The sequence below is a fragment of the Pelophylax lessonae genome, assembly GCF_965119305.1.
Source record: "Pelophylax lessonae genome assembly, chromosome: 3".
NCBI classification, from domain to species: Eukaryota; Metazoa; Chordata; class Amphibia; order Anura; family Ranidae; genus Pelophylax; species Pelophylax lessonae.
This window is the reverse complement of record NC_138770.1, coordinates 123,079,310-123,223,488: the sequence shown is the minus strand read 5'-3', so window position 1 is coordinate 123,223,488 and position 144,179 is coordinate 123,079,310.

Here is a 144,179-nt window from a genome sequence, read left to right as displayed (position 1 = left end):
TGCCCTGGTTAACATTATCACTAAGACAGAAAATGAGAGATTGGGATATTTTAGAAAGAGCGCTTGTTCAAGTGACAAATGTCTAAGAAGGGAATCTTCATCGCTGGGTGAGGAAGGGAAGGAAAATCTTACCAGTAAGACACAGACCCCCAAAAAAATAAACTTATGGGGGTTTTATCTTCTTCCCTACTCTATCCAAAACCAAAAAAGAAATTGTCCATATTTACACTTTAAACAAAGCCAAATAACTGTAAGTTTTCTCTAGGTTTTAATATAACATTTTTCATAAGAACAAAATGAAAAATTACTAATTTGCATACATTAATTCCTGCCTACAGAATGTCTAATAACGTATAAGTAGGAGCTCATTACAAAGTAATTAGCCAATAATTTCTATGCAAGACAGATTGATGATGTTATTAAAACTCTTTACGTTGTGTTGCTGTTGGTGAGCAATTGAAGAAATGTTCAAACATACAAAATGTTAAACGTTGCCTTTGTCTAAAATGGCTTTCCTTAGCAAGTGAGCAAATAGAAATGTTAAAAAAAATCATTTTAAAATATTGTTAGTAGTTTATACATTTCAGAAAGCATTCAGTTCAGAAGGGGTTCCTGCTCTCACAGCTCATTGTTTATTTAAAAAATGGGATGCACAATATCAGGTTTCACCTAATTTATCATGTTTAGGTGACTACAGGGTTATGGCTTTAAAATATATGAAACCAAAAGCAAAAATGTATTATATTGCAGATTACCAATTTTTAGATGAATATATTTATATACAGTATCTCCCAAAAGTGAGTACACCCCCTCACATTTTTGTAAATATTTTATTATATCTTTTCATGTAACAGCACTGAAGAAATGACACTTTGCTACAATGTAAAGTAGTGAGTGTACAGCTTGTATTACAGTGTAAATTTGCTGTCCCCTCAAAATAACTCAACACACAGCTATTAATGTCTAAACCGCTGGCAACAAAAGTGAGTACACCCCTAAGTAAACATGTCCAAATTGGGTACAATTAGACATTTTCCCTCATTTGACTCATTAGTGTTACAAAGTCTTAGGTGTGAATGGGGAGCAGGCATGTTAAATTTGGTGTTATCGCTCAAACTCTCTCATGATGGTCACTGGAAGTTCAACATGGTACCTCATGGCAAAGAACTCTCTGAGGATCTGAAAAAAAGAATTGTTGCTCTACATAAAGATGGACTAGGCCAGTGATGGTGAACCTTGGCACCCCAGATGTTTTGGAACTACATTTCCCATGATGCTCATGCACCCTGCAGTGTAGTTGAGCATCATGGGAAATGTAGTTCCAAAACATCTGGGGGGCCAAGGTTCACCATCACTGGACTAGGCTATAAGAAGATTGCCAAGATCTTGAAACTGAGCTGCAGCACGGTGCCCAGGACCATACAGTGGTTTAACAGGACAGGTTCCATTCAGAACAGGCCTCGCCATGGTCCACCAAAGACCTTGAGTGCACGTGCTTAGCGTCATATTGAAGAGTGTCTTTGAGAAATAGACGTATGAGTGCTGCCAGCATTGATGAGGAGGTTGAAGGGGTGGGGGGAGGGGGTGTCAGCCTGTCAGTGCTCAGACCATACGACACACACTGCATCAAATTGGTATGCATGGCTGTCGTCCCAGAAGGAAGCCTCTTCAAAAGATGATGCACAAGAAAGCCCGCAAACAGTTTGCTGAAGACAAGCAGAATAAGGACATAGATTACTGGAACCATGTCCTGTGGTCTGATGAGACCAAGATATACTTATTTGGTTATGATGGTGTCAAGCATGTGTGGCGGCAATCAGGTGAGGAGTACAAAGACAGGTTTGTATTGCCTTCAGTCAAGCATGGTGGTGGGAGTGTCATGGTCTGGGGCTGTATGAGTGCTGCTGACACTGGGGAGCTACAGTTCATTGAGGGAACCATGAATGCCAACATGTACTGTAACATACTGTATCAGAGTATGATCCCCTCCCTTCGAAGACTGAGCAGCAGTGCAGTATTCCAAAATTATAATGAAAACACACCTCCAAGATGACCACTGCCTTGCTAAAGAAGTTGAGGGTAAAGGTAATGGACTGGCCAAGCATGTCTCCAGACCTAAACCCTATTGAACATCTGTGGGGCATCCTCAAACAGAAGGTGGAGGAGTGCAAGATCTCTTACATCCACCAGCTCCATGATGTCATCATGGAGGAGTGGAAGAGGACTCTAGTGACAACCTGTGAAGCTCTGGTGAACTCCATGCCCAAGAGGGTTAAGACAGTGCTGGAAAATAATGGTGGCCACACACAATATGGACACTTTGGGCCCAGGGGTGTACTCACCTTTGTTGCCAGCGTTTTAGACATTAATGGCTGTGTGTTGGGTTATTTTGAGGGGACAGCAAATTTACACTGTTATACAAGCTATACACACACTACTTTACATTGTAGCAAAGTGTAATTTCTTCAGTGTTGTCACATGAAAAGATATAATAAAATATTTACAAAAATGTGAAGGGTGTACTCACTCTTGTGAGATACTGTATATATATATATATATTCACCACATCTAAAAATTAGTGAATATATATATACTGTATATTTATTTATTTCCTCTATTTTCACCTAGTGAAGCTGCCAGTAAGTTTGTGGGTGGGGCTTTTTCGCCTGTGTGGGGAAAAGTGGAACTCCAGTTGCTAATGCTTGAACCTTGTGCTGGGAGCTGCAGTAATGTGACAATCAACATTAAAGCAGGTCTCTCGGACTTAGAAGGGAGCTGCAGCATAGTGGAATTTTTGCACACTGTGTGCTTTGACCTATCGGCACTCATTATCACCTTAGCAAGAATGTCCAATATTATACCTTTACATAAAGGTACCAGACAAGGTTGCCCATTATCTCCTATGCTTTTTAATTTTGCTCTGGAACCTCTTTAAAGATATCTGCTGACCTCAGCCCCTCTTCATGGTATTCATATATGCTTGAAGGAGCTTCATACAGCATTGTTTGCAGACGACATGTTAGTCTTCTCTTCTAATCCCTCTTCCGATTTAGCCACCCTGCGTTCCCCTATTACATAGAAACATAGAATGTGTCGGCAGATAAGAACCATTTTGCCCATCTAGTCTGCCCAATATATCTGAATCCTATGAATAGTCCCTGGCCCTATCTTATATGAACGATAGCCTTATGCCTATCCCATGCATGCTTAAACTCCTTCACTGTATTTGCAGCTACCACTTCTGCAGGAAGGTTATTCCATGCATCCACTACTCTCTCAGTAAAGTAATACTTCCTCATATTACTTTTAAACCTTTGCCCCTCTAATTTAAAACTGTGTCCTCTTGTGGTAGTTTTTCTTCTTTTAAATATGCTCTCCTCCTTTACCGAGTTGATTCCCTTTATGTATTTAAAAGTTTCTATCATATCCCCTCTGTCTCTTCTTTCTTCCAAGCTATACATGTTAAGGTCCTTTAACCTTTCCTGGTAAGTTTTTTCCTGCAATCCATGTACTAGTTTAGTAGCTCTTCTCTGAACTCTCTCTAGAGTATCTATATCCTTCTGGAGATATGGCCTCCAGTACTGCGCACAATACTCCAAGTGAGGTCTCACCAGTGTTCTGTACAGCGGCATAAGCACTTCTCTCTTTCTACTGCTTATACCTCTCCCTATACATCCAAGCATTCTGCTGGCATTTCGTGCTGCTCTATTACATTGTCTTCCCACCTTTAAGTCTTCTGAAATATTTGCTCCTAAATCCCTTTCCTCAGATACTGAGGTCAGGACTGTGTCAAATATTCTATATTCTGCCCTTGGGTTTTTACGCCCCAGGTGCATTATCTTGCACTTATCCACATTAAATTTCAGTTGCCAGAGTTCTGACCATTCTTCTAGTTTTCCTAAATCCTTTTCCATTTGGCGTTTCCCTCCAGGAACATCAACCCTGTTACATATCTTTGTGTCATCAGCAAAAAGACAAACCTTACCGTCGAGGCCTTTTGCAATATCACTTATGAAGATATTAAACAAAATTGGTCCCAGTACAGATCCCTGAGGTACCCCACTGGTAACATGACCTTGTTCTATTGCATAAACTCCATACTCTCTTCAGGCTACGTGTTAATTATGACAAGAGCAAGGTATTATTTCTGACATGGGTAACCTCCTTGAAATGGGACCCTTCCTCCCCATTCGCTTTGGTTTAAACATAGTATTACCGATTTAGGTATTCAGATAAGGAAAGAACCCTCCTCATGGAAATCTTAACTTTCCACCATTGTTTAGCAAAATTAGGAAGGAACTGGAGGTTTGGATGACTCCACTCCTGTTGTTCTTCGGAAGATGCCATCTGGTTAAAATGGTGAGTTTTCTTCACCTCCTATACCCTATACAAACAACATCTATCCTCCTATAACATAAGGACGTACAAAGTCTTAATAAATCTATATCCTCCCTTTTATGGTGCAGGAAAAGACCACATATTGCCTTGTCCAAGTTACATCTTTTAAGGGGCTAATTTACCAGATATCAGGATGTACAACTTAGCCTACCTACTTAGATATGGTTTAGACTGGCTCTCTCAGTCCTCTGTCTATGCTAATTATACTCTAGAATCCAATAAAGCCCATTCTTACCAACTTTCAGGGGTGCTTCACCAATCTTCACCAAGTAAATTCCAATCTCTTCCGAAGAGCCTACAGCAGCATATTTTAATTTTGGACACTGTCATTGGTTGGAGAGAGATCGACACTGTCATTGGTTGGAGAGATATCAAGAAGAAATTCAATCTCTCACCTTACATTTCACAGCATCTTGTTTTACATGGAAACCCTACGCTCCCTCAAGCAGTAGATCACAAAGCCTATGACATATGACGAACTGCAGAGCTGATTAAAATGACCACTTTATTTCATATGGACACTATGAATCCAAAACTCTTCACAGAACTTACAAAAGAATTGAATCTTCACCAGACACATCTCTTAGACTATCACCAGGCAATGTTCTACATATCTTCTTGTTGCAGAGATGCTGCTAACAGATTTAGATCCTCCACTATAGATTGATAACTTAGTTAACGGACGTACTCCATATCGGATACTTACAAATCATTACAGTGTGCTGTAAGTAATAATACACTTGAAGTTCTCTAATGGCATTACCTGCCTCCCGACCATCCAGAGCACTGTGTACATTACAGGCCCTCCTCAGACCACTGTGCAGAGCACTGTGTGCATTACAGGCCTCCTCAGACCACAGTCCAGAGCACTTTGCAATGCATTACAGGCCTCTAAAGACCACCGTTCAGAGCACTGTGCGCATTACAAGCCTCATTAGACTGTCCAAAGCACTGTGCAACATTACAGGCCTTCTCAGACCACCGCCCAGAGCACTGTGCATTACAAGCCTCTTCAGAACACCATCCAAAGTGTCTGTGTAGTTTGTTCAAACTTTATTATCATAAATAATAACAATAAGTTAGATTTTTATTTCAGGAGTATACAGTATAATAAGTTTGGAAATTCTGGATAAATACCTAAATAATGCATTACAATTTAACTAAACCCATTCGATTTTAGTTGATTAACCACTTGCCGACCGCTCACATGGGTACTACTGTGGCAAAGTGGTTTGTTATCGTCCAGCGACGTAGACCCCTTGTGGGCGGGCGCGCTCCCACTGTATTCAGTTACAGCGGGAGTCGGGCCAGAGGAGGAGCGGTGGTAATCCCCGCCGCTCTTCCCCAATCATCAGGGATCGAGTGTGGATCTCCTAAGTGACAGGCAGGGACAGATTGCAGGATTCAGCATAGCTGAACCTGTGTCACACAGTCCCCTCCCCCCACACACGTCAGTAAGCATCAGGCATACATTAACCCCTTGATCACCAATAAAAGTTAACCCCTTCCCTGCCAGTGTCATTTTTACAGTAACAGTGCATATTTATAGCACTGATTACTGTAGTAATGTCACTGGTACCCCCAAAAGTGTCAAAAATGTCAGTCAAGGGTGAGATCTGTCCGCCGCAATGTCGCAGTCCCGCAAAAAAAATCGAAGATCGCCGCCAGATCGCTGCCATTACTAGTAAAAAAAAAACAATAAAAATTACATAAATTTCCTGTAGTTAGTAGCTGCGATAACTTTTGCGCAAACCAATCAAAATATGCTTATTGTGATTTTTTTTACCAAAAATATGTAGCAGAAAACATAGAAAAATAGATTTTTCCATTTTTTTTTTTGGGGGGGGGGGAATTTCATATAAAAAAAATGTGAAAAATATTGTTATTTTTTCAAAATTGTCGCATTTTTTTGTTTATAGCGCAAAAAGTAAAAATTGCACAGGTGATAAAATACCACCAAAAGAAATCTCTATTTGTGGGGGAAAAAAGGACATAAATTTAATTTGGGTACAGCTTCGCACGACCGCGCAATTGTCCATTAAAGTAACGCAGTGCCGAATCGCAAAATTTGGCCTGGTCAGGAATGGGGTAAAGTATTCCGGTCTTAAAGCGGTTAAAAATACGCTCATTGAGAATTTTTTTGTCAAAGACATGTAGCTAAATACATGACAACAATTTAATATATTGCAATTTAATATATTGGATATTTTTTAACTGTCAAAGTAGAAAAATATTGTTATTTTTTCAAAATTGTCGCTTTTTTTTATTAATATAGCAAAAAATGAAAATCGCATAGGTGATCAAATACCACCAAAAGAAATCTCTGTTTGTGGGGAAAAAAGGACGTAAATTTTGTTTGGGTACGGCGTTGCATGACCGCGCAATTGTCAGTTAAAGTTGCACAGTGCCGAATCGCAAAAAGTGGCCTAGACGTAAGACAGCAAAATCCTCCGGTGGTAAAGTGGTTAAAATGATTTTAGTCAATTAAAATGTACTGGAGATTTTTATCGACTATACACAATTAAAACTAAAACAACTCAAATGACTAACATTTGACTAAAACTAAAATGGCATTTTAGTCAAAAGACTATGACTAAAACTAAATCAAAATTTGATGCCAAAATTAACACTGCTGGTCATGAAGGGGGTAAAACTTTTTGGAGCTGAGGAGGTTAAACAGTAAACAGTAAACCCCCGCTCCATCGCGGTTCAGTTTTTGCGGTCCCGGTATATTGCGTTTTTTTTTGTAATGTTATTTTACTATATAAATCATTAAAAATGAAATATTTTTGTGTTTTCCATAGCTCTTGCTATGTCTCTCAGTATCTTTTATGTGTTTAAATGAGTTTCTATTGTTTTAAAAGTGTGTTTAAAGACCTTAAAATGCTTTTACACGTACAGTGACAGTAAAAAAAACATGCCTACAATGCATTTTAATAGGGTTTTTCTATTTTGCGGATTTTCACTTTTCGCGGCTGGGTCCGGAACGTAACCCCCGCAATGGAGGGGGGTTTACTGTAGATACTTGTTTTTAATGTTTTACATTGCTAAACCTGCAAAAGGAGCCAGCCTGAAGAGTTCTAGCAGGATTTCGTTTTCTGACTAAAGTTCCACTTTAAGCACTTCAGACACTCTAATGCATGAAGGACACCACTTCCCAGGTTGGCAGCATTTTGGGGCCAGTGCCACTGAGCCTCCACTGAGGCTTCACCAATCCACCAATCCCAGTGACCCATTCCATGGTTGCAATGGGACACATAAAAAAATACAGTAAACACTCTCTCTCCTTCAACAACCACAGTGCTTGCTCTAATTCTCCTGAAGTGCCTCATACATCTCTTCTACATGTGACTCCAGGTTGGGTCCTTAGGCACTCTGTGCCACAGATCTGGTCCCAAAGAGTGGGGAATCAGCCCCTAGTGTAGGTGACAAGCCCTTAACCATTTCCACTACTAGAGTAATGTCACCTTTGCCAGTCACCCATCTCCTGGCTGATTGACCCCTTTAGTATACTGGAGACTGGAGAGTGCAAAATCTGGTGCAACTCTGCATAGAAACCAGAAACCAGCTTCCAGGTTTTATTGCCAACGTTTAATTGAACAAGCTGGATTTAGAAGATGTTTGGCTACCATGCACAGCTGCATCAGATACTGACTGCACCGGTTTTAATAAATCTCCCTCATTGTCTGAGATTTCAGTTTAGTGCAAACAAAGTTACAAGGACACTGGATTTCTGATAAGAAACTCCATAGGGCATGGGGGTATATGCAAGACCCTGCACAAGGTAAGAGCACAGTAGTGATGGGTCTTTATTTCAGGAAACTCCTGCACAAAGAAAATGCACAGGAATTGTTTCATGCTGGATTACTAAACAGATCTTAAAAAAAAAATCACAATTCATTCCAAGATCCAAGTAGGAATCTTCATGCCTCTTGTATGTAGACAATATTTTTTTTGTCTGGAGATCAGCTTTACATGATTAAAAACTGGAAATTCATAAAGTGTATTCCTACATTTGCAGTTGACTTTGACAAAAACCACACTATGTTTGTTTTGTGTTCCCATTCGCACAACATGGCTTAAAAAAAAAAAAAATTTCTTACCTTTTAGATGTTTTTCAGGGGGATGTGTCATGGCTGACTGTAAGGTTTTTTGAACAATGTGTGGGTGAGCCTGTCCCAAGTCTGTCCTCATTACCACATTGCCATACAATCTAAGAAACCCTATCTCTATACTTGTAACCCTTTGTTAGGACAGACAGTGTTCAAATATAGTTTTAATTGATAATGAAGATCTGCCTGCACAGTATAGACAGAGCTAATTATGGCAAAACACACCTTTTTATTGTTGCACTTTAGGCATAATTAAAATCACTCCTCCTGGGCATGGCCTGGATGCGGACTGGAATGGACGTGTGATCTCGAACTCCTGCTCCTCGGGACCCTGCATTTTTTACTGAAAACGCCAAGAAAATACCCTCTTTAGCTGGCGTATCATGGACAGGACCCCCCACAGCACTTCAGAATCCAGATAGCGGTCCCCTCTAGATTCAGCATCTCAGAACGGAAGAGTAATCCCAGAGATCTTCAGACCGCCATCCAGGGACACCATGCGGCCTGCCCAAGCCTCAGCGCACCAGTCTCCCTCTCTGCACAGATCTGCAACACCACCTGCCAGCGGCGATCATCAACCTAATGGCCCCCAAGAGAATTTGGGCACTAATCCTCCAATAGGTCTCAATGATCTCTGGGCAGTTGAGGCTGACATATATATAGAAAAAGTGCGCTGGATGTGAATAAAGTAAAGCTGCAACCTTAGAATCAATCGGGGAAAAGAATATGAATAAAAAAGCAGGTGCGCTAAACTCATGAGTGTCAACCGATCAGGTTGAAGTGAACCAATACAATAATATGCAAATAAAATAGTCACAAAAACAAATACATATACAGTGAACTGGTAAGCCTCAAAGGGCAAATACAGTTAATCAATCAACAATGTGAAATTCTTAATCACACTCAGGTGAAAAAATAAAACCGAAAATTAAGGTGCATAAAGTCCAAAACAATATCTTATAGTAGATACGAAGATATCCAGGTGAAATGTTCACAGCAACTTTAAGGTGCAGATGATCCCACCAGCATGTTGAGGACTGGCCCCTTACCAGAGAACAGAAATTAAGGGCGTATGAATAAGGGTCCAGATGAGGGAAAAGTGCTCAGGTGAGGATGTGAGCTAAAGAGCACCACTCAAACGGGAGGATGAGCCTCTTACCAGATGATAGATGGTATAGGACTAATCATAGGTTCTCCTGAATGATAATTGTCCTCTATCCTGGGCGACCTCAATCTGCATAGTTCCCCTCTGGTGCCAGTGAATGTGTCCACACGGTATCTCCTCCCTCCCACTGTCCTCTCCGGGTGAAGTGTCCGCTCTAAGCGCTCACTGCTGGGGGCACGCACACATAGGACACTCCCCTCTGAGAAAAAACACAGTCGAGGCTGACATCACGTCCACTTTGTCAGCAGCCATAGCGGACTTGAAATCCACCATGCAAGCTGTTACAAGCAGAGTAGATGAGGTAGAGGTGGTGACAACCAGGCACGAGGCCTCTATTTTACACCTACAACACTCCTCTGACTCTCACTCCTTGCTAATGAGAGACTTCAACAGGCATATAGAGGGCCTCGATAACCGTGGCTGCGGGAACAACCTCAGGGTGAGAGATGTCCCTGAGTCAAAAGACTCTCAGAAGATCCCACAAGCAGTGACAGACATTTTTAATGATCTCCTCGGTGGGCCACCAGAAACACCCATCAATATGGAAAGAGCACACAGAGCACTGCGCCCCAGGGGATGGGAATCTGACCCCCCTAGGGACATTGTATGCTGCATCTCCAGTTTCCCTCTAAAAGAGGAAATACTCCAAAATGCCAGGATCAGACAAATCCTGCAATTCCAAGGCTCTGATTTCAAATTATTCCAGGATTTATCCAACATCACGCTACAGCGCAGAAGGGAATCCACTCCTGGAATCTCTCAGGGCTAGAGCAATAACATATCGCTAGAAGTTCCTTTTCTGCTTATCTGCCACCAACAACGGCCATACAGCTCTACTAAAAGTACCAGAAGATCTTGATCACTTCTGCAGCACACTAGGCACCCCCTACATTGATTTATCGGAATGGTATAGTGAATTCCAGGCTCAAGCTCTGCACAGATCGCTCTCAATGGAGGGTGTGCATGAGGCAGGCGACTTCCACATCCACCGCTGTCATGCTCGCCCTGCACCTCATCCATCAAGGGAAGATAGAGTACTGCCAAGAAATGGGAGCCCCACTGCTTCCCCAGCTCACCGCAGAGCGCATCACTCTCCGTGAACTATCTAATATGCAGCACTACGGATCATGACCCCTGTTTTGAACACAGCCAAACTCGGATACCCTTTGACTTGACTTAGTTTCGAATCTCCCCTGAGAGGTCTTACTGTCTGAACCATGAAAGCCCCGCTTCCTTCTTATCCTCTTACCTAAGGCACCCGGGAAGCCAACCGTGAGGAAGGCCACAGCTGCTTGCCCCTGTCTTCATTCTGGACCAGCTTTCCGGCCCTTACACAGCTCTCTAACCACAAGATCCTCCCACATACCACAGACGTGTCGGGCTGTTCTCCTCATTTCCTGATAGTGCACCGTAGGTGAACATTTGTTACCCCAGTGACTCCCTCCCAGATACCTGCACAACAGCCGCCTCACTGGACATAAGATGCGTAAACCTCGACGACCTAAGTACCCCTGCCACTCACCCCGGATTCAGCACGCAGACTTGTCACCTGGACTCTATACTAATCTGCTATCTTTCTAAGTGCTGAAGACGCAGCAGCAGTGATACATACGGCTCCTCTCGGAACCCACACGTGCTAAGTATCTAATGCATCAGTCATCTTACCTGCTCTCTTACTCTTATTCCTTCTTCTACACCACACTTCTTCTCTTCCCCTCACTCACCCATCACATGCAGCTCTTTCCCCTTGTCCTCTCTTTCTCTCTTCCCTTCTTTGCTCATCCGTACCCTTTAGCTGCTCTTCTTTTCCTGTCTAACCGTGTTTTTTGTTGTGGACTTCCTCACGCAATGCCTTTCTGTTGCCATTCTCTCTCCCCTTCCTCTTTTATCTTCCACTCTTTGGTAGCGGGAGCCTATACTATCCCCACCTGGACCTCTCCGTGGAATCTCTCATATGATTCCATATGCTTTAATATGGGGGTCCACCTACATTTTGGATAACGCCGCCCCTGCATATACTAATTCCATTGCTCATTGTTTACCTGAATTGTTAGCCATGTCTACCCCATCTGCAGCTAGTGGTATTTGCTTTAATTCATTTGTGTTTCTATTAACCGCAGCCAACGTTACAGGCTTCCTAAAGTCACACCTGTCTTTTAGTGGGTAAGACATGACCCTAGAATACTACTTTTCTTCTAGAGTTGTTTAAGTTGTTGCCCTCGTTCCGCCTGGGCTTTATAATACATGTCTTTGACCATGCTAATGGCCCTTACATTTTATTGCAGATCTCCCCATATTCAATTTCAACTTTCTTGAACCGCATAGATATATAAGTGCCATACCAAGATCCCTCTTAGAACTGCGCCAACCCTACATCCCCACTAGGGATGATCGAACTTTTGAAAAGTTCGGTTCGGCCAGAACATCCGAACTTCCCAAAAGTTCGGCCCGGATTTCAGAACCCCATTGAAATCAATGGGACCCGAACTTCGGTAATCAAAAAACACCATTTTTAAGCCCTAAAACCCAATAAATGCCCCTAAAAAGTCCCTAGGGTTCTGGGTCATGCCCCATTAACTATTAATCACACAAAAAAAAGTTCTTAAAAATTGTCATTTTTGATAAAAAAGCCAATTATTGAAAAAAAAAGAGAGATTTTTTTTTATTTTGACTTTGGATTTAGTATCTGGGGGGTCTAAAAAGTGTACATGTGAAGTTTCAGCTCTGTAGCATGTCCAGAACCATGAAAAAAAAAAAGAAAATTTTTCAGTAGAACAGGGATGTGGGACCCTCCTTTTACACCTATATGATCTTTTTTTTCTGGTTCTGGACATGCTACAGAGCTGAAACTTCACAGGTACACAGTTTAGACCCCCCAGACACAAAATGACACAAAAAAAAAATTCTTAAAAATTGTCATTTTTGATAAAAAAAGCCAATTATTGAAAAACGTAAAAAAAAAAGAGATTTTTTTCTTTGGATTTCGTATCTGGGGGGTCTAAAAAGTGTACATGTAAAGTTTCAGCTCTGTAGCATGTCCAGAACCATAAAAAAAAAAGATCGTTTGTATTAGAACACTTTCAGCACAGGAGTTTTCACACCTTGCCGGTTTAATAGCAGGCATTTTTTTGGGTTCTTTGCAGTCAGGAAAAACATCTGAACTTGTGTATAGTTATTATAGGGTACTGTGCACAAGTTCTGATGTTTTGCCTGCCTCCAAAAACCCCCAAAAAATGCCAGCAAAAACACACCTGGGCATTTTTTTTTTGACGCTAGCGTTTTTTTGGCATTTTTTGGGGTTCTTTTGAGGCAGGCAAAACATCTGAACTTGTGTATAGTGGTATATATACACACATAATTATATGTATATAGACACCTAGCCATATATATGTGTGATAGTAGCAGAAATATATTACTGTAAATGATTTCATTAGCGCAAGCATATATTTCTGCTACTATCACACCTATATATGTCTAGGGGTATATATACAGACATATATGTGTATATATACCCCCAATACACATGTTCAGATGTCATGTCTGACATCAAACATGTCCTCAAAAAAGCACTGGCAGTGGCAACCCCTGCAGCATGAAAAATGCTTGCTGGTGAGAAGCCATATTCCTGTCCCGAAGCAACTCAGAGAAATGATCATTTCTCTATAGCGGTCACCCTGCTATGGAAGGATTTTGTCACCCTTCCATAGCAGTCACTGTCAGTTAACCCTACACTACACTACGGTCCCCTTACATTTAACACTTTCCCTACAGAAACTAAATTTTTGAAGCTAACTTAAGTGTAAAGGAGCACTCTAACTACACTAGATATCCCTTTCCTCACACTAATAAATGCTAAATGACACTTTTAAAGTAAAATTAACAGAACTGCTTCCACTCTCTTCCATGTCCAGTATAACAATGCTAGGAATATGGCGGGGGCTATCTTATATACTGGGGGGCGTATTCACTAATGATTGGTCTAGGGACCCCCTAGTCACTCCAATCACATTCCTAGCATTCTCCTGCCCCCTCAATTGGCTTTTGCTAATGGTTCTGGTCCAATCACGGGCTTTTAAAGCCCATTTCCTGAAGCATTGCATTTTGGTCGGATCTGGTTGCCGAATTCCGAACTTTTTGGGCAAAAAGTTCTAAATTCGGCCAAACCTTGAACACCCAATGTTCGGGCCGAACCGATGGTGGACCCGAACCGTTCGATCATCCCTAGTCCCCACCGGACTACCTACACAGAGCGACCACTACCACACAGATTGCCTACCACACAGTGCTAACAGACCCAGTTGTCTTACATTGAAGCCAAGTACATTTGCCTTGTGCATATCTTCAATGACCCTATGTGTTATAGATCTCCAGCAGGCTTTGTTTACTCGCGACTGCATTGAACTATCCCTACCTACCACCAGACCGAGATACTGTATCTTTATGCCACATTTACCCCCCCCCCCCCCCCGCCAATCTAAACTATCTTTCCCGGTTTCCCTCAGCTTAACATGGTCTCCACAAGGGCTGGAGATTCCATCCGCTCTCGGCCTGCACCTACCACTCCCACACGCAGCGGACTCAGATAGTTACCGCTGACCCCCTCAGAACTTGTACACCCCCCCTCCTATATGCCAGGTAGCTGGTTTTTACCTGCCCTCTGATAACTCCTATCTTCTCTGTACATCCATCCCTCTCTGCCCCCCCCCTTCTCCCCCCTCCTCTTCTTCTTACCTTCTCTACTACCCCCTCCCCCCAATTCCTTCCTTTCCCTCCGCTCCCTCCCCCCTTTTTTTTTCTTTATCTTATCTTCCCCTGTTGTCTCCTGCTCTCCGGAGGTCCCGCAGCACATATACTCACGCATATTGCAGCTGCAGACTACGGTTTACCTATTCCATACAGTCACACCTGCCACTTGGTACTATATCCATTACCCACTTAACCGTCACTATGCCATCCACAATATCTAATAAAAATTACCCTCATCCTTTTAAACTTGTATGTCTGAATGCTAATGGCCTCAACATCCCTGAGAAGAGATCTAAACTCCTGACAAACCTTCGTAGCCTCCGAGCAGATATCGCTTTCATCTAAGAGACTAATTTTAAGTCTACAGCCATTTCCAGCCTATCATGCCACCACGACTACCTCAAAATCTAAAGGGGTGTCCATTTTGATGAACAAAAATGCCCCCTTACAGATTACTGACAGCCTGATAGATGACCAGGGATGTTATGTCTTCTTGAAAAGACTAATTAGGAACACACCAGTCACTGTGGCCAATATTTATAGCCCAAATTCCTCCAAGGGACTTTTCTTTAGAAAAAAATCCAAGCTCCTGGCAGCCTTTCAGGAATGTGCCTGAATTCTTGGTGGGGATTTTAATGTGCCCCTAGACCCTCTCATTGATACTTCCAATGGCTCTTCTTCCCTTCCCTATTGCGTCATCAAACAGATTAAATTGAGCCTCCAGACCCTGCTTCTCCATGACACTTGGCGCACCCTATACCCAACTACAAAAGACTACACTTTCTATTCCCCTCCCCACTATAAGTATTCATGCATTGACTACTTCTTTTTATCTCAGCAGGATCTCCCTCTTTTGACCAATGCCACCATCAAACCGGCAGTTCTTTCTGACCACCACCCCATTTCGTTGACCCTTGCAATCCCCGAATACAATACCAATTGTAGAACTTGGAGACTAGATGCAAACCTCTTAACTGACGAAACCAGACTCCAGGCACTTAACACATGAATCCAAGAATATTTCTGCCTTAATGACACCCCTGACACGCCCCCTATGAGTCAGTGGGAAGTCCATAATGTTTAGTGAGGGGTAAACTGATAGCCCTAGCCGCCGCTATCAAGAAGGAAAGGAAAGCTCATCTCACAAATCTTTTCGACAAACTGAAAAAAGCTGAAGCTAAACATAAACAATCCCTTGCACAAACAGAACTCAAAGATGTAATGAACTTGCGCATAGCCATCCAAGAAACACTTCACAAACGGACCAAGAAAGCCTTTGCCTTATCTCAAAAATTGTTCTACGAGTTCGGCAACAAAAGCAGCCATTTCCTTGCCCAAGCCTTACGTTTAAAGAAGGCGCAGCTGACTATACATCGTCTTACTTCGAAAACGGGTTTGATCATTTCCAGCAACGACGACATCGCTAAGGAGTTTGAGAATTACTACTCCTCCTTATATAACCTAGACTGAGAAGACACTCACACGCGACTTATTATTCCCAGGAAACAAGCTATCGATACTTTTTTGAAAGAACATTGCCCCCCCTTATGTTCCCCGACTGAATCCCAAACACTATAGCGTCCAATCTCAGCGGAGGAGTGGGTGCAAGCCATCAAACAATTGAAACCAGGCCAGACGGCTTCACAGCAGTATACTACAAAACATTTACCGACCTCCTACAGACCCCCTATCTAAAAGCATTCAATGCCCTTTCCAAACAGAACCCTCTCCCTCCGAGCTCAGTAGAAGCTCACATAGTAGTAATACCCAAAGATGGAAAATACCCTTCACAACCTGCTAGTTATAGACCTATTTCACTGCTCAATGTGGATGTTAAAATCTTCACCAAAATATTAGCCAATAGACTTTTCCCCTTACTCCCGCAAGCTATCAACACGGACCAAGTAGGTTTCGTCCCTGGTCGTGAAGCCAGGGACAACGCAATAATAGTGGATTTTTCCTTTCCCTGGATGCGGAGAAGGCATTCGACAGGGTAGCCTGGGACTATATGGAAGCAATTCTAACAGCCATGAGGCTGGGACCCTGTATGATAGGCTACATCATGTCTCTTTATGCAAATCCAAGAGCTAGGGTCAGAGTAAACGGTGCCTTGTCGAATGCCTTCCCCATCAAGAATGGTACGAGGCATGGGTGTCCCCTCTCCCCCATACTCTTTGTTATGACCCTAGAGCCCTTTCTTAATAATATTAGGAAAAACCCAGACATTACTGGAGTGAAATTCGCAAACAAAGAATATAAATTAGCGGCGTTTGTAGATGATATCCTATTGTTTCTCACAAACCCCAATATTACCCTTCCAGTGCTATTAACCACTTTAGCCCTGGAGCATTTTCCTACTTAACGTCCAGGCCACTTTTTGCAACTTGGCACTGCGTGACATTAACTGACAATTGCACGTACCCAAACGAAATTTACGACCTTTTTTTCCCCACAAACAGAGCTTTCTTTTGGTAGTATTTGATCACCTCTGAGCTTTTCATTTTTTGCGATATTAATAAAAAAAGAGCAAATATTTTGCGAAAAAATGGACATTTTCTACTTTGACAGTTAAAAAATATCCAATATATTCAATTTTTGTCATATATTTAGGCCAAAATGTATTTAGCTACATGTCTTTGACAAAAAAATTCTCAATGAGCGTATTTTTAGCCGCTTTAAGACCAGAAGATTTTACCCCATTCCTGACCAGGCTATATTTTGCAATTCGGCACTGCGCTACTTTAACGGACAATTGCGCGGTCGTGCGACACTGTACCCAAATTAAATTTATGTACTTTTTTTCCCAACAAATAGAGATTTCTTTTGACGGCATTTTATCACCTGAGCGATTTTTAATTTTCTAAAAAAAGCGACAATTTAAAAAAAAAAAAACTATATATTTGCATTCTGATATATAACATTCCCAAAAAAAGTTTATAAATCAAAAATTTTCAACATTTTAGGCCAATTTGTTTTCTGCTACATATTTTTGGTAAAAAAAATCACAATAAGCGTATTTTGATTGGTTTGCACAAAAGTTATTGTGTTTACTAACTACGGGAAAGATTTGCCATTTTTATTGTTTATTTTTTTTTACTAGTAATTGTGGCGATTTGCGTTTTTTTTTTTGCGGGACTGCGACATTGCGGTGGACAGATCGGACCCCTAACTGACATTTTTGACACTTTTGGGGGTAACAGTGACATTATAATAATAATAATATAAATATGCACTGTTACTGTAATAATGACACTGGCAGGGAAGAGGTTAACACGGTTGGTGATCAAGGGGTTAAATGCATGCCTGACGTGTGTGGGGGGAGGGGTTGTGTGACAGAGACACAGATCGCAGGTTCAGCTATGCTGAATCCTGTAATCTGTCACTGTCTGTCACAGGGGAGATCCGCCCGCTTTGTTTACACAAGCGGGCGGATTTCCTCACTCGATCCCCGACGATCGGGGAAGAGCGGCGGTGATCACTGCCTCTCCTCCCCTGGCCCGACTCCCGCTGTTTCTGAATACAGCGGGAGCGAGCCTCCGGCGGTGCGCGCACACCAACGAGAGAGGGGAGAATCTGGTGATGTAGGACTACGTCGCCAGACCTTAACGAGCCACTTTGCCGGAGTACTGTCAATGTGAGTAGTCGACAAGTGGTTAAGATAATTTGACCACTACCGTCTCCTCTCCAACATGAAAATAAATGTTTCTAAACCATTTGTCCTTAATATATCTCTCCCCACAGATCAGATCTTTCTGGACAGCTGACCAACAGATTATTTAGCAAGTGACCACGCTGGCTCTCGAACACACACCGGCCCTATTCCTGCTCCATCACACGACCTTGCCACATGATACCTATTACAAATCGTTGGCTATGCATATGGTAAATGCAGCCAAGCTATGCATACCCAGACATGATACATATCTCGAGAGATAACCCACAGGGCTTTGTCTCCATATGGGCTTGTTGGACACACTTCAAATCAACTACAGACTACTTACATATGATCTCTTAGGGATACCCTGGCCTGACCTCATTAGATGTTCCTATCCCCTGTGAAACGTCCTAGCGGTCTTCCCGATGGGACAGGAAAACCACTATGTATCATAATACTGCTAATACTCAACCATACCATACCCATGGGCATTAAGGTAACCACCTGACCGTTGCCCGTAGCGCTATGGAACTCAGATGACTGCCTCCCCCTCCTCCTCTTTCCCCTCTTTTTTCTCCTCTTGCCATTGCCCCCCCCCCACACACTTTATACCCCCCCTTGCATACACCCCTCCCTTACAAATAATGATCTGACAAGTACACACTCTATTAGCCTGCTATTAACACCTCACATCCTCTATACAGAGACAGCTGTAGATCTTGACAATGCATGTCCTAACCTCCGATTGTGGAATACTTTTTATCCGTTGACTATCACCCCACATGCAACTGACAGACCTGCTATAATGTTTCCTTAAACCCATCTATTGCCAAACCCCCATCTATGCACTCTCTATAGGCTCTATATTGTATTCATTCATGTTATCCATCTCAAACTGAGTCCTTTCCTGTTTTACGAATACAGGTCTAATAACACTAGTCATCAGCTGCATTGTCAGTTATTATAGTTGTTGCCTGCTGCCTGATTTTTGACAATCTGATGTACCTTTCTTGATCATTGTATTTCTGTTATTGCTCATTTACTTTGGTCTCTGTTGATCTGATGTATTATCGTTATCTGTTGAACAATGGAAAAACATTTTTTTATCTTATGTTATGTTTCATATCTTCAATAAAAAAGTTTGAAATAAAAATCACTGATCCTGAAAAAACTATTGTTTTTTTTCAATTGATACATGTCCCCCCGGGCAGTATCCAGACCCCCGTACCCAATTTATGACCAATTACTTGCATTGAAGCCTTCAAAACGGCACTTTTGATTTTTCCTGTTGGACTCCCATAGACTTTAATGGGGTTCGCCGTTCCGGTTAGAACATTTCCCCTGTTTGGGATTTCTGCTGTGAACAGGGGGTTGTTTGGCCCATCCCTACTGACCAAAGTTTTACTACTTTGAGAGAGGTGCTTGTGCTAGAAGAAGACATAGATCGGGCCCCTGCTTAGCAGAGACACAGGATTGACAGAACGGCGATCTGCCTTGTTTACATAGGCAGACTGTCGTTCTGCCTGTGTACCGAAGCATCGGTGGGTGTCGGGAGCAGGTCGGCAGGGGCGTGCGCATGCGTGTCTCAGACCCAGAAGTGCAGGATCAAGTAACAGGTACTTGATCCTGCACCGCCTTGCCGATATACATATACAGTATACAGTCAGCAAACAGTTAATAGGAACATGTAATAAATATAAAATAGGTGTTATCCCAATTCAAATTCTGCAAAAGTGGAAATAAACTGTACGTTAAAAAGCATAATATTAACTGTTATCTAAAACACAGACCCAAATCTAAAACACTGATTTGGTACTGATTTTCCAAACTTTCTAGTTTCTGTGGGATTAGGGTAATGTGTGAAAAATCCTGGAAAAACATTTTGTGCGATAAAAAGTCAGCACTACTAAGTGGAGTTGGCCAAATTTGAATCCTCAAACTCTCCCATCTATTAAAAATATTGGTTTGTGTATAGCCACACAATCCATCCTTCACCTCTACATTATTCATTAGCATTCTCCCAGAGTTCCCTTTTTTGTGTGTTTTTTTCTTGTTTTTGTTTCATGCTATAGGAAATGATAAATAGATGAAAATAGAATTCTCTTCCATTTTGTAGTTAAAATATGTAAATATCAATATTCATCTACAGGGACAAAATATTCATAAACAAAAAACAACTAATCATATTTAATTAAAGCTGGTCTTTTATCTGACACTTTCAGTAATCCAGCTTTTGCCCAAACCCACAAAAAGGGTCATTATACTAGTAGGATAAGACACTTTGAAAGCAAGAGAAAGTATTGCTTCGACTGTTTGCAACACCATAAATAATTAAGAAAGCAGCAATCAACGTTCATTTAGAAAATCATATGTTTACTTTGTGTTGCTTGTATATGCAGCTTGTTATCAAAAATTACAAAGAAAACTTGTTGAAATTGGTTAAGTAATAAAAAAAATATATATATATATATATATATATATATATATTTTTTTTTTTTTTTTTTTTTTTTTTTTTTACAAAAATACACTCCAAAAATAAACTCAAGGCAGATAAAAATGGAGAATAAATGCATACGTGAACTGTTCATAATAGGATTTATCATTTTATTTTAGCACCCCAGCCAGTCAGCACATACAGGTCATGCATCTCCCTGCAGACCGCATTGCTGCTAGGCCTGGCTTGGGACCTTCCAGCCTGTGATTGGGCAATGAAGTTGTTATTTTATTCATTTATTCTTGCATTTATTACAAGTATTTTTATAGCAATATACAATTAGCAGAGCTTTAAATAATGTACATTCACACAAGTCCATGCGCTCAAGGAGCTTGCAATCTAAGGTCCATATCTTACATTCATACATATGTATTCTAGGTCTAATTTAGCCAGGGGCCATTTAACCTACCAACATGTCTCTGGGGGAGTACCCGGAGGAAACTCACGCAAGCACAGGGAGACCATGCCAGCCCCATGCAGATAGTGCCCTGACAAGTAAAGTAATACACTGATGAGTTTAGCAACCTGTTCTTTTCCAACATGTTCTACAACCTATATAGCTTATAGTGCTGGAGGCTAGTAGGAATGGAGATTCAGGTAATTGTGCTAAATAAATGTAATTGCAATGTAATTAGCTTTCTGATGGACCCGGTGTAGAAATGTCACCACTTCGCTTGTCACTGCAAATATTTCCGGAAGGATTTGCCCCCTTAATGACCAGGCCATTTTTTGCGATTCGGCACTGTGTTACTTTAACGGACAATTGAGCGGTCATGTGGCGCTGTATCTAAATAAAATCAATGTCCTTTTTTTCCCACAAATAGAGATTTCTTTTGGTGGTATTTGATCACCTGTGCGATTTTTTATCTCAGGAATGTATTCATGCAGACTTGTAAATTTATTTGATTGAGTGGATAATGGATAATGTTCACCTAATGAATAAAGTAAAGCTATGTTCCCACGTATCAGTAATCCTATGTAAGGTAAAAACCTGTATTTCTTTTTTTTTTATATTTTGCACAAGACTGTACAATCAAAGCGAATATACTTTAGCTTTACTTTATTCACTAAGTTAAGGTTTGCTAAGGGAATATTCCTTACTACTTTAGTAAATAAAGCCCATGTCCTGGTATAAAATAGGTATTACATGAGCGTAAAGTTATGGCATTTAAGGCATACCCATTACAGGCCAACTTAAAGACTAACTCCATGTTTTGGTAAACTTTAAATAGTTTGTTAGAGCAGAGTATACAGCGCTTTTTTTTCCGCGAGAAACAAAATCGATGAGCATTGCTTATCCATTCACAGCTTTGTATTTTATTAATGAATACCAGGCTTCCTCTGATTGGCTAAGGTAGAGATTGTGTTGTCATCCACCCGCTCGCCACCTCAGCCAATCAGAGGAAGATTTGTATTCATTGATACAATACAAAGCTTGCTGGAAAGCGCTAAGCCTGACTCCATTTTGTTTGGTGCAGAAAGTTCCCATCCAGCTACTGGAAACACAACATTGTATACTGTACGTAGCTAATGCTATATACATACAGTTTATACAGCACTGACAGAAGCTGCATGCATTAGTGAAGGAAAGAGTTTGTTTGGACCAGCTTGGTCCAAAAAAAACTTTTTAAAGTTTACCTAACCATTTGCTGACCATATAACCTAGATATATGGTGGCAAGGCAGCTCGGCTGCACTAGATCACAGACCTAGGAAATTATCTGACACTTCTGGGTAGGGGGCACACTCGACGCCGGTGACCCGGCTGTGCTGCGATTAAACACAGCAGATGTTGATCGCCGGGCGCCGTCCTATGGATAACTGCTGGAACCCGGTGATCTTCATGAAGTAACACAGGACAGGGTTCTGCCTATACAAACAAGGCCACTTGCAGGCGCATACCTAGGGCCACTGCAGATGCATACAGTATATAAATGCATATAAGTGTTATGCCATTGACAAGAGTTTAACAGTCTTGAATGCTTGCATCTTTAAAACCTAAAGAGTTTATTACCCCAACACTTCATAATCCTGATATGTGTCTGCTTTACCATATACTGGTATGAGAAAGTATCCTGTTCTCTTTGTATTGCTTCGTTTGTGTGAAATCTCTGGTGTTCCTGTCAGTCCCTCTGCTTTCCTATTATAAACTGACCACACTAAGCAGGAGAGCACACTGTGGTCAGTTCTCTAGCTATGCTTGCTAGCTATGCTAACTCAGTATGCTCTCCTCCAATGTTCCTGGCACCCCCCCCCCTCCCCCCTTAGCTATTCATTGAGAAGATAAGTGTGCTGCTGCTTCTCCTCCCCCAGCTCTTATGCAGCTGGGAACAGAGAGAATGTGTTCACTTATAAAAAAGGGAAAATTATATTAATAATGTTTTTTTTTTATATCTGCACACAAATGTTTTGCCTTTTATTTCTATTTAAACTGAATGGGTTGTTTTAGAAGGTGCTCGTTTACAACCACTTCAAGTTAGCCAATAAAAACTGTCCCCTAAACTTCAAACTTTCTGCAATAATTGACTTCAAACACAGTATAATACTCTTACTGGTGGTAAAAGATGAATGACTGTCTTTCGATTTGTTAAAATCTCCTCTGGAAGAGATGGATATAATACTCTTATGTTACATTGTGATTGTGTTATTGGCACCAGGAGTTTCTGTTTGTTTATATTCACTTGAATGGGATTCGTGTTTTATGTTATTCATGAAGAAATATTACTTTGTATTTCTTGCCCGTAGATATAATATGTGTCGTTTCAGAGAAATCTACATTATTGTGTCTAGATATATTTGCAAATCCAATAAAAACACAATACAAAACTTATTACAATATTGATGTTACATGAAAAGATTCAGTTAATCCACCCGCAGTAAAAAATCATATGAAGATATTGAAGTCATATACAGTATATCACACTAGGTTGTGAAACCTGCTATGCAGTATTTGAGATCCAATGATTGAAAAGCACTCCCAAAACCACATTCGAATTTTGTTCTTGTTATACGTATTTGCAATAAAAAACATTCCATGATGAAATTAAATGCTGATGTGGAAACTTTTAATAGTTATCAACATTTGAACATTGTTTTCTGTGCCTCTTGGCATTTGAATGGGGTGGTAGATTTGAAGGAGAGTGGTTTGGGGCATTGGGGAGCAGTGGGGAGTGGAGATCAGGTTCAGAGATGTGAGTGGAGGAATACCAGTGCAATACACCCACAGTTGGTTTGAAAATGCCTTTAGATCCTCAGGAGACGCACGGAGGATTTACTAAAACTGGAGCGTGCAAAATCTGCTGTATCTTTGCATAAGCCCCGTACACACGTTCTGATCGTCGGCCGAACGATCGGCCGTCTTTTGTCCAGGGCTGTCGTGTCTGTTGAAAACTGCAAAAGACTGCACACGAATTTTGTCGGCCAACAACAGCCGACTGCAGAAGTGATGTCATGTGATGGTTAACTTTCCTTGTCTTTTTTCTTTTCTGAGCATGCCCAGTCTTGCTAATCTGCTGTCTGTCGGCCGAAATCTGTACTGACTGGCGAACAATTGGCCGTTCTGGTGTTGGCCAACAAAAATTTTAATGCCTGCACGACAGATTCTGTTCGGCCGAAAATGCGCTGTCGGCTTTCGGAAGCATCATACTAACAAGCCTACAATCGGGAGATCGGTCGTCGGCCGAATATTTACGGCCGACAATCGGTACGTGTGTACGGGGCTATAGAAACCATCTGCATCAGCTTTCAGGTTTCTTGTCAAAGCTTAATTGAACAAGCTGAAGTTAGAAGCTGATTGGCTACCATGCACAGCTGCACCAGGTTCTGAGTGCTCCAATTTTAATAAAGCAACCCCACAGAGGTTTACATTGAGAGGAGAAGGAAGGTTGAGGGAAATATGTGTAATAAAAAGATAATTTGTGTAATATATAAAAAGGTATTCTTTTTTTTTTTAGAAATCAAGCATGTCATTAGGGATGAGTGAAAATTGGCTTTCTAATTATCGCAATATTTTGGCAAAAATCACAAAATTTTAGCAAAATATTCCTATTTTGCTAAAAAAGGAAAATGTTGCCAAAAACTATATTTAAGGATACAGTTATGGCGCTTTTCCACTGCATGGATTCGAACGGTTCCGCTTGCTTTTGCGCTTTTCCACTGCATGGTACCGCATGGTACGGTGTTGGAACGGTTCGGTACGGTACGGTGCGGCGGCACTTTTCCACTACATGGAACTGAAAAGTACGGCTCGGTTAAACAGTACCACCTTGGTTGTGGTTCCAAGAGGGCCGTACCGGTACCATATCCCACAATCCTTTGCATGCAGCCTTGACTGTTCGTCACTAATAGCCACTGATTGGTCAGAGAATCGTTGTTATCCCACCCACTTACTACTTTAGTGGAAAAGCAAACTGTACCAAACCGTACCGAACCGTTCCAACACCGTACCATGCGGTACCATGCAGTGGAAAACCAAACCGAGCCAAGCAGGGCCAAGCAGGGCCGAGTGGAGCCGAGCCGGTACTTGCAGTGGAAAAGTGCCATTAGTGAAGGAAAATAGTTAGTTTGGACCAATATTTTAAATCCATGTAAAGCAGTTCTAAAGGGTACATTTTTTTAAATTAAAATAATAAACATGTCATACAATGGTAATGCACACAGCAGTACAAAGCAGTACAAAAACCCTTCTACTGGGTTCTCTTCCTGGTGTTCTCGGCTCCTCCTATTCTTTGTGTGCCACCACAGTAAGCTGCTTAAAATGTTTTTAGAAATCAAATATCATTAGGGATGAGTAAAAACTGGCTTTATAACTTCTTCAATGTTTTGGCAAAAATTGTAAGTTTTTTTGGCAAACTTTTCTGAAATTTTCAGCAAAATGTGTTGGTGTTAATATGAAAGTTGAAATTGTGGCTTTTAAGTGGGGCAAACAGCTTTCAATAGCTCATTTAAAACTGTATTACATCAAAAAACAAAAATAGATTTTTTTCATTTATGCAAAAAAAATGTTTCCAAAAAGGAAAAAATGAAAAAACTATTATTGTAACTCATTAGAAACTATTAGCTGTACTGCCCTAATCTAACCTCCTCATTCCTCCTCACTATAATACCCTATGCTGCCCTAATTCACCACTATAATACCCTTTACTGCTCTAACCTGCCACTATAATACCCTATACTGCCCTAACCTGCCACTATAATATCCTTTACTGCCCTAACCTGCCTCTATAATACCCATTACTGCCCTAACCTGCCACTATAATACCTTATACTGCCCTAACCTGCCACTATAATATCCATTACTACCCTAACCTGCCACTGTAATATCCTATACTGCCCTAACCTGCCACTATAATACCTTATACTGCCCTAACCTGCCACTATAATATCCATTACTACCCTAACCTGTCACTATAATACCCTATACTGCCCAAACCTGCCACTATAATACCTTATACTGCCCTAACCTGCCACTATAATATCAATTACTGCCCTAACCTGCTACTATAATATCTATTACTGCCCTAACCTGCCACTATAATATCCATTACTGCCCTAACCTGCCACTATAATACCCTATACTGCCCTAACCTGCCACTATAATACCTTATACTGCCCTAACCTGCCACCATAATATCCATTACTACCCTAACCTGCCACTATAATACCCTGAGCAGCAACTTTTCTGGCTCTGAGGAAGGGAGTTCGCTCCTGAAACGCGTCAGCCCAGCCATAGCAGCCCCATACGGCACACTGCATGCCATTCAGCTTCATGTGGGACCTTGGCTACCTTGGAGATTTTATGTACAATGTTGATGTGTGTACATTCACACCCACTTTGTGAGTATATTGCATACTTTTAAATATTTTAATAAATGGTTTTAGTGGTAATGCACTAGGTCGGTGCGCCCCTTTTCTATTGTCTTTTTCTCAGTTGGTTCTGGATACCCTTGATCCTGAGGAGGCAGCAGGACCATAGACTTTTTCCACCTGAGTCTAAAGTATCCCTCTTCCCTCCGTCATATTCTACTTGAGCGCAGGAGATTTGCTTTACTATAATACCCTATACTGCCCTAACCTGCCACTATAATACCCTATACTGCCCTAACCTGCCACTATATTACCCTATACTGCCCTAACCTGCCACTATAATACCCTATACTGCCCAAACCTGTCACCATAATACCCTATACTGCCCTAACCTGCCACTTTACCGCCCTATACTACCCTAACTTGCCACTATACTACCCTTTACTACCCTAACCGTCTTAATGACACCCCAACGCACACTGATTTTGACGCGTGACAAATGGCACTGTGATCATGGAAAATCGCAACACGCAACACTGTCGCCTGCTTGGGTGGGGTGGGTGAGGGAGGATGCTCATGTTTAAACATTTTTTACCATAATGCAAGGAATGCATTAAGGTTAAAAATGTTTTGGCTTTAGAACCACCTAATCCTACCCTGTGTTTTTTTTATGATATCAAACAGCTCAATACATTTTCTCATTGTTTTCTCATTGGTAAAATATAGCTAAGAAAGGCATTTTGCCAAAGTCAAGCTGCTCAGTCAAGATTCAAAGATACCTTTTCAAAGCTCTAAACGTATTGGTCAAAATTTCTGAAATAATAGGTGAGAACTTTTAATATTTTAACTTGTTGAAGTATCTTTAGAATCCTGACACTGCTTGAGAGATCTGAGATACTATCTCAAACTTCTGACTTATTTGGAGAATTGTTTTTAGATTATAGTTTTTAGGAGCATCAGAATACTATTTCCTGACGAATCTACTAAATATTAAAAGGGGGTGACTTCCCCATAAGCTCCAGCAGCCATAAGCGCAAGATTTCCCACTGATTTTATTCACATGCTTTCAGTCACTATAACTACAGTATATGTGCCTTAGATGCTATGCAAAACAACAGGTTTAAATTTGTTTGTCATAGCCACATCCCCAGGGGGGGGGGGGGGGCCAGGAAGACTTTATTTACACATGAACATAAAGGAGTGCCAAATCTTATAAAAAAAATGATTAATTAGCACAAATATAGTGGCATTACAGCTAACTAATGACACAACCTAATGGGTCCTTTTGGAAGTACTAAAGCCCCACCCAACTTTCATGGCCACCCTACAATAGATCCCTAACTCACGCCATCCTATGATTCTTGGACATATCGAATAAATATATGGAATAATATTACATTCTCTAGTTCTCTGATCTCCCCCCCACCTAACCTTCTTTACAATGATGGAAAATCCCATGTTTCTACCCCCTTTGGATAGTCTCCATACTTTTAGGTGGAGGTCAACAAACAAATTTGTTACATCTTTTGGGCAGGAAATGAAGGAAATTCTCCTCAACTGGGCACAGATAACAAAAAATAAACTTGCACACCATCCCATCTTATTTAACCATTTGACTTCCGAAAGATTTACTCCCCTTTATGACCTGGCCATTTGCTGCAACACTGCATTGTTATTTTAGGTGACAATTGCACAGTCGTGTGACACTGTAGACAAATAAAATGTCCTTATTTTCCCACAAATAGAGCTTTCTTTAGGTGATATTTGATCACCTTTACAGTTTTTATTTTTTGCGTAATAAACAAAAAAAGCAGACAATTCTGAAAAGAATATATATATTTTTTTACTTTCTGCTATAAAACATATCCAATAAAAAAAATGAAAAAAATCAAACTTTTTCATCAGTTTAGGTCAATATGTATTCAGCTACACACTTTTGGTATTCAAATCCCAATAGGTGTTTTTTATTGGTTTGAGCAAATGTTATAGTGTCTACAAACTAGGGGATATTTTTATTCATTTATTTTTTTGACTAGTAAGTGATGATCAGTGACTTATAGCGGGGCTGCTATATTGTGACATTCTGACACTAACTGACACTTTTGACACTTTTTGGGAACCAGTGACACTCATATAGTGATTAGTGCTAAAAATATGCACTGTACTAATGACACTGGTTGGGAAGGGATTAACAAAGGGTTATCTGTGTGCCTAACCAGTGTTTATGTGAACTGCGTGAGGTTCTTTTACTAGAGGAAGAGATGAAATTTATGATATTATTATATTATATTATTTATTCCTCTGTCAGAATGGCGATCTGCCTTGTTTACATTGGAAGATCGCAGTTCTGTGTATCTGCCTGATGATCAGCGGGTCCTGTGGACATCGAGTACCCTGCACCTGCTATGTGTAATCACAGCAGGAGCAAGCCGGTGGTGGCGTGCATGCGTGCCCCCCTACCCAAAAGTGCGGGATTACATATATATATGTGATCCAGTGCACAGCTAACTCCCTGTAGCAGTAAAACTGCTATAGGGCTGACAGCCAGCGATAAATTTGATCCTTGGCAATACCATAAATATAAGAAACAATTTTATATCCCTGAGTTCTCTGATCTCCCACCACCTAATTCTCTTTATGCTAATGGGAAATACCATGTTTCTATCTACTCAGGATAGCCCTCAAGCTTTTGGGTGGTGGTCAACAAACAAATTTGTTTCATCTTTTGGATTAAAATTAAAGGAAAATTTCCCCAACTGGGCACAGACAGCAAAAAATAAACCCACATACCAGCCTGTCTTATTTAATTTGATTCTTGGCCATACCATGAATATGAGAGACAATATTACATCCTTTAGTTCTCTAATTCTCGCACCACCAAATTCTCTTTGTGCTAATGAGAAATTCCATGTTACTACCCAGTCTTGGTAGCCTGCAAGTTTTTAGGTGGTGGTCGGCAAACTTATTTGATGCATGTTTGGAACCGGAAGTGACGGTAATCTCCCTAGTTGGAGAAAAAGAGGGGAGGGGGAGGCGCCAACTGAGTGTAGTAATAAAGCGATATTTTAGAATCCAAGTTCCCCGACCACACACCACGGAACTTACAGCTGGCGTCTTGGATAGCTAGCTCTTACAGCCCAAAGAGGACTGGGGTAGTCCAACGGTGCTACAGACAAAAAGAAACAAAAAAAGGGCGCATCGACCTAGCGCATTATCCTCAATAATAGGCTTTATTTATGCAACATATAAGCTCTGATGAAGGGAGCTTGACTCCCGAAACGCTTTAGCGGTCCTATCTACAAGGACATGTTCCAGTTCATGTGTGGTGGATTCTTGTAATACGATTTTAACAATCTTCATGTCTGTGAGTATGCATTTGGCATTTATTAACATTTTTTATTAACGGTGACCACGGGTAATGCACTAGGTGTTCGGGCCTCCTTTTTTTTTTTTCATGCACTTATTTTGGAGTTCCCTGCCTGAGGAGAGCAGCACGCCAGTCTTTCCCATCGGAGTGAGCGCTTGGCTGAATTGTTTATTTTGAATTTGAAGCCACATTTTATGCCCAATCCAATGGCACAGCTATAGGGGCCAATTTTGCCTCCAGCTACGCCAATCTAACTATAGGCTACTGGGAGCTGCAATACATCATCCATAACAATCCCTTTGCTACCTAGTTCGTTTTTTATGGTCGCTATATTGATGATATAGTGATCATATGGGATGGCTCTATAAACACCATCAAGCCCTTTTTCAGATATTGCAATCTCAATTCCCTAGAATTCCCTAGACTTATTGAATATATCTGCTTAGCACCCTCGTACCAGAGGGCTAAATGAGAAAATTAAAGTGCATACATTATTACCTTAAGCCAACACATATATATCTTTACTGTTTATACACCTTTTGTCGGAATATTTTTATTTTATTTTTCATCAATCCCTTATGGTCTTCTATTTTTGGATTTGGAGTTCTTCTCTATTTTGGGGTATTAATGTTTGTATAGTAAGTAATAACATGCTAATATGATTAACACTGTCTCTGAACAATTCCTCCCTTCCTTTTTTTTTAGCTTTCCCTTTTAACCCTTTCATCCCCTTCCCCTCCTTATCTATCATTTATGATTGATTTTTTCTTTTCTCTCCCCTTGTTTTAAATAGTAGTAAAAATTCCCCTTTCAATTGTGACATACGCCCCCCCCCCCCCCGACCCTCATGCACCAGAACTCTCATGCTTTTAATCTCCCCAATTGGGCACAGACAGCAAAAAAAAAAAAATGTACATACCATCCTATCAAACTTAGTTTGATTCTTAGCCAAAATGTTAATAAATCTCAAACCTGAATATTTAAGAAAGCAAAAGTGAGGTTTTGTCTCCACCTCCCCACATCCACCTCCACCTTTCTGGTGTCTGAGTAGAAGTGAAGCTCTGCGCCCGTTACAGATCCAGCCACAGGCCCATCCATCTGGTCCATCAAGAGTAATTCTCACCCCATCAGTCCATAAAAACTTTGAAAATCTGTCTTTAGATATGTCTTGACCCAGACTTGACGTTTAAACTTGTGTGTCTTGTTCAGTGGTGGTCGGGGTTCAGTCTTCCTTACCATGGCCGTGTCTCTGAGCACTGAATGTCTTGTACTCCTGGGCACTCCAGGTAGGTTGCAGTTCTGGAATATTGGAGCACTGGGAGATAATGTGTTCCTGGCAGCTTCACATTTGATTCTTCTCAAATCTTTAATTTAATTAAGTTAATTTGTGTCTTTTTTTCTCATAGTTACATAGTAGATGAGATTGAATAAAGACAACAGTCCATCCAGTTCAACCTGTGTAGGTGTGTGTGGCTAAACACATTTCTTGCGACGTTCTCAACGCGTTTCTTGCGACCCTGATGACTTTTTGCATTTTTTTTTTAAATTTTCAACTTTTCATTGTCAGTTACATTTCTTTTTTGGCCAATTTTTCCTGAGGAAAAGCCTAAAAATTATGCACACCTTTGATATAGGGTGTTGATCTCCTTAGCCCACACCCTCCCTCATTACACAAATATATGCTTAATTCCAATAAGCATTCAAATTTATATAGCTTGGTGTTGGGCAATATGCATTAAAATTATGATTTTGTCAAAATACTCACTTGCCTAAAAATTGTGCACACAGTGTAGATAGCTGCCAAGCATTTGGGTGGTGGTAGACATACAGTACAAATTTGATACATCTTTGGATCAAGAAGTGAAGGAAAATCTCCCTAACTGGGCACAGACAGCAAAAATTAAACCTGGCTAAACATACACTTTAGCTCTTCCCCATTCTTTCCAGAACAACAGCAAATAAAAAACAGCTGGAGTAGAGCTTTAAATATGGTGATCATTTATTTTATGAACCATTTTGTATTTTACGTTATCTGGCGTTTTTTTTTCATCCCTCTCACCCACTCTTAAAATTTCCAAATACCTTTTTAGCAAGACATGCAAATATAACATTAAACCGTTTCCATCTCCTTTCTCTGCAAATTGTCATTCTAACTTATTTCACCTGCAGATGTCTCCTGGCACGAGTGACAGCTAATTATGGGTCTGACCGCTCTTTCCCCCAATCACACGTTTCATTCCACCTCCGAATGATCACTCTAAAAATGAAAAGCATATTATTACTTGGGGCATTGCAATTAGTGCAGCTATTATGCCCCGTTTGTAATTTAATGTCTTCTTTTGAAAGAAAATAATAGAAAAGAAGCAAGGAAAACCAGTAAAATGAAGTAAGATAAAACAAGGTTGTGCTACTTGGTATTAAAAAAAAAAAAAGCAGTGGTATACAGAATGTTCTAGGGATTGAATAACGTTGTTCTTGGTTGGTGACACATTCATTTCACTAAAGGACAGCTGGATACTTTCTTGATGGTTGGTGATGCCAATTAATGTTGTTTCTGTCTCGCTATTCAGGAAGCTGAGTGCTCAGCAAGGCATAGCTGAGATTGTAATCCAGTCCTCTTATTAAAACACCATGATGATTATAAAAAGAAATAAGTAAAGTCACAGCTGTCTCTTCTGTCATGATGTAGGAATGAAATGAAAAAAAAAAAAGATAATAGGTGTTTTTGACTTGGGTAGTAAAGCTACATTCCAAGTGGGAGCTACATGTGGACAAAGAGAATATAGAAGAAAGAGTTAAAATGGGCTGTAATTGATGGTGGGAAAGAGCAAGCTGAAGGACTCTGAAAAACAAGTCAAATGAATCAGTGAACTACCAGAGCTTTCCTGGAGACATTGCAACTGTGCTAAAGTCCGATTGTTCACACATTTTATGCTTAAACTAAACGCCAGGCAAGCTGCTTACTACACAGGTTAATATGCATACAGTATATGAAAGCTGATTTACCTACTAAATAATTTGTATTTTTGTCTATCCAGACCTGATATTTACACATCCCTGCCCCACAGCTCAGCTCAGTCTAGCAGAGAAGGGCACTGTACTCTGTGTAGACATGGCTATTTTAGCATTTTTTTATAGCATAACTATATGGAATAATACATTTTAGCTACTATCTAGAATTCAAAAGCTGGGCATTCTCTTTTCAAATGCTAATTAACTTGTTTAACTGGTTCATAGAGGCTAGTTAAACAGGAAGTGATGTTGGCAGGAAATAAGGAGAGGCAAAAAAATTAGATAAAACAGCCATGTGCTGAACACAGAGAGGGGAGTCTGGAAGAAGATGTGGGTAGAAGGGGGGATCCATAACAAAGAGAAGACCTGGGTAAAGGGAAGGGAGCTCCAGAACATCAAGGAAAATTTGTGCCAGAGGGGACTTCACAATATCTAAGAACGTACTTCACCTGGGAATGACACTAAATCTACATGAGAGAACTCAGTTTCCTGCTTGAGTAGCCTGAAGTTCTATTTGTTAAGGAAATCACGAACTCTAACCTGAGCTAATCATTTTTTATAGACATGTGTGATTCTTTTCATTCTGAATATTTGGACTAATCTTTCGTTATTCGGAGACTAGGATATATCCGAATCTCCGAATTACAGGACAAACAAATTTTACAGAATTCTCTGAAATTCGAATCAAGTTTTACATCGAATTCCATTCAAATTTGAACTGTAAACATATTGTTAAACTCAAAGACTGTGTGTGTTATTAGTGTGACATTTCAAAATAATGATGTTTTTGTTAACCCAAAGGTGATTTAAAAAGTAATTATAATCATTTGATGAAGATTTTTCTTTTGTTCATTCACTTTGCAAGTGTAAAATTGATAAAAAGAAACCAGTAAAATATAAATATTTAAAAGAATTTGTACTGTTGACATTATTTTTTCTCAGCTGGCTAAAACTTCTACACAGTATTGTACATACTACTTTTATTAATTAGAACACTTCACATATTTTGAATAAATGTAATATTAATACAAACAAGACCAACATGTATAAATACCAATCAGATGTTTAGTTACTCGGCTGCCACATTCAAATCGGAAAAAAAATTCAAAAATTTTTGATTTGACGATTCAAAATTTATCGGTTCAAATGTTTTGAATCAAGGAAAAATCGATAAATTCAAAGAAATTAAAAAAAATACATAGAACGCATTCCGAATACAAATCCCGAATACGAATTGAACGAATCAACTAAATTTAAGGAAAGGAAATAACTAGATTACCGTATCTAAAAGAAACAAAACTAAACAAACTTTTTCTTCATGCACATGTCTAAATTTTTAATGTATCCCTATTGCATAGTGTGCGCATATGTGTGTTGTATGCAAATTTGTAATACTCTTTACGTGTTCTATTGTTTTCCTACAATTGTAAGTAGTTTGAATGTACAGCATTTTTGTTGGGTAAAAGCACATTGATATACTAAAGGGGTTTCTGCTTTCTTACTTTACTGCAAAGTAACTCTATGATACAAGCAAAACACCCCCAACCTGTTACTGGACAGAGAAAGGAGAAGCAGTAAACTGATATACTCATCTCAATATCACTTTGTTCTCTACTCTTGTCAGCAAGCTCTTTGCATTGCAGAAAACCTAAATGGCTCCATAAGCTTTACTATACAGACTGTAGAGTACACTGCAAAGCTTTCGACTGATATGAAGTTAAATTCATGTACTTACAGTTACACTGCTTAAAATAATAAATAATACATTATTGTATTCATGAGGTAGTAAACCACTGAGAAAAAAAAACATGCAAGACAATGGCATAATGTGCTAGTGTGCATCTCACATGAATAAAATGTAAATAAATACTCACCTTAGAATGAAGCTCTTCCAGCGGCGGCTGCTCACTGCTGAGAGGGCTGACCCCTTCTCCCATCCTTTCTCCTGGGATCGCGGGCTACGGCGCAATGATGTCACTCCCACTGGTTCCAGCAAGAAGCTCTGAAGGTCCAGCATGGTATGCCGGATAGAGATGTACAGAACTGTTCGCCGGCGGACAGTTCCCGGCGAACTTAGCATGTTCGCGTTCGCCGCTGCGGGCGAACATATGCGATGTTCGGTCCACCCCCCATAATACATAATTGAGGCAAACTTTGACCCTGAACTTTACAGTCAGCAGGCACATTTCCAGCCAATCAGCATACCTCCCTCCCACACCCTCCCACCTCCTATAAATAAGCAAGGGCAGCATCCATCTTAGATCATTCTGAAGCAGTGTGTGTAGTGAGAGTAGGGAGAGCTGGCTGTTAAGCTAGGGACAGTTAGTCAGTGTTCCTGGTCTTGCAGTGTTCTTGGTCCACTACTGCTGTAAGGACAGCACCCCAAAAAGCCCTTCTAAGGGCTGGTATTTGTGTAATTTTTTATATATATATATATATATATATATATATATATATATATATATATATATATATATATATATATAGAGCGTCCCCAAAAGCCCTTTTAAGGGCTGGTAATTGAGTTTTTTTTTCTTATATATATATATATATATATATATATATATATATATATATATATATATATCTAGTGTCCCCAAAAGCCCTTTTAAGGGCTGGTAATTGAGGATTTTTTTTTTATTTATATATATACATATATATATATCTAGTGTCCCCAAAAGCCCTTTTAAGGGCTGGTAAGGTAATAGAGTTTTTTCTTTATATATATATATCTATTGTACACTGCAGTTGTCTGCCCGCTGTGTGTGAGAGGCCACAGACCTACCACAGACTGTACTGTGTGCACACCACACTCATTTCGGGTGGCACAGGCACAGTACCTTGCATTTTAAAAAATATTTTTTTTTTCCTCTGTCATAATTGCAGTGAGTGCTGTGTCAGGTCCACAGAGTCCACTGTACCCACTGCAGTGCACTGCCCACCACTGATATATATATACGGTGGCACAGCATCTTGTTGCAAATTGAAAAAAAAAATATTTTTTATTATTGCAGTTGCCTGGGCTGCCAGTGACTGTCAGGTCCACAGAGTGTACTGTGCCCACTGCAGTGCCACTGTGTGCCCACCCACCACTGATATATAAGGTGGCACAGCAGCTTGCAAAGTAAAAAAATATATATATTTTTTTTAATTGCAGTTGCCTGGGTGCCAGTGACTGCTGTCAGGTCCACAGAGAGTGTACTGTGCCACTGCCCACCCACCACTGATATATAAGGTGGCACAGCAGCTTGCAAAGTAAAAAAATATATATATATTTTTTAATTGCAGTTGCCTGGGTGCCAGTGACTGCTGTCAGGTCCACAGAGAGTGTACTGTGCCACTGCCCACCCACCACTGATATATAAGGTGGCACAGCAGCTTGCAAAGTAAAAAAATATATATATTTTTTTTAATTGCAGTTGCCTGGGTGCCAGTGACTGCTGTCAGGTCCACAGAGAGTGTACTGTGCCACTGCCCACCCACCACTGATATATAAGGTGGCACAGCAGCTTGCAAAGTAAAAAAAAAATATATATTTTTTAATTGCAGTTGCCTGGGTGCCAGTGACTGTCAGGTCCACAGAGTGTACTGTACCCACTGCCCAACACTCCTATAGGGTGGCACAGCACCTTGCACTCATAGTACAACACATTAAAAGAAAAAAAAATGACAGGCAGAGGCAGGCCACCCCGCAAGGACCGTCGTGGTCGTGGTGCTGTGATTTCCTTAGGCCCTAGAATAATGCCCAGTGTTCAGAGGCCACCACAGACCCTGAACTCAAAAAATTCTGAGGCCATAGTTGACTGGCTTACACAGGACACCCAATCGTCTACAGCTTCCGCTCGGAACCTTAATGCACCATCCTCCTCCAGCTCAGCTTCGGGCACCTCTCAATTTACCACTCGCCAGCCCGCCAGCACCACCACCAACACTAGCACCACAAGGAGAAGGGAGAAGCGCTCTAAGTGCAGACAATTTATTGCAGATAACAAGGCAGGTGATATACACTCACTAGACATGAAGACTGAAAAGCTGTATGTGTCAAAGCAATCCTGCAGCCATCCTCTGGAGGGTGTCCTCTGGTCACAGGAAGCCGTATGCAGTACTGTCACTGGCGGTGGGAGGGAAGAAAGCCGGCTGTCTCCCACAACATCAGCGGTGAGCGGTCAAGCGGCTCGGATCTGCGGTTCCGTGTTGCGAGTGATGGATGGAGGCACTCTCACCCACAGGGATGGTGGGATCTGTCCGATGTGTTACGGCATGCACGACGCGTTTCTGAGCATGCGCGGGGTCCTCTGCACCCGGCGCGCTCTTTCATCAGGTGCTAGAGTGCCGTAGTCTCTGTGGGGCTTTATGTAGTGCTGAACAAGAGGATAATTAGGCACAGCTGAAGTAAGGGGATGGCAACCGCCCACAGCACTGAGCAATAACCTAACCAATCAAACATTTTTGTAGCAATGGGAGAGATTAAAAACAACTTAGAAGTGGAGTGTGATCGGTCGGCTGCCCTTAAATACACATGTATGTGGGCTAGACAACCGCTTATCACAGTGATAGCAAACAATTAGGCAATACAAAACATATAATAAATGTAAAATAGGGGTAAGCCTGGGTTCATCAAGGCTTATGAAGAACATGTAAAAACGTTCCAGGTTTAAAATGATACAATTATAAAAATAAAAAAGTTGATAAAAAGCATCTTTAAAAGGTATATTATAAGAGCTAATGCATAATACCTATACAGGCTGTGGTATGGAGAAACATATAAGCAAATGAAACAATAAAAGGAGGAAGGGGAAGGGGGGGGGGAGTAAAAAAGCCTTATATATTGGATAAGAAAATGGAGGATGGATATAACCCATATATAGGTGTACATATGTATATCCTAATAATTATATTTTCTGTATAAAGGATTTTTATATGGATTACCAACTACGGTACCACATGTATGATATATAGGGGAATAAGCCTTCTGATTGCTCAGTAGGTAAACCTTATAAAGTTTGTATAAAAGATTTATATACCAGAACCAGGGCCAAAGTGTATATATTAAAAAATCATCTGATATGATGTGGTGAAAAAATAATAAATAAAGACCAACAGAAAACCCTGATAATAATTATAAGATAGTGTGCACGTCTAATTCTTCATTTAACCCTCGAGGAGCGAGAACATCTAACGTATAGATCCAGAAAGTCTCTCGCATACATAATTTGGAAAATCGTTCTCCCTCCGGCAAGTCTTTGGGAATCGATTCGATAACCCAAATTTTTAGTCCCTCGGTGGATTTTCCGTGGACTTCTGAAAAATGTCGAGGGACACTATGAAGGTCACATCCACCTTCAATAAGACGGCGATGTTTGCCGAATCGTTGTCTGACTGGTCTGATGGTTCGACCTACATAGAGCAACTGGCAGGGGCATATCAGACAATACACCACATAGTCTGTGGAACAGTTGAAAAAATTGTCCAAGACATAGGTTTTGTCATTATGTGTAAAGTTCTTTTGGCCATGTTGCACAAAACTACACATTTTGCATAACTTTTTACGGCAGGCATACATGCCTTTCAGGGGGATCATCCATGACGGATGATTAGTGGCCTTGATGTTCTTTAATTTGCTGGGTGCTATTTTGTTTTTCAAGGTGGTAGCCCTCCTATAAGTCACTTTTGGCTTGTCCAAAATGACCGAGTTCAAGTGGGGGTCTTGTTTTAGGATATCCCAGTGTTTTGATAGAATTTTTTCCATTTTTCTATACTGACAATGGAACTTAGTGACAAAACGAACAGGATGATATTCGCTCTTGGCCCTAGAACTAGGATGTTTCCCTGGAAGATAGGCCTCATAGGCTGAGTTTACCAAATCATCAGGGTAGCCCTTCTCTGAGAATTTTTTCTTTAAGTGTTTACTTTGAGTTAGATAATCTCCATCTCTGGTACAGTTCTGTCGAAGTCGACAGAACTGGCCTTTTGGTATATTTTTCGTCCATTGGGGGTGATGGCAACTCTTATAATGGAGATATGAATTACCTCCCGTGGGTTTGATATAATTTTTGGCATGTATCTGATGTAGCTCATGTCCCAATTCCAGATCTAAAAAAGGCATAGAATCTGGATGTGAGACTGACGTGAACGATAGACCCAAAGAGTTGTTATTGCAGTGGCTGACAAAATCGTCAATATCAAACCCACGGGAGGTAATTCATATCTCCATTATAAGAGTTGCCATCACCCCCAATGGACGAAAAATATACCAAAAGGCCAGTTCTGTCGACTTCGACAGAACTGTACCAGAGATGGAGATTATCTAACTCAAAGTAAACACTTAAAGAAAAAATTCTCAGAGAAGGGCTACCCTGATGATTTGGTAAACTCAGCCTATGAGGCCTATCTTCCAGGGAAACATCCTAGTTCTAGGGCCAAGAGCGAATATCATCCTGTTCGTTTTGTCACTAAGTTCCATTGTCAGTATAGAAAAATGGAAAAAATTCTATCAAAACACTGGGATATCCTAAAACAAGACCCCCACTTGAACTCGGTCATTTTGGACAAGCCAAAAGTGACTTATAGGAGGGCTACCACCTTGAAAAACAAAATAGCACCCAGCAAATTAAAGAACATCAAGGCCACTAATCATCCGTCATGGATGATCCCCCTGAAAGGCATGTATGCCTGCCGTAAAAAGTTATGCAAAATGTGTAGTTTTGTGCAACATGGCCAAAAGAACTTTACACATAATGACAAAACCTATGTCTTGGACAATTTTTTCAACTGTTCCACAGACTATGTGGTGTATTGTCTGATATGCCCCTGCCAGTTGCTCTATGTAGGTCGAACCATCAGACCAGTCAGACAACGATTCGGCAAACATCGCCGTCTTATTGAAGGTGGATGTGACCTTCATAGTGTCCCTCGACATTTTTCAGAAGTCCACGGAAAATCCACCGAGGGACTAAAAATTTGGGTTATCGAATCGATTCCCAAAGACTTGCCGGAGGGAGAACGATTTTCCAAATTATGTATGCGAGAGACTTTCTGGATCTATACGTTAGATGTTCTCGCTCCTCGAGGGTTAAATGAAGAATTAGACGTGCACACTATCTTATAATTATTATCAGGGTTTTCTGTTGGTCTTTATTTATTATTTTTTCACCACATCATATCAGATGATTTTTTAATATATACACTTTGGCCCTGGTTCTGGTATATAAATCTTTTATACAAACTTTATAAGGTTTACCTACTGAGCAATCAGAAGGCTTATTCCCCTATATATCATACATGTGGTACCATAGTTGGTAATCCATATAAAAATCCTTTATACAGAAAATATAATTATTAGGATATACATATGTACACCTATATATGGGTTATATCCATCCTCCATTTTCTTATCCAATATATAAGGCTTTTTTACTCCCCCCCCCCTTCCCCTTCCTCCTTTTATTGTTTCATTTGCTTATATGTTTCTCCATACCACAGCCTGTATAGGTATTATGCATTAGCTCTTATAATATACCTTTTAAAGATGCTTTTTATCAACTTTTTTATTTTTATAATTGTATCATTTTAAACCTGGAACGTTTTTACATGTTCTTCATAAGCCTTGATGAACCCAGGCTTACCCCTATTTTACTTTTATTATATGTTTTGTATTGCCTAATTGTTTGCTATCACTGTGATAAGCGGTTGTCTAGCCCACATACATGTGTATTTAAGGGCAGCCGACCGATCACACTCCACTTCTAAGTTGTTTTTAATCTCTCCCATTGCTACAAAAATGTTTGATTGGTTAGGTTATTGCTCAGTGCTGTGGGCGGTTGCCATCCCCTTACTTCAGCTGTGCCTAATTATCCTCTTGTTCAGCACTACATAAAGCCCCACAGAGACTACGGCACTCTAGCACCTGATGAAAGAGCGCGCCGGGTGCAGAGGACCCCGCGCATGCTCAGAAACGCGTCGTGCATGCCGTAACACATCGGACAGATCCCACCATCCCTGTGGGTGAGAGTGCCTCCATCCATCACTCGCAACACGGAACCGCAGATCCGAGCCGCTTGACCGCTCACCGCTGATGTTGTGGGAGACAGCCGGCTTTCTTCCCTCCCACCGCCAGTGACAGTACTGCATACGGCTTCCTGTGACCAGAGGACACCCTCCAGAGGATGGCTGCAGGATTGCTTTGACACATACAGCTTTTCAGTCTTCATGTCTAGTGAGTGTATATCACCTGCCTTGTTATCTGCAATAAATTGTCTGCACTTAGAGCGCTTCTCCCCTCTTCTTTTTGTCTATACAGATTCTTCCTCCTCATCTGTGGAAGAGCAGCTCAGTGCCCACGGACTTTATCCCCTTTAGGATCATCAACCTATTTATGCTATCCCATTGTCCCCTATTGTATTGTACCATTTTATGCCTATGTCTATTTGCAACTACAACCTTTTTTATTGCCTGTGTTTTTTTTTTTTTTCTTTTCCCTTCCCTCCCCTCCCCCCCCCCCCTCCCTCCCTCCCTGGATTCAGCTGCTTATTAGTTCTGTTCATCCACCCTTCATATGCTGGAGGTCTTCGTAGCGCTCTGTGTTTTGTTTTTTGTGTGCTTTTTGAGAGGTTCCTCTAGAGCAGCTTGATTGACCCAGCATGTGTGCCTAGATGATTGTAGATGATTCTATTTTTGATGACCCTGTCTTTGATACAAGCCTAATATCTATTGGTTTAGATGCACCTATCTCCTACAAAGGTTTATACACAACACAGATATATGTATCATCACTCATATTGGTAGTTGTTTTTTTTTTTTTCCGTTACAGTTATTGATAATTGTTTTTTTACTTATTAACTATAGATGTGGAGTTGTCCCCTGGGTTACTTGACACCACTCATCTAGTTGTCAGTATACCAGCCAGTGTACCTTGGAATTTGGTCCTTGGTTGGGTGTATATACACGCATATACACTGATATTCACCATTTTATAACAATAATTGTTTACATTTTATACAATTTTCTGCATATTTGTACATTCCACTCTGACCTGCGTGATCATGGATCTAATCAGTGATGTGGAATTACACAAATATGACATTTTAGATACCTTATATTCCATTTTTTCTAATGATTTGTTTTCTGATGAGCCTATCAGAAAACGTACAGACCGCCATGTCTTATGTGGTATGTTCAAAAAACTAGAGAGACTAATGCACTCCGCCAACACTCAGTGGTGGGATGAATTTTTTCTCAATAAATATTTATCTGCCAAAATTTCCCCCAGGGGCCTTAGGATTACGCAGACCTGCTCCTTTTTAGATCCCGCCCACCTGAAAGAGTGGCGCGGTATTGCAGAGTTCTGCACCACTAAGTGGCTAGGGCTTCTCGCCACTCAGCGACACATTAAATACGATTCATTAGTACACAACATCCAAATATTGATTCAGGACATTGAGAGTTTTCATACGCATATCCCTCTTGAGTGGTTTGACACTCTAAAAAGGAATACAAAAAGAAAGGAGGACCAACTCATACATACTAAATTGGATAAATTTAGGAGAGACCTAGATGATTACAGCAACGATAAGGTTTTCCTGTGGAAACAAAATCACCACATACCTCCACTAATGTCCCTGGAGATTCACCCAGTCCAACCCCTTAGGACCGCGCCACATAGTGGTGGCAGTTATACACGGCCCATGTACAACCATAGACTCATACCCATAGCCAAGAATCAGACCACTAATGTAGATAGACTCTTTGACCAACATAATAAGAGTAATATTCCCTCTAGTTGTCCAACCAGAATTCCACCTAACCATTCTAATAAGTGTAATAATAAAAATAAAAATAAAAATAAAAATAAAAACAAAACCAAGACAGATATAGGTAAAGTTAGTAAGATTGAGAGCATTTCTGCCACCTATAATAATATTACTAAAAATAGACTTTCCAGTACCACCAACGCCCGAGTTACCGCTGGTAAGTCATCTGTCCCCACGTCGGTTCAGACCCTCCCAAACTTACCCGCCAACCGGGAAGAGTACATTAGTCCCCCTATAGCCAGTCAGATACCAGTAACACCAAAGTCACTTGGCTTGAGCCAAAATATATCTTTTCCTGTCATGATCAATGAACTTGACACGGTTCCCTCTACAATGGTCCCTCCTCCGGTGTCTTTTTTAGAGGAGGGCCCACTGACCAATACCAGAAAGAAAAAAAGAAAAATTATAGACGAGGATGTAGAGGAGGTAAACGAATTACCAAAAATAAACTCCAAACAACGGAGACTATAAAGATTTTTAATCTTTCCTCCGTCCAGTTAAATCAGGATGATATGTCCTTATTACATAAAGGCCTAAGTTTTGCCCCTACCTCCTTCCCTAACTCCTTTTTACTATTTCGTGATTTAAATAAGTTTATACGCAACCTTACATTGAAGCGTTATTTCAATATAAAGGCCAAACAGGCTGATACCAGCTCCCTCGCTGACAATGTAGACACCAATGCCCCTACCCCAACTGATGAGATTTTTCCTGGCAGTCCCTTTAGCACTTATGATCCCTGTGAGGATGACGATCTGGACCCTGATATACTGTTATATACTCAGCATCTCCCGGAGTCGCCACACTATACCCATACGGACTTACGGCCTAAATCCGTGTTTTACCCCACACGCTCAAAAGGCCCGTACCTAGAAACTTATTATAGGACAGTCTTTGCTGACCTGCAAGCCATGTGTTCAGATACATCAAAACAGAGCAAATACTCCCACCTTAATCTCCATCATGGCGAATCCCAGGCCCTTAAGAGATTCTCTGATAACCCTGATCTTATTATTAAATCTGCAGACAAAGGTGGGGGCATTGTCCTACAGAATAAAACTGATTATGTGAACGAAGCCCTTCGACTATTAAGTGACCAAAAAACATACTTGAGGCTCTCAAAAGACCCATTGCCCATATATAAAATTGAGGTCGAACAACTGGTAGGTTCTGCACTATCCAAAAAAGTGATTAATAAGGATGAGGCGGCCTTTTTGAAAAAGGAGTATTATAATACTCCATATTTCTACCACCTGCCAAAGGTCCATAAAGACCCCCTTCATCCCCCAGGGAGACCTATCGTTGCAGCAATGAATAGCGTCACTAGTGGCCTCTCACAGTTTATTGATGTCTTTTTACAGCCCTTGGCCCAAAGTCTGCAATCGTACATACGAGACTCGGGCCACCTATTGGAGCAGATTACGCCATATAGATGGGAAGATAGTTACTCGTGGCTATCTTTAGATGTTAGCTCCTTGTATACATCTATCCCCCATAGTATAGGCTTACAAGCATTACAACATTTTCTCCTACTAGATTCTTCCCTACATCATGACCAAGTTTCCTTTATTTTGGAAGCGACACATTTCTGCCTAACCCACAACTATTTTCAGTTTGAGGACACGTTTTATCTGCAGATAAATGGCACAGCCATGGGAGCTAACTTTGCTCCTTCATATGCGAATCTGACCATGGGCTATTGGGAACTTAGATACATTTGGCAGAATAATCCATTTGCTCAACACATCGTTTTTTTTGGGCGGTATATTGACGACATTATCGTCATCTGGGATGGTTCCGCATCCCAGATTGACGGTTTTGTCAGCCACTGCAATAACAACTCTTTGGGTCTATCGTTCACGTCAGTCTCACATCCAGATTCTATGCCTTTTTTAGATCTGGAATTGGGACATGAGCTACATCAGATACATGCCAAAAATTATATCAAACCCACGGGAGGTAATTCATATCTCCATTATAAGAGTTGCCATCACCCCCAATGGACGAAAAATATACCAAAAGGCCAGTTCTGTCGACTTCGACAGAACTGTACCAGAGATGGAGATTATCTAACTCAAAGTAAACACTTAAAGAAAAAATTCTCAGAGAAGGGCTACCCTGATGATTTGGTAAACTCAGCCTATGAGGCCTATCTTCCAGGGAAACATCCTAGTTCTAGGGCCAAGAGCGAATATCATCCTGTTCGTTTTGTCACTAAGTTCCATTGTCAGTATAGAAAAATGGAAAAAATTCTATCAAAACACTGGGATATCCTAAAACAAGACCCCCACTTGAACTCGGTCATTTTGGACAAGCCAAAAGTGACTTATAGGAGGGCTACCACCTTGAAAAACAAAATAGCACCCAGCAAATTAAAGAACATCAAGGCCACTAATCATCCGTCATGGATGATCCCCCTGAAAGGCATGTATGCCTGCCGTAAAAAGTTATGCAAAATGTGTAGTTTTGTGCAACATGGCCAAAAGAACTTTACACATAATGACAAAACCTATGTCTTGGACAATTTTTTCAACTGTTCCACAGACTATGTGGTGTATTGTCTGATATGCCCCTGCCAGTTGCTCTATGTAGGTCGAACCATCAGACCAGTCAGACAACGATTCGGCAAACATCGCCGTCTTATTGAAGGTGGATGTGACCTTCATAGTGTCCCTCGACATTTTTCAGAAGTCCACGGAAAATCCACCGAGGGACTAAAAATTTGGGTTATCGAATCGATTCCCAAAGACTTGCCGGAGGGAGAACGATTTTCCAAATTATGTATGCGAGAGACTTTCTGGATCTATACGTTAGATGTTCTCGCTCCTCGAGGGTTAAATGAAGAATTAGACGTGCACACTATCTTATAATTATTATCAGGGTTTTCTGTTGGTCTTTATTTATTATTTTTTCACCACATCATATCAGATGATTTTTTAATATATACACTTTGGCCCTGGTTCTGGTATATAAATCTTTTATACAAACTTTATAAGGTTTACCTACTGAGCAATCAGAAGGCTTATTCCCCTATATATCATACATGTGGTACCGTAGTTGGTAATCCATATAAAAATCCTTTATACAGAAAATATAATTATTAGGATATACATATGTACACCTATATATGGGTTATATCCATCCTCCATTTTCTTATCCAATATATAAGGCTTTTTTACTCCCCCCCCCCTTCCCCTTCCTCCTTTTATTGTTTCATTTGCTTATATGTTTCTCCATACCACAGCCTGCATAGGTATTATGCATTAGCTCTTATAATATACCTTTTAAAGATGCTTTTTATCAACTTTTTTATTTTTATAATTGTATCATTTTAAACCTGGAACGTTTTTACATGTTCTTCATAAGCCTTGATGAACCCAGGCTTACCCCTATTTTACATTTATTATATGTTTTGTATTGCCTAATTGTTTGCTATCACTGTGATAAGCGGTTGTCTAGCCCACATACATGTGTATTTAAGGGCAGCCGACCGATCACACTCCACTTCTAAGTTGTTTTTAATCTCTCCCATTGCTACAAAAATGTTTGATTGGTTAGGTTATTGCTCAGTGCTGTGGGCGGTTGCCATCCCCTTACTTCAGCTGTGCCTAATTATCCTCTTGTTCAGCACTACATAAAGCCCCACAGAGACTACGGCACTCTAGCACCTGATGAAAGAGCGCGCCGGGTGCAGAGGACCCCGCGCATGCTCAGAAACGCGTCGTGCATGCCGTAACACATCGGACAGATCCCACCATCCCTGTGGGTGAGAGTGCCTCCATCCATCACTCGCAACACGGAACCGCAGATCCGAGCCGCTTGACCGCTCACCGCTGATGTTGTGGGAGACAGCCGGCTTTCTTCCCTCCCACCGCCAGTGACAGTACTGCATACGGCTTCCTGTGACCAGAGGACACCCTCCAGAGGATGGCTGCAGGATTGCTTTGACACATACAGCTTTTCAGTCTTCATGTCTAGTGAGTGTATATCACCTGCCTTGTTATCTGCAATAAATTGTCTGCACTTAGAGCGCTTCTCCCCTCTTCTTTTTGTCTATACAGATTCTTCCTCCTCATCTGTGGAAGAGCAGCTCAGTGCCCACGGACTTTATCCCCTTTAGGATCATCAACCTATTTATGCTATCCCATTGTCCCCTATTGTATTGTACCATTTTATGCCTATGTCTATTTGCAACTACAACCTTTTTTATTGCCTGTGTTTTTTTTTTTTTTTTTTCTTTTCCCTTCCCTCCCCTCCCCCCCCCCCCTCCCTCCCTCCCTGGATTCAGCTGCTTATTAGTTCTGTTCATCCACCCTTCATATGCTGGAGGTCTTCGTAGCGCTCTGTGTTTTGTTTTTTGTGTTTTTTTTTAACACTAGCACCACAGCCGCTTCACTTGATCCGTCAGAGGAGTTATTTTCACATCAGTTGGAAGAAATAAGTGATGCGCAACTATTAGTGCCAGAGGATGTAGATAACGGGGATATGTCTCAGTCAGGCAGCATTATACACATGGACGTACATTGTGATGATGATGATGATGATGATGTTGTACCTGCTGCTGCTGCCTTTGTCACCTGGGTGCCTGCTCGAAGAGCAGAAGAAGAGGGGGAAAGTTCAGATGGGGAGACAGAGAGGAGGAGGAGACGAGTTGGAAGCAGGGGGAGGAGGTCATCGCAAGGAGCTAGTGGCGCAGTCAGACAGCATGTAGATTCGGCACCCGGGGTCAGCCAGACAGCACGCCAATCAACGCAAGCTGTTGCCACCACCAGAATGCCGTCCTTGCAAAGCTCAGCAGTGTGGCATTTTATTTGTGTGTCTGCCTCTGATATCAGCGATGCCATTTGTAACCTGTGCCAAAAGAAACTGAGTCGTGGGAAGTCCAACACCCACCTAGGTACAACTGCTTTGCGAAGGCACATGATCTCACATCACAAACACCTATGGGATCAACACATGAGTAAAAGCAGCACACAAACTGAAAGCCACCATCCTCCTCCTGGTCCAGCATCTTCAGCCACGTCAACCACTGCTGTCCTCCATGCCCCCTATCAACAACCCGCCCCTCCGCCTCTCACCTTCAGTAGTTCCTGCTCGTCACCTGCCCACAGTCAGGTGTCTGTCAAGGAAATGTTTGAGCGTAAGAAGCCAATCTCACAGAGTCACCCCCTTGCCCGGCGTCTGACAGCTGGCTTGTCGGAACTCTTAGCCCGCCAGCTTTTACCATACAAGCTGGTGGAGTCTGAGGCCTTCAAAAAATTTGTCGCTATTGGGACACCGCAGTGGAAGGTACCTGGCCGAAATTTTTTTCACAAAAGGCAATCCCCAACCTGTACTCTATTGTGGAAAAGGAAATCATGTCACGTCTGGCACACAGTGTTGTGGCAAGGGTCCATCTGACCACTGATAGCTGGTCTGCAAAGCACGGTCAGGGCAGGTATATAACGTACACTGCGCATTGGGTAAACCTGCTGGCGGCTGCCAAGCATGGAATGCGTGGCTCTGCTGCAGAGGAGTTGGTGACACCGCCACGACTTGCAGGCAGGCCTGCTGCCACCTCCTCTACTCCTCCTACTCCATCCTCTTTGCTAACCTCCTCGGCTGATTCCTCTTCTGCTGTTGCGTCTTGCTCCACACCAACTGCACCCCCCCAGCTCCCCAGGGGCTATTCCACATGCCGGATATGACAGTGTCATGCTGTCTTGGGGTTGACTTGCCTGAAAGCAGAGAGTCACACCGGACCAGCACTACTGTCCGCCCTGAACACACAGGTGGATCAGTGGCTGACCCCGCACCAACTGGAGATTGGCAAAGTGGTGTGTGACAACGGAAGCAATTTGTTGGCGGCATTGAATTTGGGCAAGTTGACACATGTGCCGTGCATGGCACATGTGTTGAATCTGATTGTGCAACGTTTTGTGCAGAAGTACCCAGGCTTACAGGACGTCCTCAAGCAGGCCAGGAAGGTGTGTGGCCATTTCAGGCGTTCCTACACGGCCATGGCGCACTTTGCAGATATTCAGCGGCGAAACAACATGCCAGTGAGGCGCTTGATTTGCGACAGCCCGACACGTTGGAATTCAACACTGCTAATGTTCGACCGCCTGCTCCAACAAGAAAAAGCGGTCAACGAGTATTTGTATGACCGGGGTGCTAGGACAGCCTCTGCGGAGCTGGGTATTTTTTTGCCACGTTACTGGACGCTCATGCGCAATGCCTGTAGGCTCATGCGTCCTTTTGAGGAGGTGACAAACCTAGTGAGTCGCACCGAAGGCACCATCAGCGACATCATCCCATATGTTTTTTTCCTGGAGCGTGCCCTGCGAAGAGTGCTGGATCAGGCCGTAGATGAGCGTGAAGAGGAAGAGGAAGAGTTGTGGTCACCATCACCACCACCAGAAACAGCCTTACCATCGCTTGCTGGACCTGCGGCAACACTGGAAGAGGAGTGTGAGGAAGAGGAGTCAGAGGAGGAATGTGGCTTTGAGGAGGAGTATCAAACCACAGCAGGCATCCCAGGGTGCTCGTTGTCACCTATCTGGTACCCATGGTGTTGTACGTGGCTGGGGGGAAGAACACACCTTCAATGACATCAGTGAGGACGAGGAATTGGACATGAGTAGCTCGGCATCCAACCTTGTGCAAATGGGGTCTTTCATGCTGTCATGCCTGTTGAGGGACCCTCGTATAAAAAGGCTGAAGGAGAACGACCTGTACTGGGTGGCCACGCTACTAGACCCCCGGTATAAGCAGAAAGTCTCTGATATGTTACCCAATTACCGGCAGTCGCAAAGGATGCAGCAGCTACAAAATAAGTTGAAAAGTATGCTTTACACAGCATATAAGGGTGATGTCACAGCACAACGGGAATCCAACAGGGGAAGAGGTGAAAGTAATCCTCCTCCTACCACCACAACCACACCGGCAAGGACAGGACGCTTTACAGACGTCTTGTTGATGGAGGACATGCAGAGCTTTTTTAGTCCTATGCATCGCCACAACCCTTCGGGGTCCACCCTCAGAGAACGACTCGACCGACAGGTAGCAGACTACCTTGCCTTAACTGCAGATATCGACACTCTGAGGAGCGATGAACCCCTTGACTACTGGGTGTGCAGGCTTGACCTGTGGCCTGAGCTATCCCAATTTGCCATTGAACTTCTGGCCTGCCCCGCTTCAAGTGTGCTGTCAGAAAGGACCTTCAGCGCAGCAGGAGGTATTGTCACTGAGAAGAGAAGTCGCCTAGGTCAAAAAAGTCTTGATTACCTCACGTTTATTAAGATGAATGAGGCATGGATCCCGAAGGGACTGACAGTGGGGGATGCATTTGACTAAAAAAGGCCTGGTGATGACTGAGATGCCTTGGGCTAAAAATGGTCCACACGCTGCTGTATTTAATCATTCTCTGCATGCCGGATGACTTACGTGACGTCTCCGCCACCAACTACGGTTCAAGCCGCAATGTTTTAGTGCACTTTCTGCCTTGAAAACCTCAATTTTTCTGGCCGCTGCTACAGCAGCGGCTGCAACAATACCTACTTTTTCATGCATGTGTACATGCCTAATTTTTCTGGCCTCTGGTGCTACACTGTGGCTGCAAAAAAACAAAAAAAAAGGCACATACATGTGTCAATTCCCCTTCGTGATCGTTACCTTGTCGTGGTGAAGGGGCTTGCGTATCACAATGAAGCGATCACCTCTAGGAGTGTGTTAGCACACCCCAGATGATAAGGTCGTTGCTTCATTGTGAACAGACCAAAAGCGATCCGCAGGATAATTTTTCATAGAAAAAACATTCATTTTCTTTCATTCTTTCTGCGGAGCTGGGTATTTTTTGGCCGCATTACTGAATGCTCATAAACAATGGCTGTAGGCTCATGCGTCCTTTTGCAGAGGTGACAACCCTGGTGGTCAGTCGAACCCAAGGCAACATCATCGACCTCATCCCATATGCGTTTTTTCTGGAGCGTGCCCTGCGAAGAGTACTGGATCAGGCTGTAGATGAGCATGAAGAGGAAGAGTTGTGGTCCACTCCCCATCACCACCAGAAGCAGCCTTGTCGTTGTCAATTGCTGGACCTGTGGCAACGCAGAGAGAGGAGTCTGAAGAAGAGAAGTCAGAGGAGGAAGGTGGCTTTGAGGAGGTGGAATACCAGCCACAGCAGGCGTCCCAGGGGGCTTGTTCTCACCTTTCGGGGACCCTTGGTGTTGTACGTGGCTGGGTGGAGGAAGAGACCTTCAATGATGTCAGTGAGGACAAGGAACGGGACATGGCTAGCTTGGTATCCAACCTTGTGCAAATGGGGAGTTTGCGGTTGTGCAAATGGACTGACTGACTGTTGTTAAACGGGGAGTTTGGTCTGTCAGAGTTTGGTCTGTCACTGTGAAGCGGGCGTAACCCTTACACTACTTGACCGATAAAACATCATACCTGATCGTATTCACACACTGGATGTTTTAAAGCACGTTATTCCAAACAATTTAGGAATTTTAGGTGATTTATGCCCTTTATGGATCAAAACCCGACTCTGCGTCAACTACGTAATTTTCCATGGGAGTTTTGCCATGGATCCCCCTCCGGCATGCCACAGTCCAGGTGTTAGTCCCCTTGAAACAACTTTTCCATCACTATTGTGGCCAGAAAGAGTCCATGTGTGTTTTAAAATTCGCCTGCCTATTGAAGTCTATGGCGGTTCGCCCGGTTTGCCGGTTCGCGAACATTTGCCCATGTTCGCGTTCGCCGTTCGCGAACGGCGAATTTTAGGTTTGCGACATCACTAATGCCGGACCTTCAGAGTGCATGCACTGCGGATATCAGCTAATTATAGGCTTATCTGTAGGTACAAATAACAAAGCAGGGTTTACAACTGCTTTAATGTGGTTTAATGTTAAACTTACATTTTGTTTCTTGTATTTGGAAATGCCTAGAGCCACCTTAAAAAGGGGGAGGGGGGGGGGAGATATCTTAGAATACCATATCATAAATTTGAGATATAGAAGATTTACAAATCTACTAAACAAAGCTTTGCAATCTTCACCTAAAAACATGTGAATATTCACATCAATTATCCAAATCATGTCAAAAGTAAATATCTAATCACTTTAAATACCCAATCATGTGCAGATGCTTTTCTCATGATTGATAATTGAAATGAAAGTAACTTTTTTAATGAAGATTCACAAATTCTTTAGTAAATCATCCTAAATATCTCAGATTTATTTTTTTTTTCCTTTTGTAGAGGTGACCACAGCTCTTCCAATGCTTCTGAATTAGAAACATAGTTCTATGCTGTGCAACCTCTTTTTTCATGATATAATGTGTGCAAGTGGGAACACAGAGTGGATTGTGCTGGATAAAAAAAATTTTAATCTGCATTTTTTTAGATTTGACATTGTTGAGAGCATGAGGATATAAGCCACTATAGGGGTTAGGGATGAATGAAACTGGGGTTTTCATGTCCCTCAAATTTTTATGAAAATCTGAAGATTTTCATAAAATCTTCCTCTTTTGGTATGCATATGTGTGTTGGAGTCAATAATGAAATACAAATTATGATGGTTTTTGGTGTTTTTTTAGGATGCAATGTGCTTTAATAGCTCATGAGGGTTATGGAAGCTTCTTTCATCTATCCTGGATCTGATTGAGAGCCAAAAATAAGGAGAAAAAACAAAAAAAAAAAAAAGAGAAATAAAAAGTAAATAAAAATCTATAGCAATAGCGAGAGATGTAAAGTTTGTCATTCATGGTGACCTGCCCATTACCCAATACTTGACCACAAACTCCTCTTGGATTTAGTTCCAGTCAATGTAGACTGGAACCGGTTTTCAACATCTACTTTCAAGAATTCTCAAATACATTTTGACCTTCATTATATAGTTGTTGCCAGTATGGGTGATATTTTTTTTGCTGATACAGGTCAGACAACACCATCAGTCTTTTAGGACTGACTTCATTCTCTGTCTATGATGACCATTTTTCAAATATGAAACCCTTGTCTTCAAAAGGCAAATGTGAGGAGATGGCAGTATTTACAAGTTTCTACTATAGGCTCCAAGAAACCTGGATGACGACATTTTGTCTTTGTGAAAGCCATGGCACAGTGGAGATATTCTGAGACATTTGTTATTAGAGATTTATATGACAATTAAAGTTGCATGCCTTTTACATTTTTGCTCAAGGATCTATGTATGTCATTGTTGGAGTTCCAGATATGACAGAACTATATTGTTAATAAATATCGGTTGAGGAGCAAATATGAATTCTGACACATGGCGATGTTCCTAATAGGAGTCAATCAATTCACACTCTCATCTTTAATGTTTGTGGCTGATCTGTAGAGGCTTGCTATATTGCACATTGATAGATCTTGGGATGTCACATTATATTACATGAGACACTCATATATGCTGATGGCTAAGATGATTTCTCCATCATACATAGTGTCTTTGATTATTCATCTTAATGCTTTTTCACTGGCAGCAGAGACCATATAAATATCCCATATAAAGAAGTTGACTGGATGTCCCTAATAATAAAATAAAATACAGGCACGTGGGCTATATTTTACAAGTAACTCACTTTGGACAGTATAGTATATGGGCATTTTTTATTTTTTTAAGTTCTTTGCTTAGGCTTTTATCAGATTTATAACAAAGTAGAAGCTGATATGTCCGTTGTAATATAGAGCTACAGTGCCTCAGGAAGGGGTTAATAACCTTGTCCTTGGAGAGGTAACAAGAGCTTAAACTTTCAAAGTAGAGAAGTACATAAGTAAGTATAAAGGAATCTTCTTTAGGTCAGCAGTGTGTATCCAGACATGGGAGGAAATAGAAGATTAGAAAAAATATGAGGAGGATAAGTTTAAAGAGAACAAACTATTAAGAAGAAAAGGATAATAAAAAAAACCCTACTTGAAAAGGGGTAGAGGAGGATGGGGGATGGAGGTAGAGTGAACACCTCACATAGACCCATGGACCATGCTTAGAAGGGTTCTATACTCTGTTGTGGATTGGAAGACATTTTTGATCTTATGGGTCTTCCAGGTGCTCTTTAGAATTTCCTCCTTTTTTTAGATTTTTGGACTATTGTTCTCTGTTTTCCATGTATTTGTTAAATAATTTTGGGGTAACACAGGGCCCTGCATTTAGGTCATTAGGTCATTTTTTTAAGATTTTTTAATTAATCTAATTTTAAATGTCTTGTCTATTTCTATACACAAATTGACCTCCACATAAAACTTTATACAATTAATATTAGGGTTATATCTTGTTTCTGCTTTCGTGTGTCTTTATGCCAAATGTTGGGTCATTTAAAAAAAAAAAAACACACACCAGAATAAGTCTTTTGCTATTTACTCTCACACAGGATATAGACATGGTATATTTACAGTATCTCACAAAAGTTAGTACACCCCTCACATTTTTGTAAATATTTTATTATATCTTTTCATGTGATAACGCTGAAGAAATGAAACTTTGCTACAATGTAAGGTAGTGAGTGTACAGCTTGTATAACAGTGTAGATTTGCTGCCCCCTCAAAAAACTCAACACATAGCCATTAATGTATAAACCGCTGGCAACAAAAGTGAGTACACCCCTAAGTGGATATGTCCAAATTGGGCCCAAGGTGTCAATATTTTGTGTAGCCACTATTATCCTAGTGGACAACAGGCTTGGCAGTGGCATGCAATGCCAAGCTGCTGCAAGCAAAGCCAACAGAATACTGGCATGTATAAAAAAGGGGATTTACTTCAGAAAAAAAGAGACTATTCTCCCACTTTACAAGACTCTGGTCTGGCCACATCTGGAGTATGCTGTCCAGATGTGGCTGGACCAGAGTCTTGTAGAGTGGGAGAATAATCTCTTTATTTCTGGAGTGAATCCCCTTTTTTATACATGCCAGTATTCTGTTGGCTTTGCTTGCAGTGGCTTGGCATTGCATGCCACTGCCAAGGCTGTTGTCCACCAGTACCCCCAGGTCCTTTTCCATTCTAGACTCACCCAGAGGTTTCCCCCCCAGTGAGTAGCTTGCTTTCATGTTTCTGACACCCAAGTGCATTACTTTACATTTTTCAACATTAAACCTCATCTGCCATGTAGTTGCCCACCCAGTTATTTTGTTCAGGTCAGCTTGTAAGGTTTCCACATCCTGAATAGAAGATATTGGCATGCTTAGTTTAGTATCATCCACAAATACTGAGATTGTACTAGATATCCCCTCCTTTAGATCATTTATGAATAAATTAAAAAGGATTGGTCCCAGGACAGAACCTTGGGGGACCCCACTTTCCACACCCACCCAATCCGAGTACTCCCCATTTATCACCACCCTCTGGACTCTCCCCTGGAGCCAGTTCTCTATCCAGGTACTCACCCTATGGTCCATACCTACATTCCTTAGTTTGTACAGTAACCGTTTGTGGGGAACAGTGTCAAAGGCCTTTGCAAAGTCCAGATACACCACATCCACAGGCTTACCTTTATCTTGGTGGCAGCTCACTTCATCGTAGAAGGTTAATAGATTGGTTTGGCAAGAACGATTTTTCATGAATCCATGCTGATTACTACTAATACCGTTTTCATTACTAAAGTCTTGTATGTGGTCCCTTAACATTCCCTAAAAAATCTTGCAGACTACTGATGTTAGGCTGATCGGCCTATAGTTACCCGGGATATATCTCGGCCCTTTTTTAAATATTGGTACCACGTTGGCTTTTTTCCAATCAGCTGGCACCATACCCGTCTGTAGACTATCCTTAAAGATCAAGAATAATGGTCTGGCAATCACCTGGCTGAGCTCTTTAAGAAATATCGGGTGCAAGCCATCCGGTCCCGGTGATTTATTTATGGTTGTGTCGCCGCTGAATGTCAGCAAGGCGAGCCATGACTGTGTAAGATCTTCTGAAATGGCCCGAGATTTTCCTGGCCTGCCGCAAGACGTCCTGGACCCCAGGGTATTTGGCAACGAATCTCTGCACGACCAAGTTCAGGACGACGTGTGCCATGCATGGCACGTGTGTTATTTTGCCCTGTTTCAGCGCGCACAGCAGATTAGCACGGTTGTCGCACACCACTTTACCAACTGTCAAATTGAGCAGTGTCAGCCACTGATCTGCCTGTGAACTTAAAGCTGAAAGGAGTGCAGGACCAGCGTGGCTCTTGGCTTCCAGGCACAAGAGACGCAGCACAGCATGGCAACGTCTCACCTGGCATGTGGAATAGGTTCTGGGGATCTTGGGCGGTGCAGCGGAAGAGACGGTAGCAGGGGAAAAGGAGGAGTCAGCCGAGGAGGAGAGGGAGGATGGAGGATGAGGAGGAGGAGGAGAAGAAGAGGCAGGCCTGCATGCAATCCGTGGTGGTACAACCAAATCTACACGGGTGCCATGGGTTACATGCTTGATGGCCGTCAGAAGGTTCACGCAGTGGGCAGTAAAAGTGATATACCTTCCCTTCCCGTGTTTGCTAGACCATGTGTCTGTGGTCAGATGTATCTTGGCACCAACACTGTGTGCCAGAGATATATTCACTTGCCGCTGAACATGGCCATACAGCTCTGGAATGCCCTTCTGCGAGAAATATTTCCTGCCTGGGACCTTCCATTTTGGTGTTCCAATGGCCACAAATTTCCAAAAGGCCTCCGAGTCAGTAGTTGTCAGTAGTTGGCGGGCTATCAGTTCTGACAAGCCAGCAGTCAAACATTGGGCAAGAGGGTTATCCGGCATCATCATTTTTTTTCCAACATTTGTGCCACGGAAGCCTGCCTTTTTCCAAAACAACGTGACAATGGCATCATGGAAGGTGGAGTGGAGGACAATTGTGAGGAGAGACGAGAAGGAGAAGAGGCTGGATGGTGAGAGCCTGGAGTGTGGCTTTGTGGGTTCTGACGGTGTTGCTCCCACTGGGCTCTGTGATGGGAGTTCAGGTGCCTTATTAAGGCTGTCGTCCCTAGGTGAGTGTTGGGCTTACGGCGACTTATGCATTGACTGCAAAGGCTGCAGATGGCAACACTGTTGTCAGCAGTGGACACATTAAAAAAAGCCCACACTGCAGAGCCATGTGCCGGCATCCTGGGAGCGCCAGATGTGACTGTACATGGTTGATGGCTCGTTCCTGATACATTTGCAGTCTGTTTGTACCTCTTGTGCAATGCAAGGTCTGCCTGCTTCTCCTCCCTATCTGCTGGTCCGTCTCTCCCTCTGAACTCCCCTCCTCTTCCTCTCTTGTGGCCACCCACGTGACTTCCATAGTCACGTCATCATCCACGTCACCTTCCCCACCATTAACATTCGAGATCTCGGAGTAGGCAGCAACAGCAGGGACCAACCTCCTTGGGCTGATCTGGGTACTGTCATCAGACTGCTGAGTGGCGGCTGTTGCTACCTCCTCTTCCTGATCCGATGCCAAGAATGGCTGCACATCGCAAATGTCTTGTGATGGATCGGAAAATAATTCCACTGACTCAAGCGGAGGGTATATGGTGGTGGTGTTGGTGGTGTCTTTGGGGGTGCACACAGCAGAGAGTGAAGAGGGTGCGCATAGAGAGGAGGAGGAGGGTGCAGAAGAAAAAGGCTGAGTAAGCCACTCAACCAAGTCTGGTGCGTCCTTTGAGGTAATCGAACGCACCTTCTGTAACTTCACACTTTGGCTCCTGCCTACTGCTCCTGCCCTACCCCTACCACCCCTGCGTAAGGGCCTGCCTCTTCCTCTGCCTGCCTTTTTTTAAATTACCCTGTGACAAAAGTCTCTAGAGAAGCGCAGTATATGTGGAACAAGGTATATAACACCCCGCTTTAATCTGTGGTATTGGGGGGGCCACAGGTTTATCACACCAGTTCTACAAATAATTGGCCAGTAACTGTTGTCACTGTGTGTAGCACAGTTAACGTAGCAAAAGAGGCCACTTTTTTGCAGGACTAAAATACACTCTTAGAAAAGTATACTGGTAAATAACACCCCACTTCAATATGTGTTATTGGGGGGCCACTGGTCTATTACACTAGTTGTACAAAAAATTGGCCAGTGAGTTTGGCACTGTGTGTAGCAGAATTAACACAGCAAAAGAGGCAATATTGTTGCAGGACACAAATACACTTATACAAGTATACTCATATAACACCAAACATCAATATGTGGTATTGGGGGGAAACTGGTCTATCACACCAGTTGTACAAAAAATTGGCCAGTGAGTTTGGCACTATGTGTAGCAGAGTAAATGCAGCAAAAGAGGCAATATTGTTGCAGGACACAAATACACTTATAAAAGTATCCTCAAATAACACCCCACTTCAATATGTGGTATTGGGAGGGCAAATGGTTTATCACACCAGTTGTACAAAAAATTGGCCAGTGAGTTTGGCACTGCATGTAGCAGAGTTAATGCAGCAAAAGAGGCAATATTGTTGCAGGACATACATATACTTATACAAGTATACTCAGATAACACCCCACTTCAATGTGTGGTTTTGGGGGGCTACTGGTCTATTACACCAGTTGTACAAAAAATTGGCCAGTGAGTTTGGCACTGTGTGTAGCAGAGTAAATGCAACAAAAGAGGCAATATTGTTGCAGGAAACAAATACACTTATACGAGTATACTCAGATAACACCCCACTTCAATATTTGGTATTGGGGGGCCACTGGTCTATCACACCAGTTGTATAAAAAATTGGCCAGTACGTTTGGCACTGCGTGTAGCAGAGTAAACACAGCAAAATAGGCAATATTGTTGCAGGGCACAAATACACTTATAAACGTATACTCAAATAACACCCCAGTTCAATATGTGGTATTGGGGGGGGGGGCACTGGTCTATTACACCAGCTGTACAAAAAAATGTCCAGTACGTTTGGCACTGTGTGTAGCAGAGTAAACGCAGCAAAAGAGGCAATATTGTTGCAGGATACAAATACACTTAAAGTATACTCAGATAACACCCTACTTCAATATGTGGTTTTGGGGGGCCACTGGTCTATCACAACAGTTATAATACTTTAAAAGTACTTTTGTCACTGTTTGTATTATTGCTGCAGAAACGCTCAACACACCAGTCACATAGTTACATAGTTACATAGTTACATAGTTAGTGAGGTTGAAAAAATACATCAGTCCATCCAGTTCAACCTATGATGTGTGTGTGTGTTTGCTTTTAACCGTACATTGTATACCCCTGTATGTTGTGGTCTTTAAGGTGCCCATCTAATAGTTTTTTGAAACTATCGATGCTCCCTGCTGGTCACAATGCTGCACAGTGCACAATACAAATCCACTATAATATGCTTTCTATATTACAAAGTATATTATTAGTGGATTACACCCCTATACAGTGCACTGCACACCTATAACAAATACCAGTCCTTAAAATGACTTTTGTGGACCTTAACAGAGCGATTTGTGTCACTGATGATCTGTCCCTGGTGCACACAGCAGACCTCTCCCTACACTGACAAAAGAGACAGTACACCTATACCAAATACCAGCCCTTAAAAGGACTTTTGTGGACCTATAACAGAGTGATTTGTGTCACTGACTATCTGTCCCTGCTGCACACAGCAGACCTCTCCCTACACTGACAAAAAGCAGAATATGAAATGGCCGCCAGCTCAGGTCTATTTATAGGGTATGTTCATGTGCTGCAATATTTCAATTGGCTGTCCCGTTCCACCTGATGGCTGTGTTATGGGTCAAAGTTCTCCCCAATGTAAACTAATATGGCTGCCGCGAACAACGCCATGTGTTCGCAAAATCAGCGGGCTGCGAACGAGCAAAGTTTGCCGCGAACCGACCGCCGGGCGAACCGCAAAGGCCATCCCTATCTTCTAGTATTTATTGTGTTATTGTAGTAACACCCCCTCCCCAAAGAATGATGTATGTTATATGGAAGTACCATCTTTTCATCAAGATGGGCATATACAACCCCGCTACATCTCACAATGCAATATATAGGTTATTGATTTTTCTGCTTGGCATTTTGGGATGGGAAAAGGCTTAAAAATGAACCTAGCATCAGATATATTTAATAATGTTCAGTGCATGGACGCTCAATAATCTAACATTGAAAAGGTACTTATTATCTCTTAAACAGATCACAGTACTCTTTGTCAACTTCTCATCTGCTTTTCTCTCCAAAAAAAAAAACATCATTGTGACTATAATCATAATATATAAGTCAGATGAACCCCCAAACTGAGTAAGGGCAATGCGGAGTCACACTGATCTCAGTACCACCCTTATTTTTCCAATGTTCACAAGCCAGTGAAGGATTTTACTAGTTGCCTGCAAATACCAGTGGTTTTAAACCTCCCTTGCATGCACCAATAAATCCATGTACCTCAGCATTGTGTCCACATGTATGAATCAAATAGCTGTAATCTTACTTGTCATTTCTGACCCCCAGCACCTGTGTATGCCCTCAAACAAGTGCTGATCACTGGGCGTGTCTTCATTCCAGAGGTTGGGAGTCGTGACATTATCAGACTCTCCTCCCATCTCTACACTCCCCCCAGTAAGCACAATATTGCAGTGCGATCCCTCGTAGGCTGTCCAAGCCCCCTGAGGAGTACCGACCAATAGGAACTCGTGTAATGCACTATCTGACTAACAATGGGCCAATGAGGCTATGGCAAGGAGGAGCCAATCAAGTGAGAGCAGGAGGAGGTAGGTGGAGGGAAATGTTACTGAAAGCTGGCCACACGCACCATTCTCTCATGCTCATTCATGAGAGACATTAGATAGTCTGTCAGTCAAAGGAGCGGGGTTGTGGCGACAAAAATGTTTTTAAATGTGTCGCTCAGAAAGCATGCAAGAAAGCTGGGAGGATTACATAATGCTGGATTCATCTTTCATTCCAACTCGGAGGACAGATGCATTCTAATGCTTAGCTCTACAGGGTACAATGCTTACTTACATTTTTTCTTTTCAGATTTAAAACCTTTTTAACTTCGTCTTGCCCACAATATATTTAAAGTGGTTCTAAAGTCTAAAGTTTGTTTACCTTAGTGCATTCTATGCATTAAGGTAAAAAAAAAAAAGCATGTAACAGCATTCCCCCACCCCCCTTATTCCTACCCGAGCTCAGTCATGATCCACCAGTGTGCATGAGGTTTTCCTAAGTCTGTTCCTCCTCTCGTAGCCGATTGATAGCAGCAAAAGCCTTTGGCTCCTACTGCTGTCAATCAGATAATGTAATGAGATGTAGGGGTGGGGCAAAGCTGCCCGGTCTGTGTCAATGGACGGTTCAGGAGCTAGCATGCATGAGATCCCCCATGGGAAGTGGCTTCCTAGGGGGCATGCCCCAAAGAGGAGGAGCCGGGGACACCAGCAGGAGACCCTGGAAGAAGAGGATCGGGGCTGCTCTGTGCAAAACCATTGCATAAATCAGGTAAGTATAAAATGTTTATTATTTTATTTTAATATCACTTTAATAACATTCCCCAGCACGATGCTCTGTTGCTGGGATACATTAAACTTCATTCTCTGGGACACCAGCAGCCAAAACTCTCCACAGCTGCTGTCTCTTAATAGCCTAATGATCAGGAATCTGCTCAAGTGATCTCCCTGTTATTTCTGGCATATTGATCACATGCAAACCACAGATTTATTGATTAGCCTTTTTCAGCTAGGTCAGCTAGCAGAATAACACTGTAATCTTCAGGTTCCTATGTTCATCTAAGATTCAATTTATTTAACACTGTAACTGTCAGATACAGTTGCATTTTTAAAATAATATGTACTGCTCAAGAAAATTAAAGGAACACATTGAAAACGCATCATATCTCAATGGGGAAAAATATCATGCTAGATATCTATACTCATATGGACTGGGTAATGTGTTAGGAACAAAATGATGCCACATCCTTTGATGGAATTTAAAATATCAACCTACAGAGGGCTGAATTCAAAGACACCCCAAACATCAAAGTGAAAAAATGATGCCGCAGGCTAGTCCATTTTGCTGAAATTTCATTGCAGCAGATCAACATGGTACTCAGTAGTTTGTACGGCCCTCATGTGCTTGTATGCATGCCTGACAATGTTAGGGCATGCTCCTAATGAGATGATGGATGGTGTCCTGGGGTGTTTTCTCCCAAATATGGACCAGGGCATCACTGAGCTCCTGAACAGACTGAAGTACAACCTGGTGGCATCGGATGGATCGAAACATAATGTCCCAGAGGTGTTCTATTGGATTTAGGTCAGGCGAACATGGGGGCCATTCAATGGTATAAATTCCTTCATCCTCCAGGAACTGGCTGCATACTCTTGCCACATGAGACTGGTCATTGTCGTGCACCAGGAGGAACCGAGGACCCCCTGCACCAGTGTAGGATCTAAAAATGGGTCCAAGGATTTCATCCTGAAACCAAATGGCAGCCAGGGTGCCATTGTCTAGCCTGTATAGGTGTGTGTTCCTCCATGGATATGCCTCCCCAGACCATCCCTGACCCACCACCAAACTGGTCATGCTGAACGAAGTTACAGGCAGCATAACATCCTCACAGCTTCTCTAGACCCTTTTACACCTGTCACGTGTGTTTAGGGTGAACCTGCTCTGATCAGGGAAAAGCACAGTGCGCCATTGGCAGACCTGCCATCTCTGGTGTTCGATGGCAAATGCCAATCAAGCTCCATGGTGCTGGGCAGTCAGCACAAGGCCCATTAGAGAATGTCTGGCCTTCAGGCCACCCTCATGAAGTCTGTTTCTGATTGTTTGATCAGAGACATTCACACCAGTGGCCTGCTGGAGGTTATTTTGTAGGGCTCTGGCAGTGTTCATCCTGTTCCTCCTTGCACAAAGGAGCAGATACTGGTCCTGCTGATGGGTTAAGGACCTTCTACGGCCCTGTCCAGCTCTCCTAGAGTAACTCCCTGTCTCCTGAAAACTCCTCCATGTTCCTGAGACTGTGCTGGGAGGTGCAGTAAGCCTTCTGGCAATGGCACGTATTGATGTGCCATCCTGGAGGAGTTGGACTGCCTGTGCAACCTCTATAGGGTCCAGGTATCACATTATGCTTCCAGTAGTGACACTGACCCTCTCCAGATGCAAAACTAGTGAAAAACAGTCAGAAAAGATGAGTAGAGCAAATAATGTAATTTGCCTCCATCTGTAAAGCCATTCCTGTTTTGGAGGTTGTCTCACTGTTGCCCATCTAGTGCAACTATTTTTAAACCCAACAGCTGAAACTGAGCAACAACCCCCCTCTGCTACTTAACTGACCAGATCAATATCCCAGCAGTTTAATTGACTTGATGCTATACTCTGAAAAATGTTTCTTTAATTTTTTTGGAGTAGTGTATATATATATATATATATATATATATATATATATATATATTGTATTCCTTTAAATAATAGGTAAACTGTAAGGACAACATAATATAATGGTGCAACAGGACTGACCCCAACAGTCCAACACATAAACATAAGTTTCAGGGTTGCAAATATGCACATTTTTGCTAATTTTCCAGCACAGCTTTACAGGCAGAGCAGGTTATTAAAAAAACAAACAAAAAAAAAAACAGTGTACCAGGTAAACACTTTGTTCATATTTACAAAAATAAATATAAAATGATTTTGATATGCAAATTAGTCCTAATATTATTGTTTTGCTTAACCGACAATGCTGACACTGCTGAGTTTGGCCTGAGCATCTTGGGTATCAATGACTACTGGTCAAGAAAATATTAATTTTGGATGAAGACAGGTTCACTTTAAATCAATCCCAAATATATAGCTACTAGTGCCTAGAGCAATATTCCATATTTACCCACCAAACGAATGTCCTCCTTCACCCGTCTAAAGTGTTGTGCGTATTATAGATTTTTTCTCATTGATCGTAATCTCCTTCCTCTTGAGCTTCGGCCCCAGCACTACTGACATATTTAAGACTAAATAGCCTCGAGTAATTCTCAAAAATGTTTTGATCATCTTTATTTTTTTCTTCCAGGAGAGAATAAAGGCTGGTGAATTGAGATTCATGTTCTAAAGGATGCAAAGAATACAACAAAAGTATCTTGCAGGGATCATCGGCGAACATAAAGATCTTAAAATAAAATGAATCCATCACTCTAGCCTAATCTGCCAAAACAAGCTTCTCTGAGTTTATTTCCTAACAATGATTGATAATGGACTGACATGGTATAAATGCCATGTGAGAGACTGAAAAGGGCATATAATACCTTCAGCCTGCCGAGAATGAGCTTTCCTAGTCAACCACCAAGCTAAATATTTTTCCTTCCTCCTGCTTAGTCTATTTGTTACTGCACAAGAGGTAAAGTCGAGTCTTGCTGTTAAATAGGAATATTGATTTCCTTGTTTGATTTATATTGGTGCACCTTTTTGTTTTCGATGGTTATACATTCGGCTGAAGTTGAAATATATACCATATGTGCCTATATAAAACAAATGAGGCCTATTGTTTCAGACTTATTCATGTGGTGCCAGGGAAGAAAGTTTTAAAATGAAATATGCATTTTTAGAATAGAAAGTGAATTCCAGGCAAACAGCTAAAAACAAAGTTGAAATAAATAAATAGGAGCTGTCCTGCCACAGGACTTGTAATTCTGTCCATCCCGTTCTGAAATTCACATAGCTATGCCACACAGTTTTGAGTTTTGTCTCCAGCATTTAAATAACACTAGGTCTTGTCCCTCCTCTAGACTGTGACTGGACAATGAAAGGAGACTGATGAATTCAAGATTCTCCAGTCTATGACTCTCTCTTGAAGCATGTCCTTAATCTCCAACAACTCCTATTCCATGCTTGCATCCTGAGTAGCAAATCTAACCATTTCTTGTAACATACCCATAAGGTTTGGCCATCTCCGGTTGCATGTATGGTGGACCTTTACATGAAGATACAACATACATGCACATAAAGCCCCCTATGTAAAAAAAAAAAAATACTACACCTGGCACAGAGGGATCTTCAGTAAGGTCAATGCCAACACTTCAAAGAGCTCTATCTCTTTGTCAAAGCAAATACTGCAAATATTTCTAAATCTACTCGAAAAAAAAAAAAAAGCCCTGAAGAATTCCTGACACTCTCTCTTGGGGGTATGAGCCCAAGATAGCCACTCTGAAGATTGTAGATACTTGAGAAATACTCCGAGCCTGCTGGGAGTGAGATGAAAATTACATCTTTATGAAATAATCCATAAAAACAGGAACAGCAAGACAGTAATAGGTTTCAAGCATAACGCTCTATTCATGCTATGACTAAGGAGGATCATTGTGTCTTAAACGTGCAAACTATTTCTATCTTGTCATGCTTGCTTTCATGGATTATTTAATTGGGTTTTTTAAAAAGTATGGGGTTCTAGTCTCACTTGTTCCCGTTCAAAAGTGTTGTGTATTTCATATATTGCAATATGATCTCCATCGGAGAGTTTACAATGTCTGATATCTTTTGTGTACGTTTTTGATGTTTTTATAAAGAGACCCTGTTGCCAGACTATTCATTTCAACAACAATTTTTCCGTAGCATTATATGTGCGTTTAATGCATTTTATACATGTTATTTACCAGTGAAAGCCTCAATTGTGTAGACATGCAAAAGGTCTGACACTGCTGCTGGGTACCACCATCTTGGATGTGATGTCAGCAGCTTCACTCAAATGATACCCTATAGTATTTACCTTTACACCTCCTCTGGCAGCTACATAAAAGGTTATATAGCGAGATAAGGGGTACAGGAGCTGGACCAATCAGTAATTAGACACTCCTCAAACAGGAGAGGGCTATGACATGAGAGAAGATAAAGAGGTGTGCTAGCCTTTGCCTCCGGAACACTAATAGATAAAGAATCTTCTAACGCACATGTGTCAAACACAAGGCCCAGGGTCTGGATCTGGACTGCCGAGCCATTTTAAGCGGCTCCCACTCCCAGAGCTTTTTTTTAGCCTGAACTCGGCACATATTGAACTCGTGGCATTTACTGCCCCTTTAGGTGTACGTTTAGTAAACTGAGAAGTTTTCTCTCAGTTCACTTCTCGGCAGTTCTCAGAGAAAAAATATCTCCTCTGGCACCCAGTTTAGAAGGTGGAGAACTTCACTTCTCACAGGGTGATCAGAGGAGAAGTTTTTTCTCTGAGAACTGCCGAGATCTGTGTATAACTGGGTGGACTGCCTATAATCTCACAAGATATTGTGAGATTACAGCCGCCGCTAAGTTTAAAAAGTGAAACTAAAGTTTAAAAGACATGTTTTGACACATGAAAACATATCTATACACACACACATGCACAGTATATATACATATATACATACAGTATATATATATATATATATATATATATACACCAGTGCATACAGTGTATATATATATATATATATATATATATATATATATATATATAAACACCAGTACATACAGTATATATATATACACCAGTATATCAGTATATATATCTATCTATAACTATATATATATAACTATATATATATATATATATATATATATATATATATATATATATATATATATATATATACACACACCAGTACATACATTATGTATATATATATATATATATATATATATATACATATATACACACACACCAGTATATATACACACAAACTATATATATATATATATATATATATATATATATATATATATATATATATATATATATATATATATATATACATACATACACCCACAAACACACATACATACGTACATACAATATATACATATATATATATTTTTTTAATATTCATTTTGAACCCACTGGTGCTGATATATAGGAAGAAAGAAGTCTTCTTCCTCTGATCACACAGCTTCTCTCCCTGATTCTCCACCTCTGAGCTGGAGAATCTGGAATGGAGATATTTCAGAGAAACGGCTGTGAGATCTTCAGATCTCACTTTTCTAAACTGGCCGTTTGTGACAGAACGGTCATGTACTGTGATGAGAAGAGAAGAACATGTTCTCTGCTCTTCATCTCAGCTAACTAAACCGGTACACACCAGAGATCAGTCATGATCCTGAGGATCACGGCTTTTCTCTGTTTATTAAAAGTACACCTTAGAATCCTCCCACTGTTCAGTTTGGCTAAACCCTCGTTTAATGCAGCTCAGCAAGGGGGGGGAGGGGGGTTTATTTGTGTGATTGAGTTCCTGCACCTATCATCTGAGAAAAAAATCCCTGGATACATTTATATAGCCTTATAGCTACAACCAGTCCTTTAAGGGCTGATGTGGCCCACAATAAAATTGAGTCTGACAACCCTGTTCTAATGGAAACTTTTTTTTTTACAATGAGAGAGGCAATTTCCCTCACTTTGAAGAGATTTCTTCTCTCTTCCTGTTGTGTGTACGGGGTAGGAAGGGAATGGCTTTTAATATACTTCATTTATACATTATGCATTATTATGCATTACCAGGAAGAGCTCAGTGCCAAGCTGAAACATATGATAAGCATTCAAGTTTTGAATTTGTGTCCATAGTTATTATTTTTAAGTGATATTTGTTGCAAAAATGGGAAAAATGGGTAGCTCCCATGTGGGAGTTAAATGGGGTTGTAAAGTCAGAAGGTTTTTTATCTTAATGCATTCTATGCCTTAAGATAAAAAGCTTTCTGTGTGCAGTAGCCTCCCCAGCACCCTCTAATACTTACCTGAGCCCCCTCTCTATCCAGCGATGTCCACGAGTTCCTCAACTGTCCGGAACTCTCTCTCCTGATTTGCTGAGACACATTGGTTCCCGCTGCTGTCAATCAAATTCAGTTGGCCAATCAGGAGAGAGAGGGGGTGGGGCCAAGTTACAGCTCCGTGTCTAAATGGATACACGGAGCTGCGGCTCAGCTCGGGTGCCACCATAGCAAGCTGCTTGCTGTGGGGACACTCAACAGGAGGGAGGGGCCAGGAGAGCCGAAGAGGGGCCCGAAAAAGAGGAGGATCCAGGCTGCCCTGTGTAAAACCACTGAAACAGAGCAGGTAAGTATAGCATGTTTGTTATTTTAATAGAATAAAAAACTACACTTTACAATCATTTTAAGTGGTTGCATGTCATCAAGTTTAGACTTATTTAAATACTAATTCCATATTCATGCCCAATTGAGGTTTAGCTGGACACAGGAAGTTAGGGATAGTAATGCAGCAGATAGTAAAAACAAAGGTAAATGGTTTTGCTTTACACATGCCACATTTTTAATGAAGAATGCAGCGTTTGGTAGACGATACTGCCTGGCAAACGTACCCATTGAATTCAATGGGACGGTGCCACAATGCATGCAACTGTGAAGCAGTAATGCAGCAAGGCCTGGTTCGATGATGGGGCTAAGGTAAGCCATAGACTAATCTATTTTGTGTCCTTCCACCAGGTGTGGACTGGGGGGGAATGAAAGACAATCACTGGAATCCCACATCAACATAGTCAGTGTTGATGTGGGGATGCCTCCCTGCAGCGCTATTGTATTCTGCTGGCGGGGGCGGGGGGGGGGGGGGGGAGGTTGCAGGTAGCCCTCCCGGGCCTGAAGAATAAAATGATTATCCATTGTAAAAAAATAGAATAAGCTGGTTATACCTAAGTGGATCGAGCCTGCCTATACATAGATTGAAATTTGGCTAGTCCATGCTTAACTGGCCACATTTGGACCCATATATGACCAGCTTTAGCCACAGTGGGCCACATGCTTTTTCAGGTCCTCCAGCCAGGCCATGCAGCGTTGGGGTTGCCAGTCAAGCATATACAAAAATCTACTCCACTAGCAGCAATGCCTGCAAGAAGGATCAGGTCAGATGCTTGACTAACAGCTTCTCTCTACATATGGCATGTGACCCATTGCAGCTTAGCCTCAACCCAACCTAGGCTGTGCTGATGTAAGCAGTAGCAGGATAGCCACGAGCCTGTGGACACAGCTTATTTAGCAATGTTCTAAAGGCTCTATGACCTTGCAGATGTTTGCCATTGAGAACAAAGAAGGATTAATAAATGGCAGGATCAAATATTAACTGATCAATAAGAAAAATTTTAGCAAAGAAACAAAGGGCACAAAGATACAGGAAAAATCATTAGGAAAGTTTTTCTTTTTTTTTTTTTGGGGGGGGGGGGTTGGGTTACCAATTTTTTAAAATGCAAAGTTTTAATATTTGTTATGCAGCCTGACTGTAAATAAAGAATATACATAAAGAATATACATGTTTTGCGTATATGATTACATGCAAGGGTGTGCCCTGTGAGAGCAAAACCGCTGCTCCAATCAGAAATGCTGCTCAGGGAGCATGGATGTTGCTGATTGGAGTACTCTACAGGGGGAGTGTCAGACCAACGGACATCTGGACAGCTGCACCCTGTGTGAGATCAGTGGTCCAACTCTCCAGGGTGCTTCCAGCAAAGGGCAGCTTCTTACAGCTTTAATCAAACACACCTAAAACAAAATCTTTATTTTTATGCAACCAGACTGATTACCACCTATAAAAACCATTACTTTGAACTTTAGGAGAAATATATTCCCTATGTATTGCATTACTTGCATACAAAGCTCAACAGTGTAAAGATCACATAGCAAAGGGAGGATTAGTACAAGGAAGGTTATAATCTACTGCCCTATCATAGATACATACCAATTGGTTCTTCCTTATGTAAAGTGATTGGTATGCAGTTATGGTTATATAAAATATTACAGAAAAATGTACATAGCTCATAAAGTTATGTATCACTAAATATAATTGTCATACAAATCACAGAAAATGGTGCTTTAAAAGTACATTACTTCATGAGGTTGGGTCGTAGGAAGGAAGATTTCAGAGATAACTCTTATAATTCATAGCCTGCCACCAGTAAATGAGATCACAGAAAACATAACTGCATTAAGAGCTGTGATGGGATATAATCGTTGGAGTAATTGGATACAAGAATTCTAAACAACTTAATGTGTTTAGACATAAATGTTTATTAACATGTCAAATAAAAATGAAAGTACATCTTGATATGATTTACGTTGTGCAGTTTTACCCGTCTTCAGTTGATGAGATGCATTGCTTAAATGATCATTCTAAGTATGTGGTGGTGGGGGGGGGGGATTTACCATTGAACTTACTTATATAGTCATCAAAGTTTCAACACCCAATCAGATTTCAGTAGCTATTTAGAAGAATGCATGATTTGTTTTTTAAATCAATGAAAGATCACGTTGCAGAGCTTTTTAAATATCTGAATATATCATAAAATGTGATGATTTTATGATGTCTCCCTGTCTTTGGGTCAGTGTTAATGGATATATGCCCACATCAGATGAGTCTTGCATACCCATACAAATCTAGGTAGGGCACGCAAAAGCCACTTGAATCAGGTCAAATGCAGATAAGAAAGTTGTCAACTGCACATGTCAATGGCCTCAGAAGTTTCTCAAACTGATGTCAAACTGATTCCATCAACACCAGACCAAAGCTGCCCGTGACAGGCCCTTGACCACTGCAATACTGGGCACTTTTATCCCCTTCCTGCCCAGGACAATTTTCAGCTTTCAGCGCTGTAACACTTTGGATGACAACTGGGCAGCAATGCAATACTGTACCCAAACTAAATTTTAATAAAACTTGTTCACAAAGCTAGAGCTTTCCTTTGGTGTTATTTAATCACCACTGGGTTTTTTGTTTTTTGGTAAATAAACGAGAACATTTTGAGAAAAAAACACATTTGTCTTCATTTCTGTTATATAATTTTGCAAAAAAATAATTGTTCTTCAGAAATTTAGGCTATACAGTAAACCCCCCTCCATTGCGGGGGTTACGTTCCGGACCCAGCCGCTAAAAGTGAAATTCCGCAAAATAGAAAAATCCTATTAAAATGCATTGTAGGCATGTTTATTTTACTGTCACTGTACGTGTAGAAGCATTTTAAGGTCTTTAAACACACTTTTAAAACAATAGAAACTCATTTAAACACATAAAAGATACTAAGAGACCGAGCAAGAGCTATGGAAAACACAAAAATATTTAATTTTTAATGATCTATATAGTAAAATAACATTACAAAAAAAAACGCAAATTACCGGGACCGCAAAAACTGAACCGCGATGGAGCGGGGGATTACTGTAATGTATTCTGTTACATTTCTTTGGTGAAAATAACCCAAATCAGTTTAAATTATTTAGGAAAAGTAGAAAGTTATAGAATCCACAAACTATGGTATATACAGTAGCTCACAAAAGTGAGTACACCCCTCACATTTTTGTAAATATTTTATTATATCTTTTCATGTGACAACACCAAATCAATGCTGCCCCCTCAAAATAACTCAACACACAGCCATTAATGTCAAAACTGCTGGCAACAAAAGTGAGTACACCCCTAGTGTTAAACTTTCCAAATTGGACCCAAGGTATCAATATTTTTTGTAGCCACCATTATTTCCCAGCACTGCCTTAACCCTTTTCAGTATAAAGTTCACCAGAGCTCCTCCATGACGACATCACGGAGCTGGTGGATGTTAGAGAATTTGCGCTCCTCCACCTTCCATTTGAGGATGCCCCACAGATGCTCAATAGGGTGTAGGTCCAGAGATATGCTTGCCCAATCCATCACCTTACCCTCAGCTTCTTTAGCAAGGCAGTGGTCGTCTTGGAGGTGTGTTCGGGGTCCCTATCTTGTTGGAATACTGCCCTGCAGCTCAGTCTCCAAAGGGAGGAGATCATGCTTTGCTTCAGTATGTCACAGTACATGTTTGCATTCATGGTTCCCTCAATGAACTGTAGCTCCCCAGTGGCGGCAGCACTCATGCAGCCCCAGACTTGGCAATCTTCTTATAGCCTAGGCCATCTTTATGTAGAGCAATAATTATTTTTTTCAGATCCTCTGAGAGTTCTTTGCTATGAGGTGCCATGTTATACTTCGAGTAATCAGTATGAGAGAGTGAGAGCGATAAAATCAAATTTAACACGCCTGCTCCCAATTCACACCGGAGACCTTGTAACACTAACGAGTCACATGACACCGGGGAGGGAAAATGGCTGATTGGGCCCAATTTGGACATTGTCACTCAGGGGTGTATTCACTTTTGTTGCCAGCGGTTTAGACATTAATGGCTGTGTGTTCAGTTATTTTGAGGGGACAGCAAATTTACACTGTTATACAAGCTGTACATTCACTACTTTGCATTGTAGCAAAGTGTAATTTCTTTAGTGTTGTCATATGAAAAGGTATAATAAAATATTTACAAAAATGTGAGGGGTGTACTCACTTTTGTGAGATACTCTATATATCTGAAAACCGATCAGTTGTGATGTACTCATTTCTTGAGGCCCAAAAATGTCAGCTCAGTACAAATATCCCCTAAATTACCCCTTTTTGGAAAGTAGATAGTCCAAGGTATATATTAAGAAGCATGGCGAGTTTTTTGAAGTTGTAATTTTTTGTCACAATATTTTTTTTACATACTGTCACCAGTGCAGTGCAGCATCATCATATGACTGGTGTAGCGGTGATCAGAGACACCGACTGGTGACAGTACAAAAAAATAATAATATTTTATTTTTTTCAATTTTTTTTATTTTTAATTACTTTTTTTTAGGATTTTATTTTTTTAATACACCATGACCAGAGCAATGTATTGTCACCATAGTAACATTACATTGATCATAAAGTATTCAGGATTTTTTTTTTTTACACATTATGATTGCTTATAGCTGTGGATTTTATTGCTATAAGCAAGCTTTTTACTGAATGAAACTGATCCATTCAGTTTCTTATGTTGTGATTAGCTGTTATGGGCCAGAGCTAATCACATGGTACAGATGGGCTGTGATTGGCCTTGTCTGTTTCCTGTGATCACATTGAACAATCACAGCTAGCAACATAATTGTACACAATGTGATGAAAGGAAGCCATCCATTGTTTACAACTGTCATGTGATCTGCTGTGATTGGGGACCCCAGTCACATGGTACAGGTAGCGAGCCTGTATACTGATTAGTCATCAGCTGTGTTTGGAGGACACAGCCAGTGACATATTGCGTTGCTGCGCGGCACCTTTCACCCAAGCTGCTATAGGCTGGACAAGAAGGTATTAACCACATCCCGCCTGCCCTATAGCAAATTGACGGTGGGATTGTGGTTGTATTATCCTGACCGGACGTCATATGACGGCGGCAGGATAATACAGCTCTGCGCGCCCCCCGGGGGTGCGCAGAGCGGCGATCTGTGATGCGAGGTATCAGCCTGACACCCTGCATCTCCGATCTTGGTAAAGAGCCTACTGACGTAGGCTCTTTACCATGTGACCAGCCGTGTCCAATCACGGCTGGTCACATAGTAAACAGGAAGAGCCGTTGATCAGCTTTCCTTAGTTGGTGCCTGACAGGCACGAGTAAAGGAGCGCCGATCGGCGGCTCCCCTGACAGGGGGGGGCCGGCACTGGTAATCAGATCATTGATTACCAGTGCAGACTTTCGTGGGGGGGGGTGCCACTAGATCCACCAGGGATTCCCACCCATGACCCCAGGGATGCCCACCATGACCCCAGGGATGCCCACTATGGCCACCAGGGATGGCAATCAGGGCTCAGGGAGCCCCCCATTGCCCTCCCCATCAGTGCTGCCCACCAGTGCCCTCCCTAACAGTGCTGCCCACCAGTGCCCATCATTGCCATCTATCAGTGTCGCCCACCAGTGCCCATTATTGCCCACCAGTGATGCCTATCAGTGCCCATTAGTGCCCATCAGTGCCGCCCGTCAGTGCCGATAAGTGCCGCCTATCAGTGCCCACCAGTGCCGCCTATCAGTGCCCATTAGTGCCCATCAGTGCCACCTATCAGTGCCCATCAGTGCCACCTATCAGTGCCCATCAATGCCGCCTATCAGTGCCCATTAGTGCCCATCAGTGCCACCTATCAGTGCCCATCAGTGCCACCTATCTGTGCCCACCAATGCTGCATATAAGTGCTACCTATCAGTGCCACATATCAGTGCCCATCAATGCCGCCTATCAGTGCCCAGCAGTGCCGCCTATCAGTGCCGCCCCATCAGTGCCACCCCATCAGTGCCTCCTCATCAGTGCCTGTCAGTGCAGTCTCATCAGTGCTCATCAGTGCAGGAAAAAACGTATTTATTTACAAAATTGTATAACATAAACAAAAAAACGTTTTTTTTCAAGACAAATTGGGCTTTTATTTGGTGGTAAATGATAATGGATATCTCCTGATTTTTTTTTTTTTATTATTATTATTATCAAGGGAAAACTAGCCCAAAATAGTAAAAAAAAATAATAATTATTATTTTGTTTTAAATGTAGCTTTAAATTTCTTGGTACCACCATAACCTTCCACCAAACAACAACCCAAACTAAATTTTGCTGCTCCTGACAATCGCAGTGATACCACATATGTGTATGTTAGTTGTTGTATGTATCCGTAGAACAGCCAAAAATAATAGTGCAAGTTTGTTTTGTTTTTTATCCTTAGAAGGGAGATAGTGTCAACACAGGATGATACTGTGGACACTTGAATTAATACGTGCCACGTCCTAGTCTTCCCCTCTCCTTGGAAGACGACATAACATAGATATGTATGTGCACATTTGTTTAATGGCGTATGTATATAATCCTAAAACTTGTTCTTTCTATATTTCTGTAGAATTGTTCAGCTAATACTTAAACTCCCGAAGAAGCGCTAACCGCGCGAAACATGTAGAGTTTGTTTCTGACCGAATTCAATACCCAAATACCAAGCCTCCCTATCTCTACCGTCGATGGACTTGCTCACAAGCTTTATACTACTATATCAGAAATAGCCTTAGGGCTGTTCCACAACTTCCAGTTTGTATAGCTCCATCACGGTATATTTGGTCCATGTAGATGGTTTTAGAGGCTATGGTTATTGAGGTTATATATGCCTTTTAAATTTATGTCTTCTGAATTGAATGTGATTGTCTTTTGATTTGTTTTTCATGTTTTGCACCTGTGGTGGTACACATACGCATATATGTTTTTTAATGATTTCTCAATAAAATATTTCTATTTTTATGACGTAACTGTCTGGTTGTCAGTGCCAATAAAGTCCATTGTTCTTACTCCCTCTATAAACATTGTTTTTTATCCTACCTAAAACACACTGACACTAACTGAAACTGATACTAATGAAAAAAAAAATCATGTCCAAAAAATACTGACCCTGACCTTTGACCCTGTCCTTTGACCCAAACACTAACCCTGTCACTGACCTAGATAAAACCTTAATCTAGGTATTTTTTGTATTTTTATATGATTTTTTTTATTATTAATATTATTATTAATTTTTTTTTTTACACACACTTTTTTACGAATGTTTTTTTCAATATATGCAAAGAAAGATCACACAAATACTTAAAAGTATAACATTTATTAAAAGCAATGACAGATACAGATAAAGATAAAGAAAATATAACAAGAATACTTAACTAAAGATGCTGTTTCCGCACTGGGTCCCTCCAATATTAACTGTGATGGCACAGGTGACCACAGATGTTTGCATGTTACATGATGGAGCTCTGGATGAGACAAAGGTCTTATAGAATTTGGCTGTGGTAATATAGAACTTAAATGCAAGCAAAAGACCACCCGCGGCCAACTCCCCTTGTAAGCAACAATATGACCTTCAAAGTAGGCACATCCCTAAAGGAGAGGGGGCTGACTTGTACATAGAGTCAGCTTACAATCACATTCTAGTCATTATGACTAGAATAACCAAGATAGTAGAAGCTTTAGTAGATATTTGTGAGGGCAACCTTAAAAAGGAATATGAAATATGCAATATCCCTCTTAATGATGTATATCTCTCCTCCATTCACAGAGAAAGAAAACATGGGGCGCAAGCTTCACAGTGACTGATCAGCGGCTATCACAGTGATTAGGTGACCTAGAATCGGAAGTTCTGGGGTCCCGATTGTTAGTATGGGGCCCAGGGCTCACTGTGAGACATGTACACTTTAGGATCATTGGGTGTCAGTGAAAGCATGCTGTATCCTGCTATTTTAACTGACAGCTGAGGAGGAGGAAGTGTGGTCATCATGGCTGGATCTAAGGGGGTGCTGTAGTGGCCAACACCCTCCAGATTTCAGTTGTGCCCCCTCAGCAAACCTATGAACATTGTCCATCAGGAAAAGCTGTCTGCATCTCTCTAGGTGTCTGTCAGCCAGCACACACCTTCCTTCCCCTACCAGCATGGAAAAGAGAGAGAGAGAGAGATCGATGTGCACTGCCTCCTCCCAACCTTGCCTCATGTCTGCCCTGCCCACACTCCATTTCCCGGGCAGTGCTGTGCCTGAGGAAGACGTGTGGGTGGGAAATTTGAAGCACTGCAGTGTGCAGCTACATGGTGGCTGCAAGATTGATTCCTTTGCCTGAACCACCGGACCAACCTGGGGTGAGTGAGCTCTGCACTGTGACTGAACTCTCCCCATCTCCCTCCCTTCTCTCCCACATCTGTCTCTCTCCCCTCTCTGTTAATGTTCAGTTAGCACTCAGGGACACATTTAGTAATATTGGGGGGTGTCTGGCAATCTACTAGTTGGATACACTAAGGGGGTGTTTACTCACAAGTTTGTGATTGCTCTCTTTTAACCCCTTCTTGCCCAGCCCTAGCTTCCCTTTAGGGGCTTCTTTAGATGTGTTTTGGTCTCTGAAGAGCAAATTGCATTCAGATCACTTTTCAGAGAGCATTTGGCAGCTCACCTCGTCACCAACTGCTTTAACCCCTAGAACCCTACACTAGTGCACTACAACTGCATGCATTGCACATAGTTGTGGAGTGCTTGCAGAACAGCTCCAAGTACTTGAATGGGACACGGTAAGCAGGCGCTCTGCCAATTGAAAACAACTGAGGGTATCATTTTTTCCACGGACAGGAAACAGAATATCACAGTGGCAGCATGTGTACGCCCTAGTCCTCTGTTGCCAACCATCTGTAAATTTACTGATGGTTTGTCAAAAACAGACACTTTTCTCCTGCTCATAACTGTGAACTGGAGAAAAGTGCCCGTAAAAAAAAACATTTTCATCAGCTCTGAACTGCGCATACACAGTTCCAGAGCCAGACTATTGGAGAACTGTTGGGCTCGGCCTCAGATCGGGCAGCAGGGCAAGTCCTGGTGTGCGCCTCCACAGTGACATCATGGCGCTTTTTGGGCATGGCATATATTCACACCAGTTTAGGCTGAGCCCGGCAATTTACTAATTGTCTGGCTCCGCAACTGCGTATGCGCAGTTCAAAGCCAGAGACAAGGAGATTTTTTTTAAAGCCTTTTCGCGTCAGCCACCTGCCAGTGGTAAAGTTATGTGTAAGGGGGCACTCTGCCAGGCTCTCATGTATGGGGCGATACTCTGCTCTAAGGGGGGGACTCTGATGTAATGGGAGGCACTCTGGGGATACTAATGTAAAATGGGACTTTGTAAATAAATAAAATTGGCGCAATTTCCATAAATTAATCCATGCTCTATCTAATTAATGGGGTATGAGTACTGAACTCCTAATAATTATAGCTGATTTTATATATTAAAAATTAAAATAAATTAAATTAATCAATAATTAAACGTGTGCATGAACAAATGTGCAAATAAATGTGCTAAACTAAAGTGCAAATGTCATATATCACTCTCAATAGCAGCTGTGTTAATATGTGTTATGTGGCACTATATATATTATATCCAGATAAATCTTCAATTTTAAATTATGTTAGTGCAATGAGTATTTTGTATATAGGAAAAGTGCCAGTGCAATTAAATATGATAAATGTGCAAATTATATCAATTATTGGAGACCACAATTGATCAAAAAGAATATATCAAAAAGTATATAAATTATAATAGTGACAAATCAATCAATATTGGAGAAATAAGTCCATCAAACAAATCCATAAAAATCCTCCAGTGATAAAGTGCAGAGCGCTGATCACAGATGAAGTGTTCACAGTGTTCACACGTGAAGATCCTCTCACCCACAGTGCTATAATAATTTGATTATATATTTGGTTATATATTATAATTTATATACTTTTTGATATATTCTTTTTGATCAATTGTGGTTTCCAATAATTGACATAATTTGCACATTTATCATATTTAATTGCACTGGCACTTTTACTTTATACAAAATACTCATTGCACTAATATAATTTAAAATTGAAGATTTATTTGGATATAATATATATACTGTATATATTGGCTAGATCCACATAACACATATTAACACAGCTGCTATTGAGAGAGATATATGACATTTGCACTTTAGTTTAGCACATTTATTTGCACATTTTTTCATCCACTAGCACCTTTAATTATTGATTAATTTAATTTATTTTAATTTTTAATACATAAAATCAGCTATAATTATTAGGAGTTCAATACTCATACCGCATCAATTAGATAGAGCATGGATTAATCTACAGAAATTGCACTCATTTTATTTGTTTACAAATCGCACATATAGAATCGCTATAGTTGATTGGCTGCATTTCTGATAGGTTATCCTTAATATTCAAAAAAAAGCTCTCTATTTTTTACAAAGAGCTCCTAGGCGCCAGTTCCCCTCATTATTGGTAAAATGGGACTTTGGAGACATGGATGTAAGAGGGGACTCTGATGTGAACGTGGCTCTCATCCTGACTGCTGTACTCTATATTATGCTTTGTTTATTGCTTACTCCTAACCCCTGTACATTATGCATAGATATACATAAACCTAACCAAGGACATTTTTTTACTGCACCCCCCACATCAGACCAGCTAGATCCAGCCCTGGTGGTCATACAGAGTTTCTAAGTATTTGGATTTCTATCTGGATTTGTATAATCCTATGGGCACAACGCAGGGTAAAGCAACAGGTTGATTTTAATTTTGCCTTCTTCAAGAGAACATACATAGCTGTTGCCCCCCCCCCCCCGACCACCACTTATTGCAGCCATCTGAAGTGAAAGAAAAGGGCACGAGTTGCTAAAGTGAATTTGTGACTATGGACAATTGAATGAACTTTAGGCCCTCACTAACTTCAGACCTGTGTAGCTGTGTTATGGTGCAACTCATTCTCAAAGTTCTTAATAGAAGCACTGAAGTCATCTTAGTCTCAGCAGCTCAGCTCCTTCTACTCCCCCTGCTAGATCTTAACTATTTTTTCATTAGATATAATAATGCTGAAGGACTGGGAAGGAGGGCAGGATGAGATGAGATGCTAAGTCACTGCTGGTAGAGGGAAACAGGATGAACTGAGCTGGGTTGTAGAGCAGGCTAAGCTGAGCTGCTGAGCCACTGCTGGGAGAAGAAAGCAAGGTGAGCTGAGTGGCTATGTAACTGCTGGGAGAGGAGCAGGGTGAGTTGAGCTGCTGAGTCACTGCTAGTAGAAGAAAGCAAGGTGAGCTGACTGGATTAGTAACTGTGGAAAAAAGGGGTGCATAAACTGCGCTAACCAACCAAGTGTATAAGCTGCTGACACAAACAACTGACAAAAGGGTTGATGCAACGGAAAATAAAATAAAAATGCAGCGCTAATGGGTGAGGAACTGCAACAGTTCTCAATACAAACAAATAAAATGACATATGTGATCAGTAAATGTGAAAATCTGTAACTGAATACAATCAAAAAAGTCCATATAGAGTTCACAATGTTAAGTGCAAGTGGAGTAATCCAAAACAGAGAGATGAATCTTGATACTGATATCCCATCACCAACACCAAATAAAATTGCGCTCACCAGATGCTGTTGACCCTGAATACCATATAGCATGAGGGTCAAGAAGGCTGTTAGGATGGTATAGGATTCCTGAAACGATCTGCAACCACGGATGTCTCCCAGGTGTATATCCAGCAGGGTAGGTAGAAAGGATCACTCACAGAAATCCAGACCCATGTGGAAATAAACCAAAGGAAACAGACATAGTGTAAAACCCAAATAAAAAGTTTATTAAAAAAGGGGAATAACACTCACAAAATTTCCAAAGGTAAAGGCAGAAACAAATGCAAGTCTGGCTAAACAGGCACGATCCTGATGCATTTCGTCCCACAGGACATTCTCAAAGGATTTGACCAGCCTGGCTTGGTAACTGCTGGCAGAAGAGAGCTTGGTGAGCTGAGTGGCTATGTAACTGCTGAGAGAGGAGCAGGGAGAGCTGAGCTGCTGAGTCACTGCTAGGAGAAAAAAGCAAGGTGGGCTGAGTGGCTAAGTAACTGCTGGCAAAAGAGAGCTTGGTGAGCTGAGTGGCTATGTAACTGCTGGGAGAGGAGCAGGGAGAGCTGAGCTGCTGTGTCACTGCTAGGAGAAGAAAGCAAGGTGAGCCGAGTGGCTAAGTAACTGCTGGGAGAGGAGCAGGGAGAGCTGAGCTGCTGAGCCACTGCTGGTTGGGGGGAGCAGCAGGTGCTGAACTGCTGAGATGACAACGCGGACATTTTGAGTGCATTTGTTATGAACTTCTCTACAGTACAGTACAGAGGTTAATGAGATTTTTTATTAGAGCTCATTGGGCATTTGTTTATATTCCTAAAATACGTAAATGACTATAGAATGCACACAGGTTTACTTTAACATTAAAACGTAAATGAAATGTTCAATGTGTATTAGGAAGGAATACTAAGACAAACAGGTCACTTAATTTCCCTGAACTGACTGAGAGTGACTTGAGTATTTACTAAAGTTGTAAGCTGTGAAAAAAAATGTCCCTTTCCCTCTGTGATAACTGTTCAGCAAACAACTGCATCTGTTTCAATTATGTTTCATTATGTTTTACCTTAAAAAATATGCAGGTTAATGGCTTGTGTATCTATCTATCTATCTATCTATCTATCTATCTATCTATCTATCTATCTATCTATCTATCTATCTATCTATCTATCTATCTATCTATCTATCTATCTATCTATCTATCTATCTATCTATCTATCTATCTATCTATCTATCTATCTATCTATCTATCTATCTATCTATCTATCTATCTATCTATCTATCTATCTATCTATCTATCTATCTATCTATCTATCTATCTATCTATCTATCTATCTATCTATCTATCTATCTATCTATCTATCTATCTATCTATCTATCTATCTATTCAGCCTGTATGTTAGATTTAATGAATGTCTCTATCCTTTTATGCATTCATCTGTTCTTCACACTCATTCCGAGTGTAAACAGAATGGGAGTTATTTTGTACATGGTATAATTTGAGTCCTGTCCACAAACTAAAATTGCTTTATTGAACCATCTGCTTAGAACATGAATATCTGATAAATGCAAACTCTGCTCTGTTATAGCCAGGGCTGAAAATGTACTTAAAATGTCCAGCCAACAAATGTTCTGGAATGAAACAACAGCAGAAATCATGTTGCTGATTTATGCAATGTACAACATAAGTCCAGCCCAACATTTATGATTTGTTCCTTGGCTAGAAACCAATATGAACTCAATTCCTTGCTTTTCTGTCAATGGTTTACAAGCTATATTGGAAACAAAACAGCAAATAGTTAACAGGAGGAGCAATATTATTTTATATGTTTTGTAATTTTGTTAAGCAGAGAAGAGTAAAATAGGACATATTGGTATTTGGGAACTGTTTAGCTCAATGGTAAATTTGTATTTTCTGAGCCTACACCAGTCTGAACTGTGATTTTTAAGGCTTGCCAGCCCACCTTTATTAAAACAGAAGTCAAATCAAAGTCCTTACATTAGGGTTTCATACATAGGGGTTTCAGTTTTACAGTGCAAAGCAGGTAACATAAAATTCTGAGAAATTCTGGCTCCCTCTTCAACAGCACCACTGCTCTTGTCACTAGTCTCTTAGACCTTCTCCCCAGCTCTCCTGGCTCTCTGAACTCTGTCTTGGCTCATTCAGCCTTTAGTCACAGCTCTCTGCTGTACATACCCATTCCTGGCATCTCAATATGGGTTCTCCTGATGCCCCAGGCTCTTTCACTCCTCTGAGACTTACAAATTACCTCGGTCCCCTGGACTCTAGTTATTCCAGCTCTCCCTCAGTCTCCTCGACTCCCTCAGTCCATTGAACATCGAATCCCTCCAACATGGAGTGCAGTCTCTTAACCACTTTACGACTGCTCACAGTAATATTACTGCGGCAGAGTGGCTCGTTATCGTCTGACGACGTAGTACTACGTCGTCAGACACTCCCCCTTCTGGGCGGCGCTTGCGTGCCGCCGGAGGCTCGCTCCCGCTGTTTTCATTCACAGCGGGAGTCGGGCCAGGGGAGGAGCAGCGGCGATCGCCGCTGCTCTTACCCGATCGTCGGGGATCGAGTCTGGAGATCCGCCCGCTGTGTGTAAACACAGCGGGCGGATCTCCATAGTGACAGGGAGTGACAGATCGGACTGTTCAGCATAGCTGGACATCCGATCTGTCCATGACTCACTCAGTCACCTCCCCCCCCACACGTCAGTAAGCACCAGGCATACATTAACCCCTCCCTCTCCAATAAAATTAACCCCTTCCCTGCCAGTGTCATTTTTACAGTAACAGTGCATATATATAGCACTGATTACTGCAGTAATGTCACTGGTACCCCCAAAAGTGTCAAAAATGTCAGTCAAGGGTCCGATCTGTCCGCCGCAATGTCGCAGTCCCGCAAAAAAAATCGCAGATCGCCGCCATTACGCGTTAAAAAAAAACCACCAAAAATGACAGAAATCTTTCCCTTTGTTAGTAAACGCAATAACTTTTGCGCAAACCAATCAAAATACGCTTATTGAGATTTTTTTTACCAAACATAGGTAGCAGAAAACAAATTGGCCAAAAATTTTAAAAAAAATTGGTTTTTACATCTTTTTTGGGGGGAATTTCATATAAAAAAATGTTAAAAATATTGTTATTTTTTCAAAATAAACGCTCTTTTTTTGTTTATAGCGCAAAAAGTAAAAATCGCACAGGTGATCAAATACCACCAAAAGAAAGCTCTGTTTGTGGGAAAAAAAGGACGTAAATTTCGTTTGGGTACAGCGTCGCACGACCGCGCAATTGTCAGTTGAAGTCGCACAGCGCCGAATCGCAAAAAGTGGCCTGGACGGAAGACAGCAAAATCCTCCAGCGGTAAAGTGGTTAAGTCAAGTACTTCAGTCTCCAGGCAGGATCACACATACAGTATCTCACAAAAGTGAGTACCACCTTCACATTTTTAATTTACATTTCAGTATTTTATTATATATTTTCATGTGACAACACGGTACAGCTTGTATAACAGTGTAAATTTGCTGTACCCTCAAAATAACTCAACACACAGCCATTAATGTGTAGCACTGCCCCCTAGAGGACTGCTGAATATTACACTTCCCCCTGAGTTACCGTTAGCAACACTGGCATTCACAATTTAACACTTTACTTCTTGGCTCAATAAATGACCAGTCCAGGGGTTTGTAGTTGATTTTGGTGTTTTATTTTAAATAGGAAAGGGAGAAGGGAATAGTGGGATACTCCAGATGAACTATGCACAAAGTTGGGAGGACATCTATCTGTAGATACAGCCAGGCTGTTGATCCACCTTGCCACTTAGGGTTAAGTCTCTTTCCAGATGACTTGATGAACTACTGTTATATTCAGGACACTCTCCTAGTATCCTCTTTCATGACCACTGACACCCGTCCACTGACTATTCTACTCCGGGGTGGCCCCCCTCAGGTCAGGCCCCTTGACATGATCCCCTGTACTCACGATTCTGTTTTTCTAGGGTCTCCAGTGTCTCCCCCTCAGTCAGCTTTTCCTGGACCTCTGGGTTCAGCTCCGTTCCTCTGGCCCTCAGGACAACCTCCTGATGCCACGTGCCACTGCTACAGAGCAGGAGTCGGCCACCACCCTCCCTCCGGGACTCTGCTCACCAGCCAAAGACCTGGCAGCACATCTGCTTCTGGCTTTTATACAGTATCCCAGAATGCACAGAGACAGCCTGTCCCTGTCAATCACCAGGACTGTATCAAAGCCTGTGTATCCATTGGTCAGGTTTCCTCCCACTGTCTAACATGCCTCCCTATTGGACCAGTGTGAAACACTCTCTAGACTCAATGAATCACATACTGAGAACACTGAGCAGACCTAACTAACAGATCCTTCTCTCTGCTAGAAAGAAAGCAATATAGATTTGCCTGCTGCTCCTCTGATAGGCAGACAGAGCCAAAAAGTATACTCTCTCACTAGCACCTACCGTGGAGGGTGCTACACATGTCTAAATTGATGGCAACAAAAGTGAGTAAACCCCTAAGTGATCATGTCCAAATTCGTCCCAATTAGCCATTTTCCCTCCCAAGTATCATGTGACTCATTAATGTTACAAGGTCTCAGGTGTTAAATTTGGTCTTATCACTCTCACTCTCTCATGCCGATCATTGGAAGTATAACATGGCACCTCATAGCAAAGAACTCTCTGAGGATCTGAAAAAAAGAATTGTTGCTCTACATAAAGATGACCTAGGCTATAAGAAGATTGCTAAGACCCTGAAACTGAGCTGCAGCATGGTGGCCAAGACCATACAGCGGTTTAACAGGACAGGTTCCACTCAGAAGAGGCCTCGCCATGGTCAACCAACAAAGTTGAGTGCATGTGTTCAGCGTCATATCCAGAAGTTGTCTTTTGGGAAATAGTGATGAGCCGAACACCCCCCTGTTCAGTTCGCACCAGAACATCTCGAACAGGGGAAATGTTCTAGCGAACATGCAAACTCCATTAAAGTCTATAGGACATGAACATGAAAATTCACAAGTCCTCATTTTAAAGGCTTAAATGCAAGTTATTGGCCCAAAAAAGTGAATGGGGACCCAGGTACTGCCCTGGGGGACATGAATCAAAGCAAAAATTGTTTTTTAAAACAATCGTTTTTACAGGAGCAGTGATTTTAATAATGCTAAAAGTGAAACAATAAAAATCATAAATTCCTTTAAATATTGTACCTGGGGGGGCCCCCTTAATAGCCTTCTGCAGCAATGCTGACATTTCTAAAGGAAAAAATGTCATTTAAACTTGCTCGCGGCTGTAATGTATTTTTGGCTCCCGGCAAAACAGATAAAAAAATGAAAAAAAAAAACAGCATGGGGTCCACCCCCAGTCCACACCAGGCCCCAAAATTAAAAAAAAAAGCGGCGAGGGGTTCCCCCTAAAATCCATACCAGACCCTTATCCGAGCACGCAGCCTGGCTGGCCAGGATAGAGATGGGCCCCCCCTCCTGAACCATACCAGGCCACATGCCCTTAACATGGGGGGTGGTGGCTTTGAGGGGGGGGGGCTCTGCACCCCACATCCCAAAGCACCTTGCCCCAAATGTTGATTGGGACAGGGGTCTCTTTCTGACAACCATGAGCTGTGGTTGAGGGGGTCTGCGGGGGGGGGGAGTCTTTTTAGAATCTGGAAGCCGCCTTTAACAAGGGGGCCCCCAGATCCCAGCCCCCCCTCATGTGAATGGATATTGGGTACATCGTACCCCTACCCATTCACCAAAAAAGTGTACAAAAAAATGAAGACAAATGCCACGCCAAAAAAAAAAAAAAAAGTGGGGTTCCACCTTAAATCCATACCAGACCCTTTTCCAAGCACACAGCCTGGGTGGACAGGATGGGGTGGGGACGAGTGAGCACCCCCCCTCCTGAACCATACCATGCCCCCCATGTTGATGGGGACAGGGGTCTCTTCCAGACAACAACTGTGGTTGTGGGGGTCTGCAGAGGGAAGGCTTATCGGAATCTGGAAGCCTCCTTTAACAAGGGGGCCCCCAGATTCCATCCCCCTTGTGAATGGATATTGGGTACATTGTACCCCTAACCCATTCACCAAAAATGTGTACAAAAAAATAAAGACAAAAGCCAGTTTTGGACAAGTCCTTTATTAAAAATAAAAAAATAATGTCCCCCCGATGATCACGTTGCCCGCCCACAACCGAAAAATAGAAAAAAAAAAAACCTTCTGCTTCTTAAGACGCCTCCCGTGCTAATGAATTGTTTGAGTTAGACAGCTCTTTTATAGGGATCTGACGTCACGAGAGCCGCATAATCCACTGGTCAGGTGCAGTGAATAAATTACTGACATCATGTAATTTATTCACTGCACCTTAGCAGTGCATTATTGGGTGCTTGTGACGTCAGGTTCCTATAAAAGAGCTGTCAAACTCAACCAGCTCATTAACACGGGAGGCATCTTGAGAAGATGGAGCTTCATTTTTTTTCTATTTTTCCAGTTGCAGGCGGGTGACGTGATCATCAGGGGGACACTATTTTTTATTTTTTAATAATGGACTTATCCAAAACTGGCTTTTGTCTTTATTTTTTTGTACACATTTTGGTGAATGGGTTGGGGTACGATGTACCCAATATCTATTCACATGGGGGGACAGGATCTGGGGGCCCCCTTGTTAAAGGAGGCTTCCAGAGAATCAAATTCAAAATACTAACAACATCTTACAAAGCCATCCACAGCTTAGCCCCCAACTACATCACTAGCCTAGTCTCAAAATACCAACCTAATCACTCTCTTTGTTCCTCTCAAAACCTCCTGCTCTCTAGCTCCCTTGTCACCTCCTCCCATGCTCGCCTCCAGGACTTTACCAGAGCCTCTCCAATCCTATGGAACTCCTTACCCTTATCTGTCCGAATTATCTCCTACTCTATTAGCTTTTAGGCAATCTCTGAAAACCCTCCTCTTCAGTGAAGCCTATCCTACCAACACCTAACAACTCTACCTCCATTTTATCCATCTGCCCATCCTCCTCAATTACTGGCTTTTGTTTCACTTGACCCTCCCTTCTAGATTGTAAACTCTAACGAGCAGGGCACTCTGATTCCTCCTGTATTGAATTGTACTGTAACTGTATTGTCTTCCCCCACACTGTAATGCGCTGCGCCCACTTTTGGCGCTATATAAATTCTGTATAATAATAATAATAATAATAATAATTTCGATAAGCTTTCCCTCTGCCGACCCCCACAACCAAAGCCCACAGTTGTCAGGAAGAGACCCCTGTCCCCATCAACGTGGCATGTCCCTTAAAATCAAATCCATACCAGACCTAAGGGGCCTGGTATGGACTGGGGGGGGGGACCCCAAACCATTTTTTATTTATATGTATATATATATATATATATATATATATATATATATATATATATATATATATATATATATATATATATATATATATATTCATTTATCGTGTATACTGCACGGGTGCTATATACGGAAATGACAAACTGACAACAAAGTGTAAAAAGCACAAGTCTCTCTTCCTACTAAGCAATGTATTAACTATACTACACTACACTATCTGATAAACTGTGTAACTCACTACACTCTCCCTGAAGGAATGTGGTATTGTGTGTATGGCGAGATAGAAGTTAGTTAGGCAGGCAGAGGGTTAGGTTAATCAGCAGGTTTGACGGTGGCATAGGTGGTAGTATACCGGGCTTGCAATTGTGAGGTTGTGGGTTTTAATCCCTTGGCCAGCGGGTGATTAATAGTCCACCTATTAATTATGGATGCGGGAACTCAAAGTTCCCGCAAAGAAGCCCATTCATTTGCCATTTGGCGAACGGGCTAACACGGAGTGTTCGAGTCAAACTTAGGTTCGTCTCGAACACAAAGCTCATCATTATTGGGAAATAGACGGATTAGTGCTGCCAGCATTTCTGCAGAAGTTGAAGTGGTGGGGGGTCAGCCTGGCAGTGCTGAGACCATACGCCACACACTGCATCAAATTGGTCTGCATGGCTGTCATCCCAGAAGGAAGCTAAAGATGCTGCACAAGAAAGCCCGCAAACAGTTTGGAGACAAGCAGACTAAGAACATGGGTTACTGGAACCATGTTCTGTAGTCTAATGAGACCAAGATAGACTTATTTGGTTCAGATGGTGTCAAGCGTGAGTGGCGGCAACCAGGTGAGGAGTACAAAGATAAGCGTGCCTTGCCTACAGTCAAGCATGGTGCTGGGAGTGTCATGGTCTGGGGCTGCATGAGTGCTGCAGGCATTGGGGAGCTACAGTTCATTGAGAGAACCATGCATGCCAACATGTACTGTGGCATACAGAAGCAGAGCATGATCACTTCCCTTCAGAGACTGGGCCGCAGGGCAGTATTCCAACATGATAATGACCCCAAACACACCTCCAAGATGACCACTGCTTTGCTAAAGAAGCAATCTTTGATCATCTTTGATCATCTGTGGGGCATCCTCAAATGGAAGGTGGATGAGCGCAAGGTCTCTAACATCCACCAGCTCCGTTATGTCATCATTTAGGAGTGGAAGAGGAATCCAGTGGCAACCTGTGAAGCTCTAGTGAACTCCATGTCCATGAGGGTTAGGGCAGTGCTGGAAAATAATGGTGGCCACAAAAAATATTTACACTTTGGGCCAAATTTGAACATTTCCACTTAGGGGTGTACTCACTTTTGTTGCCAGCAGTTTAGCCATTAATGGCGGTGTGTTGAGTAATTTTGAGGAGACAGCAAATTTACACTTTTATACAAGCTGTACACTCACTAATTTACAAAGTAGTAAACTGTCATTTCTTCAGCGTTGTCACATAAAAAGTTATAATAAAATATTTACAAAAATGTAAGGGGGGCATAAGCATCTGCATGGGGGGGCAAGTTGTGGTTAAACCACTTTATACTATCCTGTCTGGTCTGTTTAATAATCCTGTATGCCCATGCCCCTGTGTCTGTGTATGTGTTTTAAATCCGCTCTTTACCAGTTTTCAGAATGCCTATCGCCGCTCACATGACCTGCCAGCTCTCTCCTCTCCCTGTCTGATAGCAGCACCCCACTGACGTCAGTTGGGAGGGGAGGAAGAAAAGCCGAGAGGAGGAGAGAGGCGGCGGGTCACGTGATCAGTCTTTGAAAACTGGTAAAGATTGGCTTATTTTTCCCCTTTAAAAATAAATACTCGTTAGTCGCAGCTTGTGCTGTGACTGACACCAGCAGCTGCATGGACCACTGTAATCAGCCTTACGCCCCAGTGCTAGCATTCCAGGAGAGGGGGAGCCTGAAGCAAGGAAATTGGGGAGATTTGTGGCCCCGTGCACAGAGGCACGGCATGTGATATCACAGCACATACTGATGTCACGTGCATGCATGCGCCACCTGCACGGACCCAAAACAGAGAGGGTCAGCTTTGCTTTTGCATCAGGTTTCTCAAACCTTTATATGCCTGTGCTTTATGTGATAATGACTAAGCCCCTCCCTTTCACAACATTGTTAAAAAGGGGCGGAGCATGACTGACCTTAAAATGATGCCCCCCTGTAAAAAGTTCTGGGGACGCCCATGGGGGGGGGTGTACTCACTTTTGTGAGCTACTGTACCTATCTTCAAGCGGAAGCACACCTCCCTCCTGGCTGGAGCACTGAGCTATTTCCAAGCCTTTATTATAATACCTTGCTGGTCTTCAACAAAGCCTGGACGCTGGGTTGGAGATTTCTTCCCTCCCAAGGCAATTTGAAATCTCCAAACTCCAGGGCCTGATTCAGGAAAACCACAGTCCAGAGAAAGCAGTAAAAACACTACACTCATAATCGATACACTGGAGTTCCACACACTGTATACAGGAAAATCCCATGTCCTTTTCAGGACTATTTACAACGTGGCAGGGCCTCACACTGTCACCATAATAATAATTTCAAACATGTTATAATTATCCACTCTATGCAATGGTTTTGCACAGAGCAGCCCCGGTCCTACTCTTCACAGATCCCCTGCCTGCACTTATGGTTCCCCCCCTGCTGTGTGCCGCCATGGCAAGCAGCTTGTCATGGGGGCACTCATACCTTCTCTCTTCTGAGGTGTCCCCCACTCCCTCCTTAATTGCTGTGATTGACAGCAGCAGGAGTCAAGGGCTTCCGCTGCTGCCTCTCTGACCAATGAGGAGAGTGAGAGCTGGGAGATCTGCTGCTCTAGTGCACATTGCTGAAACAAGATAGGGCTCAGGTAAGTATAGGAGCAGGAGCCAATGACTCCCTCTGTTTCCTGTCTGTCCAATGTGGAGGGAGAGAGCCGGGAGAGCTGCTACTCTTGTGCACATTGCTGGATCGAGATCAGGTTTAGGTAAGTATAGAAGGGGCTGGGGGGGGGGCAGGGGGGAGCTGCTTGCAGAAGGTTATTTACCCTTAATACATACAATGCATTAGGGTAAAAAAACATATACCTTTAGAATAAATTTAAAACGGTTGTATCCCAGGGCCTAGCCAACAAGTATTAGGGGAGTTAGCATAGCAAAAACAAGTCATATGAATAACATTCGCAGGTGGAGGCCATTGATTTGTATTAGTAACTACAGCAAATGTTTTAAGTATCTGAGTACTTGAGTAATTTATACAATATAAAAGGAACATTTCCAGTACATAGAAGTCAAAGGAGACTTGACTACAGATGGCTTCATCTAAGGATCAGCTCCAGGCATCAGCTCTCTAACCTATTTGCTTGACATCAAGAGCCAGACTGATAAAAATTATTTTCAGCATGACAGACAACCAAAGAAATAAGGCACAGAAATCATGCTTTTTAATGCCACTCATATGCACATAGCTATCGCTGTACAAAAGTGTGACTATAATGTAAGTGTGCTTCTTTTTATTTCCCTCTCAAAAAGCTCATGTATAGCTAAACATCGGTGTACAATATGTCTATAAACCTTTTTTAAACCTCTTTGTTTCTTTTTTTCTTTCTTCACTAGTGCCCTTGCTTCAAATGTCATCCATCACACTACTTGCAAAGAGTTTGCAAATTCTCCCTGTGCATGCGTGCGATTCCTTCCATATGCCAAAGACATGCTTGTAACAGAGACTTAGTGGTTGGCTGCATTTGACGGCAAGAGCACAAGTCCCCATATTCGCTCCTGTCTAGCTAGAACACTATTCCTCCTGCTGAGGCCAAACCCTCTAGAATGGGAACAGAGCTATCTAGTGGCCAGCCAGTTAACTGCACCTGCTTATGTGCTGATCCACCTGTCTGCATTGGTCCTCATATGTGAGGTATGGACTTTGAGGGCAGGGACTGATGTGAGTGTGTTGTACAATATGTGTGTTGTGACACTCCCTGTCACGCACATACTTCCTACTGGACTGTCCATCATTATGATGGCCTACCTCACTGGACAATAGGAATGTATCGCTGTAAAGACCGTGGTTGAGGTTGTGGGTCAAAGCAACTTACAAATCTAAAACAAAGATCTCCCAGAAAGGCAAGCGGTAAATATTTACCTGTCCTGCTGTTCATAGTGAACATCATGAAAGGTCTTTAGTTTCTATCACACAGTTTAGTCAGATGTCTGGTCTCCTTGTGTGCTTTATGGTTCCTTCTACCAGGCCCTGTGACCGATGGTGACTTAGGAGTCAGTAGAGGAAGCCCCATAGCACAGTAGGGAATGCCAGCATCTGACATTTCTAGAAGTGTTTAATGGAATAGATCTTTGAGCAACCTCTCCCTTTAACCCAGTGGAGTTCAGTGGTGCAGGCTGCAGGACAACGTAGAATTAACCACTTCCCGACTGCTTGCCGCCTTTTTTCTCCTGCGAAAACCGACGTAGACCTTCTCAGCCGCATCGGTTGTCATTACAAGTCAGCCGTCCGTCGGCTATGGACACCGGTACCGGGGTAATGCCTCTAGCTGCAGGCATTACCACGGTACATGCACTTTCCCTAAATATCGGCAATATCGGCAAATCCAAACGCCGATACAGATATATCGAGCAAAGTGCATATCGGCACCCGATATATCGGTGTTGCCGATAATTAGTCGATCTCTACTTTTAAGTGCAAAGAAGGGGTTTGGGGACTTTTAGAGCCTGGATCCCTGCATAAAGAGTACCTGTAACTGCCTATTACTGTCACAAGGGATATTGCATTCCTTGTGACAGCAATAAAAGTGATCAGAAAAACATTTCCTAAAGGGACAGTGTATAAAAAAAAAATGAATTTTTAAAGCGCCACATCCCTCCGTGCTCACACGCCAAAGATAACACATATGTAAGTTGCACCCACAAATGTAAATAGTGTTTAAATAGTGTTCAGAGTAAATGGGGCCTCTCTGTGAATCCTGAGCTATGGGTTCACCGTGTATTTAATGTTCTTTCGCAGAAGAACAACATACAACATCAGTTTAAAAACCTATAACCAGGACTTTTTCAGCTGGAACTTGGTGGAACTCAGTTCCACCACCTCTGGCTCAAGCATTATGCTCACCACTATCACTTGTAAACAAAGAGGTCCGGCTTCTGTGTTTACAAGTGACAACTCGTCTAACAATGACACCCACAGATCTGATCTCCTGAGTGGCTCCAACTGAGTGCAGGATGGGGAAAGGGGAGATGCAGGTGCCTAGGGTGCAGTGAGGATGTATACAGCCCTACTGGATGATCTCCCTGCAAGCAAGAGAGGCAGAGCCACCTACAGTTTATGGGGAGGTTCTAGAGCTGACTGGTTGCTTAATAAAGAAACAACATGTGGAAGATGGTAGACTTTTTAAGGGGGGGGGGATGATAGGGGCAGTGGAGGGGGAACTGCATGCAGAGGTCAGAGCTAAAGAGAGGTGAAAGTGCGACATGGATGAGGGATGCAGGGGTAAGTAGCTGTGGAAGAGGGTTGCAGCGCACCCTGAACTCCACACTATGTACATAGCACACCCCTGAACTCTGCATTCTGTGTTAACCCCTGCCTCCCCAACCTGAACTCTGCACTTTGTACCTAATGCATGCCTGGTATTTAGTGCCCATTTAAGATCCTCCCACTGTTAGTGAACTTTGACCACACCCACTATTTGGTGCGATTTGGAAGGTGTGTGTGAGTCGTGGTTGACTTCCTGCACCTATTTTCTGAGAAAAAAAGCCTTGCTTATAACAACTAACATGAAAGCTAGTAAATAACCAAAGACCATGATAGCTTTACATCTTGAGCTTTATTATGTATTAGGCCATTTATTTTCATACAATGTTTGTACAGTAAGCAAACGTAATTTGGGCTTCTGGTCCTTTTAATTTTCCCGTAATTTAAATTATCGAAATGAGGTGAAAAGGAAGAAACAAACTTTCCTTTCTTTTTTTTATCCCCGTTTGCAATTCCTAAAAGTGCTTCCATGGATCATAAAAATGTATGCATGCAAATATGGGCAAAATTAGGGATTCGCTACAAGTTCATGGCTGTCCTTTGAGGGACTTCATTATCTTCACAGCATTGTGTAACTGTATTGTGTCAGTTTAGTTGTTTTTTTGTTTCCTCTTACCTGCAGTGACAGATACTTCTGCGGTGACACTGCAGGATTTTGGACACCTCATAATCATCAGGCTACATTTTATGATTGTGTGAACTGGACACCAACCAGGCAAAGCTGTTCATCATTGAGCCTCAAGAGATAATTAACTAGTGTGCTGGGAAACCTAATTGCATTCATAGCATGGGATTGTTTTGCAGTACTGGCTTATTTATATAATCAGCTCTTCACAAGATTCCAAACAGTTATCATATTCACAGTTAAAAGACTGATCCAAAATTGTATTCATTTTCAGAGAAAGTATTCATCTAATATAAAAGTAGGCTTAGGATGCTATCTGTGTCATTGGAAGCTCTTAACTTAATTTTAAAACACCAAGTTAAATACTGGTAGGTCACAGTTAAAGCAGATAATGTATTCATTGACAAATCATTGAGGGTCCATTTATATCTTTGCACTACGGTAAAGCATAATAATTTACGCCACGTCTGATTTTGAGGAAGTTTCGGTCTGCTGGTAGCCCGTTGATTTTAAAATACTGCTTTAAAGGGTAGCTCCGCTTTTGTGGAGAAAAAAATAGCAAATAAAGAAAAAATAATATAGCGAATACAATTGCGACACAAGTCGTATTGTATTTGAATGTTATTATTAAATACCTTTCAGCTGAACTTGCACGATTTCAAGCCGGCATTTCCCTCCGACTTCAGGGGCGATTTCACAGACATCTGTGCGGGTTCCTTCACAGATGTCTATTAAAAATCGCCCCCCAAAGTCACCAAAAGTAGTACAGAAACTACTTTTGGGAATCTGTGTGGTGCCGCAAAGTCGACATTGTACCAATTTGGACGGTGCAAATTGCATGTCAAATTTGACCAATATGAATGTGTGCTTATTTTCAGAGCTTAATTGAACAAGCTGAAGTTAGAAGCTGATTGGCTACCATGCACAGCTGCACCAGATTTTACACTCTCCAATTTTAGTAAATCAACCCCTGTTTATCATGCTTTTAAGGGAGTGGCATCTGTGTGAACCAAACAGAATGTTTTCTAACAGGAAAAGAGAACTTGTTGACTAATGCTATCACTGTGGTGATGCTTTTTCATTAAATAAGGGGAATGGATCCCCTGCTAGGACATTGTATTTTGACAGCAGCACCCACCTTTGTCAGAATACACTAATTAGCAGTTGCAGCTGATTTGCTGCAGCCACTGATCAAGAAAAAATTTCCAGCATGTCCCTTCATTTGGTCAACTTTTCTTGAGCGGTGATGATTCGCCACACAGTGGTCGAAGTTCAGGAGATTCAGCAGGGTCTGGACAAAGTTTGATCTGTGCATGGCAGTTCCAATTTGATTGGCTGCAGCGGCTAATTGAGAAAACATTTCCAACACATCCTTTCTATAGAAGTCAGTCAAATGAATTACTTTTGTTGAGTGTTGGTGGCCACACCTTATGGAAATGTGTCCAGTTCCTGCTGAACTGGCTACTTCTTGATTTGTTTATGGCCAGCTTAAGCTATGCTGCCTTTGGGAAGGGGGGGGGGTGAATATGTTACAGGAGTGGTTGAACAGAATTACAAATTCTGTTGCAGGTGAAACTATTCTCATGGAAAGTTTAAGCACATACCATCCCTACCAAAATGACATTTGATTTTCTAAGCACTATGTGTCACAAACTATTTCTTGTTTAAAAAATAAAATATAGTTTTTACCAGGAGAAGGAAGAACAGCACAGGTTAAAGCTGTTGCTACAGGACATTACCTGAAGAGCTGATGGTTAGGAGGCTGTTGGAGAAATATTGGTCTGACATCTTCAATGATAAATGTGATGGATATTTATTTCTAATTGAAAGTACGGCTGTTTGAGTGCTATTTCTGTGTCATGTTCACGCTTACTGTGTTATCTCAAGAAATCTAATCAGCCCACCTAATTCATATCTTGAGCTAAAAAATAATTTGTATCTACTGTACGTTGTAGGGATGACTATTCTGCATTATTTGTAGACGTGAACTGGGATAATATATAGTGTGTATATATATATATATATATATATATATATATATATATATATATATATATATATATATATATATATATATATATATACACATATAGATAGATAGATAGATTATATCTATCTATCTATCTATCTATCTATCTATCTATCTATCTATCTATCTATCTATCTATCTATCTATATATTAAATATATATATATATTAAACAAATTAAGGGAACACTTTGAAAATTGGAACTGCCATGCACAGATCAAACTTTGTCCAGACCCTGCTGAATCTCCTGAACTTCGACCACTGTGTGGCCAATCATCACCGCTCAAGAAAAGTTGACCATATAAACAAATTAAGGGAACACTTTGAAAACACATCAGATCTCAACAGGGAAAAAATATCATGCTGGATATCTATACTGATATGGACTGGGTAACGTGTTAGAATGAAAGGATGCTATGATGGAAATGAAAATTATCATCCTACAGAGGGCTAAATTCAAAGACCACCCAAAAATCAAAGTGAAAAAATGATGCAGCAGGCTGGTCCTTTATGCTGAAATTTCATTGCAGCAACTCAAAATGGTACTCAGTAGTTTGTATGGCCTCCACGTGCTTGTATGCATGCCTGACAACATCGGGGCATGCTCCTAATGAGATGACGGATGGTGTCCTGGGGTATTTCCTCCCAGATCTGGACCAGGGCATCACTGAGCTCCTGAAAAGACGGAGGTGCAATCTGGCCGCGTCAGGTGCACCGAAACATAATGTCCCAGAGGGGTATCTTGGATTCAGTTCAGGCAACCGTGGTGCCATTCAATGGTATAGATTCCTTCATCCTCCAGAAACTGGCTGCATACCCTCACCTCTCACTACATGAGGCCGGGCATTGTTGTGCACTGGGAGGAACCCAGGACCCAATGCACCAGCATAGGGTTTGACAATGGGTCCAAGGATTACATCTTAATACCTAATGGCAGTCAGGGTGCCATTGTTTAGCCTGTAGAGGTCTGTGCGTCCCTCCATGGATATACCTCCCCAGACCATCAGGGACCCACTACCAACCCTGTCATGCTGAATGATGTTACAGGCAGCATAATGTTCTCCACGACTTTTCCAGACCCTTTCACGTCTGTCACATGGGCTCAGGATGAACTTGCTCTCATGTGTGAAAAGCACAGGGCGCCAGTGGCGGACCTGCCAATTCTAGTGTTCAATGGCAAATGCCAATCGAGCTCCACGGTGCTGGGCAGTGAGCACAGGGCCCACCATTTGCCATCAGGCCCTCAGGCCACCATCATCAAGTCTGTTTATGATTGTTTGGTCAGAGACATTCACACTAGTGGCCTGCTTGAGGTCATTTTGTAGGGCTCTAGCAGTACTCATCCTGTTCCTCCTTGCAAAAGGAGCAGATACTGGTCCTGCTGATGGGTTAGGGACCATCTACGGTCCTGTCCAGCTCTCCTAGAGTAACTGCCTGTTTCCTGGAATCTTCGCCATGCTCTTGAGTGCTGGGAGACATAGAAAACCTTCTGGCAATGGCAAGTATTGATGTGCTATCCTGGAGGAGTTGGACTGCCTGTGCAACCTCTATAGGGTCCAGTTATCGCCTCATGCTACCAGTAGTGACACCGACCCTAGCCAAATGCAAAAACAGTGAGAAACAGTCAGAAAAGATGAGTAGGGGAAAAAAAATCAGTGGCCTCAACCTGTAAAACCATTCCTGTTTTGGAGGTTGTCTCATTTTTGCCCATTTAGTGCACCTGTTGTCAATGAAATTAACACCAAAGCAGCTGAAACTAATTAACAACCCCCTCCGCTACTTAACTGACAAGATTAATATCCCAGGAGTTTATTTGACTTGATGCTATACTCTGATTAAAAAGTGTTCTTTTGATTTAAATTTTTGTGTGTATGTATATATATATATATATATATATATATATACAGTATCTCACAAAAGTGAGTACACCCCTCAAATTTTTGTAAATATTTTACTATATCTTTTCACATAATAGCAATGAACAAATTACACTTTGCTACAATGTAAAGTAGTGAGTGTACAGCTTGTATAACAGTATAAATTTGCTGTCCCCTCAAAATAACTCAACACACAGCCATTAATGTCTAAACTGATGGCAACAAAAGTGAGTACAACCCTAAGTGAAAATGTCCAAATTGGGCCCAATTAGCCAGTTCTCCTCCCCAATGTCATGTGACTCATTAGTGTTACAAGGTCTCAGGTGTGAATGGGAAGCAGGTCTGTTAAATTTTGTGTTATCGCTCTCACTCTTTTATACTGGTCACTGGAAGTTAAACATGGCATTTCATGGCAAAGAACTCTCTGAGGATTTAAAAAAAGGATTGTTGCTTTACATAAATATGATGACGTCAGTGTGACGAAACGCGTCGAGAACGTGACCACATCACTTCCGTCTGAACGATCCCGAGGCTAGGAACGCACGCTGATCCCAGGCGAGCACCGCGAACGAGGTAGTTGCGGACCCTATGCCATACGGATGCGCTGCATGTTGATTTTATGTGAGTACATGTCTTTTTTGGAATCTAAATAAAAGTTTTAAAGGCAATCCTGCACTATCGGAGGCTTCTGTTTTTCCCCTTTTTCATATACCCGGGAATTGTACTGGAGCTCTCTCCCTGATGCTTTAACCCCTATGTGTACCGGAGCAAGGAGTGGATACGAGTGGTAATAGGAAGGATAGGACGGAACCAGATTGCCGGTGTATGGGAGCGATCCCTGTTATCGACCCGCCATTTACCCCTGTAGGGGTACGGACATCCGGTAAGCACAGGACCCCAGGAGAGGGGGAGCACCCTATCTTCCAATCACTCACTGCACTCCCGGCTTCATAGAAAAAAAGAGCACCTTACTCCATCCTTATATGGACTATAGAACTTTATGATTTCTGTACCAACTCTGATTGCACTATTTTTGGACAATTTTAAAATACACAGAACCTGCTTTTTGAGCCTTTGAATTTATATGGTTCTCACTTTCATAATTTATATAGTTATTTGCACGGCTGCACTTATTTATTTACTAGTGTTTATATTGTCACCAGTGTGGGATGCACATAGTTCACCCACTTATTTATTTTCATTGCTTATGAGTATGCAGTTGCACTTTATTGAATAGATGGTTATGACTATTCGGAATGCACCTTATTTAGTTTGATTAGTGCACTATATTTATTTTTTAGCACCTTTGCACACTAACTCTCTATATCACCATAATTTATTAATACTATCTTTATATGCTTTTATATTTTTATACCTACATTTACATATATTTGCATATTTATGTTGAGTCTCAATAACCGTGTTAGGTATTGAACACATTTATTTATTTATTGATTTGGTATCAGCACATAGTGTTAATTTTACACACATATTACACACCCATTGTGTTTTTATATCCTATCACTTATATAGTTCTCATTCCCACATACATTCTATGTGCATTTGCATGTGTTGAACTTGGTCTTGAACTATAGGAGCCTAACCCAGATTTCCCATTAACCTAACTTCCTGGCAGCGCCAATCACTCCCCTTTTTGACATTTACACCTGACGCTCCCCCATTGGGGGTGCATCTTTTGGAGTGGGCAGCAGCCATTAGTGTTTTATTTATAGAAATTTTACGCACTATTTTATAGATAGTTTATCCTAAGCGCGCATCTTTCTTCTTTTCTTTACATAAATATGGCCTAGGCTATAAGAAGATTGCCAAGATCCCAAAACTGAGCTGCAGCACGGTGGCCAAGACCATACAGCGGTTAAACAGGACAGGTTCCACTCAGAACAGGCCTCGCAATGGTCGACCAAGGAAGTCGAGTGCACATGCTCAGCATTCTATCCAGAGGTTGTCTTTGGGAAATAGACGTATGAGTGCTGCCAGCATTGCTGCAGAGGTTGAAGGGGTGGGGGGTCAGCCTATCAGTGCTCAGACCATGTGCTGCACACTGCATCAAATTGGTCTACATGGCTGTCTTTCCAGAAGGAAGCCTCTTCTAAAGATAATGCACAAGAAAGCCTGCAAACAGTTTGCAGAAGACAAGCAGATTAAGGTCATGGATTACTGGAACCATGTCCTGTGGTCTGATGAGGCTAAGATAAACATATTTAGTTCCGATAGTGTCAAGCGTGTGTGGCAGCAACCAGGTGAGGAGTACAAAGACAAATGTGTCTTGCCTACAGTCAAGCATGGTTGTGGGAGTGTCATGGTCTGGGACTGCATGAGTGCTAAAGGCAATGGGGAGCTACAGTTCATTGAGGGAACCATGAATGCCAACATGTATTGTGACATACTGAAGCAGAGCATGATTCCTTCCCTTCAGAGACTGGGCCTCAGGGCAGTATTCCAACATAATAACGACCCCAAATACACCTCCAAGACAACCACTGCCTTGCTAAAGAAGCTGAGGGCAAAGGGGGTGGACTGACCAAGCATGTTTCCAGACCTAAACCCTATTAAGCATCTGTGGGGCATCCTCAAACAGAAGGTGGAGGAGCGCAAAGTCTCTAATATCTACCAGCTCCGTGATGTCATCATGGAACAATGGAAGAGGACTCCAGTGGCAACCTGTGAAGCTCTGGTGGACTCCATGCCCAAGAGGGTTAAGGCAGTGCTGGAAAATAATGGTTCAAGGAGAGGGTTGTTGGGCGCAGGGTTGTATAAAGTACTCGAAACCCATACTTGAGTAAAAGTACAAGTGCTTGATCAAAAAGTGACTTGAGTAGAAGTATTGAAATCATTGAAAAAATGTAGTGAAGTAAAAGTGGAAGTAGGAGAAAAAAATTCTACTCTAGGAAAGTACAGATACCACCTTTCGGTACTTAAAGCGGAGTTCCACCCTAAATTTATACTTACCACCATCTTCTCACTCCGGGTCACCTGAAAAACAAATGGATAATCGCAATTTTTTTTTTTTTTACTTACCTTGTAGAGAAAATATACTCACCTTACTTCCTTCTTCCTCCCCTCGGCGGCCGCGGCGATTCGTCACTTCCTGGCTTTTGCAATGATTCCTGGGAGCTGAACGTCATCACTCCCAGGAATCATTGCGCCTGCACCAGCCCCGGCGTCAGTTCCGGGGCGCGCGCGTCATTCCCTTGTAAACAGCTTCTGGGCATGCCCAGAAGCTGTGGAGGGATGACGCGCGCGCACCGGAAGTGACGTCGGGGCCGGTGCAGTGCATCGTGGGACCGAAGAAGAAGGAAGAGGACGGAAGAGGACGCGGAAGAGGATCGCGCTGGCTTCAAGCTGCCCACACCTGAGATGGCAGCGCTGGACAAGACATTTTCAAGGTAAGTATTTCTCCCAAAAGGTAAGTGCAACCCGGGACAGATCAGAGGCTAGCCATTGTGGAATGTGCTAGCCCTGACTGTCCCGGGGGTATTTTTATTAAAAAATGTATAACCAGGGTGGAACTCCACTTTAAGTACAGTAGTGAAGTAGTTCTACTTAGTTACTATACATCTCTGGTTGGGCGCTAGTGCCAAAGGGGTGTTCACCAGACGCAAAACAGCCAATGACCGGAGGCTGTTTGCAGATCAGACTTCACGGTTATTGTTAAAATTCAGGGCAGCTCTGGCAGTTAAAGAACAGGAAATCCCGCTGGCAGCAAATAGAAGAAAACAGGCGCCACTGAAATTAGCAAGAGGCATTATTACATGACAAACAATATGTAGTAACTCACATGTAATATTGCTCTAATCCATGTTCCATAATGTGGTTGTTCCCCGGATTCAGTTCCTTTGTGTTCTGACCATCCCGCAGCCAGAAGATGACGATCCAGGAAGCTTAACCACGGAGCTGGTTGGATCGGAAGCCGCGGTGAACCACAAGCTAACCGGAAGTGACGTAACGCGTTTCGGAGCATGCATACTCGGCTGCTTCTTCAGACATCTGAAAAAGGACTATATAACCCATTTACCCTTCATGTGCTGGAGGTTTTGTTAGCGCTCCTACATTGTTGTTTTTTTCTCTCCCTTTCCCTTGCCCTTCTTCCTCTTCCCCCCATTCTCCTCCTCTCCTCTACCCAAGTCCCCCTTTTTTTCTCAACCCCCAACCCAGTCCTTTTTTTTCTTTTTCCCTTTCATACCTATGCCTCTTTTGCTATCCCCCATGTCCCATTTCCTACCTTCCCTATAGGAATATCAATGTTCCTTTAACATTCTAACTGACCCTTCTATCCCTTCCCTCACTTTCTCTCTTATACAGTATGTGTTATTGAACTAATACCCCTATTAAAAAATCAGCTCAATAGGGGCTTGCACAATAGGACTAACATTAAAAAGATCAATTTTCTCCTTTTAAAATGTAATTACATAATTGTAATCAGGAAACAAATATTATTACTTTGCATGTCTTATTACATGGTCAAGACTTGGAAGAAAATAAGATTATTATTATAACACAATGTCCTTGTTACGCTTCAAGGGGTTTCAGCCCCTGGAAAACAAAACACAAGACTTTGAAGCAAAAATAAATTATCTTAAATTTGGTTGCATAAAAGTAGTGAGGATACTGGGCATTCGGAATCTCTAGAATTAGAGCCTCTTGTGTGTATTGGATTTTCCATAGTTACCAAGATTCTTAAGGAATATTCTTATATGACAGTGTGTGCATGCATGCCTGTGTGCTTATCCATAACAAATCTATTTTTAGTCTTTATAATCAGATCACATTTCCAACTAAGGATATTTTTACTGTGTATGATCATTTATAAGGTTTTATTTGTTTTGTAAAAGACCTGTTGCAGTTGTCTTGGTGATTAGGGAGGGATGGAGTAAATTTGTAGAAAGGGATTTTGCATCAAAATTGTCAATTTCAATCTAATTTTCACTCATTAAGCAGCTTTTGTCAAACTTGTTTGAAAAAAAAAAAAACGATTTCTTTTTTTTAACTTAGAGGGTTATTTTATTCTATTTATTGTTTTATTTTATATATATAATGTTCTTTATATTTTCCTTTTTTCTTATATAATTGATATTAGAAGTGTAGTGTTGCATTCAAATTTTCTGTCAAATATGTAAATTATGAAGCTAATGAGTGGCCTGTTTTTGGTGAATCAACTAGTCCAGGAACATCAGAAAGCATTTCAATCCTTCTCAGGGGGTACTTAAAGCAGTTCTTCACCCCGTTAAAAAAAAAGTTAAAATCAGTAGCTACAGCAATTTCAAAGAAGGACACTTACCTGGGATTCATTGCTGTCCTTACCTGAACCAGTTCTTTGCTGGTTTTTAGGTCCCTGACGCTGGCATGTGTACTGAGCGCTTAATGCAGAATTTCCCCTTTAGGGTGAAGTTCTGCTTTAAAGCCTATTGTATCTTTAAAAACCACCTTAATTTCACCTCCCCAATTAAATCCACTAATTTTCACTAAAACAGCAGACTTTTGTAAAAATCTTTTAATTGTTTACACCATGTCAAATAAAACTCATGGAAATTGTACTCCCTGTTCCTATCAGGGATATGAGACTACAAAAGTTCAAAACAAGCCATACATGAAGAATAATTACTAATCATGCATAAATAATCAAACCCTTAGGTTTCTTTTAAGTTTATGTCAAGCTAAAAACATTTTTCTAGATTTGGGTAGAGTTGGAAGAGTATGCAATTGGAGGCTCCCTCAGAGAGATTTTTGTTCACGTCCTATTACTTTGATTACAGTTTCTCCTTGTTTTAGAAATAAAAATTTTATACATGATTCACCCACGATGAAAGAGAAAAAAATAAAATCATGCCACGTTATAAAACTCTGGTTAGGCCACAAATGTTGTATTCCGTTCAGTTCTGGTCACCAGTCCTCAGTAGAGAAGAGTTGGAGCTGGAGAGAGTCTAAAGAAAGGCAACAAAATTATTAAAGAGATTGGAGGACCTTAAGTCCCAGGAACGACTACAAGCTATAAACGTATTCTTGCTGGACAAGAGAGGTTTGAGAGGGGACATTATAGTGATTTACAAACACCTCCATGGTGATCCTAGCATAGGAAAAACAAACTATTTAGTCTCAGGGAGTGTAAGAGTACACGTGGCCACACAATGAGATTGGAGTAGAAGTGGTTTAACCTTAAGCTCCTCAGAGGGTTTTTCACTCTCAGGGCGATAAGGGTGTGGAACTCTCCTCCACAATTGGTGGTGTCAGTGGGGAGTATTGATATTTTTAAAAGACTCTTGGATGTGCATCTTAAAGAACACAACATACAGGGATATGGGAAATAATTATCGACACTGACACACGTACACCTTCACAGATTGAACTGGATGGACTATTGTCTTTATTCAATCTTACCTACTATGTAACTATGAAAAGAAAGTGGTAAGGATAAACTAAAAAACATGGTAAAAAGAGTTTCCTCAGCTGCCTGAAAAAATAACTCATGATATTCATATGTAATACATAATTAATATAATTAAAGAAAAAAATCACGGTAGATAATACAAGGAAAACATACAAACCTCTATGAATTTTCTTATTACAAGAAAGAAAAATCAAGTGATCTACAAAATTAGCATTTTTTGCATAACATTTTGCATATTGTTTTTCTTTTGTTGTGTGTCACTTAAACAGGTAAATAGTTTGTTTAAATCTTGTTATATTTGTTTTATGAATTTTGCTTTTAGTTTGTGGCTTTTATTTGCTTAATCCTTATTTAAGGTCAGGGGATAGTTACCAATCTTGAAATGTTAGAATAACACACATGTTAATTGTGAATGTTACATTTTCGTATAAATAAAGACATTACATAAAAACTGCCTTAGTGCAACTTCTTCAATCTTCTCAATATGGTGTATTTAATGTCATATACAAGAAAATTAGGGTGCAGATCTGACTGAAGTTGGAGAATGTCTTCTCTCTAAAAGGTTGATAAAATATGATTGCAGTTAATATTGTGTCATACCACTCAAGAAGTGTGTGTTTGTGGTCCTTATATTTGATGAGGGTAGGATGTAATCTACAGTTGAGGGTCCTGGGTTCAGTAGTTTAGAAAGCCATGTAGCCCATATACTTAAACACATCCCGCCTAGCCTATAGCAGAAAAACGTCTGGGTGGGGGATCAGTTATCCTGACTGGAATTCATATGATGTCCAGCAGGATAAGCCGCTCAAGTGCGCCCTCGGGGGAGTGCAGAGCGGTGATCGGTGGTGTGGCGTGTCACTCTGACCAATCACAGCTGATCACAGCAGTAACCAGGAATTGACGGTAATCGTCTTTCCTCAGTTCACGGGCACGAACAGAGGAGAGCTGATCAACGGCGCTCCTGACATCAGAGGTGCCCACAACAGATTCCAATCAGTGCCCATCAGATGCCAATCAGTGCAAATAAAAAATGCAAATCAGTGTCCATCACAGATGTCAATTAGTGCCCATCACAAATTCCAATCAATGCCCATCAGTAATGCCTGTCAATGCCCATCACAAATGCCAATCAGTACCCATCAGTAATGCCTGTCAGTGCCTCTTCATCAGTGCTGCCTATCACTGCCACTTATCAGTGCCCATCACTGCCACCTAGCAGTGCCCATCATCGCCACCTATTTATGCCCATCAGTGCTTCATTTCAGTGCTGCCTATCAGAGCCCATCAGTCCTGCCTATCAGTGCTGCCTATCAGTGCTGCATATTAGTGCCTCCTCATCAGTGCTCATCAGTGCCACCTCATTAGTGCCCATCATTGCCGCCTCATCAGTGCCCATCAGTTAAGGAGAATACCTACTTATTTACAATATTTTATAACAGAAACAAAGAAAAAATGTTTTTCAAATATAAAAATGTTGGTCTTTTTTAAATTGTTTAGCAAAAGAAAAAGTGGTGATCAAATACCACCAAAAGAAAGCTCTATTTGTGGGAATAAAATGCTAAAAATTGAATATGGGTACAGTGTAGCATGACCGCCCAATCGTCATTCAAAGTGTGACAGCGCTGAAAGCTGAAAATTGGTCTGGGCAGGAAGGGGGTGAAAGTGCTTTCATTGAAGTGATTAAAATCTATTGTACTGATCTTTGTATTTGGCCACCCATTTTCTGATTCCTTAATGTCTGTCAGCCTTCTGATCTAGCTGAAATCTTTTCTAAAAAAAAGGGGGATCCTTTGCTTAGCAGTGTTCAGAAAGTGTGGCTGTGTGCTTTTTTTTACAGTCGTAAAAAGAAATGTCTTTATGGCACAAGTAATGTATGGGTAACCTCCTTATTGCAGAGATAAAAATAAACACTTGGATGCATAACCGTGAGTCTCATTAACTAGTCTTTATCAGGTATGTAAGGAGTAAACTCCGCTAAGCTTACTTTTCACAAGATGCAGCCTCTCCAGAGATATGGAAGAAATCTCTGAATCAAGACATAAAACCACACACAGTGGAGGGTACCATCTAAGCACAGCATTAAAACATTTATTGTATGTTAAAAACAATTTGGCAACTCACATGAAGTAAGCTTGTGGAAGCATGAAGAGTGTTATATTCTCTGTGTTGTGAGAGACACAGGACTCTGATCTGGAACAACGGTTGTTTATTCACTTTACACTCCAGCATGCATTACAGGACAGCTCTGTATATCAATGCATCTCTTACATGTCTCTAAGATGGCCACTCTGCCCTTTGACCCTTGTCATCACTCCTGGGTGGAGCCAGCCTTAAAGTAACAGTACATGTGAAACCCTTCAGGTATAACAAAGAGCATAAGAAATCTGAACATTCAGGGAACCCTGTAGCAAATTAGTGATGAGCCGAACACTCCCGTGTTCGGTTTGCACCAGAACATCACAAACAGGGGAAAAGTTCTAGCGAACATACGAACACAAAAAAACACAAGTCCTCATTTTAAAGGCCTAAATGTAAGTGACTATTGATCAGCTGCTGGCCAGGGATTAGGGCCCACATCCTTTCACTTGCTAGCCTGTTATTCTAACAGCTATGCCACCGAGGCAGCTGAACAGCCTAAGACTCTCTCTGCCTAACAATTCTCTATCTGAGTTTGACAGCTCTTTTATAGACATCACCAGCGCCCCATAATCCACTGCTGAGGTGCAGTGAATAAATTACTGACTTCACTTCAGAAGGGGCGGGACAATTAATAGGTTTTAATTAAAATCCATAATTAATATTAATCACCCACTGGCCTGGGGATTCAAACTCACAGCCTTTCGTTTGGAAGCTATTTATTTTATTCTATCAGCTAAGCCACCAAGCTATCTGATTAACCTTAGACTCTCTCTGGCTAACTAACTTCTATCTGAGTTTCACAACTCTTTTATAGGGCTCTGACGTTGCTCCATAATCCATTGCTTAGGTACAGTGAATAAATTACTGACATCAGTAATTTATTCACTGCACCTGAGCAGTGCATTGTGGGAAGGCTTGTGATGTCAGGTCACTATTTAAGAGCTGTCAAAATCAAAACAGATCATTCCGTGGGAAGCGTCCGGAGAAGTAGGAGCTTCTTCTTTTTTTTCTATTTTCCGGGCGAACGGGCGACTGATCATCGGGGGACAGTATTTTTTTATTTTTTAATAAAAGACTTTTCCAAAACTGGCTTTTGTCATTATTTTTTTGTACACTTTTTTGGTGAATGGGTAGGGGTACCATGTACCTGATATCCATTCACATAGGGGGGGGCGTGATCTGGGGGTCCCCTTGTAAAAGGGGGCTTCCAGATTCCGATAAGCCTCCCCCGGCAGACCCCCACAACCACCGCCCAGGGTTGTGGGGAAGAGACCTCTATCCCCATCAACATGAGGGCAAGGTGCTTTGGGGTGGGGGGGCAGAGCCCCCACCCCAAAGCACCCACCCCCCTCATGTTGAGGGCATGTGGCCTGCTATGGTTCAGGAGAGGGGGCGCTCTGATAAAGGTCTGGTATGGATTTTAGGGAGAACCCCACGTCGTTTTTTTTTTACATTATGGCATGGGGTTCCCTTAAAATCCATACCAGATCCGATGGGCCTGGTATTGACTGGGGGGGGCATGCCATTTTTTTTAGCGATACTGACAAAACTGATATAAACTGAAGTGCCTATATATATATATAAATATATATATGTATATATATATTCATATAAATAACTTTGTGGTATACACTGCAATATCTGATTTCAACAAACTAAAATCTCCCTGCTAGCAATGTATTATTAATTATAAAGTTCCACTTATAAATTACCCACTGGCCAAGGGTTTCAATCTCATAACCATTACAATCACAGGTCTGGTATTCTACCAGCTACACCATCGTCATGTACAGTTAGGCTGAATACACTTTCCCTGCCTAACTAACTAACTAACTAACTCCTATCTCACCCTACACACAGTGGATGAGATAAAAGGAAGGGAGAGTGTAGTCAGCTTAAGCAGGCTTGGTGGTGTAGGTGTTAGAATACCAGGCTTGCAATGTTAAGAGCTGTGAGTTCAATTCTCCCTGCCAGCCAGTGATTTATGGAATTCAGACAGTTCATGATAATGTGGAAACACAAAGTTACTGCAAAGAAGCCCATTTGTTTGTCATTTGACGAACGAGCGAACAACCAATGTTTGAGTCGAAATTATGTCCGACTTGAACTCAAAGCTCATCCCTATAGCAAATGCATCCAGTCCAGGGATTGTACAGCACTGCCACTGAATGGGTAGGCATATGAAGCTCAGAGTACTTCTTGGTCAGGAAGAACCCAATGGATGATGTCAGATGCCGTGTGGTGTCCTAGGGGGCATGGGTAGGCACTCCCCAAGACTGGATGCCTCTGCTGCAGGGTTCTGTGTTGTTTAAAAAGCACTGGGCATGAGAGAAGAAGGAAAACGATTAGGCATTAGCAATGGGGGAACAGTTTTTCTTGTGCCTTGCTTTGTATTCTTTTCTGTTTTTATGCTATTTTTATATATATGGATATAATTCTGTGACAAAAAATGGAGCTCCCTTCCTTGAAATCATCCTCTGCATTTACATTTTTTGCATTGCTCAGTAAATTTTTGTTATGTTACATACAATGTCATTTCTTATTTGTGACTTTTTGTTGAGCCCAAACATGGGATTGCTGATTATAGGAAAGAGAATGAATAGAGCATATTCAGCTAAATAAATGCTTATACACTGGACTAATAGCTGAGAACAAAACAGCAAGCACAGTAATAGCTGGTACAGCATGCTGTCAGAATCCTTTAATATTTTTCCCACGTCCCTTTGTAAAAAAAAGAACATGCAGCCCTGACCAATATGCCTGAAGACACAAAATTCTGCTTGCAAAGTTCCGCAGGTAGAATTTTTTCTTTACTAACTATGACATATTCTAACTACATGTCAGAAGGAATCCATCTGAATCTTTAAAAATGTACAGTCACTTGGGAAAGTGCTGAATTGCATCTGTCTTGAGTCATTTACATAGAAAACCTTTATTGAGTACCTGAGGTGGTATTTAAATACTCACAGACAATGAAATCTGCATAGCAGCAATAAAACATGCTATTACTGAATAATGTTGTTTCTTAATGAATGTATGTAAACTAATGATTCGGTTCTGTTTTTTGGAAATGTATCATGATTTTCATTCCACAAAGTCCTGTTAAATGCTACAAATTAGGCCCCATAGAGTTACATAGTTATATAGTTAGTCAGGTTGAAAAAAAGACACAAGTCCATCTAGCTCAACCAATAAAAAACAAAAAAGAAAACACAACCATACAATCCCATATACACAATCCTATACTTACAGCTAATCCAAAGAAAAGCAGAAAAACCCAACAAAGCATGATCTAATTTGTTACAGCAGGGGAAAAAAATCCTTCCTGATCCCCCGAGAGGCAATCTAATATTCCCTGGATCAACTTTACCTATAAATATTAGTACCCATTTATATTATGTACACCTAGGAAAGAATCAAGGCCTTTTTTAAAGCAATATACTGGGCTGGCTAGTACCATCTCTGAAGGGAGTCTATTCCACATTTTCACAGCTCTTAGTGTAAAAAAACCTTTCCGTATTTTGAAATCCTCTGTGATTACCTTAAAGTGAATAACTCAGCACCAAGTTCACTATATGGACCCCTTATGTACAGTATTTATACATGTTGATCATATCCCCCCTTAATCTCCTCTTCTCAAGAGAGAATAAATTCAGTTCCTCTAATCTTTCCTCATAGCTAAGCTCCTCCATGCCTCTTCAGTTTGGTTGCTCTTCTCTGCACTTTCTGCAGTTCCCTGATATCCTTTTTGTGAACTGGTGCCCAAAACTGAAATGAATATTCCAGATGAGGTCTTACTAATGATTTGTACAGGGACAAAACAATATCTCTCTCTCTGGAGTCCATACCTCTCTTAATACAAGAAAGAACTTTGCTTGCTTTGGAAATCGCAGCTTGGCATTGCAGCTTATGATCTACCAGAACTATTTGCCACATAGTTGCCCAATGAATCAGTGCAATGAGGTCAGTTTGTAAGTTGGAGATGGAGACATCATGTAAGGATACTACATGTAAGGATACTAAGGAAATTATTCCTCTGCATAGTTTGGTGTCATCTACAAAGACTGAAATGATACTTTTAATCCCAGACCCTATATAATTTATAAAGAAATTAAAAAGTAAGGGTCCCAACACTGAACCTTGGGGTACAAATCTGATAACTTTAGTCCATTTAGAGTAAGAATTATTAACCGCTACTCTTTGAATTCTATCTTTTAGCCAGTTTTCTATCCATTTATAAACTGATCTTTCTAAGCCTGTAGACTTTACCTTACACATTAGCTATGAGTTGGGATCTGTGTCAAACGCTTTTGCAAAATCCAAGTATACTATGTCCAAAGCCACCCCTCTGTTCAAGGTTTTACTTACCTCCTCATAAAAAGAAATCAGGTTTGTTTGACAACTTCTGTCTTTCATTAATCCTTGCTGTCTGTTGCTTAAAATTTTTTTTCCGGCAAGAACTGATCTATGTGATCTTTTATTAAACTCTCCGGTATAGACTATAGAGGTTAAATGAACAGGTCTATAGTTACTTGGCAATGACTTTGATCCCTTTTTAAATATAGGCACCACACTGGCATTACGCCAACCCAGTGTTACTATTCCAGTCCTTAACGTGTCCCTAAAAAGAAACAAAGTCTTTAAAATGACAGAGCTCAATTCCTTTAGGATCTGTGGGTGGATGCCATCTGGTCCAGGCGCTTTATCCACCTTTATTCTGTCAAAATATTTCTGGACCATATCACTTTTGAGTCATTGTGGATCATTTGGTACTGTGTTACTACCATCCCCATTATGGTCATGAGCTCCCCCATGCTCCTTTTTATACACAGATCTGAAGAAAGTATTTAATACATTTGCCTTCTCTTTGTACCCCGTCACCCACTCCATATTATTTTGTAAAGAGCCTACATGCTCAGACCTGACCTTTTTACGATTAATATATTTGAAGATTTTTTTGGGGGTTTGTCCTACTATCTTTTGCAATCTGTCGTTCATTTAGAATTTTTGCGTTCTCTAGTTCCTTTTTATCTTAGTTGGTATCTGTGTAAAATTGATACATATATTATGCCTTTTAAAGTGGTTCTAAGGGCTCAGATTTTTTTTATCAGTTTTAAGTCCATGCTGTGTGTACATCCTAGCTTCTATATTTTTGCCCAGAAATGTTTTCAATCCTAGATTTTTTACATACTGTTTTTTAGCTCTTCCTGCGTTGGTGCCCTGCATCTTCTGCTCTTCTGAGCTTGCTTCTGGCACCTACCTCACTTAAGTTTCGGGACTACATGTCTCAACATGCTTAGCGGTACAGCGCATGCGCATTAGCTCAGTTCCGGAACCGCTTTTCTCAAGGACATGCTGAGTTATCGTCAGTTTTTACTCACAGAAGAAAGGATATGGGCATAGGGGGCCTGGAGCTCAGAGCCCAGGATTCCCCATCAATCAAAAGAAACTGGAGGTAGAGCTGTAGCGGTGATCCGTGCATGCGGGTGAAGCCAGCATTTTAGCGCAGGCTTGTAGTACATGTAGGGGCATGCATGCACAGGTATAAAGCGGAGCTATATCAATAGTATATCTATAGTATATCTATATTAATAGTATAGCAATGAAATAATAAAATAGTGGAGGATGGAGACCATCAAATTATTGGAACATATCCATCACACTTTATATATGATACCATGCACATATTTAAATGCAAAAGGATGCATTGGACATTATATGGAATCAACTTAGAGTGCAGATGAGCCCAGGGCTTAGGTGTCACGCTTTGGAGGAATGCTCATATGGCTCCTACTCAACACACCCTCGAATTCCTAAAATAAACCCATGGAGAGGAGTTGTCCCTTTTCCTCGCATATACAGTATTAATGGTCTAATCAAACTTGTCCTTATTGTTTAAGAATCTGTTGTTATTTTTGTGTTTCTTTTCTTTTTTTTTTTCTCTCTCTCCTTTTTTTTTTCCTTTCATGCTACCTATTTTAACGTGCACAGATTTGCTGAATGCCTCAAGCTCTCATACGGAGTTTATGCATGTTCATAGACTTAGTCAGGCATAATTCTCCTTTTGTTATTTTTCATCCCTAAATACATATATACCAGACTATGCTAAGTTTTGATCTCTATTCTGTTAGAACATACTGGATAGAACTATTCGTAAATATTATAAAGATGCCTTCTGTATGCGAAATGTATTCCTAACATACATGTTTTTGTAATGGTTTGTAACTTTTCTTTTGTATACCGCAATAAAACGTTTGTATTAAAAAAAAATAAGAAGAAGAATACAATAGTGAAATAGTGAAAAAACATTTAGAATAACATCACATATATCTTGTTCTTCAACACATATAACATGCAAATAGAAACATATTATATGATGAATAAAAAGTGCATGTTCAAAAAGAACTAAACATCAATAAGTGTTGCACACCATCAAATTAAATATCAAAGTTCCAAAATATATATATATATGCCATGTCAAAAAAAAATATATATATGTCATATGACATATATATATGTGTATATATATATATATATATATATATATATATATATATATATATATATATATATATATATATATATATATATATTATTTTTTTTGGGGGGGGGGACTTTAATATTTCATTTGATGGTGTGCAACACTTATTGATGTTTAGTTTTTCTTTTTTTTTTTGCACATGCACACTTTTTATTCATCATATAATATGTTTCTATATGCATGTTATATGTGTTGAAGAACGAGTTATATATGATGTTATTCTAAATGTTTTTTCACTATTTCCCTATTGTATTATTTCATTGTTAAACTATTGATATAGCGCTGCTCCATACCATTTTATTTGTTTCTGTGTATGTGGTGACACTGCAAGTCCTGTTTTTTCTATATACACAGTGTATATGTTTCCTAGTGTTTGCCTCTTACTTGGTAGCGTATTGTTTTTTTCTTTACTTTTTTATGTATGCACAGGTGCCCACATCAGATCAGTGCTGTGAAGAGGGCACTGGTCAAAAACCAGCATTGGACAATATGGAGCAGCAAATAAGCAATTTAGAATAGGAAAAGAACAAAAAGGTTAGACCCTAATTGTAATGCTATTTTTAGGGAACAGAAAGAGAAAATAAAATCTGAAGGTTTAATATCACTTTAATTTCAAAGTGTAACAGTAGGTACCCCAAGAACATAACATTTGACCTTAAGATGATAGCTAGTGTGGTCCCCTCTCCTGTCGACCCCGGCAGAAGGGAGAAAAGTGTCGGAGATGAGAAGGTGCAGATAGCAAAAAGCCAATTAGGTGGTGGTTTTGCGTGTGTGTGTGTGTGGGGGGGGGAGTTTGGAGATGCTTACTGTGGCAGCTGTGGGGTCCTGTGAATGAGGCCTGTATATTTGCTCAGTTAGATAACCTGCAGGTAGCCTGCCTCTGGCCTACAATCAAATCTCATCTATTACACGTCTGGTCTATTGCACCCCTTTATGTCCACTTTTTTGGATCATGTTACATGTTACGCCATTATTCAGGCATATATATAACATAAAGAACCCCAAAAACAATTTGAAAATGTGCCATTACCAGAACTGCAGGATGCATTTTCTTCCTTGTTCTGTTATTGTTTTTGCAATTTGCTTAGCTGTGCACGGCTGCACTTGCACAGTTGCTTCATTCATGTTTGTGATCTACAGTATCTCACAAAAGTGAGTAAACCCCTCACATTTTGCTACAATGTAAAATAGTGAGTGTACAGCTTGTATAACAGTGTAAATTTGCTGTCCCCTCAAAATAACTCAAACACACAGCCATTAATGTCTAAACCGATGGCAACAAAAGTGAATACACCCATAAGTGAAAATGTCCAAATTGGGCCCAATTTGTGTGGCCATCGTTATTTTCCAGCACTGCCTTAACCCTTTTGGGCATGAATTTCACCAGAGCTTCACAGGTTGCACTGGAGTCCTCTTCCACTCCTCCATGATGACATCACAGGGCTGGTGGATGTTAGAGACCTTGCTCTCCTCCACCTTCCATTTGAGGATGCCCCAAAGATGCTCAATAGGGTTTAGGTCTGGAGACATGCTTGACCAATCCATCACCTTTACCCTCAGCTTCTTTAGCAAGGCAGTGGTCATATTGGAGGTGTGTTTGGGGTTGTTATTATGTTGGAATACTGCCCTGTGACTCAGTCTCTGAAGGGAGGGGATCATGCTCTGCCTTAGTATGTTACAGTACATGTTGGCATTCATGGTTTCCTCAATGATTTGTAGCTCTCCAGTGCCAACAGCTTTTATGTAGCCCCAGACCATGACACTCCCACCACCCTGCTCGACTGTAGGCAAGAAACACTTGTCTTAGTACTCCTCACCTGGTTGCCGTCACACTTGCTTGACACTATCTGAACCAAATAAGTCTACCTTGGTCTCATCAGACCACAGGACATGGTTCCAGTAATCCATGCCCTTAGTCTGCTTGTCTTCAGCAAATTTATTGCGGGCTTTCTTGTGCATCATCTTTAGAATAGGTTTCCTTCTGAACCAAATAAGTCTACCTTGGTCTCATCAGACCACAGGACATGGTTCCAGTAATCCATGCCCTTAGTCTGCTTGTCTTCAGCAAATTTATTGCGGGCTTTCTTGTGCATCATCTTTAGAATAGGTTTCCTTCTGGGACGACAGCTATGCAGACCAATTTGATGCAGTGTGCAGGGTATGGTCTGAGCACTGACAAGCTGACCCCCCCACCCCTTCAACCTTTGCAGCAATGCTGGCAGCACTCATACGTCTATTTCCTAAAGAAAACCCCTGGATATGATGCTGATGAACGTGCACTCAAATGCTTTTGGGCGACCATGGCGAGGCCTGTTCTGAGTGGAACCTGTCCCGTTAAACTGCTGTATGGTCTTGGCGGCCACCGTGCTGCAGCTCAGTTTCATTGTCTTAGTGATCTTATAGCCTAGGCCATCTCTATGTAGAGCAACAAATCCTTGTTTTCAGATCCTCAGAGAGTTTTTTGCCGTGAGGTGCCATGTTGAACTTCCAGTGACCACCTGAGACCTTGTAACACTAACAAGTCACATGACAGCGGGAAGGGAAAATGGCTAATTGGACCCAATTTGGAAATTTTCACTTAGGGGTGTACTCACTTGTTGCCAGTGGTTTAGACATTAATGTCTGTGTGTTGAGTTACTTTGAGGGGACAGCAAATTTACACTGTTATACAAGCTGTACACTTACTACTTTACATTGTAACAAAGTGTAATTTCTTCAGTGTTGTCACATGAAAAGATATAATAAAATATTTACAAAAATGTGAGGGGTGTACTCACTTTTGTGAGATACTGTGTATTATTACAAGCCTCATCTACCCTTTCAACAGGACTTTTCAGAGTGTGCTCATTCCCTCCCACGCAATCCCTGGTCTTGCCCCTTTGCACGTTCTCTGTCTCACTTCACCTTTCCTCCCACCACAAAATGAATGTATAAAGGAGCAACCAGCTGTGACAATCTGTATCTTGCTGCTTATTCTTATGTGCAATCTGGTAGGGAGGTGGGCATTCAAAAAGCAACTGTCAGAATCCCCCAAGCAAGACTTAGAACTGTGCATCCGGGATGGAAGAGGATGGTTGGGTGTAATAGTGTGGTTCCATAACACACAATTGTAGTCCTAATCCTTCCCTCTCTGCCGTAACTGAAGGTCTGTACCAAGGCCTGGACCTCAGTCTGGAAGAAAACTCTGCAGAAACATGTGCATTGCACCCGCAATGCATTAATTATGGTTGCAATACTTTGCAGGCTTAAAAGAAAAAAGATGTAATACATTTTTTTATTATTATTATTATGGGCACATTTCTTTCATTTTTGCAAAAGGTGGACTTTAGGGATGATCGAAATTTTTAAAAGTTCGGTTCGACCAGAACACCCGAACTTCCCGAAAGTTCGGGTCCGGATTCCAGAACCCCATTGAAATCAATGGGACCCGAACTTTGATAATCAAAAAATACAATTTTGAAGCCCTAAAACCCAATAAATGCCCCTAAAAAGTGCCTAGGGTTCTGGGTCATGCCCCAGGGACTATTAATCACAAAAAAAAAGTTCTTAAAAATTGTCGTTTTTGATAGAGAGCCAATTATTGAAAAAATTATTGAAAAAATTATTGAAAAAAAAAAAAAGAGATTTCTTTGGATTTAGTGTCTGGGGGGGTCTAAAAAGTCTACATGTGAAGTTTCAGCTCTGTAGCATGTCCAAACCAGAAAAAAAAAAGATTTTTTGTCTTAGAATTGCAGTAGAGCAGGAATATGGCTCCGCTATTTTCACACCTGGCCATTTTTGTTGCAGGCGTTTATTGGGCTTTTTTGTGGACGTCTTTGGAGGCAGGCATGACATCTGAACTTCTGTGTAGGGGTATATATATACACACACACACATATATGTATATATAAACATACACACATATAGGTGTGAAAGTAGCAGAACCCTATGCCTGCGCTAATGAAATTATTTGCAGGCATAGGGCTCTGCTCCTATCACACCTATATGTGTGTATGTGTATAAATACATATATGTGTGTGTGTGTATATATACCCCTATACAGAAGTTCAGATGTTATGCCTGCCTCCAAAGACGCCTAAAAAATGCCCAAAAAAACGCCTGCAACAACACACATGGGCGTTTTTGTTGCATGCGTTTTTTTGGGCATTTTCTGGGCGTCTTTGGAGGCAGGCATAACATCTGAACTTCTGTATAGGGGTATATATACACACACACATTTATGTATATATACACATACACACATATAGGTGTTAAAGTAGCGGAACCCTATGCCTGCGCTAATGAAATTATTTGCAGGCATAGGGCTCCGCTCCTATCACACCTATATGTGTGTATGTGTATATATACATATATGTGTGTGTGTACATATACCCCTATACAGAAGTTCAGATGTTATGCCTGCCTCCAAAGACGCCCAAAAAATGCCCAAAAAAAAAACGCCTGCAACAACACACCTGGGCATTTTTGTTGCAGGCATTTTTTAGGCGTCTTTGGAGGCAGGCATAACATCTGAACTTCTGTATAGGGGTATATATACACACACACATATATATGTATATATACACATACACACATATAGGTGTGAAAGTAGCGGAGCCCTATGCCTGCAAATAATTTCATTAGCGCAGGCATAGGGTTCTGCTACTTTCACACCTATATGTGTGTATGTGTATATATACATATATGTGTGTGTGTATATATATATACCCCTACACAGAAGTTCAGATGTCATTCCTGCCTCCAAAGGCGTCCACAAAAAAGCCCAATAAACGCCTGCAACAAAAATGGCCAGGTGTAAAAGGAGCGGAGCCATATGCCAGCTCTACTGCAATTCTAAGACAAACAATCTTTTTTCTATGGCGGTCACCCTGCCATGGAAGAGTTTGGTCACCCTGCCATAGCAGTCACAGTCAGTTCACCCTACACTACACTACGGTCACCCTGACACTTAACACTTTCCCTACAGAAACTAGACTATTGAATCTAACTATAGTGGAAAATAGTACCCTAACTACACTAGATATCCCTTTCCTCACACTAATAATTGCTAAATGACACTTTTGAAGCAGGAGTAACAGAACTGCTTCCACTCTCTTCCACAGCCCCTGTATTACAGTGCTAGAGATTTGGCGGGGCTATGTTATATACTGGGGGGCGTATTCACTACTGATTGGCCTCTGGACCCCCTAGTCACTCATTCCTAGCATCCTCCTGCCCCCTCAATTGGCTTTTACTGATGGTTCTGGTCCAATCACAGGCTTTTAAAGCCCAGTTCCTGTCCCATTGCATTTTGGTTGGTTCTGGTTGCCGAATTTCGAACTTTTTCCGCAAAAAGTTCGGAATTCGGCCGAATTTCGAACAGTCAATGTTCGGGTCGAACCAATGGTCGACCCGAACCATTCGATCATCCCTAGTGGACTTAGCCTTCACAGTTTTTCTCTAAGCACCATTGCAAGTTTAACTTTGTATTAGTGTTCAAAGAAAAGCTTTAAGTTTGCATTGGTGTTCAAAGTTTTTTGCTGAACACCAATGCAAAGTTAACGTATTTTTTCTCTGAGCACTAATGCAACTGCACATTAATGCAAAATAAAATGTTTTCACTGAACACCAATATAAAGTTAAAGTGATTTGTAAACTTATTATACACACATGTTCTGTGCAGTGGCTTTGCACAAAGTAGCACCGTTCCTCGTTTTCTGGGGTCCCCGGCTGGTGCCCTGGGTTCCCCCTCTTCTCCATGTGCCACCATAGGAAGCTGCTTCCTATGGCAGCAAACATGCAAGCTTTATCAGTCACCCAGAGACCAGAGATTGCCCCACCCCCCCCATGTAAATTGTTATTCCAAGAAATTACAGTATAAATAAAAAACAAATAAACAAACACAATGTATATCCATTGTCTATCATGTCATCCAGCGATGTGGATCCATGAGAATTATGGTGAACACCACTGGTCAACCCACCAAAATATAAAGACGCTGACCTGTTGACAAATCCACTTCAGATGGTGAATCACAATAAATGACAACTCCCTAGCCAGCAACCGAATGTAAAGAAAGAGGCAGGGTATTCTTTGTGATAGCATGCACCAAACATGCACGTGACCATATTTGATTATTGGCGTATCTCGGAATGCCCGCTGGTTTGTTTACAAGGCAGAGGGAGATCAGGCTGGCCTGATCTGGGATAAATAAATCACAATGTCTTTTTTCTCAACAGTGTCCATTTCTTTGACGAAAATATTTTCAGCATAATTGTAATCAGATGTATGTTTTCAGTGATGAAAACTAAATTAAAATAAAATTTTAATTTAGTCAATTGACGAAAACTATGATGAAAATCAATGTCAATTTTTATCAACAAACAAAAATGGAACAAAAATGTGAGAGAGGGAGACACAGGCTCCCTCTTTCTGCCTGCTGCCTGGGAGTTCTGGATCAATGGCCTGCAAACCACATGGTAAGCATTTCCCCTCCAAGCAAGGTAGCAATGCTTAGCACTGTATAAAATAACAACCTCCTCAGACCAGTTCTTTGCCCTGTGCACTCCCTCACTCCCATTTACTTCCCCATCCCCACTACATGTCATTATATTTGTACTCCGGTATTATATATAATGAGTTTAGAAATTCTAGAGAAATGCTTAAGAAATGCATTACAATTTAACTAAACCCATTCAATTTTAGTCAACTAAAATGTACCTCTAAATGTTAGTCAACTAAAATATGACTAAAATGAAAACAATTCAGATGACTAAAATGCGACTAAAACTAAAATGGTATTTTAATCATAAGTGACATTTAACATCTGAAAAACAAAAAAAAAATTTTTTTGGACTTCAACGATTAAAATAGCATACAGGTTTGCACCACAGCCAATAAATCCTTTTTAAACAGGCCACAATTTTTTCCAGAGTTAGCAGGCATTTAGCATTCATAAAATTAAAATATATTAGTCTTTTTTTTACACTGATTATGGAAAAAAGCATACAGGTTTTTACCACAGCCAAAAAGCCTCTTTGAACAGACTGCAATTAGGTATGATCTAACTTTTCAAAAGTTCGGTTTGACCAGAACATCCAAACTTCCCGAAAGTTCGGCCCGGATTTCAGAACCCCATTGAAATCAATGGGACCCGAACTTCAGTAATCAAAAAACACCATTTTGAAGCCCTAAAACCCAATAAATGCCCCTAAAAAGTGCCTAGGGTTCTGGGTCATATCCCAGGGACTATTAATCACACAAAAAAGTTCTTAAAAATTGTCATTTTTGATAGAGAGCCAATTATTGAAAAAAAAAAAAAAAAATTCTTTGGATTTAGTATCTGGGGGGTCTAAAAAGTGTACCTGTGAAGTTTCAGCTCTGTAGCATGTCCAGAACCATAAAAAAAAGATTGTTTGTATTTTGTCACTTATAGAACAGGTTAGTGGCTTCTCGCTTTTCACACCTTGCCGGTTTAGTAGCAAGCGTTTTTTTGGGCATTTTATTGGGGTCTTTTCAGGCAGGCAAAACATCTGAACTTGTGTATACAGGTATATATACCACTATACACAAGTTCAGATGTTTTGCCTGCCTCCAAAGAACCCCCAAAATGCCCCAAAAAACGCCTGCTACTAAACCGGCAAGGTGTGAAAAGCGAGAAGCCACTAACCTGTTCTATAACTGACCTAATACAAACAATGCTTTTTTTAATGGTTCTGGACATGCTACAGAGCTGAAACTTCACAGGTACACATTTTAGACCCCCCAGACACAAAATCACACAAAAAATTCTTAAAAATTGTCATTTTTGATAGAGAGCCAATTATTGAAAAAATTAAAAAAAAAAAAAAAAATGTCTTTTGATTTAGTATCTGGGGGGTCTAAAACGTGTACCTGTGAAGTTTCAGCTCTGTAGTATGTCCAGAACCATTAAAAAAATCGTTTGTATTTTGTCACTTATAGAACAGGTTAGTGGCTTCTCGCTTTTCACACATTGCCGGTTTAGTAGCAAGCGTTTTTTTGGGCATTTTTTGGGTTCTTTGCCTCCAAAGAACCCAAAAAAATGCCCAAAAAAACGCTAGCCTCAAAAAAAAAAAAAAGGCCCAGGTGTGTTGTTGCAGGCATTTTTTTGGGTTCTTTGGAGGCAGGCAAAACATCTGAACTTGTGTATAGTGGTATATATACACACATACTTATATGTATATACACACCTAGACATATATAGGTGTGAAAGGAGCAGAAAAAACGACTTGCACTAATGAAATAATTAACACCAATATAGTTACGCTCCTATCACACCTATATATGTCTAAGTGTGAAATACATATAAGTATGTGTGTATATATACCACTATACACAAGTTCAGATGTTTTGCCTGCCTCCAAAAACCCCCCAAAAATGCCTGCAACAACACACCTGGGCGTTTTTTTTTTTTGCGCTAGCGTTTTTTTGGGCATTTTTTGGGGTTCTTTGGAGGCAGGCAAAACATCTGAACTTGTGTATAGTGCTATATATACACACATACGTATATGTATATTACACTTAGACATATATAGGTGTGATAGGAGCGTAACTATATTGGTGTTAATTATTTCATTAGCGCAAGTAGTTTTTTCTGCTCCTTTCACACCTATATATGTCTAGGTGTATATATACATACATGGGTGTGTATATATACCCCCTATACACATGTTCAGATGTCATGTCTGACTCCAAACATGTGCTCAAAAGATCCCTATGGATGCCTGCAGCCAAAAAGAATGCTGACGGCGGCGAAGCCATATTACTGCAGCGAAAGTGACACAAGAGAAACTAGCATTTCTCTATAGCGGTCACCCCAATATGGAAGGGTTTTATCACCCTGCCATAGCAGTCACTGTCAGTTAACCCTACACTACACTACGGTCACCTTACACTTAACACTTTCCCTACAGAAACTGAATAAATTAAAGCTAACTAAAGTGTAAAAGAGCACCCTAACTACACTAGATATCCCTTTCCTCACACTAAAAATTGCTAAATGACACTTTGTAACACTTTGTAACAGAAGTAACAGAACAGCATTCCACTCTCTTCCATGTCCCGTATAAGAATGCTAGGAATTTGGTCTATGGACCCCCTAGTCACTCCAATCACATTCCTAGCATTTTCCTGCCCCCTCAATTGGCTTTTGCTAATGGTTCTGGTCCAATCATGGGCTTTTAAAGCCCATTTCCTGTCCCATTGCATTTTGGTCGGTTCTGGTTGCCGAATTCCGAACTTTTTGGGCAAAAACTTCTAAATTCGGGAGAACCTCGAACAGCCAATTTTCAGGTCGAACCGATGGTCGACCCGAACCGTTCGATCATCCCTAACTGCAATTTCTGAAAGATTTAGCAGACCTGTAGCATTTATTAAAGAAAAAAATAGTGGACACTTACGATGGAAATAGGATACAGGTTTGTTCCACAGCATATAAGCTTTTTTTGGACAGGCTGTATATTCTAGTAGCTTGAGCAGGCAATAAGCATCCATAAAAAATAAAGTATGAGTGTCTTTTTTGGATGCTGACATAGGAAATAGCATACAGGTTTGCACTACAGCTAAAAAGCCTGTCTAGATAGGACGTAATTTCTGAGAGCTTGAGTCAGCATTTAGCATCTGTTAAAGAAAAAAGAGTGTCTTTTTTTTGGACACTGTTGATGGGAATAGCATACAGGTTTTAACAGGCTGCAGTTTTTTTAAAAAATTGGGCAGGCATTTAGCATCAGGAAATAAACAATTAATGTGTCTTTTTTTTTAACTGAAGATAAAAAAAAGAATACAGCTTAGCAACACAGCTCACAATTTTAGCGGGATAGAGCAGATATGCATGTTACACCAGGAAATTGTATATTTTTGCCTTTGTTGGACACTGAAGATGGAAACAGCATACATCTTTGCAACACAATTTTGAAGCTTTCATTATGAAGGTATCAATAATATGAGGGAGAGAACATTGGAATTTGCCCAAAAATGGGTTTCCTTTCTCCTAGAGTGAGGAAGCACAATTTTACAGATGTGTTGCACACTTTTTTTTAATATTTTCAAACTGTTCACTATTTGTGTGTGAGAGAAAACCTGCAGATTGCACCTTAGGATCGATTTATTTTTTCCACACAGGAGATATAAAAAATAGTTTATATCCTTTTTGGAGAGGAACAAACTTGTGTATAAAGTCCCTTACCAATTCTTCAAATATCCTATATATTATTGATGTTGGGCTGACTGGCCTGTCTGGTTTCCTGTAATACATCTCAATCCTTTTTTGTAAATTGGTACCACATTTGCTCTATGCCAATTAGTTGGTGCAATTTCAGTCAATAAGCTGTCTTTACAAATTAGAAATAGTGGCTTAGCTATAACTGAGCTAAGATCCCTAAGGACTTGTCTGTGAAAGCCATCTGGATTTGGTGATTTGTTCACATTAAGTTTTTTCTCATCCCTTTTGTAACTGGTTTTCAGTCAACCATAGAGGTATCTTCAGTAAAAAGTATTGCTATTATTGCTAAAACTGTCAAAACCTTATTTTTCCACTTGTTATTTGTGACCAGCTTGCAGACCAGCTTGCAGTATTCATCTGTTTTGGAGTCTGTTCTTTCATAACCTATTTACTATTAATATATTTGAAAACTTTTTTGAAATTTGTTTCACATATGGTATCTGTCCTTAAAAGTTCAAAGGCTTTGGACCAGGGTGTATGTCTTTGTCTACACTGTACCTTATATGTTTTTTTTTTTAATTGCCTGAAGAAGCCCTGCTGGGGTTTACTCCCCCCAACATCCCAAGGGGATCACGATAATTATTGTCATGTATATTTCTGGCTACTAAAATAGCGGTAGCTAGGAACTGGCAAGTGTCAGTGGCCCCCTTGGACTTAGTAAAGAACAAAGTAAATTTGACCATGCTAAATGTTGTACCATTGCACAATGTTTTTAATAACTCACAGATCAAATCTGAAGCAGTATGATGCCCATGGATTTTTTACATCTCATCATCTTATGATCCATACAAAGGTTCTACTGTATTAGACCCTTTTTCCTCCCTTAACATTCCCCTCTACCTCCCTTTTATATGTTGCTTGTGGAAGTTAATATTTATATGATTTCGCAACAAATATTGCTGTGGAAGAGATACTTGGGGGTTTATTTATTAAAGGCGAATCAATGTGCACTACAATTGCACTGCAAGTGCACTTGGAAGTGCAGTCACTGTAGATCTCAGGGGATTATCTGAAACGAGGGGAAGCTCTGCTGATTTCTATCATCCAATCATATGCAAGCAAAAATGCTGTTTTTTATTTTCCTTGCATGTCCCCCTCAGATCTACAGTGGCTGCACTTCCAAGTGCACTTATAGTGCACAGTAGATTTGCCTTTAGTAAATAAACCCCTTTGCCTTTATGTACATTAACCAAAGAAGTTGGTTTTGTTGTATGCTTTTGTAAAACAGAACATGTACGCTCTTACCAGTACTGAAAGCACTTTATTTGTGTAAACAAGACTTTGTAAAATATTGTTATAGAAGAATATAAAACAACAAGTGTTTACTGTCATAAAAAGCTATATAGGTGTCATGCCACATCTCTGGCTTTAATACTTTCTGAGCCAGCATGTAGCAACACCAAACTCCAGATCTGTATGCTTATTCTAGGTCAGTGACTTAAAAAAGTATTTTCGTCAGGGAATCAGCATGACCTTAAAATCTATGTTAACCCTAAAAATTAACATCTTATATTCGCTCTGCTAATGCAATTTAAAGGACAACTCCACTTTTGTGAAAAACAAACTAACAAACAAGAAAAAAAAAAAACTAATATAGCATAGACAATTGCTACACAAGCCATATTGAGATTTATTGTGGTAGCAAAGTCATGTTTGACTATCTTACCTACAGATAGGCTTACAATAAATGTTACCTGTAGGTAAAATGAATAGCTCCTAAATTAGATGTTCCACGGAGCAGAAGCCGGTGATGTTACTGGCGTATGTGCTCTGAAGGAACGGCATACTATGCCATTCCCTCAGAGGTCTGTGCTGTAAACCATGACTCACATGTGCATGTGTACTGTGAGGCCGGAATCCGGAAGGAACACCTGGTGAAGATGAAAGCCCTGTCAGCTGGGACAGCGTGCCACTGGAGGGCTTCGTTTTAAGGTAAGTCTCTCAGAATGTTCTAGTTTGTGATTTCATACTAGCAAATTTTGACGTTGGCTTGCAATGTGATTTTATTTTTTCTTTTACAAACTTTACTACTGATTTATTGTTATTCAAAATTACCTCTCCTTTTCAGTCTGCCACCTCTGCAATGTTCTGTAAAATGCAATACAATATGGCAACATGGATGCCTGTTGTGCACAGTGTCAGTAAGGAACTTCCCCATAATTGTAATTTCCTGCTTGATTGATTCGCTCACTGATTTTCCCACACATATACACTAATATACAAGTAACATTTTAGGCATGCTCTGCAACAGGAAGTATATTTTTAGTGAGATACTCCATAAGGGTTAGCTACTTTTAAAGGGATGCAAACCCATTAGAACTCTGAAAGGGCATTAGTAGATTATATTGAATCTCCCATTCAGGAATCAGTATTCCAAGGACATATAGATTTTTCTTAGTATACAAACTTTTATTGAAAGGAAACAGAAGATGGTGGTACAAAGAGAATTGGTACAATAATATGACAAAAATTGGTATCACATAGAGTAAACAGAGATATAACAATCTTAAGTCATTTCAAGTTAACTCTATTCAAAATGGGAATTTGATATCAAAATAACAACAAGGGTATCGAGAATATAATTCCTGGATATAGGTACAGAGCAGAAAGAGATTTCCATAACACTAAGCGTTAGGCCGGAGACACGGTGTCAAATAAAAGGGTTTTAAATAGTTAGTCACCTATACAGTAATTAGAAAAAAAAATATCTGAGTGTGTAATCCATGGGTCCCATTTATTAGTATGAAATTTAATAGAGTTGTAAATAGTATGAAAATATAGATTTTTCTTAAGAACAGAAACAGACAAGACTTTGTTACAAAGCTTGTTAAAATTCTTGCATTGCAAATAGATCACCCATAGGGTATTTTTTTCCAAAAAAGAGTGGAGTTACTCTTTAAAGTTTTGTGTTATATCTTTTTAACAATCATAAAAAAAAAGATCTGTTGTTCTGCTCTCCACCTGCGCTGTTCTGTTATCATTTAAATATTTTCCAAGTTCTTTCTGTGAACTACAGAACCACCCCCCATCCCCCATGTTACCGATAAGAGGGGAGGGAGTGGTGTTCTGTAGTCCTGTGCTAAATTGCCAATGCTGCATCTTCATAGGTAGGGTGAGAGAGTGTTGTCACTCGAGTATAAGAAATGGTTTACTGGCAGGATCCCCAGGTGCAAAAAAATAAAATACATGAAAAGTACCTAATGCAGCCACCACATCTAAGGATTGGTAAGCTGCAACATGTATTGTTGCTCTTTAGTTTAGCTATGCTTTAACATTGCATATGCACAATATATTTCCAAATTAAAATTAGAAAAAAAAAAAAGATGAGTGAGACTTTAACACTTAAAAAATAAATCACTGCTTGGTGTGCTTCATGTGAGGCTTTAAAAATGAGGTGCTTAATAAAGCTGTGTTTTGTTTATGAAACTGTCATATGTTTAGAAATTATGAACTAATAAACTTTTGAGAAAACTTCCATCTACCATCTGAGCCAGACAAAGGCAGACTGTTAATTACATACTTGACAATAATGCCCTAAACAGCACGAACTGTAATACACAATTCTATCCAAAGTAATCAAACGTAATGACAGGAAGTGTGCTGGATCAACCATATATACCAAATGATCAGATGCTTAATAATGGGCCAGTTTTGGGGTACTTGTTTTTCAGACCCTGCCTTTACAAAAAACAACAGATTGAGCATTTACCAGGTGATAGCTGAATATGTTATTTTCATAAGAGACAGTTTTCCCCTCTATGAAGATCATCACTTAATTTATTTTTATTACTCGCCGGCATAATTACTTTAATGCAGTAGACAGCTTTGAAATTAAATTTGTTTTACTGCTTGAAAGTTGAGAGAAACTTGTTTAGGTTTCCTCTCCTGTTGTGGATTAAGTCACATAACATGAATAATTAACCAGTTGCTACTTACAGCATTCAGTGGATGTATTTGGTGGAGGTTATGGACATTATATGTGTATATATATATATATATATATATATATATATATATATATATATATATATATATATATATTTTTTTTTTATTATTTAAGTAAGTCTACATTTTTTTCCAACCCATGACCATTTTTTTAGCTGTAATTACAGTGGGAAAGGGTTAAAACATCTGTGAAGTATTTGTTTGCTGTCTGTGAGCCCAGTGGTGAGATTCCCCTTGACATGGAAATTACCAACATCTGCTCATGGTGGATGTTTTGAAAGTTTATTGAGAAAAGAAAAGAAAAAGTAGAAGTAACTAGCAGAGTAAACAGCAAGCATGTCCTGTAGGTTCTTAGAAATAGGACCTCTTGACTTAAAACAATGGCTTTTGCATAAGTAGTACATCATTAATTACAAGAGACATTAATTTCTGTTTTCTTATACGACTTTATCAGCTTGGCAAACCTCTAGCCTCCCAGATACCTTAGTGTAACATAAGTAAATGGTCTCGGTGTTACACTGCAAGGCATTCCAAGTATAGAGAGGACAGCTATTTATTCTAATAACATTTTTCTGCAAAGTCATTCTAGCAAGCACACTTGTTATTATATAAAGAACCTAACATTAGCATATAAGCACTTAGTATTGTCATTTAAAGTGATATTAAAAGTTCCTGTTTTTTTTTTTTTTTACATTTTTTTAAATAAATATTTTAACCTGCTCTGTGCAGTAGTTTTGCTCAGAGCAGCCCGGATCCTCCTCTTCCCAGGTCCCCCAATGGCGCTCCTGGCCCCTCCACCCCCCCTCCCCCCTGTTGATTGCACCTAGACCAAGCAGCTTGCCATGGGACATCCAGGCAGGCTTGCTTTTAAACCACTGTTCTGCATGTCTATTCACACACAGAGCCCTGGCCTGGCCCCACCCCTATCTCTTCTCATTGGCTCACTAGCTGTGATTGACATAGCTGGGATTGGCTGCCTCAGCCAATGAGGAGTGAGAGTCCTCGGAGAGCCAAGGCTCTCATCCACATCGCTGGATCCAGATGGGGCTTACATAAGTACTAGTGTGGCTAAAGGGGGCCACTCCACAGAGAAGGTTTTGTATCTTCATGCAGAGAATGATGAAAGTAAATAAAGCTTGAGCCTTTAGAACCACTTTAATCCTCTGTAAAATATATATATATTTTTTTAATCTACATCCTTATTGGGTATCTACGTCCTTATTGTGTTTATTTTATAATCAATTTTACACCTTCCCTCAAGGGACAAAGAAACAAAGGTCTTGGTTGCTTTTACATGCCCTTTGTAGTGCGATGGTAACTAACAAACACATGTAACAATAAAAAATATATTACAGAGGACACCAACAAAACAAGAAAACAAAACAAGAATCCACCGTCTTCACACAATTGAGGTGGATTGAGAAACTGTATTCTGACATTAACTGCTGCTGCTCTCAGAATACACTGATCAGTGGTTGCAGCTGATTGGCTGCCACTGCAAATCAGGGAATGTTTGTCCAGAGGATGTACACAGACTGCATTCTGTTCTGTGCACCAGAACTGCGTAAAAACCTTCAGAAATCCATGCAGGTCTATGCAGTCAGCTACCTGTCATGGATTTCAACAGGCTGCCTGCATGCCCCTACACAAAACACCTGTGCATCCTGGGTGGCTGAAGTCCCTTTGCAAAGATGTATGGATCAGTATACCCATGTGAATGAGACTTTAAACTTTCCTCCATCTCAAACTGAACCCAAGTATGTTTAGCTCACCCATGCTGATAAGGAAATTACCTAGGCTCCCAGGACCACAACTGTCTTCATATGCCACAACAAAGCATTCCAAGAATACAGAGGACACCAGTTTGTTCTAACAACATCTGTAGTTAGGCTGCTAGGTAAATATAGTTTTTGGTTCTTTCTGTAATAGGGGAGTTTAATTGCTTGGTCTGGTCTGTTCAGGGTTTGAAAGGCTGGGGGGGGGGGGTTGTTTTCTTCCCCCTGCCTCAAGAAGAGGTTTCTAGAGAGAATTTAAATAACAAGCCTGAATATTGATCAGGGCCTAGCACATCCCTGGGGAGGTGTGCCCTGGAGAGATTGTCTTTCCCAGTAAGAACAGTTCCCAACCTCAGAGGAGCTGTTGCTCTTGATGCAGCCTATAGTTTGAGTTGCTGTTCTGTGAGGTCTCAGTGGTGCAAAGCCCTGAAAGTGACTTTGAACTGACTGCAGGACTCCTCCAAATGGATCAGGTCTATAGAAGGACGGTCTCACTCTCTGGATTGTGTCCAGAGGAAGCTGGATGTACAGTAGCTGTCCAGGGAACTTGTGAGCAAAGACCCTAAACTAATCCCTGTGACTGCACAGTGTTTTATTGTTTGCACTGTTTACCACCAGATTTGTCTTGGCTCAAGGTAATCAAATGAAGAAGAAAATTGCCCTTGGATTTCAGCTGTGAGGGAATAGATATGTGCATTATTCACATGTGTTTGAGGAAAAGATTGTTACATAACTATTGTTTTCTAATCATTTTGAAGCACACTTCAAATCAGCTTGTAAAAAGCTTTCTCAGAAGAGTGAAGTCTGCTATGGTCCCAAAGGGGTTGGGGTTATCATCCTTAGCACTGCCTAAAGGATTTGTATTTTTATTTATTCAGGCTTGAGCTTTACATAGCCCTGCCATACCACCAGTCTAGTGACCTGACATTTCTCTGCTGCAGTTATACAATGCAGCCCAATCACCTCCGTCCACCTTTATAACTGGACAGTAAAGAAGCAACAACAGATGGAGGAGGTCATTTTTCTGTTCTCTCCTTTGGACACTAATTTCTTAGTCATCCAAGTGAATTGAGGACAACTGGCAGGCCTGGACACTACCCCCTTCTCTCCTAGTCTTAGTGCTGCTGTATGTAGTAATACAGGAGGCAGAAATCTGGTAAAATTCAGATAATTACACTAGTTACACACTGAAAAATTTATGATTCGGGCGTGGTCTAGCTCTGGTCCGAGATGGCTGCTTTAAGAGAGATCCGTGTGCAGAGACAAATATTATATTACCTGGGTGCCTTCCAACCCCTGCAAAATGGTGCGACCTGGCTGCAGTGCATCTGCAATCAGGACTCCTCGGGATTCGGCCACTCAGTTAAGTGACAAAATCCCAACCCTGTTCAGAACCCAGCAATCGGAGCGCCATGTGGCCTCCATCTCTCCCACGACCCATTCACCTGACAGTGACTCTGATGCAGTAACAAAAACCAGTAGGTCTCACGGAGCTATGGTCTCACCTCTCCCGAGTCTCCTTGATATGTAAATGGTGGCCACAGACATTGAGTCTACCCTCGGGACTGCTATTTCCAATCTCTGATCTGCACTCTGTTGTCAGGAGACTTGGGAAAACAGAGAGGGCCACCACATCATAAGGCAACTGCAACACACCTCTGACTCCCACCTTGCCCATCTCATCGAGATGCATAGACACATTGAGGACCTTGATAATTGGGGACAGAGGCACAACATCAGGGTTCGTGGTCCCCCTGAATCAAGCCTCAAACACTGGAGTCGGTGGTTACAACCCTGTTGAGTGACCTAGAAAGGCCTACTGAAACCCCCATAAAATATGAGTGGCTACACAGGGCCCTACCCCTCGGGGAAGAGAGCCTGACCCACCACGGGTTGTCATCTCTTGCATAGTCAGCTATCCACTTAAGGAGGCGATTTTACGTAAGGCAAAGGGAAAAAGATCAGATTCTCTTCAATGGCTCAATTCTCTTCTCTTCAATGGCTCTGAAATAAAGCTCTTTCAGGACTTATCCAATATCACCGTACAGCACCATCCGGCATTGTGCCCATTATTTGATCTACTCCCCATGAAGGGAATCACCTACAGATGATGCTTCCTTTTCTTGTCTCTTTGCCTGTACATGAGATTTTGGAGATTCCATAGTCGATTTACCTGAGTGGTACAGTGCCTTGTACACTACTGATCCCTGGATTGCAATGACCGTCAACAACACCCCAAAAACCCAGTGACAGCGTGGCAGAAGACACCATTCTCAAGCTACCTCTCCCCCTCCACGCCACAGAGAGGAAGAATGAGAAAGTCCAGCTGCCTCCGACTCTGGGAGCGCCTAGCTCTGTAAGCCTTTCTTTGAGACTTTCTTTTCAGTGTTTGTTGCAACGAGCCCTTCTTGGACCCTGTTGTGTGTCTTTTCTTTGGTGAGGTGTTCCCCTTTTTGATTGCCCCCTTTTTATTTTGTCTGTTTTTTTCTCTCCATTACCTTTTTTCACAAGAGAATACTGCAAGTCTTGGACTTTGTCACCCCTGCTTATCGTATACTTGACTGTAGTGGGTCTCGCATAAACTCACGTGCACCCATCTCTTTGAGTCTCACCCAAACTCAACAGATTTGAACCCTAGGTTCCCCCATCCACTAGCTGTCTGTCGACTAGTACCAGACTCCAGTGGGAATCTCGCTACCTCCCGAGCCCCAGACAGTTGGTTATTTTCCTCTCTGCAAGCCCTGAGACACAAAAACTTGATGGCCTCATGCTTTTCTGCTGTCTTCATAACATTTTGCCATGTGTTCAGTTATTGCTTTACACTGACTAGTCTGACATTTATTCAAACTACTTGTTTCATTGTGTTTTTTTAGCACCCAATTATATTGATTGTTTTACAGATGGGATCTTGTTTGGTTTGAACATCCAGAGCGGGTTGTAACTCTATTCTACATGAGGTACTGGGGCTTACCTGGTGTCACCAGTATCTCGCTGCGGGCATAAGTGATAGGCTCTCTCTGGGATCTCCAGCCTCAGTGGTGTAAGGAGGAGCCCGTCGATGAGCATGTCTGTCCAGCCTGTTGTTCATTTAGCTGCAGTAAGCAATCATATATGATCCTTAAGGGGTAGTCACCTATTGGAATGTATCTTTCTAGAAAACCAGCATGGGTATCCATGAGTGCTCTATAACAGCAGGAGGGCTGATCAGTTTTATAACAGGTAGGGTTTTTTTAATCTCTTTTTTTTAATGTTTGATTTTTTTAGGAAGAGTTCGTCCTAACCTTTCTGTGGTTGCAATTGCTTAATAGCTTAATGGTTCTCCATGCTGTTCTGTTTTACTTTATTTTATGTTGTTTTATCTTAGTTGCCTGTTGGCCATCTGCCTTTGGTTGCCTCATATTATGTTACATTATCTTACAATACACTATAGCATGATGCTTGCAACCTCTGTTTGAATGCCAGTAGTTGTTTTTTTTTTTAAGTCATAACAGGATCTCAGTCTTATTCTTTTCTTTATGCAACTGATTTGCGAGAATGTGAGAGCGCCCCCTACTCTCCTTACTATTATCTAATAGTATTGTCTCAATACACGTGTCGCTTTTTTCATCTCTGGCAATTGTGCTTTGCCTCACTCCCGCCAAGCAGATGCTTAAAGCTCTTGCTGACCTTTACGGAAAATCTCCTCTGCTTTCCTTTCTTCTTAGACAGGCCAGTGAGTCTGAGTTTGTCTCCGGTTTTACACTTTTTCTACTTTGCAACTTTTTCTATCCTTCTCTCTTTTTCATCTTCCATTGTCTTTAGCCCCCCCTCCTCCTCCTGTTTTTTGTCTTCTTTCTTTGTTTCTTCTTCTCTCCCTCTCCTACCCGGTTCCTAAACCTCATTCTCCGCCTCCATTGTTAGGGATTTCCTTGGTAACTGAAGCTGTCAGTGCTACCTGATTTACCCTCCCTTCACATTATGTCAATCCAGTGTCTACCACTATGTCCACCGCTAAATGGTTTGTTTATGTACACGCTAATAGGGTTGAATATCCCCGAAAAATGCTCTTAATTCTTGGCAGTATTCTGTAGATTAAGAGCACAAGTGGTTCTGGTCCAGGAAACACATTTTAAGATGGGTCACATTTAAATTTACTAATAAGCATTTTCCAGTGGTGTTCCATGCTACACAGCTGAAGTGAAGATGAAGGGGATTTCAATTCTATTGTCTAAAAATGTTAATAACCACATTCTGGATACCAAAGTGGATCCTGAGGGTCAATTCTTGTTCATTAAAGAGGTTTTAAACCTCCGATTTTTTATTTTTTTTTAAAACGAACACCTGAAAGAAAAACACATAATGAGCTAGTATGCATCGCAAACTAGCTCATTATGAAATACTTACCTAAGAACGAAGCCCCCCGCAGTGCCGACCGCTTACCTGTCCATGGGCGACATGTTTTGTCGCCCTTCTTCCGGGTTTGCGGCATCCAGCCATCTGATTGGCTGGAGCAGCGATGACGTCACTCCCACGCATGCGCGTGGGAGCCGACGGTAACGGCACGGGCTCTGAAGGAACGGCACGAGCGGCCGTTCCTTCAGAGTGCATGCGCCAGTGATGTCACTGGCTGCATGCAAAGTAAATATCTCCTAAACGGTGCATGTTTAGGAGATATTTACAGTACCTATAGGTAAGCCTTAATATAGGCCTACCTATAGGTACAAGTTGTAGAGGAGGGTTTACTTCCTCTTTAAGGGCCAGCTTGGGACACGCCCCCTCACAGTAGTGAACATTTACCGTCCAAACAGAGGCCAGGTGACCTTTGTATGACAGGTTAGTTGTCGGCTTATGGACTTCTCCCTAGGTATTCTGGTTCTCAGTGGGGATCTGAATGTGCCCTTTAAAAGGAGAAGTTAATCTATGCGCTACCACTAGAAAAAAAGGGGGAATAAGGAGGGAGCTTATTTGTAGAATGGAGCACCCGGACTCTGCAGCTAATTCCTTAGTGTCACCACATACAAAGTAAATTAAAGAAATAGAGAAGAATCAGCGCAAGATGTCACTGCTGGATAAACCACAAATATAGGAATAAACCTAATCAGAAGATAAATGATTCTTAAATTCTTCTAAAATCATAAATTAATGAATGATGTGCAAAAATTCAAGTGCTTAATAAGTGAGTAACAAAATACTTCAACAAAGATGTAAAGAGTGCTTCTATAAACAATTAGTTAAGAGCTTGGAAAAGAAGCACCTTAATAAAGAATTAAGAAATAAATTCATACATGCCATACAAACTACAGCCAAATGTGAGTTGCCACTTTGTGAATATGTCCAATAAAGTTGCTTAACGGTACTACACTATGGCAGTTGTTTTCCTCTTTATATGTCATAATTACCTGTGAGGAAGTGGACGTGATCAGTGAGCGAGCCGGTGCAGGATTTGCCAGTGGAGGTTGAAATATGCTGTTTTTGATCTCTGTTATGGGGGTCAAATCACTGCGGTAAGAGGCCAACCTTTACCTTTGGTGGTGGTACTTCCTACATGGGGATATTGGTATTTGGAGTGTCCTTAGGAGCACCTAATTCTATCTTTCTTGGAAGTTTATATACATAGACTTTTTATATATGGACTGTCTGTATCCAAGGACTGTGTAGTTCTCCTACATTTCATTTTAAGCGCTACACCTATATGTTTTTATTGTTTATGAGGATCTGTTGTATCTAATTTGCGGATCAAATGTTGGCAGCTCATTCATTTCATTTTATTATTGATATTGATTTACATTATTGTACTGTAATATTTGTGCTTATCCCCTATACATGTGCAGCATATTTTCCATGTTTTTTCCATGTTTTAAAGAATTAAAGGTGATATGAAAAAAATCGGGTGAGTGCCCTCTGAAAAACGGAAAATTGATATTAAATACTTACCGTAATTTTCCTTTCCTGATGGACTCCATGGCAGCATACGTTCGGGTAGGCTCCGCCTCCTCTCCTACCTCATAGGACCCCACTCCCATAAATCTTTGCTCCCTTTCAGCATCAGTGTTCTGTATCTAGCCTACTCAGGAATTGGGAGGGGACTCCTGCTGCCATGGAGTCCATCAGGAAAGGAAAATTACAGTAAGTATTTGATATCAATTTTCCGTTTTCCTGACAGACTCCATGGCAGCATACGTTCGGGAAATAACTCGCTATACACTTCCGGGTGGGAAGATGCTGAACAAAGAAAACTTTAATTGGCACTGTCAACTGACAAAACTAGAACGCCAAAGTTAACTGAAGATAAGGCAGCAGGTTCAACACAGTAATGTGTAAGGAAGGTATTCACAGATGACCAAGTGGCTGCTTTACAGATCACATCAGGCGCGACGTGTTTAAAAACTGCCCAGGATGTAGCAATGCTTCTGGTAGAATGAGCCGTAATCGCCTCTGGAAGAGCCAAGCCTTTTGCTCTATATGCCCATTGTATAGCCTGGACAATCCATGCAGCCACCGCTCTTGAAGATGCACGAGTACCTTTCTTATTCCCATGGAGAAGAACAAACAGGAAATCCGATTGCTGGAAGGAGGATGTGGCCTCTAAGTATTGACTCAGAGTGTCTCCCACATCTAAAGGATGGACTAAGGATTCATCATTTGTTCTGAAGGTGGGCAGAACTATCTCAGAATTTTCATGGAAGACAGATGTAACTTTAGGGTTTGACCCCAACATAGGGATTAGGACCACCCTGTCCTGAAAAAAGGTCAGAAAAGGCTCTTTGCAGCCCAAATTGTGTATCTCTGAGACCCTCTTGGCAGAGGTGATAGCAGCCAGAAATGCCGTCTTCAACGTAAGCTCCCTGATGGACATGGAAGCAACCTCTTTCGAAGCAAAGAAGTCCAGGACCAACGGAAGATCCCATTTCGGGAATCTAGGTTTTCTCTGCGGCCTGAGCCTGACTGCGCCCTTAAAAAACTGTTGGATCAGTTGATGTCTTGCCCACTGAATTCCGGTGAAAGCTGAGATGGCAGAAACTTGCACCCGGAGAGAAGAGACCGAGAGGGACAGATCTAAACCAGACTGTAGGAAATTCAATACTTGCTGAATGGTAGGTTCCCCTGCTGGACCCAAACCCTGGGCTTGATGACTCAGAAACCTTGCCCAGATTCTCTCATACACTCTGTTGGTGCTAGCCCTCCTCGAGCTCATAAGAGTGGGGATCACCTCTTCTGGACATCCGAGGGCCTCCAGCCTCTCCCTCTCAAGAACCAGACCTTGAGGTGTAGACGCGCAGGGCACGGATGTAGAGTAGGCCCCTGCGATAGAAGGTCTGGCCTGAGAGGCAGAGGGATTGGATCCCTGAAGCTGAGAAGGGACAGCAGAGGAAACCAAGGCCTGTTGGGCCAGAAGGGAACTATCGCTATGACCTCTACTTCCTCCATCTTCAGTCTCCGAAGGAATTGGAGTACTATTGGTACCGGTGGAAAGGCATAGGCAACTTGGAAGTTCCATCTGTCCATGAGGGCATCCACCCCGAAGGCTCGAGGATCCCTGAACCTCGTGTAATACTTCTGAAGTTTTTTGTTGTGTGGACTCGCAAAAAGATCCACCTCCGGTGAGACTCCTAGAGGCAGAACCCAATTGAACACCTCCTGATGGAGGGACCATTCGTTGTTGTCCAACTGGAATCTGGACAGGAAGTCTGCTTGCGTATTCAATACCCCCGGGACAAAGACCGCTGAGAGGTTGGCCAGGTGTTGCTAGGCCCAAGACATAATGGGATCTGTCTCCTGGAGTAGAGACATGCTGCGGGTTCCACCTTGCCTCTTGACGTATGCCACTGCCGTGGTGTTGTCCATCCTGAGTAACACTGAGGCCCCTTGAGTCAGATGGTGAAAAGCCTGGAGGGCTTTGAAGGCGGCTCGTAGCTCTAGGATGTTTGACACCACTCCGTGACTGGCGAAATTCCACCTGCCCTGTGCCACTTCTGACCGGCAGTGAGCTCCCCAGCCGGTACTGCTGGCGTCGGAGGTTATCGTCACCCACGAATTTGGAGCAATTGAGTGGCAGTTGGTTAGATTTGCACGGCGTAGCCACCAAGGAAGACACCCCTTCATGAATGGTGTTAGATAAATAATCTGTGACAGGTTCTCTGTCGTCCACTGGTGGAGAAACCCCTTCTGAAAGGGTCTCAGCCTCCACAGAGCCCACTTCACCATGGGTGAGGTAGCCACTAGAGTCCCTACCACCTTTAGACACTGACGAGCAGTGAGCTGGGAGGCAGCGAGGGCGAGAGCCACCCTGCTCTGGACCACTGGAATTTTCTCTTCTGGAAGAGATATGGTGCAATTCACCGTATTGAACAGTGCTCTGAGAAAAACCAGGGACTGCGTGGGCACCAGATGGCTCTTCTCCAGATTGAGAATCCACCCGAACTCCTGAAGAGTACGAATCATCTGCTCCAGATGTAGCAGTAGCTGGGACCTGTCCTGGGACAGAAGAAGGAGATCGTCCAGGTAATGATGTAATCTGATACCTCTGGTTCTGATGAGAGCCACGATTGCCAATAGCGTCTTGGAGAAGGTGCGAGGCGAAGTCGAGAGCCCAAAGGGAAGACATGTAAATTGCATGTGGACATGATTGACAGCAAATCGGAGGAACTGATGATACTCTTTTGCCACAGGAACGTGGAAGTACGCATCTTTTAGGTCTATTGATGCCAACCAATCTCCTGGGAGAACCGAGTGCTGTATTGTAATTAGGGACTCCATCTTGAATCTCTCTCGACGTATAGATCTGTTGAGATAAGTTAGATCTATTACCGGGCGCCAAGTGCCGTTCTTTTTCTGGACAAGAAAAAGAGGCGAATATACTCCTTGACCCCTTTCCTCTTCGGTAACTAGTACGACAGCTCGTTGATCCAGTAGGGTATCTACATAACTGAGAAGAACCTTCTTCTTTTCTGCTGCAGGAGGAAGGGAAGTTGCTATGAACCTGGGTTTGGGAACGTTGTTGAACGTCCAAGAGTGCCCTTGCGACACAACATTCAGAACCCAGGGATCCTGGATCGAGGCCGCCCAGACGTCCCGAAATTGGAGCAACCTGGCCCCCACCAGAACAGACTGGACGGGACCAACCTCAAAAGGATTTGGTGGCCTCCCGGTCACCGGACAAAGAGCCCTTGGGGCCTTTCTGAAAGGAGGACTGTCTTGACTTCCAGCTTCTCCCATAGGATTTTCCTGGTTTGTAGCTGCGCGCTTCCATAGAACGATTAGCGTTTTGCCTCCTTGGGAAAGAGCGTTTCTGATTGCTTGGGCGTTTGTCCTGGGGAAGGAACCCAGATTTTCCACCCGTGGCCCGAGTTATGGCTGCATCTAGTTTATTCCCAAAGAGGGAAGAACCCTCAAAGGGAATCCTACACCAAGCCTGTTTAGAGGCAGCATCGGCAACCCAGGGCCGAAGCCAAAGGGCACGTTTGGCCGTAACAGAGGCCAGCATAACCCGGGCCAAAAGGCGAATAGTATCTAAGGAAGCCTCCCCCAAGAGGCCCGCTACCATCTTCAGCTCCTGTATAGGAGAACTTTGGAGCACTTCCTCCGAAACTCCTCCAAGAGTATCTTCGAGGGCATTAACCCAAACCTCCATGGCCTTGGAAATTGTAGCCAAAGCCATTGCTGGCTTACAGGCCATGCCGGCCGATAGGTATGCACGCTTAAGATCAGCGTCAATCCTCCGATCCAAAGGATCTCTAAATGATGCTGTATCCTCCATTGGGAGAGTGACGTGTTTCGCCAGACGCATCACTGCTGCATCCACACTAGGAGATGACTCCAAGTATTTCACCTTTTCCTGTTTAAAAGGATAGAGCTTCGATACTTTAGTGGTCATGGAATTTTTCCTTTCCACTTTGCTCCATTCTTCCGACATTATATCTCCCAGTTCCTCTAGAAATGGGAAATTTAAACGCTCTTTGCATAACTGCTTGAAATATTTCTTCTGCTTAGGAGAAGAGACAGCAGGATCCTCCCAGTCAAGGGCCTCTCTCACCGCTTTAACTAACGGAGACACGAGGGCAAATTCAAATCCAGTACCGGAGTCATCCGAATCGGAATCGGACTCAGACGGGAGGATAGATGTATGGCTGGGTTGGGAGGACTCAAACGGATCCTGAACCGACAAATCTCTGTCAGGAGAGCGTGACGGACCTGCAGAAGTGCTTGGCTTATGCAATTCAGCAAGAGAGTCCTTTAAAAGTCTGCGTACCACCTCCTCAATATGTTTGTCCGTTTTTTCCCTTTCACCCGTAGCTTGGGTATAACAGGGTTTGCACAAAGAGGAACCGTCTGGTATTTGGGTACGGCAACCCCAGCATTTTTTCCCTTGCGGGCGTTCTGAGCTGCCATGGTGCGAGGAGCAATGGTGCTCACGTCCCCTGCCGTGGGAGGAGCTGCGCTTAGACTTAGATGAGGAGCGCTGGTGTTGCGTATTTGCATGACTGTCTTCGCTGCGTGTGCGGGGCTGTTGATCAGACCTAAGAGAGCTGAGACAGACATATACAACAAGCCATAAGAAAGATGAAAGAGAAACAGGGCATTAAAACTGTTAAAACCAGCACATACCTAGAAAGAGCAGGCTGGCCACTAGGGGGCGGCGATGAGTCCATTGCTTGAGTAAACTCAATGGTGCACTAGTTAGGGATAGGAATCCTAATAGGAAGAGGACATAACCATCAGTCCCATTTACCCAGAAAGCAAGACCCCCAGGGGAAGGAATCTTCTTACCTTAACCACAGGACCGGAATCTGGGGGAGGCTACCGATATGCCGACCTTCCCGCCAGCTCCGGTCTAATCCTAAGTTTAAATAGCCCGCCGGGCCGTGACACGCCGTATTGCGCAACCGCGCGTGACGTCAGACCGCACCACTGCGCATGCGCGACGACTCCGATACTCAGAGCGTACTGCGCATGCCCAGAAGCGCCGAACAACCCGGAAGTAGCGGCAAAGACCGTGGCGGCGGCCAAGAAGCACCATAAGTAAGTACTAAGCCACAGAACTAGCAAACCCTGAGCAATAACTGACAGAAAAACACCCTAGACACGAGCATAGACAAAAAAGGCACTAAAAACGAAAGATAAGCATAAAATGAGGAAAAGAAATGGTCCAATATAAGGGCTTACCACCCTCCGATAGCATAACCGAGTCCAGGAGACGCAACACCAGCTTGTGCCTTCAGGCAATAAAGGGCCACCCGCAGCAGCAGGGCTCTCTCGGCCAAACCACATAGCTCCAGCTAAGGGTCTCTTCCATTGCCCCCTCCATACCCCGCTAAGAGCCAGGGCTTATTGGAGACTCCAAAACTCAGTCTGCCACCGATATACAGGACCAGATAGTAGGAACATCAGACATATGTATGAGGAGGACGAAAAAGGAACACTGATGCTGAAAGGGAGCAAAGATTTATGGGAGTGGGGTCCTATGAGGTAGGAGAGGAGGCGGAGCCTACCCGAACGTATGCTGCCATGGAGTCTGTCAGGAAAGTGATTTTTTCACATCATCCTTAATTTTTTATTAAGGTGCTTCTTTTCCAAGCTCTTAACTAATTGTTTATAGAAGCACTCTTTACATCTTTGTTGAAGTATTTTGTTACTCACTTATTAAGCACTTGAATTTTTGCACATCATTCATTAATTTATGATTTTAGAAGAATTTAGGAATCATTTATCTTCTAATTAGGTTTATTCCTATATTTGTGGTTCATCCAGCAGTGACATCTTGCGCTGATTCTTCTCTATTTCTTTAATGTGCCCTTTAACTCGCTCTTGGATACGTCCATGGGCACGTCTGCTGTTCACTATAGGATTTTACAACAGATTAATCTTCAGCTTCAAAACCTCCGACTGCATGATACATGGAGGATGCTTAATCCTAGTGAAAAGGATTATACCTTTTTCCTCCTTCACACATAGGAAGTCCTCTAGGATAGATTACTTCTTTCTTTCCCAGACAGATCTGTCATATTTGTCTTGTCAACTGAATCTATGGTCTTATCGGATCATCACTCTATAACTTTATCATTGACCTTTCCAGAACGAGTTACGAGGTGTCAAATTTGGAGACTAAACTTGTTCCTGCTTAAAGACATGAATGTTGTCCCCTGACTGGCCACCTAGTTAAAAGATTTATTTGTAATTAACCACACTCCTGAACCCTTTAACACAGTGGGAGGCTCACAGGTGTACCATCAGGGGGAAATTCTCTATTTATCCACAGCTGTGAAAAAATCTTACTAGGATTTGGTGAGTTCTCTGTATTGCCGCATCAGCTCGTTAGAGAAAGCCCATAAGTGCTCTCTTGCGGCCTCTACCATGAAGGAGTTGAAGAACAGTAGATCGCAGCTCCCCAAAGTCCTTGGTAAGAAAATCCATCATCAACTGACTACGAGCAGGGCAATAAGAGCGGGCGCCTTCTTGCTAGAGAAGTACATGTCCAAAAGCATGCGGCGGTATTTCATTCAATTAGGGATTCCCAGGGTCGTAATCACTGCTCGATTGAGGCCATTGCTACTTAATTTGAAGAGTACTATAGAACTCTACAATCTTAGAGACCCACCACAATCTTCCTCTGCTCTAAATAATAGGAATAGCCTACTTGCTGATATTTTTGCTCGCTTCGATCTGTCCATGATATCGGACTCAGAAGCTTTGGAGCTTAAGATGCCTATTTAAGGAGACAAGCTTGATAGAGCAATGAAGATGATGAAAGCAGGGAAAAGTCCTGGTCCTGCTGGTCTTGCCCTTCACATTCCTGGATATTTTAAAGCCAAGATTTCTCTCAGCTATCTGCTCCCTAGCGACCTTCCCCCCTCATTCTCCCTCTCTTCTGGAAACTTGTTTCACAGTGATTCTGAAGGAGGGAAAAGACAGCTCTTTAGTGACAAATTAATGCTCTATATCTCTCCTCAATGTTGATGTGAAGCTATATGCCAAGATTCTGGCCAATAAGTTGCTCCCCCTCCTGCCTGTTCTTGTTTCTTGCGATCAATCGGGTTTTAACCCTGGGCAGGAGGTGCGCATGGAAAGGAAAGGATAGCCTATGCCCGCATGTCGACACGCTTCTCCTTGGTTATCCTTTCCATGCGCATTGATTTGTCCGGATTGTGAGTTGCCATTTTTATATTCTACCACTTATTAAAGTTTAAAGTTTACTATGCCATTGGAGTCTTCTTCTTCATTTTGAGGTTTGGCATTGTCACTACGTGCTGCACTGATTGATCTGGATGCCGGAAGCCTGCCTGTTTTGGAGTATTTATAACAGATTGGCTCCTTCAGTTACACGCTTATTTGACCCACCCTAACAGGGGGTCATGAGGTTCTGGTAAGCAGACATCTTTTACCACTTGATACACGCGGGGGTTGATATTTCCATCTCACTGACTCCATCTTCTGGTGGCTGAACTTTATCTTTTAGTGTGGATCATCATTTGCATCTGTTGGACTTTTTCTTCACAGTGATTTTTTTCCAGCATTTACATCTTTGGCGCTGTACTTTGTAATTTATATTTCTATTAAACAGAGTGGCCTGGGACTATCTAGAAGCAACTCTTAAGGCTATTTGGTTGTGACCACAGATGTGCAGGAGTATTATAGCCCTATATTCCATCCCTCAAGCCAGGGTCCGGGTTAATGGCCACCTGTTGGATGCCTTCCATCTGTCCAATGGAACAATGCAAGGATGCCCCCTCCTCTCTCTTAATTTCCTTCTCTCGTTGAAACCTTTTCTAAATAAATTACGATCCAACCCCAAAATTCAGGGAGTGTCAGTTAATGGCTCAACTTGATGATCTGCTGCTTTTTTTATCTCAGCCTAATATCTCTCTTAAAGACCTTGAGTCTTTTAAGAACTTGTCCAACTTCAAGATTAACTATTCTAAACCTCAGGTGTTAAATGTTTCCCTATCCAGCGATGAAGTTGAGCAATGTCGGGCCAACTGACCTCCACTTTTGCTGAGAAAAAAACATTCCTCTCTGGGTGCTCTATGTACATTACAAGGATTTTAACAAACTTTGTTTCAGATTCCTACCTTTTATTATTCTAAAGAAATCATTGTTTGATCCTCTGTGCCTCTGTGCTCAGTAGGTCAAATGGGAGTGGTTTCATACATATCTATCAGCTGTGCAGCTGCAGGGCTCCAATGAAGAAATCTGCTGGGCCTGCATCCCTTTGGACATGCTCCTGTTGGGAGTATTTCACCAAAAATTACATTTTTATTGCAGGGGATGCCAGAAATCTGACTTTTATCTTAAGAAGACTCCTGGGAAATTAATGAGCCAATCACACAAGCAGGAAATTATGCTTCTGGGGTGTGGCCAGTACACAATCTGTGTACAGAACACCTCCAGGTAGCCATATTGCATTGTAATTTCAGAATATTAAAACAGCTGCAGATTAAAAAGAAAAGGTCATTTTTAATACCGTTCAATTAACATATTATTTGTGTCGCAATTGTATATGCTATATTGTTTTTCCTTTATTAGCTATTTTTTCCCCCACAAAAGTGGAGTTACCCTTAAAATGTTTTAGAGGGTATTTGTAAAGATAAAAATGTCACTTCTCCCTCGCATCTTCTACACTCTACAAATTGTTCCCATCTGGGTTCCTCCAGCATTCTTTTCTCTATATAAGGAGTGTATGCATTTTATCTGGCATAAAAAACACCCAGAAATAAATTTGTACACCTAGTTGCTCCAAAACATAAGGGAGGATTCGGCTTCCTGGACCTTCAGGGTTATTACACGGCCTGTCTTTTAGCCAGGCTAGTGAATTGGAACGTCCATGACTCCACCAAAGCTGTAGTAGCCCTAGATCGCTCTCAGATTTCCTTACCTTTACATATTCTACCTTGGCTTCGCCCAGAATAGGTGCCCATCACAGCTAGTTCACATTCATTCATCTGGCCCCCAATTCAGGCCTATCACCGTTGGTGTAAACGTCTACAAGGAGATCGGCCAAGCGGCCCGTTAACACCTCTATGCCTTAACCCTGCGTTCCTTCCTGGTATGTCAACCTCCTTTTTATGGCTAGCCTGGCCTTACCGCAATGTTTTGGCCCAACACCATGAGGGAGAATTACTCTCATAGGAAACCATTAATGGCTTGATGTGTCCACATCAGATTCCTTTTTGGTCATACCTCCAAATTAGGCACTTTATGACTTTGCAAGGTTTACCTGCTCTGTTGGGGAGACCTCTAAATATAGTAGAGGCCATTTGTACTCATTACCAGCCACAGCGACATATGATCTCTTCCCTCTATAAGTCACTTTTGGATTTTGCCCCTTACTCCTTTTTGTCAGGCCTGAGCCCAGGAGCAGAATTTGACCTTCTCAGATGTGGAGTGGGAGAACATGTATAACCTTATTCATAAGGGCTCACTCAATGTGGCAATTCAAGAAAACAGATATACTGTAAAGTTCTTTCTCGGTGGTAACGGACCCCATCTAGACTCCATAAATTTTACTTCACAGTTTCCAATCTCTGTTGGAGATGCGGAGTGGAAGTTGGCACCATGCTTCATGTGTGGTGGTCGTGTCCTAGGCTTCAGCCCTTCTGGAAACAAGTTCACAGTATTATTTGCAAAATTACCTATTACAAATTAGACTACTCCTCTGCTCAATTTCTATTGCACCAGAAAAATGGAGTAGGGGAAAAGGAGTAAGGGAGATGAGGGCAAAATCCAAAAGCAACTTATTTAGCGAAGAGATCATATTTCGCTGTGGCTGGTAATGAGTAGAAACGGCCTCTACTAGATTTGCACCACACTTCTCTTCCACAATATGTTTACAACAAATCGCTAGCGATGTGCATAGTCAATGCTGCTAAATTCTGCATACCATGTCACTAGCATTCTTAAACGGTTCCATCGATTTTTAAATGGTTTCACAGGATTACTCATATAGAGGAGATGGAAGAAATGATCCACATTTTTGCAGGATAAGATGTCCAAATTTACAAGCACTTGGCATTGTTGGATTGAGTACAAGGAATCTTTAGATTTCCAAACATATAGTGGTCAGTCCAAGAAAGCCTGATCTAGCACATAAGGTATCTCTCAATGGCTCCTTTTTCCTTCTTCTGCCCCTTAGCTCGGTCCGTTTCTCTTTTCCATAAGTCCCCCCCCCTTTTGTTTTTTTTTTGTTTTTTTACCCTTTGTTTTCACACCCTCTGCTCTCTCTTTTGCCTCTAGCTTTCCCTGCCTATTCTTGTTATTGGGGTCTTCATCCTTTCTATTTGTATTCTACTCTAAACCTGGAATTCATAATCCAGTCGTCTAGACTTAATGTTTCCATTTGTTATTCTGACAATCGGGGGCAAGTCAAGCATTTTAGGCTCAGTGGTTATGCTGTACCAATTTTTGGTATGTGCTATTTTGTCTCCTATGTTGACTTCCTCGACACAGTTTACAAGTTTATAGTGGTTAATCTCTCATTGGTCCTCTTCCTTTTGAAGCCTCCACTTTGCTATTATTCCTTTATCAACTGTACTTTGTCTGTTCTTATGGTTTGGCTTTTACT